At 38.1% G+C, this 144179-nt stretch overlaps 1 protein-coding gene across 4 annotated transcripts; it reads left to right on the top strand.

Moving 5' to 3' along the window:
* Nucleotides 1-33446: 33446 nt before the first annotated feature.
* LOC131051706 (mitogen-activated protein kinase kinase 6) lies at nucleotides 33447-124923 on the top strand. Of its 4 annotated transcripts, XM_057986315.2 has the most exons (10): nucleotides 33451-33777; nucleotides 33967-33991; nucleotides 34103-34203; nucleotides 73529-73607; nucleotides 86427-86561; nucleotides 88770-88994; nucleotides 89075-89257; nucleotides 89458-89681; nucleotides 124206-124251; nucleotides 124474-124923. In XM_057986315.2, exons 3-10 carry the CDS (start codon nucleotides 34133-34135, stop codon nucleotides 124552-124554), a joined length of 1044 nt encoding a protein of 347 aa, XP_057842298.1. In that variant the 5' UTR covers nucleotides 33451-33777; nucleotides 33967-33991; nucleotides 34103-34132; the 3' UTR covers nucleotides 124555-124923. The 4 variants fall into 4 exon arrangements, with proteins under 4 accessions (XP_057842299.1, XP_057842297.1, XP_057842298.1 ...); XM_057986314.2 differs by lacking the exon at nucleotides 33967-33991 and having other exon boundaries at nucleotides 33450-33777; XM_057986313.2 differs by having other exon boundaries at nucleotides 33452-33777; nucleotides 33967-34203.
* Nucleotides 124924-144179: the final 19256 nt, after the last annotated feature.

Below are 144179 nucleotides of genomic sequence, written 5' to 3'. Positions count from 1 at the left end.
TGTCCTTCTCCTCCACATTTAAAGCAAGTTCCTCTAAATGTCCTCTTGTCTTGTCTTCCAAAGTTCTCATTCCGGCAACCATCTGGTTCTCTCCTTCGGTAGAAATTTTTATCATCCTTTCGGTATGAATTACCTTCTTTGCTCACTTCCTTGTCCTTGTTCTGATATGTATTGTTTCCTCTTCCTCTAGTATATCCTCTTCCTCCTTGAAATATTCCTCCGGTAAACCTTCCACCTCTACCTCTCTGTCTCTGTTCATGTCTTTTGTTCAATTTCTCTTCAGCCTTTAGTGCATATTGGTAAGCCTCTTCAGCACTCTCCAATTTGATCATACTGAGTTCATCTTGTATAGACATCCGCAATCCATTCAAATATCTTACAATTTCTTCAACTTCATCTTCAACATGTCCAGTTCTGATGTTCAGTTTGTAAAATGCTTCGGTGTACTCCACACTAGATTCCTTCTGTCTTAGATTCTGCAATTTCTGGAACAAATCCACTTGATAATTTGTTGGGACAAACTTTGATTTTAACTTAGCAATCATCTGATCCCATGTCTTAATCTTTTCTTTACCTCTTCTTTTCCTATCAACTTGCAAGTGCTCCCACCAAAGAGATGCATGACCTTTCAACCGGGTACAGACATATTTCACCTTCCTCTCTTCTGTAATGTTTTCAAAATCAAAAAATTTCTCCATCTCCGAGATCCAATCTATCAATTCATCTGAATCTAACTTCCCATCATATTCTGACGGGGTAAAATGAGGTTTTGTGTTCGGCCTACTCAAAACCCTTAAAAACCTTTCTTCATCCGAATCAATTGCCGGTAGGTTCACTTGTTCTATCGGGGCTTCTTCTCCTTCATCTTTGCTCACATCCTCAATATGTTAGCCTCTTCTTTGGTTTGTCTCCATGGCTTCTAACCGAGTTGCTATTCCTCACAACATCTCCATCACAACAGGGTCTGCATTTCCACGTGCTCCACCATTCCTAGTTCCTCTTCGCTCCATTGATTCACGCTAGTCCTCTGCAATTGCAGGTCAGATCCACAATCTGCCACCCTACAAATAAAATTCAGGACATGCAACCTCCAGAATGAAACTTTGATTTGATACCACTTGAAGCAATCACCGGTGAGGAAGGACCTCAAGGAGATCAGTCCAAATCAGTCAGCAAGAGTAAACACACAGATATGATGGAGGCAATGTAGATCAAATAGTTTTATTGCATGAAATTTGATTACATCCAACCAGTAACAACCGGGTTACAACATACCAGCACACGGGTCTGGTAGAATAGGTCACACTGGGACCTTGAATCGAAAGATCTATCTTCTAGGCACAGTCTATCTTTGATTGATTCTAATTGATCTTCCATTGATTACATCCTAAAGCATGATTACAAATATATATTGATCCAAAGGATCAAGTTAGCCCAAAAGGATCAAAACTCGAAGAACAAGACCTAACGTGCAAAATGAACAAGGTCAGCCTCTGCTAAGAGATTCCTCCAAAAAATCCAAAGGATGAAATGTAGAAGGTCGGCAACATGCCAAGAAACATCAAGATCAATGTCCAAGGCTCCGCAAGCTTTAGAATGGGTTCTGGTAGATCACTATAATAGGTCTTAGGCAACCAGTAACAAGAAACTGTCATGGAAACCGGTAGTAATATCTTGTCGAAAAGTGATCCAAATGAGATGCGGTTTAAAAGCAAGAAAGATGACCAAGTCTTTAAGTAGAATCCAACTCCACAAGATCCCATGAGCCAAAACTAGGACACACAGAAAGGAAAACTGAAACTGCAAACAAAAAACAAAACATAAAAGAAAATGTTTTTGGTCGATGCAAGATTGATGTGAACCGGGGATGCTCTTGCATCAGATTGGAATGTACCCAAGCTAGAGAAAGCTTTGATCAATCGGGAATCTGACTCTAATACCAATTGTTGAACACAATGTACCACTAAGAGGGGGGTGAATCGGTGGTTCCTAAAATATTTTCTTTTTAAACCAAGCTTTGAGTACCGGTTAACAACCTAAACACTAAGCAATCAAACTAGTAAGATATGAGAGGATATCAAAAGAGGCAAACATAAATGCAAAACCCACAACACCAGATGTACGAGGAAAACCCTATATGGAAAAAACCTCGGTGAGAAATATTGTTGGAGTCTACTGCTCCAATCTAGCCTCACAATGAAACAATAGGTTACAATAATTTAGGGCACCAATCCAAGGAGCACCATCCACTGCACCAAGCATCAACTCAGTGTAATACAATGAAATACAATTTTAATGCAATGATAGCACCTAGCTGCAAATGAGTTTTGTGACACCTGATCAACTGATGTCTGTCGGTTATCACCTTCCTCTATTTCACCGGTTCTTCTACTATCGATTATCAGATTGCTCTCTGATTACTTTTTGTTTACTTTCTTCCTTTCTTCTCTTTCTCAGATCCTCACCCTACATAATACCACACTTGGATGCCTTCCTAATCATTCAATCTCTACCGGTACACTTGACTGTTAAGACTATAATAGTTCACCAGTTACTCTGTCTCTGCCGGTTAGAACCTCTCACCGGTTTAGCTTGCTAACTCTACACTCTAACTCTTTATGAAAGGAACTCTCAGACAGATAGTCTCTCTTCTCGCTCAAGCTCTCTTTTCTCTCACAACTCTCATTAAGTATCCCACTCTTCAGTCTCGATTTCACATATTTATATTTGAGGGATCCCGCCAAAAGAAACATTCAAATAATGGCGTGCTAGAGTTTTCCTCTACCAATTCAATCTGTATCAGATCTAATCAGATCTCCTTTTCTGGAAAGATGATCTGCATCATATAAAACAACACCACCATATCCTTGCCTTCCAATGCACGTTTTCTATTTTTTGATGTCTGCAACGTGCTTTTCAGTGTTTCTTTGTCAATCACGTTTAATGACTTGTTGTTTCTTTCATCCAACGAGTACGAGGATCAAATCATCCTGCAAGGTCAGTTCAATGACCTTGCCACTCTATCTCCCTCGAGCCGCAACATCCTACCATCGTCCCATGATTTGTGGGTTCTTCATTAAGGTCGACCTGCTTGTCAAACTACCACGTCGATGAACATTTCACTAACCTCTGCGTGTTTTCCACCTGATGTCCACCTGCCATCCTTGTCAACATCCACCTATGCTTAGACTACAAAGTCAGTTTGACATCCTTCACCGACCAAAACTTACTACCGGTTCAACTCACCTTACCGGTATAGCCTAAGTACTTCACTGGTGGACCTTCATACCTGCTGACCTCTTCTTTATCGGTGGATCAACTTGGCATTCCATCAAACATGCTAGTCGATCCACTGAGTCCATTTACTAATTGCATTATACTTCTCTTTGTCTACTGATGATCACATCCCTCTGTTCTTCTTTGCTTCTTTGCTTGCTTGCCGGTGGTCTTGCTTTACAAGTAGATGTTGCACTTCGTGTGTACCGGTAACATACCTTTTCTGTCTACTTACACACTCCATCCTTCATACCAGTTGGCAGCATTACTTCACCCATACCGGTCACCACTACTTACTCACTGGTGACCATTCCATGCCAGTTGACATCAATGACAACATAATGCCAATAGTCTCCTGTCGTTTTCACCCACATATCCTCTTGCTTAGCATGTCCGATCATTTTTACTTATTGAGAGATTGCTCGATTTTTTGCTAATATTTCACCCAATCTCTCATAGGGGTATGACATCATCCTTACTAGGGGCAACCTTCTGTATCAATGAATCATTTTTCTTTGAAATAATGAAATAAACAACATTGTCTCAAAGAGGGGCAAAACATAGACACCTAAAATTATCCTAGCCTAATTAAATAAATATTTTATTTATTTAATTATTTTATCCTAAGCCTTCTATTCATTAAATAGATTTTTATCTATTTAATTAATTCATCAAGCCTTTTCCAAGCCTTTCCCCAATTAAATAAATATTTTTATTTATTTAAATTATCCTTCTCTTAAATTAAATAAATATTTTATTTATTTATTTGGCCCCACCTCTTCTATTAATTAAATAAATCTTTATTTTTTAATTAATTTATAATTTTTTCCCTCTTCCACAAGTGTAATTCATCTCTTAATCCTCCTTTAACCACCTCTCCAATATTTTATTATTTCCTCTACCTACCCTCTAATCTGAGCTGACCATTTATCCTTCCACGTCTTAATCTTAGCCCTCCATTTTTAGGGTGCTCCTTATAAAAGAGACCTCTTCCTATCTCTCCATATGAATTAAGTGCAAATACACCTAAACTCTGCCGGATTTTCTACAACCACTATCCATTCTCTAGTGAGCTCTCGTGCATACATAAAATCTGAGGACAATAATATCAAGCAAGATCAATGGAGATAGGAGACAATGGAGATCAAGCCCATGGAGCATGTGAATGGTATAATGGTCTTTAGTTTTGTGATTTACATGTTGATGGTTCTCTATTGATGTTATGTTGGATTCCTTTTGTAAGTCTAGGGTTTTTAGATTTACAAGATTTTAGCATCCAAATCTAGCATAAACATAAACATATATGTATTTGTGTGTGAAAATGCATATAGAGATAGACATATACATATATATTGACACACATACACACACATATGTAAACATATACACATACGCATATATATACATGTATGCACATACATATACATAGGCATAAAGAGACACATACACATGTATATTTGTCGGTTAAAATAAGTTAAAATTTATGCCACAATAAATTATTTAAATTTGATGGCATGAAATGAATCTATGCATACATATCAATTCATATATGTGGGCTTTCTATCCTATGAAGGTGTCGATATCCTAGGAAATGATCATTGGGAAGCCTACAAGTTGCGCAGCAAATAGGAGGAAGCTTAAATGGGTGCGAAAATAGTTGTTTCCTTAATTACATGTCACTTTTAAACTTTTTGGTAATTAATTGTATGTCACTAACCAATGCCATTTAAAGTGATGGCTAAGATATGGTCAGCTGACTCAAATAATGCCAACCAACAAAGAATATCAATTGCGGGACAATAGCCAGTTATTGGGTGTATATAAAGCCCAGTCAACGTAAGAGGATGTGTGAGGTGTGTTGATGGATGCAATTGAAAGAAAGGAGAAAGCACACATGCACTTTGGTCTCAGAAATATGTGTTCTACATTGTTTGCCCCCAGTATTTCAACATGCTTCAAGAGTGGAAAACCAAGGTTCATTTATGCAATTCCTTTTATTGTAGACATTGGCGAGAAATGATTTTTTAGAACAATTAATTTATGGATCATTGTTTAAAGTAGACATCACTAAGAAATGGATTCAAAGTTTTTTGCATTGTATTTGTGGTTTCCCAAACAACTCCAATTGTTTCCTTAATTCCATACCATTTATCAACTTAGTTTTAACTAATTAGGTGAATGCTAGTTATCAACACCACTTATCGCAAAACTCTTCATTTTGCTTTCTTCCTCTTGATTCTTTCTGTGTTCTTGTAGAGTGGAAAACCAAGGTTCATTTATGGGGTTTCTTTTATTGTTGACAATGGGTAGAAATGGGTATTTAGAATGGAAATTTTATGGTGTTTTGTTTGTTGCAGACATTGGTAACAAATGGCTTTAAAAAAATTTGCATTGTATTTGTGGTTTCTTGAACGACTCTTTGTTATGTGTTCTTCACGTCCAACTGAAACAACAAGGTTTGTTAGTGAAGTTTCTTTTATTGTAGACATTAGTGACAACCAAATTTTAACTTTTTTGCATCGTGTGTAAAAGGGTTTCATAGTTTCTCGTTTCTTGGATATGGTTTTAAGTTTTTTGGGTTATCTCCAAAAGTTAATTCCAATCTAAGGTTTGTTAATAAAGTTTCGTTTACTGCAGACATTAGTAAGAAAGGGGTTTTAACGTTTTTGTAATGTGTTTAAAATAGTTTCATAGTTTCTGGTTTCTCAAATATGGGTTTTAAGTTTTTTGGGTTATCTCCAAAAGTTAATTGCAAAGTAAGGTTTGTTAATGAAGTTTCATTTATTGTAGACATTAATGAGAAATGGGTTTTTACTTTTCTACATTGTGTATAAAAGGGTTATATATATTTTAGTTTCTTAGTTATGGGTTTTAATTTTTTTTTGTTATTTGTGAAAGGGTTTCATTTATTTTGTTTTTTTATTGCTTAAAATTATAGTTTTCTTTTGAGAACGGTTCCTCTATCCAGTTTTATTTACTACAGACATTAGTGAGAAGTGGCTTTAAATTTTTATATGAATATATATTTGTATATGAATATGTATGTATATATGTTGGAATCAATGAACACTGAGAGGTGGGGGGGGGGGGTGGGGGGTGAATCAGTGTTCTACAATTTTTAACTTTGACGATCTGACCTTTAAACCACTTAATGCATATGAAAGAAATTAAATTGCAAAAACACAAAGCAAAGATCAACAACACCATAACACCAAGATTTTTCTGTGGAAACCCGATTAGGGAAAAACCACGGTGGGATTCAAACCCACGATATTAGTATACTATTAAAAGTATAAAAATATTACATAAGGGGAATACACATGCATTCAGGCACACTGCCTAGAGCTCACTACTCAAATTACAAGAAAGGGCTACAACCCGAAAGGCTCATTGCCTTACAAATGTTTGTAAGAGATTACAATGAAGTTTTGAACTATGAATTAGCATCAAAAAATTCTTGGATATAGTTTTGGTTAAGTATAAAACATATTCTTACTCTCCTCTGCAATAGTGCTATGTTCTAATATTCTGCAACATACCATAGCACAAATCTTTACCTCACGCACATAAAACTGCGTACAATCACTCATACACATATCTCGCACACACGTCTATATCCAAAATGATCAAATAAACATGTCTTATATATCCACATAACCAATGTAGGTCACCACCAAGTCGGCTTCAATAACACATCACAAGAGATAAAACATGTACACAAGTTGACCTTAATCTTATCCAAAAAAAATTAAGCGGACCATAAGAAAATGTCCACATGCTTTCCATAGGTCGACTCATCAACCTAGAATACACAAACAACCACAAAAATCAATTTGCAAACTAAATTATCACACGTTACCACTAATAACCATTGTTCTATCCAAAACATGATTACCAGATCTTCTAACTTACATAAAACTTATCACCAGAGGCTATAAACCTGGAATAAGGTAAATTTCATATCCATAACACATCTCCCAGATTCACAAAGTAAAATACTCAACCACAATAATCTGCCAACCAAAACACTGTACATTTTGCTAGATACCCTGTTCATCTTACCGGACCTTACCAGACTCAAGCAATCTTCACTCAATCTTCTGGAATGATGAAAACATGAAGTGTGGATGCCAAAACTGATGTGAGTTGCCATCAACGACAACATCACAACATACCTGCAATGTCTCTTGTAAACAATCTCCCCCTTTGGCATTGATGACAACACTTAGTGAAAAATAACTATGTCAGATCAAAACCAAAATATATACACTACAACCAAGAATGTAATCACCAGATTCCAAAGAATCAAATAATTAAGGAAATCCCCCTTAGATCAATATTTTTAACTCCTATACACTCTCCCTTTGACATCAATGACAAAGGTAAGATACCAGAAATCAATAATTGAGGCCAAAATGCTATACAATCTTCACAAAACCTTGAAAATATGCATACAAATTCTTCAAAAAGTCCAAGTGACTATCCCAACCCTTTTGCAGATTCTCAAAAAATGTTATAAATCCACAGAGAAGATAAGACTATGCTTTTGTGGTCTTGAGATCATCTAGATCACCTGACTTGAGAGCACTCTAAGCATCTTGAAGAGCATTTAGCATTACATCCAACTTAGGGACAATATGACTCCTAAGTTCTCCAACTCTACCAATTATCCTTTCCTGATCATATCTCAGACTCTGAATCTTCAAAAGCAATGAAATTACTTGATTTCCATGTTGGCTCAAAGAATTTGAAAATGGATCAACTGACTTGGACATGCTTTCCAATTGATCCTTGTACTCTTGAGACTTCTTCTTAATATCCACAGTGAACTTGTTCAGAGATAAGCATGATTTATACAAGTTTCCACCTACAGTTATTGCATCTTGCATGTTTTTCACATAATTACTCAAAGTGGGTATGTCATTTGATATCATTTTCTTCAAGGTGCAGAGCCTTTTAGCTTCAAATTCATTCATGGTCTTTACCTTTGTAGCTTTCTCAAAGGATTCAAAATGAGAATTAATAGAATCGATTAGACTTCTCAATTGCTCGGATGAAGTATCAGATGTATCCTTTTGGAATGAGGGAATTAAATTTTCCAAAGTATTGACTGCCTTGTTTATCAACAAACTAACTTTAGTGTGAGATTTTAGAAGGTCTTCGTTGGCTTTGGCTTGAGCAAAAGATGCCAACTGAAGTTTCTGAATGGGAGATAGATAAGCAAGATTGATTGGTCCTTGCATAAACTCTAGGTCATCGATGACCTGCTTACCTTTCATTGTCTCTGTGTCTCTTGCTTCAGTTTCAACTTTAACCTTGACCTCTTTCTTCTCCACATTGTCCTCTGCAACAACTTCCTTTCCAGGTGTTGGAGGGATCTCCACTTTATATACTCTATATTAGCTTCACCCACACCTGCATCATTCTTTATTCCACTTTCTCCCGGAGCATTGGCTTCTACATTATTTGCTGATTGAACTTCTGGAACAAAAGTATCACCCACTGTCTGCTCAACTGAATGCACTTCCAAAATTGAGGGTATATCCTCCTTGGGCTGCTCAGTTTCTGGATGGGTGTCAACTCGATCCTTTGCTGGATTGACTTCATATTGATTTTCTTGCAAAAATTTTCTCCAAATTTTCTCCGTTTCCTTAGCAATTTCATCAATCTTACCGAACATGATCTTGTTTTCTATGTGCTTACTTTGAAACTTATCCTTTGCTAACTAGAGTAATCTATCTATCTCATCCTTTGTAATAACTGCACACAAATTGACTAATATATATTCCTTCAATTTCTCATCTTCTTTATTTGTTGTTAGTCTCCGAGCGTTCAAAATGTCATACAAACTCTTCAGAATTATAGATGATAGCTCTATCAAGGCTTTACTATATACATTCATGTATTCAACTACAACTTCTTCTAATGAACTTTTACCACTCTCATCAAAATTTCCATACTACTCAGATAGTAGTTTCAAATTACCAGCTTTGACAACTAAATTAACAATCTGATCTAATGTAATAGTAGGCACAATAGTGTAATTACCTTGGAATTTTCCTGATTTCAATGCCTCATCAAGCTTAGATTTTGGTTTCTTGTTGGATCTGGTTCTGTCGGATGGTTTCTCCTTAGAGACCTTGGTGGCCTTAGGAGCTTTTCCCTTTACTTCTCTTACTGCCTCATCCAATTCAGTTTCTTCATCATCAACCACCACAAATCTGATTGATTTCTTCTTCTACACTCCACCAGATGGCTTAACTGATGATTTTGGCTTGGGAGGTTGAGATATAGGAGCAATACTGCTACCGATTCCTTCTTCACTTTTACTGATTTCCCTTTAGAGGTAATGTTTTCTTCTCTATCTTTCCAGACAACCTCTTTTGATATCCCCATGCTTTCTGCAAAAGATTCAACCTCTTTCTAAACCTTCTTCTGAATGATTGGTCTTTTAGATTGCTAATGATGCTTTAGGATCTTTTCCTTGTAGGTTCCAAACCTTTCTTCATTAGAGTCCACCGATTGGCTCAACAAATGTTGTGCATACAGTTCCGAAATTTGTTCATCAACCTCATATCACATTGGTTAAATCCATGAAGTTCGAGGTTCCATCACTTCTGTCAACACATTGATCTGTATCAACCATGAAACAGATGGAGTCAACATATTTTTCCACAATAGCTTTCAGAATTCTCTCCCTCGCATGCATTTCCTTTTAAAAGTTCTTAAAATATCCCCATAAATTCTTGTTTCGGGCTTTGGAATCACCAGAGTTGTAGAGATACTCCCAGATCTGCATTCCCAAAGGCCTATCAAATGTCCACTGTATCGAACCAACTCCCAGAATCTCATTCTTGAAATAGAAGAATATGCATAGAAGTAGGGTGCCATATTTAAAAGAATGTTTCTTGTTTTCCTTGATCTTCTTCAAATTCTTGATGAGCTCACTTCAAAGCAACTCACAAAGGTCATATTTCTTGTTCTCCCTTAACATCTCATATGTAGTATATATTTGTAGCGTCCTAAAATTGCGACACTTGCAATTTCGACTGCATTTCGGTCTTCACGATGGCGACGCAACACGCAACCTGAATGGAGACCCCAAAACTTGCTCGCGACACTGAAAACTGCATTTTTCAAGCACCCTGGCCTGAACCTCCTTGCACCCTGCTGTCCCGGGAGGTGGGACCAGAGCGCCCAGTGCCCTGGTCCTTCGGGACCAGGGCGCCCAGCGCCCTGGTCCCTGGGTCCTATTTTGGGCCCGGTCTCCTAAGGGGCTCGGGTCTTTTTGTTTGCAATTTGGAAATTACATTTCCTGGTCGGCCTAAGGTCGGGAAAATCAGTCTATCAGCCCTAAATGACAAGTATATAAACTACATTTTTCTCTCTCATTTGGCATGAGGAGGATATATGTATGCAAGCGTGGAAACTATACTCAAGTATTCAAGCATTCAAGCATTCAAGCATTCCTTCAAGCAATTGATCATTTCAAGTCTCCATTCAAGGCTAAGTGTTGCATTCAAGACAAGGATTCAACCATTGAAGAGGAGATCACATACTACATGCTACAACATACAACATACAACATCTATACCTTCGCACATAAGGATACAAACATCCTTAGAACAAGGTATTAGTACTTATTTTACAGTCATTTACATTTACAGCACTTGCTCATTTCTTGGTTAATTCCAAAACCGGGGTTTGACCTAAAGGCAAACCCCTAATCCCTAACCCCCCAATCGTCTTCTCTTTTCTGTGTGTAGGTTGCAGGTACGCGGCTGAAATTGAAGATCTGGAATCCTTGTGCAGAGACGAACAGATCCCCCTTCATTTCGCGGATTTTTCGGAGGACCGTGGCGCCGGGCGCCATCGTCCCGACAACTTTTGCTCAAATTTGTAGGACAGCGCCGTATCGACATTCTACTGCTAATTCCAGGTCCGCAGCTTCATCCTATAACCCAAACTCAGTTTATAAGCGAATCTTTATGACTTTCTATGTATTCTTAGCTTAATTTCCTTAACAACATTCTTTACAAAAGAGGGTAGCCTTGCTTTCCTAACCCTTGAAATTCATTTAGCATCCAATCTGGCATTGCGTGGGATTGGATCTTATGAGTTTCAACCCCTCTTTTGAATGTAAAGTCTCTCCCCTAAGTGAAAACCATCGAATCCTAGCAAACCTCCCTTCTCTCTCCTCGGAGTTGGAAGAGGGGAGAACAACTAGGGTTCGATCGTGATTTTCCGCTTTACATTTTGGTGAACCCGACGTGAACATCCTTTCTGATTTTTCATGCTTAGATCTGAAAAAATTGATTACATTTCCATGTTTGATCTTTTGCAAAATTTTAGAGGTGATTGCATAAAAACCCTAAATTTTCTTTTTAGTAATTGAACTTGCGAAATGTCTAAATGTTAATGCCTGTTTCAGATCTGCCCTTCTATTACAAATTTTCAATTCATATTTATGCTTTAATTCTGAAAATTAAGTGGTTAAATGTCAAAACCCTAATTTTTGAAACCCTCTTAATTCAACCTTTGTCCGACAATTTGACCAATCAAAACATCTCCAAATCAGCTGTAACTTTGGATTCTGCAATAAAATCACAATATCCTTCATCCCTGAAAATTTGGAAAAAAGTTGCGAGGACCGTGTTGCACTCCGAGCGCCATCGTCCTCGACATTTTTTCCAAAATTTTGGGAGCGAGATCTTGCTGTATTTTCCTGCTAAAATCCAGAATTTTGGCTGATTTTGTCAATTATAACACTTTCAAAATTACAGTCAAAGTTGGTCTTGCGATTGCTTGGTCTAAGGCTTCTAATCATTCAAAAATCATTGAAATTAAAATTTTGTGTCAAAATTGCGTTTTTATTATCATAAATCTGAAAATTGTGTTTGCATTCATTCGAAATTTCAATGCTTTATTCAAATTCTTGCATTTTGTGACTTTTGAAATTAAGTGTTTAATTACAACAACTTCGATTTCCGCTTTCAAAATTGAATTTTGTGTGAAATTGAGTCAATTTTCAAATTTCAAAATTTGCATTGCTCTTGACATTCCCTCTAAAATCATAAAATTCAAAATTTCAGTTTCCCTCTCTTTTTCAAAATTCAAATTTTGCATTTTTCGACAATCTTGATAGGGTTCAATTTTGAGATTGCAACTTTAATTTGGCCTATCTACAGATCGTAAAATCACTCAATTTTTTCAGATTAGCTCTAAAATCATCATACCTTTCATCCCTGCAAATTTCGAAAAAAGTTGCAAGGACCGTGTTGCACCCCGGGCGCCACGGTCCCGGACATTTTTTCCGAAATTTCGGGAGACTGTTGTGATTGCATTTAACAGCTTAAATCTAGAAGATTGGCTGATTTTACTGAAAATTGCTACCTCTAAATTCAAAATCTTCTCTCTCTTTCTAGTGCATGAGTTTTACAACAATAAGCCCTACTTACACTATTCCCGTTAGACGAAGCCGTAGAATTAAGTCTTTCCGAGGTTTAACTACTGAGGAGATGGAACCTAATTTGAATAGCCTTTTTAACGAGGACATGGGTAATTCCTCTAATCCTCCTAATGATGAAGAAGCTCTCCATGAGGTTTCTGTAGAACAACTTTCGAAATTGGATAACCAATTTGACGATTTTCGACAATGGATGTCTCAAGAATACCCTGATAGTCAAGCTCTTCCTTTAATTGAGGGTCTAAAACGTATGCTTCAAAGTGATAAGAATGGAATTGATATTTTGTGTGGTGTTGCACACATTGTGGATTCAAATGTGATGCCTATGAAGAGTTGTGCCGAAACCTTAGGTTATACACAACCTCCTACTCAAGACAATCATTCTATTCCTTTGGCGACTCCTATTGCTAGTATACCTACCTTTACATCAAACATCATGGCTACTTCAACACAAGACATTCCTCCTATGATCACCAGTCATGGGGGCAACACTTCTTCTTCAATTAACCCTCTTCCTTCATTCAATCCGACTTCTTCATTCATTCCTCCAATGAGTGTTCCTATTACATCTTCACAAATGAACATGACGCAAGGGGGCAATTCATTTAACCATTCCATTCCTCCTTGTAGTGTTCCTCTTGTCCAATCATCTCCTATGACTAATTATCATAGAGTCCCACCACCTTACTCTTTACCTTCTTTCAATAACATAACACCTCCATCTCAATCTAACACATCCAATATGAATTCTTTGACTGAAGCGACCATTAACAATCTAGCACAAACTGTCTCTTCTTTACAACAACAAATTGCCTCTATGAATCAATCTAAGTTCAGTGTGCCCACATTTGACGTTGCGAGCCCACTTTCTCTTGACATTGTTCGAGCTATCCCTCCTAAACATGTTGAAATCCCGCATTTGGAGCTTTATAATGGTAAAGGAGATCCTCTAACACATGTTAAGACTTTTCAAACAATTTGTACTGATTTTGCTTATGACCAAAGGTTGCTTGCAAAACTGTTTACTAGAACATTAAGAGACAAAGCCCTACGATGGTATTGCTCGTTGCCTTCTTATTCTATTACTTCTTTCGAACAACTTGCAAATGCTTTCATTCAACAATTTCGAAACAATATAAGTCCTAAAGTTACTTTGATTGATTTGATGCATTGTAAACAAGGTGTTAAAGAAAAAGTGACTGATTTCATTGGTAGATATAAGCATTTGTATGCTCAAATTTCTTTTCCAGTGCCTGACAATGATATTCAAAGAATCTTTATTTCTAATTTACAAAAAGATATTCGAGACAAACTTCTGTTTTCTGAGTTTACTTCTTTCCAACAGTTGTGTGCAACTCTTCACAATTATCAACTGACTGTGAGTCAAATGGAACAATCACATCCTATGGCTCCGAGTGATAAGGGTGATAGCAGTCAACAACCATTTGGGAAGTTTAAACCGAACAGAGATTCCATCAAATTCAATGAAAACATCATCAACAACAATGTGAATGCAGCATCAGGTGTGCCTCCTATTTCTAAATTTTTCAAGAAAGAAAGAAAGTATACTCCTTTGAATGAATCATTGCATAGTATTATGAATAAGTTATTGGAACAAAATGTGCTTACTCTTCCTCCTATAAGACAAATTGATCCTACAAAGATTACTTCACCTTATTTTGATAACAAAGCCTTTTGTCAATTTCATCGTCAGCCTGGTCATGATACTGAAAAATGTTTTTCTTTAAAAGGTAAAATTCAGGATTTGATTGATAATAATACTATTCCTGTTTCTGGAGTGAATGATAAAGGCAATACGTCTGTAGCTCCTCCTAACCAAAATCTTCAGATTTTCACTGATCCATTGCCTTCTCATACCTCTAATGCGATTGAGGCTAATGATTCCTCTCTTTCATCTGATGGTCTTGTGTCTATGACCCCGAATGTGATTAACCTTGTAGAGCAGCAAGAAATCCCTGAAGAACCTTCCATCACATTTGATTCCAGTGAAACCATTAGGGCACCTGATGGTCCTTTATACATAGTTGCAAAAGTCAAGAATACACCTTGTCGTGGAGTGCTTATTGATCCATCGTGCATGGTTAATGTTATTACTGAAGAATTTCTTTTTACTTTGCAATTGAATCAAGTGATCTATGACAAAACAGATGTGATTGTGAAATTATTTGATGCATTTTCTTCTCCCGCAATTGGTTCTATTACATTGCCTATTGAAGTCCATAACAAATCCCTTGATGTGAACTTTGCTATTATTCCATCTTCCGAACAATTTCGTGTGAAGCTTGGCTATCCTTGGCTATCTTCCATGAAAGCTATTGCTTCTCCTATTCACAAGTGTTTGAAATTTCCCCATAATGGTGAAGTCGTGACTGTCAATCATAGTCTCTTTAAACCAGCTGAAAGAACTTCTAGTGTTCCTATAGATTACTTTTGGCCTAAACAATTCCAATCTCTTCCTCCGCGAAGTGATCATCTTTTCAAATCTTATCAAAAGTGGAAAACAGATATGATCTTATCTCTAAGTGAACCTAGAACACCTAAACTTGACATTCCTATCATTCTTGAGAAGGAAGTTCTTCCTTTGAAAGATAAAACTAATGTCTTTCCTCAAGAAGATTCCCAACCCATCCCTATGGATGTGACTATGTCTATGCCTAATAAACTTCCTAAGAGTAGACCTATACCTCCTCGTCATGATGGACTTGGTCTTCTCCCTAAACCAAATATTCTTCCCTTATATGGAGCAGTTCCTCCTCCTTCTTTTTATAGAGAGAAGAGACCTTCTTCTTCTCCTATTATCCAGCCTAAGAGACCACAACCTAAACACCCAAGTGCTAAGGATGAGAACATTCCTCCTCCTCAATCTTCTCCACTTCCTACTAAGACTAGACGAAATCGTTCTGCACGTGAACGCCGACGAAAGCGTCGTCTTAGAGCTCAGGCAGCTGCTTCTCAAACTTTGCAATCTCCAAAAACACCTTCAACAAGCATTATTCCATTTTCTCCTCAGCCGGACATTGAGCCTAAATCTCCTAAACATAAGATGCATGATGATCTTGATCCTGTGCGAGTTAAAGATCCTATTTTTATAAATCTTGATGACGATATAGATGAAAATGTTACTCCTCTTGCTTCTGATAGTGAATATGAACTTGTTGATGTTGATAACCATTTATCTAATGAATTTTCTAAAGCACTTATCCTAGCTCCTAGACAAGAACAATGTGGCTCGGAACATGAACATAGCCCTTGTTTGGATCTTGTGATAGCTCCATCTGTTGTGTTGGATGTTCCTCCTCTAGCGTGTTCCCTGCCTTCCCGAAACATTGATCAGCAAGATCGGGGGGTAGATGACGTGCTAGACTAGTTACATTAGCATAGCAGATTCTCTCCCCCTCTTTTTTGTTACTTCTTCTATATGTTATTCTCATTCTTCTATTTGTTGTCCTTGGTGTTGTCTACTTGAGGACGATGCAAAGCATTGAGATCTCTCGGTCTCTCTCATGTTGACTCAAAAGACACATGTGTTCCCTTCTTCTAGGTGGCCTTCCTTGATTGGGGAATGAAGAACAATTATGCATACATACATATGATATATATACATGAATTATCATACAGCATACTGACCCCGAGGAAAGTGAAGTCACCTCGTGCTTTAACGTAGGGGGGCATACATCCCGTTCATATCTTTTCAAGATACTTGAAAATTTCTTGGTAAATTTAGCCTTGCCCTGAAAATTTTTGATATCTTTCTTGCATGACTCATAGTGAGGGAATCTTACTACTGACAGTCATGATTCTCCCTCGTGATCTTCCCTTTTACTTTGTCAATCGAAGTCGTAAGATCCTTAGTCCACTGGGGGCTTGGTGTATCTTGCCTCCTTGACGTGGTGAAAGTATTTCAATATTGTTTCCTTGTACTTTACCGGAAGTATGAGCATACATACTCCCGCTAAAGTGGGGGCTAAATGTAGCGTACTAAAATTGCGACACTTGCAATTTCGACTGCATTTCGGTCTTCACGATGGCGACGCAACACGCAACCTGAATGGAGACCCCAAAACTTGCTCGCGACACAAACTGCATTTTTCAAGCACCCTGGCCTGAACCTCCTTGCACCCTGCTGTCCCGGGAGGTGGGACCAGAGCGCCCAGCGCCCTGGTCCCTGGGTCCTATTTTGGGCCCGGTCTCCTAAGGGGCTCGGGTCTTTTTGTTTGCAATTTGGAAATTACATTTCCTGGTCGGCCTAAGGTCGGGAAAATCAGTCTATCAGCCCTAAATGACAAGTATATAAACTACATTTTTCTCTCTCATTTGGCATGAGGAGGATATATGTATGCAAGCGTGGAAACTATACTCAAGTATTCAAGCATTCAAGCATTCAAGCATTCAAGCATTCAAGCATTCAAGCATTCCTTCAAGCAATTGATCATTTCAAGTCTCCATTCAAGGCTAAGTGTTGCATTCAAGACAAGGATTCAACCATTGAAGAGGAGATCACATACTACATGCTACAACATACAACATACAACATCTATACCTTCGCACATAAGGATACAAACATCCTTAGAACAAGGTATTAGTACTTATTTTACAGTCATTTACATTTACAGCACTTGCTCATTTCTTGGTTAATTCCAAAATTGGGGTTTGACCTAAAGGCAAACCCCTAATCCCTAACCCCCCAATCGTCTTCGCTTTTCTGTGTGTAGGTTGCAGGTACGCGGCTGAAATTGAAGATCTGGAATCCTTGTGCAGAGACGAACAGATCCCCCTTCGTTTCGCGGATTTTTCGGAGGACCGTGGCGCCGGGCGCCATCGTCCCGACAACTTTTGCTCAAATTTGCAGGACAGCGCCGTATCGACATTCTACTGCTAATTCCAGGTCCGCAGCTTCATCCTATAACCCGAACTCAGTTTATAAGCGAATCTTTATGACTTTCTATGTATTCTTAGCTTAATTTCCTTAACAACATTCTTTACAAAAGAGGGTAGCCTTGCTTTCCTAACCCTTGAAATTCATTTAGCATCCACTCTGGCATTGCGTGGGATTGGATCTTATGAGTTTCAACCCCTCTTTTGAATGTAAAGTCTCTCCCCTAAGTGAAAACCATCGAATCCTAGCAAACCTCCCTTCTCTCTCCTCAGAGTTGGAAGAGGGGAGAACAACTAGGGTTCGATCGCGATTTTCCGTTTTACAATATTGCATTACCAGATACAAAGTTCATTCGACTGGAGTAATAAATCTTGTAGCATATCACCATGGATGCAAACTGGATGTCATTCTCCAAAATGTCATCAATAGTCATTGTGCATTTATCAAATTTTGACCCAGATGCATTGGTTACAATGTCATTCTTCATTGTTTTAAGGGATCGCAATGGATTGGATGCACACAACCCTGTTACTGCCTGAATCACACCTTCAGTGATCTTATGTGACTTATCCAACCACATGAATTCATCATGAACATGACTCAAAATATACCCCACTCCTGTTGATACGCCATCAGAAACTTTACAAATTGAGCAAAACCCTTGCTTTCCAATTCTTGAAATTCAGGTTTCAACATGGAACTTTGATCGGATAACCGGTTATTGAAAAGATTCAGCAATTGTGAGCTTCCTAATTCTTCAATCGGACCATGTGTGTAAACCCTTATATCTTCAATGTGTAGCACTTCGTGGGGTACAAACGAAAAAGCACTCTTTGGATCGTCCTCCATTGAAATGAATGGATGATTTTTGAAGTTGGGATGAGCATGCTCAATGATATTGACAACCAGAGGGGTTACAGTACTAGATGCAACCATTTTGCAGATTCAAATTTCAAACTTCAACTGAAAGAGGATTTTCACTAATAAATACCATTGATGCCAGATTAGGTTTACTCGCCAAATCTCTTAGGAAATTGATAGCACCAAATTTCACTTGATCACCTTCTTCGTAGAGCTCTCCATACTTCTTCTCTTCAATCACAAAGTGGTAAATGAAGAGGAAAAGCTACCTTTTATTCTCGGCAAACCTAACTTTTTATTGCAATAAATGCACTATGCCCTAATTCTTTCAGATGCTCTATATCTGTAAAAAAAATTTCACCAGATCTTCAAATAGGTTCAAATCTTCCAGAAATATACCACAAACTTTTGCAATAAAAAAATACTTCACCAACCTACCGGAAACAAGCACAGATCTTCAAACAGGGGGGTTTGAAAGATTTGCATTATAACTCCCCCAAGGCTAGATGCCTAGGTTCAGTTACTGGATGTAGTTCCAGCACCAGAATCAGGTGCGGACCCACTTCTTGCTTTTGAATCAGTCTTCTTAACCTATGTCTTCTTCATCTGATCTTTGATCTCCTCAACTTTTGATTTTCCCTTCTCATCTGGCTTCTCATTCTTGTTCTTGTCTTCCAGACCTCTCCTGTTCACATTTCTATGTCTGCAATACTTAGCAATGTGACAGGATTTGTTGCAAGCATAGCAAACAACATTTCGTTGCATAGGTCTAAAATTCATTTGATTTCTCTTTGATCTGCATTGATTAGCGACATGTCCAAACATACCACATGCATAACATTTGATATTTCTCTTACCTTGAAGGTTATTCATCGTACTTCTACATACATTTGCCTTATGACCATACTTATTTCATTTAAAAACATTGACCGGTAAAAAATGAATCATTATTGATCATCCTATTTCTGCATTGACTTGCCATGCCATATGACCAAATTTATTGCAAAAATAATAATTTCCATTGAATTTATGAGCATTAGGTTGTCTTACCGGAGGCCTTCTTGAGTTGTTCTTCTGTTGTTGAGTCTTAGGTTTTCTTTGACCAGATCCAAAGCTTTCTCCTTTCTCATATCCAAGACCTTGAGTGTCATTAGGATTCTTCTGACTTGCAAGCATTTTATCAAGCTTAGCTGAACTGATCCAAATTTTTTCCTTGTATTCATTTGCAACATCAAGATCATATCTAATAAGAATGACTTTCCTTTCAAGATCTTCCTCATGTTGTCTAGCATCTTGTAAGTCAAGCTGCAATTGTCCATTCTCACTCTCAAGCCTGCAACATTCTTCATATTTGTCTTTCAGGGTCTGAGCAAGATTTTCCTCGTTTTTCTTCCTTTCTTCATGTAAAGCGGAAAATCGCGATCGAACCCTAGTTGCTCTCCCCTCTTCCAACTCCAAGGAGAGAGAAGGGAGAGTCACTCTAGGGTTGATGGTTTTCACTTAGGAGGGACTTTACATTCAAAAGAGGGGTTGAAACCCACAAGATCCAATCCCACACAATGCAAGATTGGATGCTAAATGCGTTTCAAGGGTTAAGACAGCAAGGCTACCCTCTTTTGTAAAGAATGTTGATAGAATAATTAAGCTAGGAATGCATAGAAAGTGACGAAGATTCGCTTATAAACTAAGATAGGGATATAGGATGAAGTTGCGGACCTGGAATTAGCAGTAAAATGTCGATACGGCGCTGTCCTGCAAATTTGAGCAAAAGTTGTCGAGACGATGGCGCCCGGCGTGCACACGGTCCTCCGAAAAATCCGCGAAACGAAAGGGGATCTGTTCGTCTCTGCACAAGGATTCCAGATCTTTAATTTCAGCCGCGTACCTGCAACCTACACACAGAAAAGCGAAGACGATTGGGGGGTTAGGGATTAGGGGTTTGCCTTTAGGTCAAACCCCGGTTTTGGAATTAACCAAGAAATGAGAAATTGTTGTAAATGTAAATGTATGTAATGTAAAACAAGTACTAATACCTTGTTGTAAGGATGTTTGTATCCTTATGTGCGAAGGTATAGATGTTGTTGTTTGTTGTATGTTGTATGTTGTATGTAGCATGTAGTATGTGATCTCCTCTTCAATGGTTGAATCCTTGTCTTGAATGCAACACTTAGCCTTGAATGGAGACTTAGAATGATCAATTACTGGAAGGAATGCTTGAATGCTTGAATGCTTGAGTATAGTTTCCACGCTTGTACACGTATCTCCTTCTTACCCAAATGGGAGAGGCAAATGTAGTTTATATACTTGTCATTTAGGGCTGATAGACTGATTTTCCCGACCTTAGGCCGACCAGGAAAGTTAATTTTCCAATTTGCAAACATAAAGACCCGAAGTCCCATAGGAGACCGGGCCCAAAATAGGACCCAGGGACCAGGGCGCTGGGCGCCATGGTCCTGGGGACCAGGGCACTGGGCGCTCTGGTCCCACCTCCCGGGACAGCAGGGTGCAAAGGAGGTTCAGGGTAGGGTGCAAGAAAATGCAGTTTTTGGTGTCATAATCAGGTTTCAGGGTCTCCATTCAGGTTGCGTGTTGCGTCGCCATCGTGAAGACTCAAATGCAGTCGAAATTGCAAGTGTCGCAATTTTAGGACGCTACATTTAGCCCCCACTTTAGCGGGAGTATAAGCGTACGCTCATACTTCCGGTAAAGTACAAGGAAACAACATTGAAAGACTTTCACCACGTCAAGGAGGCAAGATACACCAAGCCCCCAGTGGACTAAGGATCTTACGACTTCAATTGACAAAGTAAAAGGGAAGATCACGAGGGAGAACCATGACTGTCAGTAGTAAGGTTCCCTCACTATGAGTCATGGAAGAAAGATATCAAAAATTTTCAAGGCAAAGCTAAATTTGTCAAGAAATTTTCAAGTATCTTGAAAAGATATGAACGGGATGTATGCCCCCCTATGTTAAAGCGATCGCACACGCCTCACCGGGGGTGATTGCTTTAAGGTAGTGATACATATAAGAATGAGAAAGGAGCACGTTATCACAAGGATTTAGCCCCCAAGTGTAAGGTAAGCCCAAGGATAATAGACACAAAACACAAAGCACAAGGTGACTTCACTTTCCTTGAGGTCAGTATGTTGTATGATAATTCATGTATATCATATGTATGTATGCATAATTGTTCTTCATTCCCCAATCAAGGAAGGTCACCTAGAAGAAGGGAACACATGTGTCTTTTGAGTCAACATGAGAGAGATCGAGAGATCTCAATGCTTTGCATCGTCCTCAAGTAGACAACACTAAGGACAACAAATAGAAGAATGAGAATAACACATAAAGGAAGTAACAAAAGAGAGGGGGAGAGAATCTGCTATGCTAATGAAACTAGTCTAGCACGTCATCTACCCCCCGATCTTGCTGATCAATGTTTCGGGAAGGTAGGGAACACGCTAGAGGAGGAACATCCAACACAGCAGATGGAGCTATCACAAGATCCAAACAAGGGCTATGTTCATGTTCCAAGCCACGTTGTTCTTGTCTAGGAGCTAGGATAAGTGCTTTAGAAAATTCATTAGATAAATGGTTATCAATATCAACAAGTTCATATTCACTATCAAAATGAACAGGAGTAATATTTTCATCATGAATAACATTTTCATCCATATCATCATCAAGATTTATAAAAATAGGATCTTTAACTCGCACAGGATCAAAACCATCATGCATCTTATGTTTAGGAGATTTCGGCTCAATCGTCGGCTGAGGAGAAAATGGAATAATGCTTGTTGAAGGTGTTTTTGGGGATTGCAAAGTTTGAGAAGCAGCTGCCTGAGCTCTAAGACGACGCTTTCGTCGGCGTTCACGTGCATAACGATTTCGTCTAGTCTTAGTAGGAAGTGGAGAAGATTGAGGAGGAGGAATGTTCTCATCCTTATCACTTGGGTGTTTAGGTTGTGGTCTCTTAGGCTGGATAATAGGAGAAGAAGAAGGTCTCTTCTCTCTATAGAAGGAAGGAGGAGGAACTGCTCCATATAAAGGAGGAATTTTTGGTTTAGGAAGAAGACCAAGTCCATCATGACGAGGAGGTATAGGTCTACTTTTAGAAGGTTTATTAATCATAGGCATAGTCACATCCATAGGGATAGGTTGGGAATCTTCTTGAGGAAAGACATTAGTTTTATCTTTCAAAGGAAGAACTTCCTTCTCAAGAATGATAGGAATATCAAGTTTGGGTGTTCTAGGTTCACTTAGAGATAGGATCATATCTGTTTTCCACTTTTGATAAGATTTGAAAAGATGATCACTTCGCGGAGGAAGAGATTGGAATTGTTTAGGCCAAAAATAATCAATAGGAACACTAGAAGTTCTTTCAGCTGGTTTAAAGAGACTATGATTGACAGTAAAAATTTCACCATTATGGGCAAATTTCAAACACTTGTGAATAGGAGAAGCAATAGCTTTCATGGAAGATAGCCAAGGATAGCCTAGCTTCACACGAAACTGTTCGGAAGATGGAATAATAGCAAAGTTCACATCAAGGGATTTGTTACGGACCTCAATAGGTAATGTAATAGAACCAATTGCAGGAGAAGAAAATGCATCAAATAATTTCACAACCACATTTGTTTCGTCATAGATCACTTGATTCAATTGCAAAGTAAAAAGAAATTCTTCAGTAATGACATTAACCATACAAGAAGGATCAATAAGCACTCCACGACAAGGTGTATTCTTGACTTTTGCAACTATATATAAAGGACCATCAGGTGCCCTGATAGTTTCACTGGAATCAAATGTGATGGAAGGTTCTTTAGGGATTTTCTGTTGCTCCACAAAGTTAATCACATTCGGAGTCATGGACACAAGATCATCAGGTGAGACAGAGGAATCAGTAGTATCAATCGCATTAGAGGTATGAGAAGGTAATGGATCAATAAAAATCTGAAGATTTTGGTTAGGAGGAGCTACAGATTTATTGCCTTTATCATTCACTCCAAAAACAGAGATAGTATTATTATCAATCAAATCTTGAATTTTACCCTTTAAAGAAAAACATTTTTCAGTATCATGCCCAGGTTGACGATGAAATTGACAAAAAGATTTGTTATCAAAATAAGGTGAAGTAATCTTTGCAGGATCAATTTGCCTTATAGGAGGAAGAGTAGGCACATTTTGTTCCAATAACTTATTCATAATACTATGCAATGATTCATTCAAAGGAGTAAACTTTCTTTCTCTCTTGAAAAACTTAGAAATAGGAGACACACCTGATGCTGCATTCACATTGTTGTTGATGATGTTTTCATTGAATTTAATGGACTCTCTGTTCGGTTTAAACTTCCCAAATGGTTATTGACTACTATCACCCTTATCACTCGGAGCCATAGGATGTGATTGTTCCATTTGACTCACAGTCAGTTGATAATTGTGAAGAGTTGCGCACAACTGTTGGAAAGAAGTAAACTCAGAAAATAGGAGTTTGTCTCTAATGTCTTTTTGTAAATTAGAAATAAAGATTCTTTGAATATCATTGTCAGGCACTGGAAAAGAAATTTGAGCATACAAATGCTTATATCTACCAATGAAATCAGTCACTTTTTCTTTAACACCTTGTTTACAATGCATTAAATCAATCAAAGTAACTTTAGGACTTATATTGTTTTGAAATTGTTGAATGAAAGCATTTGCAAGTTGTTCGAAAGAAGTAATAGAATAGGAAGGCAACGAGCAATACCATTGTAGGGCTTTGTCTCTTAATGTTATAGTAAACAGTTTTGCAAGCAACCTTTGGTCATAAGCAAAATCGGTACATATTGTTTGAAAAGTCTTAACATGTGTTAGAGGATCACCCTTACCATTATAAAGCTCCAAATGCGGAATTTCAACATGTTTAGGGGGAATAGCTCGAACAATGTCAAGAGAAAGTGGACTCGCAACATCAAATGTGGGCACACTAAACTTAGATTGATTCATAGAGGCAATTTGTTGCTGTAAAGAAGAGACAGTTTGTGCAAGATTATTAATGGTCGCTTCAGTCGAAGAGTTCATATTAGACGTGTTAGATTGTGATGGAGGTGTTATGTTATTGAAAGAAGGTAGAGAGTAAGGTGGTGGGACACTATGATAGTTAGTCATAGGAGATGATTGGAAAGGAGGAACACTACAAGGAGGAATGGAAGGGTTAAATGAATTGCCCCCTTGCGTCATGTTTATTTGTGGAGATATAATAGGAACACTTACTGAAGGAATGAATGAAGAAGTTGGATTGAATGAAGGAAGAGGGTTGATTGAAGAAGAGGGATTGCCCCCATGATTAGTGATCATAGGAGGAATGTCTTGTATTGAAGTAGTCATTATGTTTGATGTAAAAGTAGGTATACTAGCAATAGGAGTCGTCAAAGGAATAGAATGATTGTCTTGAGTAGGAGGTTGTGTATAACCTAAAGTTTTGGCACAACTCTTCATAGGCATCACATTTGAATCCACAATGTGTGCAATACCACGCAAAATATCAATTCCATTCTTATCACTTTGAAGCATACGTTTTAGACCCTCAATTAAAGGAAGAGCTTGACTATCAGGGTATTCTTGAGACATCCATTGTCGAAAATCGTCAAATTGGTTATCCAATTTTGAAAGTTGTTCTACAGAAACCTCATGGAGAGCTTCTTCATCATTAAGAGGATTAAAGGAATTACCCATGTCCTCGTTAAAAAGGCCATTCAAATTAGGTTCCATCTCCTCAGTAATTAAACCTTGGAAGGACTTAATTCTAAGGCTTCGTCTAACGGGAATAGTGTAGGTAGGGCTTATTGTTGTAAAACTCATGCACTAAAGAGAGAGAGAAGATTTTGAATTTTAGAGGTAGCAATTTTCAGTAAAACCAGCCAATCTTCCAGATTTAAGCTGTTAAATACAATCAGGACAATCTCCCAAAATTTCGGAAAAAATGTCCGGGACCGTGGCGCCCGGAGTGCACACGGTCCTCGCAACTTTTTTCGAAATTTGCAAGGATGAAAGTTATGATGATTTTACAGCTAACCTGAAAAAATTGAGTAATTTTACGATCTGTAGATAGGCCAAATTAAAGTTGCAATCTCAAAATTGTACCCTACCAAGATTGTCGAAAAATGCAAAATTTGAATTTTGAAAAAGAGAGGGAAACTGAAATTTTGAATTTTATGATTTTAGAGGGAATACCAAAAGCAATGCAAGTTTTGAAATTTGAAAGTTGACTCAATTTCACGCAAAATTCAATTTTGAAAGCGGAAATTAAAGTTGTTGTAATTAAGCACTTAATTTCAAAAGTCACAAATTGCAAAAATTCGAATAAAGCACTGAAATTTCGAATGAATGATAACACACTTTTCAGATTTAGGACTGTAAGAAACACAATTTTGACACAAATTTCAATTTCAACAAGTTTTGAATGATTAGAAGCCCTAAACCAAGCAATCACAAGACCAACTTTGACTGTAATTTTGAAAGTGTTATAATTGATAAAATCAGCCAAAATTCTGGATTTTAGCAGGAAAATACAGTAAAATCTTGCTCCCGAAATTTCAGAAAAAATGTCGGGGACGATGGCGCTCGGAGTGCACACGGTCCTCGCAACTTTTTTCCAAATTTTCAGGGATGAAAGATATTGTGATTTTAGTGCAGAATCCAAAGTTACAGCCGATTTGGAGATGTTTTGATCAGTCAAATTATCAATCAAAGGTTGAATCAAGAAGGTTTCAAAAATTAGGGTTTTGACACTTAACCACTTAATTTTCAAAATCAAAGCACAAATATGAATTGATAATTTGTAATAGAAGGGCAGATCTGAAACAAGCATCAACAATTAAACATTTCACAAGTTTAATTACTTAAAAAGAAAATTTAGGGTTTTTATGCAATTAACCTCTAAAATTTTGCAAAAGATCAAACATGGAAATGTAATCAAGGAATCCAATTTTCAGATCTAACTATGAATAATCAGAAAGGATGTTCACGTCGGGTTCACCAAAATGTAAAGCGGAAAATCGCGATCGAACCCTAGTTGCTCTCCCCTCTTCCAACTCCAAGGAGAGAGAAGGGAGAGTCACTCTAGGGTTGATGGTTTTCACTTAGGAGGGACTTTACATTCAAAAGAGGGGTTGAAACCCACAAGATCCAATCCCACACAATGCAAGATTGGATGCTAAATGCGTTTCAAGGGTTAAGACAACAAGGCTACCCTCTTTTGTAAAGAATGTTGATAGAAGAATTAAGCTAGGAATGCATAGAAAGTGACGAAGATTCGCTTATAAACTGAGATCGGGATATAGGATGAAGCTGCGGACCTGGAATTAGCAGTAAAATGTCGATACGGCGCTGTCCTGCAAATTTGAGCAAAAGTTGTCAGGACGATGGCGCCCGACGTGCACACGGTCCTCCGAAAAATCTGCGAAAGGAAGGGGGATCTGTTCGTCTCTGCACAAGGATTCCAGATCTTCAATTTCAGCTGCGTACCTGCAACCTACACACAGAAAAGCGAAGATGATTGGGGGGTTAGGGATTAGGGGTTTGCCTTTAGGTCAAACCCCAGTTTTGGAATTAACCAAGAAATGAGAAATTGCTGTAAATGTAAATGTATGTAATGTAAAACAAGTACTAATACCTTGTTGTAAGGATGTTTGTATCCTTATGTGCGAAGGTATAGATGTTGTTGTTTGTTGTATGTTGTATGTTGTATGTAGCATGTAGTATGTGATCTCCTCTTCAATGGTTGAATCCTTGTCTTGAATGCAACACTTAGCCTTGAATGGAGACTTAGAATGATCAATTACTTGAAGGAATGCTTGAATGCTTGAATGCTTGAATGCTTGAGTATAGTTTCCACGCTTGTACACATATCTCCTTCTTACCCAAATGGGAGAGGCAAATGTAGTTTATATACTTGTCATTTAGGGCTGATAGACTGATTTTCCCGACCTTAGGCCGACCAGGAAAGTTAATTTTCCAATTTGCAAACATAAAGACCCGAAGTCCCATAGGAGACCGGGCCCAAAATAGGACCCAGGGACCAGGGCGCTGGGCGCCATGGTCCTGGGGACCAGGGCGCTGGGCGCTCTGGTCCCACCTCCCGGGACAGTAGGGTGCCAAGGAGGTTCAGGCCAGGGTGCAAGAAAATGCAGTTTTTGGTGTCATAATCAGGTTTCGGGGTCTCCATTCAGGTTGCGTGTTGCGTCGCCATCGTGAAGACTCAAATGCAGTCGAAATTGCAAGTGTCGCAATTTTAGGACGCTACACTTCAATCTCTTTTGTCAATCTTATCACAATAGCTTCAATTTCATTCTTTTGGATTGTATTCACTCTAGCTAGTCTATCACATTCTTCTATCTTTTCCCTCAAGGCTTCTTCATCAATGCTCTGACTTTCCTTCTGCTTAAGATGATCAACAAGTTCCTTTCTCTTTTCCCTTGATTTGTTCAACTAATCCTTCAATGTCTTAATGTATTCGTCAACATCTTTGAGATTTGCTTTCACTTGGGCCAGTTCTCATCTTGTGCATGATCAAGATCTTCAAGAGCAACAACTAGTTGCTTTCTAAGACTACCGAAATCCATTGATTCACCTTCCCTGATCAACCTCAAGCTGTTAGGCTTCGTTTAAGGAACTAAGCTCTGATACCAATTGTTGGAATCAATGAACATTGAGAGGGGGGGTGAATCAGTGTTCTGCAATTTTTAACTTTGACAATCTGACCTTTAAACCACTTAATGCATATGAAAGAAATTAAAATGCAAAAACACAAATCAAAGGTCAACAACAACATAACAACGAGATTTTTACGTGGAAACCCGGTTAAGGGAAAAACCACGATGGAATTCAAACCCACAATACTAGTATACTCTATTAAAAGTATAAAAACATTACATAAGGGGAATGCACATGCATTCAGGCACACTGCCTAGAGCTTATTGCTCAATTTACAAGAAAGGGCTACGACCCAGAAGGCTCATTGCCTTACAAATACTTGTAAGAGATTAAAACAAAGTTTTGAACTATGAATTAGCATCAACAAATGCCTGGATATAGTTCTAGTTAAGTACAACACATATTCTTACTCTCCTTTGCAGTACTGCTCTGTTATGATATTCTGCAACATACCGAAGCACAAATATTTATCTTGTGCATATGAAACTACACGCAATCACTCATGCACATATCTCGCACACACGTCTATATCCAAAATGATCAAATAAACCTGTCTTATATATCCGCATCACCAATGTAGGTCACCACCAAGTCGGCTTCAAGAACACATCACTAGAGATGAAACATGTACACTAGTCGACTTCAATATGATCCAAAAATAATTAAGTGGACCAAAACAAAATGTCCACACGCTTTCCACAGGTCAGCTCATCAACCTAGAATACACAAACAACTGCAAAAATCAATCCACTAGATTCACAAACTAAATTATCACACGTTACCACTGATAATCACTGTTCTAGCCAAACATGATTACCAGATCTTCTAACTTACACAAAACTTATCACCGGAGGCTGTAAACCTAGAATAAGGTAAATTGCATATCCATAACACATCTTCCGGATCCGCAAAGAAAAATATTCAACTACAGTAATCCGCCAACCAAAACACTGTACATTATGTCAGGTATCCTGTTCTTCTTACCGAACCTTACTGGACTCAAGCAATCTTCATTCAATCTTCTGGAATGATGAAAACATGAAGTGTGAATGCCAAAACTGACATGAGTTGCCATCAATAACAACATCACAACATACCTGCAGTGGCTCTTGCCAACAATATATACATATATGCATCTATATGTGTGGAAACACATATAGAGATACATAGATATACACATATAAACACACAAACATAGAGACATACACATATATACATGTACATGTATATATACATATATGCATACACACACACACATGCACATGCATAGGCATAGACAAACACATTTATAGTCCTTGTTTGAACGAAGCAATCATTCTCTCAAAAAACCACTAGCATCCTTGGAAGTGGTCGCCCGGGGTTGTCCGACCTGCGAAACGTACGATAGGGGTGCGACAATAGATGTTTCCTTAATTACATGCCACTTATCAACTCTTATGTATGTATGTGTGCAAATATACATACACACATAAATATATAATGAGACACATACATACACATATAGTCGTTTTGTAGTATTGGAGACTAATATTATGCTTCTTCTACATTGTTGAATGCACATTAATATGCACGTATATAAGCATGTATGTTTATATCCACGTGTGTGGGAGTGAATATGCATATATATAAAAATAGAAACACATATATAAACACACAGACACACACATGAGGACACACCCTTTTGTATAGTTTGTGTCCAATGAGTGACTCCTTTTGCGTTCTTAAGGACTGAAAAACCAAGGCTCATTAATTGCAAAACAAGGTTTGTCTATGCAGTTTCGTTTATTGCATACATTAGCCAAAAATGGGTTTTAAGTTTTTTGCATTGTATTTAAAAGGGTTGCATATATTTTGGTTTCTCAGAAATGGGTTTTAAGTTTTTCTATGTTATCTTCAAAAGAGTTTCATTTATTCTGGTTTACTATCTTATTGTGGATATTTGTGATATATGCATGCATGTATGTGTGTGAACAGACATATACATGCAGACATATACATATCTAGCGACACACATACACATATATAGTGTTGTGCATCTTTGAAGACTAATATCCCATTTTTTAAGCTTTGCTGAATGTACATGAATAAGCTCCTACTCCATTTGCATTGTCGAAGACAAAAAAACCACATGCAACCTATTTATATGTATATGTATGCATATGTCCATATATCTATGTGTGTGTGTGTCTGAATATATATATATATATATATATATATATATATATATATATATATATATATATATATATATATATATATATATATATATATATATATATATATATATATATATATATATATATAGACACACACACACATGCACATGCATATATTAATACACATACACAAACATAGGTTTTAAGGTTTCTGTAGATATGGGTTTTAAGTTCTTGGCATTATTTTGAAAAGTGTTTCAATTATTTTGGTTTATATTTTGTTGACTAAATCAATTATAAACTCATGAGAATTTTGTTAAATACTACCAAGGTTACTTTACAATTGTGCACAAGGGGGAGACGATTTAAAAGGAAATGACACCCAACATGACACTGGAAACTGACCAAAACCTAATTCTTGAACAAAGCATTCTCTTTTATGGTTTTCTTGGGAACATATTGTAGTTGAAAGGGGTTGTTCATATGTATTGGCAATAAAAAGAGCACCTAATTGTTTGAAGATATGATGTGATCAAGTGTATCATTTTCCTTATTTTTTAAAGAAAAGTATTTAACATAACATGACATATATAAGTAGTTTTTTGTATTTTGATTGGATTTTTTTAATAGAAAAATAGAAGAGGGTTCATTATATATGAAATTACAAGATTGGTGTTCCCTATAACCAGGACCATCTTTGTAGATGACATCTCTTCTGACATCATGGCCAATGTTGCCAATACTCAATTTGATGGAGTTGCAATTGTAAGTGTGTTATCCCTACAAAGAACAATGAAGGCCTTTTTGTTACTATGCATGAAACTTGGCTGCTTATATTTTATTTAAAATGACTACAAAATGTGATGCAAAAGAACCATTTTATTAGTGGTTCAACAAAGGAAAAGCATTCCAGAGGAATCAAACATATTCTTGCCCACTTGTGGTGTTGTTAGAGTTCGAGAGATGGGACAACCTTCACTAGGAGCCTTCAATTTTTGTAATTATTGGTTTTTTGCCCTCAACAACATATAAGGACCTAGATATTAGTCTTCAAGAAAATAGAAGAAAGAAATTAAATAAATCGAACCCTTTTCATTGCAATCAAAACGACATAGTCACCTCTATTCAAATTTAGTCCACTACCAAATGTAAGGCTTAAAAAACCATTTTCAATAACAATTTTTTTTAAAGATTCAGAAACTAGAATATATTAAATGCTTTTAAATATAATGTGAAAACCTTAAAACCCGTTTCTCACTAACGTTTGCAATAAACTAAGAGGCAGTGATAAGTGACATCCAATTAATTAGCAAAAAGTTGATAAGTGGCATGCAATCAAGGAAACAACTATTGTTGCAAGCATTTATATCTCCCATTTTTCAAGATATAAAAGCAGAACAAATGTAAACCTTATGAAATCCTTTTAAATACAATGCAAAAAACTGAAAACCCACTTCTTAGTAATGCTTGCAATCAAGGAAACTACATAAGTGAACCTTCATTTTCTAGTCCCCAAGAACACAACGGGAGCCACATATTGGACATGAAGAGTGCATAACAGAGAGTTCTAATTAACAAGGTAGAAGGATAGAATACACTATAGACCAAGAAGGCAACAAACACAAAAGGAGTGCTCAACATACTAAACACAAAGAATGTAGAATGAAGAGTCCTCACTAACAAGGTTGAAAATAGAAAACTAGAATAAATGAAACTCTCTTGATGGCAACAAAAAAAACTTAAAACACATTTATGAGAAACTAGAAACCTAAAACCCATTTTTTTGAAACCAGAGTCTCCACATATTCAAATAATATTACATGATAGAAAACTAGAGAATAAATGAATCTGCCTTGATGATAACACAAAAAATTTAAAACCCATTTTAAAGAAACGAGAAGCCTAAAACCCATTTTTAAGAAACTAGAATGTATGAAATCCTTTTAAATACAATGGTAAAAATAGAAAACCCATCTCTCAACAATGTTTGCAATAAATGAAATTGCGAAGAATATTGCATGATAGAAGACTAGAATAAATGAAATTGTCTTGATGATAACACAAAAAACTTAAAACCCATTTCAAAGAAACTAGAAACCTATAACCCATTTCTGAGAAACCAAAATGTATGAAAACATTTTAAATATAATGGAAAAAATAGAAAACCCATCTCTCAACAACGTTTGCAATAAACGAAACTACATATACGAACCTTGGTAAACAATGGAATAAACTAAAAACCTTTTTCTCACCAATGTCTACAATAAACGAAACTGCAAAGACGAACCTGGGTTTTTCAATGTCGAAGACCGTAGAAAGAGCTGCATATTAGATACGAACAATGTACAACAAAGTGTCCTCATCAACGCAGAAGCAAACAAGATAATTACCAAATCATGACTTTGCACAAATTAAAAGAAAACCAGAGTAATTCGAATTAATTAAAACAATAGAACAATATGAAACCCTTTCAAATACAATACAAACACCTAAAAACCCATTTCTCACCAATGTTTGCGATAAACGAAAGGACATAAATGAACCTTGGTTTTTCACTTGTCAAGAATGCAAAAGAAGCCACTTACTCGACATGAACAATGCAAAATGAAGAGCTCTCATCAACAACGCAGAACCAAAGAAGATAATTACAAAATGACGACTTTCCACAATTATTATCGATATTTGCTTTGCAATTAATTAACCTTAACTTCACAATTGATAAGTGGCATTCAACTAACAAAACAATTGTTGTCATGCTCTACTTTGTAAATCCCAGCGACCTCTCCAGATATTAACTATTTTTCAGACAAAATAAAAGCACACATATATAACCTATCGACTAAATATCTTCTGCATATTCAAAAATGAAATGCCATTCTGTTACAGTCAGCCCTTAAAAAAATGCAAATTCTTTCGAAGAGTAGGAACAAATGGGCGAAGCAATATTTCATCAGAAAACTTTATTCCACTGTCCGTTAAGAGACAGACAATGATAGATGGGAAAAAGTTAATATAATCACAAGGATCAATAACAGACAATGATAGATGGGAAAAAGTTAATATAATCACAAGGATCAATGCACGTGCGAAGACTATGAAAGATGCCTAAAAACACAAATAATATAAAATCGTATTTTCGTGTCCATCAAAATTCCGGAGAGAAATTCAACCCTAACATCGGACTAGTCATTAAATGGGTCGGTAGATCGTCCAATTTCCTTACATTTAATTTGGACTCAGTCCATTTTTCCGTCATTTCATTTCATTAGCTTTCATTTGGAGGGCACTGGAAGTTCTGCAACGTAAAAGCTAGATGACAGAAACTCTCTTTAATGGAAGCTCTTAAACCAATCAAGGCCGTTTACGGTCAGCTTCGGACTTATTTTCTCTTAAATTGAGTCGCCTTCGATCATTTTCACTGATATACGAGGTAAGTAATATATATCCAGTTTCATTTTTAATGCTACTGTATTAGCGTACATAGATTCTGTACTCGAGTTAGTTTGAATTTTCTTTTCTTTGACCAAACTTCGCTTCAATATATTGGCGCAGTCTTTTGATTCAATTTTGTTGAATAATTTGACCTGAACCGCCATTTTGGTGCGATTTGGGTTTTCAGGATAGTACAAGAAAGAGCACAAATGGTTTAATTCTCCCCGCTCCCCCGATATTTGTTTTCAACATTGGATTTTCGAGCCGAGACCAGCAATTTCTGGTCAAGAATTCGTTTTGAAGCGTTCTTGTTTGTTCTGTAGCTGTGAAACAGCAGCTTTGCATCGGGCAATATGAAAAAGAAGGATATTAAACAGTTGAAGCTATCTGTGCCTGCACAAGAGACCCCTATTTCAGAATTCTTGTATGTATAATCTGCAATTTAATTTATTTCATTTATTGATCAGAACTGTTTTTGTTGCTTCGATTATTTATTTAGAGAAATAATTCTTCTGGAACGCCCGTGATAGATCCTAGATTACATTGACGTTTTGGAACATCATCAAGAAGAAGGCATGATCCTGATAACGATAACCCACACGGTGTGATCAGAAAACACTAATGTGATCTACTTTCTAGCAATGGTTTTCCATAAACCTCTTTTAATAATTTAATTGACTGTCGAAGCTCAAGCATACAAATATCCAAGAGTAGCTTAATTATAATTGCCGTGCACAATCACTTGCACACACAAGTTTTGCTGTATTAAATGTTAATGTTACTGTCAATCGAGATACCGGTTTATTGTATAAGACACCCCCTTATGGAATAATTTCACAAGGGGATTATTTTTCCACTTAACTTTATATGTTTTGTTCTAATGTGGACTCCATTTCAGAGTACGCAGGCTTTCACCACTAGGCCAACTCATATTCTACATACTAAATAGGCATATCATGCTGCCAGCAGAAAATACATCAGACGGGAAGGGGTTGTGTGCATGGGGACAAAAGAAAATGTTTACGTTTTAAAAGATAAAATATGTGTTGTAAAATTTGGTCACAGACGGATAAAAGAAATTATTTATGTTTCAAAAGATAAAGTATCTATTGTACAATTTGGTTACAGGTTTATTACAAGCAGGCCTTGTGTCTCCTGTCAATGACAATAAGCTTGAAAATACATTCTGGGCTTATGTAACAAAAACCTTATCTGTTTTCCCCTATCTCCAGACCAAATTCAAGAATTGCTGAAAAGGGAAGAAAGCAAAACCTGAAATGGATCTGGATAACAAAGTTCACGTAGGTGTAATTTTTGACCTCATTTGCACCATTGTGGCATCTAGGATGGGTTTTCATTGGGATGCCCGTTGCTTTGCTCTTCCAAGTCCCCGCTGTATTTTCATTTCTGAGAATAAGGAAAAATAGAAGAAACTTAAGAATGATTGAGAATGGAAGGCCAATGCTTATTGTTACAGATTTTCATCCTTTATTGCAAGTTATTGTACTTCTTGGTGGTGTGTATTTGACTCCAAGAAATATGTGCAAATACGGAAGTTTTAGTGGTAAAACTAATTCAACACTATTTTATGCTGTAAAAACATAAACACACACACACAAAACAGTCTACTAATAACAGGAGAATACAGGAAACAGAAAACAGTATTGCAATTTTATTGGATAGAAAATGTGTTGCAGATTGCAGTCACAAGTTGTGTAACTTCACCCTGCTCTTTTGCATGACAGCCGTTCTCTAAATAATAAAATATATCATGGTTTATATCCTGTGTTAATGTTTTAACAACACAGAAATCTGAAACAAAATACACAGAATTTATCCTGGGAAAACCCTCCACTTGAGGGTGAAAAACCCAGCCCACTAAAAAATGAACTTTATTATATCTCTGGAAATGAATACAACTGTTGATAGTTTCAGATTACTATGACAATGAAGTCAAATGATACATCTCTTATACATTCTATAAACCTTCATAAGTCTGAAAATTCAGAACACACAGAACATATATATATAAATATATATCTGATCTGACAGACTACATACACAATATTCTCAACTTGCTCCAGACAAATGAGAGAAGCCAGCAATATATTTCTATCAATCTGCCGAAGAAGATGAAGCAGAATTGCAAGTGAAGAGACACCACAAAGGAAGAAGAAAAGACACCAACAGTTACATCTTCACCGACAGCCATATGGACATGAAGAGTCACCGACAGCCACAACTACACCGTCAGCCACAACTACACCATCAGCCACATAAACATGAAGAGTCACCGGCAGAGAAGTGAAGAGACTCCATGGTGGAGAGGAAGAGTCACCGACAGGGAAGTGAAGAGACTCTACGGTGGAGAGGAGGAGTTAGATATTATCTTAGATCTCTATCGCTGCTATAAATCTTCAACATCCTGTAATATTGCAACCCTGATTACTCCTATTTACCCTTGGTAACAACAGTAAATATATGGTTTTAGACTCCTCTGTCACTTTCTTCTTTAAGAGTGTGAAACTCTTGGCAACAACACAAGGGTGTGCAAATGCCACTAAAGTTCCTGATGAACTTTACATAGAATCTTGCCAACCCATGGAAACTTTTGTCCTGTGTCGCTCTTCTTGGTTTTGGTCACTCAATGATTGTGCAGACCTTGTCAAGATCCTTACACAGTCCACTTTGATATATTACAAACCCCAAGTTGGTCAGCTCCTTCCTCATGAAGCTACATTTCTTTAGGTTGATGCATGGGGTGTCATGCCCCCGAACTTTCAACCCTTATAACTAATAATTCCTTGAAGGACCGATTTGTGTTTTGATGCCTTGACCGACTTCAAATGAGTTAGAACATTGTGATAAATATCAGCAAGTAATTAAAGGCATCAATGCATGATATGAACAGCTATTGCTAGTGTTATTAGCAGCAATTATTGAAGACAATATGTATGATAGCGATTTGCATAAAACAATGTTTATGATTACTACTAATTAACTAAGTCAAACTGAAGCCCATGATTGGTGATTGGTGATTCTATGCAAGGATAATTATGTCTAAGCAGTGATTATTATCAATCAATAAGCAGCGATTAATATGAGCCAAGTCAGCGATCCATACCCATAACATGGAACGATTGTAAACAGCAACAAGGCTTATTTAATATCATGTTTAATCAAGTTGATAGGCAAGGATAGGTTTATGTTAGTAGCACTAAAAATAATAGGCCGCTAATTATAATGAAGAGGCATGAATTAATCAAGCCTATTAAGAATGAAGAAGCTTGTGTTTATTAAAAAAGGGGTATGACTCTTAATTAAAGGCATCCCTCTTAAAAGGACGTCTCCCTTCATAAGGACCACGAGGATATAAATTGGAGGAGAAAGAAGGGAGACAGAAATATAAGGAAGAAATGTAATCCTGTATATGTGTATATAAATTCAGAAGATTGTCTTATTTATAAGGCTTCACTATTTTCTCTAATTTGGAAGTAGACAGTTACACAAAGGACTTAATTGCATCAGTTCCAGGTCACCAGGTTTTTACGAAGGAACAGTATTTAATTAAGAAGAGACACCTCTTTATAGAGAAGGCTAAGTTATCAGTTCGGGTTTGGATTCAGATACGGATTCGGCAAAAAAAAATAAATCTTGGATACGGGTACGGGTTCGTCCGTACACACACATATATACACATATATTATATATGTGTTCAATATATACAATCCATACAAAAATAAAATATACAATGTGACTTTCCATACATAAATGATAAATGATAAATGATAAATCCATAATTGCCAATGCCAATAAATATTCATATATCACAAATGTAATCAGTAAACTAATAACTGAAGTCTGATATCATATCCATAATTTGCAAAAAAGATAATATTCAAGTTTCAAGTCTTTTTTAAAAAGTCATAAAGGGGCGAATTAGAGTTTTATTATTAAAAAACTATTTTAAAAAGTCTTTTTTTTTGACCCATGGGCCCCGTTTTTGGGAACCCACGGGCCTGGGTTCAAGCGGATCCTCTTGGGTTTGACCTGGGTTCCACCCGGGTTCTTTCCAGGTGGCCGGGTTCCTTGTGACGCAGGACCCACAAGGAACCCGACCACCTGGGAAGGACCCGGGAGGAACCCAGGGAGAACCCAGGGAGGACCGGGCAAGAACCAGGACTTGGACCCAGGCCAAAAGGGGAAGAACCGGTATCTTAGAGAGAAGGATATCCTTAGCAAGAGTTGTGACCCTATGCCTCCTCTTGACAACTATATAAGGCAGATTCTCATTTGGAAGAAGACACCAAGTATTTTGGATCAGATCAGAAATCGTTATCTGCACTAATTAAAGAGATCAGTTGGAGATAAGCACCGGCATTCATAATACAATAGTTTTGTGTTACAGCAGTCTTGTGTCCTAATCATCTTTGTGGTATGCAATATAATGATATAATCTTTCAATAATTTGAAAGTAGTTAATCTATACAATTATTTATTTATACAATTGAATTTCCTATAAACCATCATGTAAGGATTAGAGAGGAACCTCAATAGGGAGAGAAGATACGATGTTCCCCTTCTAAGTAGCCCACCTCATGTTGGATGGACAAGAGTTCTTGCCACTTGGGGCCAAGTGGTTGAGTGTCTTGGTTGGATGCTCCATGCTCTTGGGCTTAGTTATGGTGAACACTCTGGGTGTCTTATTGTGGAGCCACAATTGGGAGAGCAGATATGAGTTCCCCTTCTAAGTAGCCCACCTCATGTTGGATGGACAAGAGTTCCTACCACTTGGGACCAAGGGGTCAAGTTATCTTGGTTGGATGCTCTGCGCCTTTGGGCTTTGTTGTGGTGGATTCCGAGTGCCTTATTATGCTTCTTCTCCAACCCCTATTATGGTTGATTATGGGAAATGAAACTATTGATGCTTGGTTTCTAAAGTTCAAAAAGCGATTACATGATTTATCTAAATAGATTAAGGTGATTATTAATATATATGCATTTATATGTTGTCGGACCCCTAACCCTTATAGAAATAATTGTACTTATAAATTATATTTCAAATGTTGCCTAACATGATTGCAGGACCTAAACTAGGATTTATCTTACTAAAGACATATTAACTGGTAAAGTTATAAGTCTAACTATATTACATTTCTTATTTTAATGGAACTTGTGATTTTAGGGCAAAATTTAGGATCATCCTTGAAGGGGATATTATATGGGTCATCCCTCCCTAGCTGCGTTGACACCTTTGTAGATGCACAAGATGCTTTCCCTGGTCTTGCTGACAACAAGATGTTGTTGGGATTAACGACCACAAACCTCCAGAGAGAAGGTTTTGGAACCTTATTCATTAACCTCATGAATGTGCTTGGGGTGTTCCTTAGCCCAAATGGAATAACCATGCATTTCTACAAGTCTTCCTCCATTTTAATTGTGGTCTTTCATTCTTCTCCTTCCCTTGATCTTGATTTGATGATGCCACTCATGAGGTCTATTTTGGAGAAGTGTTGCATGCCACTCAAGCAATCCATTAGGTTGTTCATGTGTGGGAAGTTGTAATTGATGGTGATCTTAATGATTGTGTAGAAGTCTATGCATATCCTGCATTCTCCATCCTTATTCAACTTAGAGTATTGTGGGCATTGGGCAAGGGCTTAGACATTCCCTAATTAGACCATTTTGTAGTAGTTGTTCAACTTGCTTGTTCAAATCTACATTCATGTTAGGATTCATTCTTTATAGTGCTTTGTTTTTGGCATATTCGAACACAGTATTAGATTCATGCAGTGTGAGATGCTACAACAATCTTGTTTGGAATTTCCTTGTCAATCGGATTTGCAAATATCTCAAGTGGCGCAATGACGTTTGGCTCCTCAAAGCTGCATGGCTCCATTTGCTCCCTCTACATGGGCTTGACTACTAGTAGATAGTAGTCTTGCAAGGCTCCCACCTTCTTGGAATACTCCCTTGTTGACAACAACATCATTCCCTTCTACATGGACTTGTCCCCATTCTTCATGGAAAGTAACTCGAGCCTCTTCCCATCTTTTTTGATGGTGAAGGTGTTCTTGCATCCATCATGTATTGTGCTTTGGTCATATTGCCAAGCCTTCCTATTAACGCATGGCAAGTGTCCATTAGAATCATGTCACACCATGCCTCATTTGTGTACCTTCCAATGCAGAGTGCAAATTGACATTGCTTTATCATTGTGAGTTTTTGTCCCCATTGTAACTATAAGATTGTAGGGTGTAGCATGCATGACTATATTTAGCCCCAACTTTGGCATCATGTTTGTGGATACTTAGTTTTCAATGTTGCCTACATTGATGATCAACTTGCATTAGTTTCCTCATGACTGGTACTTAGTTTGGAAGAGGCTCTTCCTCAACCAAGGTTCATCATCCTTTCATAGAAGTATTGACAAAACCTCATGCATTATTAGTTCACTTTGGCTTCTAAGTTAGGGCTTTTCGCTCCATTAGCTAATGAGCTTGCTTCTTTAACTTGAGCAACATGCAAACGCTTCTTTGTGTGACCTTGCTCCTGCATGTTGGGGCACTCAAATGTGTGGTGACCTGCTTGGTCACATCTTACGCAAGTCCCATTAGAGCCCTTTTGTGACCTCATCTTCAAACTCCACCTCGGTCAATGATTTGCTAGTGCTTCACTCTTTGTGTGATGCCATTGGTTTTGGTACCTTTCTTGCATGCAATGGTATGCATTTCTGCACTTTGCTTCCCCTCTTGTCCTTGCCCTTACCACCGCTGCACTTGCTTTGTTGTCTTTAGGACATATTCTCCTCCACCTTGAGTGCAAGTTGTTAGGCCTCCTTGATGGAACAAATTGTGAGCAAGCAAATCAAATCTTGGATTGAGATGCACAATCTATTTACATACTAGGACATCTCCTCTCATCTTCCACATGACTAGAGTGAATGCATTGTTTGTAGAACTCCTTCATGGATTTCTTCATTTGGTGTAGGGTTTGGAATTTCTTGTACAGAACCAACACATAAGTGGTTGGCATAAACTTCTCCTTGAGTGTAGTCACCATGTGATCCTGGTATGAGTTTTTGCTCTTCTCGTCTATGTAATTCTTTCGGACTGAGTCCCACCATAAGGCAGCATGCCTTTTCATCTTTGTGGCGGCATGCTTGACTCTCCTTGGGTCCTTGATGTTGGCAATTTGTGCAAACTTAGATAGAAAATTTAACACACAATATTTCTTTTCTTCTGTTCCACACTCTCTTTTTTCAATAAGATATTAAAGTATATAGGATGAGTAGTCTAAATCTTACAAAAACTCCACTAACCTCTCACACTAAATATAGGTGGGATGTTCAACCACCTTAATTCTCCCTCCTAAATCTCTATGTGAGTTAACAACTCACTTACATTATTATGCTCACACATAATTACACGGTCACTATAATGACTATTTTATTACACATACTAATAACGCTAACCTAAACACCCATGTGAGGACTGATTCCTAACACCCCCCCTTAGTGAACGTGGGGGGAAAGTACATCACTTGAACTGGAAACAAAATCATATTCCTAGGTGTACTTTTAGGTCTACACACTGCTGTTTGGATCTTGCTGCACATGATAACGTACATACAAGACTTTATACTGCTTTCACTTCTAGTGAACTTATTACCAGCCGACCACACTTCCAAGAAGTCTAGCAGTTAGAGTATCTCTGTAGCTAGCTGCTCTCCTAGTCATTTGTTTGCCATCGTGAAAATTGGTGGGCCTCTAGTGCTTCAAGAATTATATAGAACAGGTTAAGAGCCTTGCATTGTATTTCAATAAAATTATAAGGGCAATAATTAATATTGTTGGGTTGTCTATTGACTAAACAAAAAGTTTTTGGGAACCTGGTTTTAATTTGGGACATGCATGGTAGCAAAATGGATGGTTTTGCTCTGCAGATGACAACAAAGTTTTTGAGAAAGATGAAAGCCAGGACTATAAGGGTTCCAATTGCTGTGTGACCTGCAGCACGAGGTTTGTTTCCTTCTGCAATTCATGTACTCGTGGAAATAAATTATTGTACAAGTTTGTTTCTGATGCAAGCATTTCAAGTACGGTAGAATCCATAAGAGAAAGTAGTGAGAGTGTTCAATGCTCTGTCTTCTTTGAGACATCCAGTGGAGATTTCTTCCCATGAGAATTCTATCATGGATAAATTAAGTTTTATCGACAAATTTGAAGGTAGAGATTTTCATACATAGCATATAAAGATGCAGTTACACTTGATTGAAAAAGATTTTCTGAAAGACTTACAATGGGCAAGCCTTTCTTGTTTTACCCAGTCACACTATGCCACGCATTATATACCACTGACAATTTGCGCTGCCATCTAGGATTGGAGTAGGTTGCCCCATACATGTGTGCTCAGGAGAAAATCTGATCAGCTAGGTGTTGTTTACACCAAGAACAACCAGCCATTCCTAAATAAATTTGAGTGACAAGCCATTGAAATTCCAGTTACTGCCATCTGAGAGAAGCATTTGGACAAAATGACCAACTTTTTGACCTCTAATGTTGGCTGATCTCTGAGGCACACCCAAGAAACAGGTGGCGATACAAGGGTCACTACAAAGAGAACTTATGTGTGAGTAGAGATGCACAGGTGTAGAGAGTGCAGTAGACCAGTGGGGTTTGCGCAATACATAGACGTTGGCTGCACCAACAAAGAGTGCATGGTACAAGACAACTGCCTAACACAGCAATGTGAGTGTGCAAGTGAAGCCTGTGCATGAACAAACTACCACAACACAAGGGTATGCAGAACTATAACATATTTATCTGGTTTATGCAAGATCATACCAGCCCAAGGATGCTTTTGTATCAATTAGATCTTGTTTGAGCAGTGTACACATGAAATACCAATATTCCTAAAAATTCTCTGTTACCATTTCGCTCTCTTGTAACCTTGGATTCAATTATGATTCACTTTGGCTTCAGGTTCGGGTTTGGTTTGTTGTGGTTTCTGCACTTGTAGGACAGGTACATTCGGACACGTCAGATCTTGTTTCAGTAGTGTTACTCTTAAACATCAGTATTTCCAAGCATTCTTGGTTACTGGTGCACTCCTCTACAGCTCTGGATTTGGGTACGATATGTTTTGGATTCAGGTTTGGGTTTGGTTTGATGTGGGTTTGGACAGGGTCCTGCATTTACAGGACAGATTCATCAAGTACATGAAGTTTCCTGTTACCCATTTAGTCCTCTCCAGCTCTGGATTCAGCAGGTACAATTTATTTTGGATTGAGGTTTGGATAGGGTTCTGCATTTGCAGGATGGATTTGTCCAGGTATGTCATGGCCATACTTGGATGAATCTGCCCTGCAAATCCAGAACCCTGAACACACATAGAGAATCCATGGGTTTTTCTGTAAAAAAGAATAAAGATAGTTAACTGCATTTCCCATTTCAAGGTGTCTTATTCCGTTCATGCATTCCAGATGATAAATGTGGCAACTGTCATTGTTCTGACGACTAACAATGGGCATGTGGCCCTGTATTTGTGGATCTTATTCTTGGTCTCTATCTGAGCAAGCTGCAGCCTCAGGAACTGCATCTAATTTTATTGGGTGTATAAATTACAGGGATGGTAGGCATGGAAATTTGTTTGGCAGCATTTGATTTCAAACTTCATTTGTCTCCGTCTGTGAATTAGAATGGACCTTAAGTCTTTTCAAATCATTGAACTTCATTTGAACTTTATTAAAAGTCCTATTATCCTATACCTCATAAACTCTTCATAACCTACAGACCGTTTGTTTCTTTTTAAGAATTATTACTGTATTCTAATAATTCTTAGAATTTTAGGTCCTGGTCCTTAAGTTTAATGTGTACGAACTTCTTCATTCTTAGATTCTGAGCTTTCTGTCTGTCGCTGCTCATGGTTGAAGTATTTGTATTCTGGATGGGATATATTCCTGATTTAGGCTAAAATATGTATATATTTATGATTTTTAATGTTTTTTATATTGATGTACCCGAAACATACCCAACTGCCCAAAATTTGGTGTACTGGTATACCTCAATCCCCATACCCAAAGCTGAAACTGAATTTAAACTTGAATCAGTAACTTTGTAAAAATTATCATGTTCTGCTCCTGCTATTTTCCCATAACGTGCAGTAGAGGGATATCTTCCACAATTTTTTTAATGTGGGCTACCTTTCAACCAGCTCTAGATATGGATTCTTAGACAAAAGTAAATGCTCAAAACATCTCCAATTTTCTCAGCAGGGTGTGCCATATCCCTTCTAGCTCTTCCAAAGTGATAGGTTTGCTTAAAGACTCATTCATTACATTAGAAATCAAAGGAGGAATACAATTTAGAATAATAACCTCTTCCTCCCTTGCCAAAGGAGTATCTTTAGCAAATAGAGTGGAATAATAATGAGTGATCTCCCTAGAGATCAACCTACGAGAAGAGAGCTGATTCCCCTCTGAAGACATAAGAGAAGTATTGAGATTTGCCTTCTATCCTTTACATATTTGTGAAAAAGGCTGTATTTTTGTCTCCTTCCTAGAGCCAATCAATGTGGGATTTTTGCTTCCAAAAGATTTCTTCACGAAATTCCTATTCGTCCAAATCCTTCACAGCTTCAGCTTCAAGATAGAAAAGCTCCTCAGTTAAAACTTGATCCCGAATCCAATGGGTGATATCATTCAACTGAGATTGAACAGCAGCCTTGGCAGCAAAAACATTACCAAAACATTGTTTATTCCATCTCTTTAGCATATACTTGATATACTGCAGTTGTTTGGAGAAAGAGTACATAGTTGTCCCATATGCCAGCTTACCTTCATACCACCAAACAAGAAGTAAATCTTGTAAAGAAGGGTCCCAGAGCCACACAAGTTGAAATTTGAAAGGTAGATTTTTAGAACTTCTGAATTGATCGGCCAGTGATTTGAGCCCATCTAGTCTAGAATCTTCGAGTTGGTAGACCAACTATCCCCAACCAAAAAATTAGACAGCAAAAACCTATTCAGTTGTTCTGAAATAGAATCCTCACCACATCTCCTATTATTCTAGGTAAACATCCCATTAGTTGGTGGAATATCTACCAGGTTCAAAAAGTCAATAATTAAACTCAAGAGTCTGGAAGACTGCTCAAGCCTAGCCATACCTCCCCTCATCCAAACTAGAGATAGCATTAAAATCTCCTGCCAGGATCCAAGGAAGGAAAGGGGAAAGGGATCTTACCATCTTGATGTGAGACCAGAGTAAAGACTTTCCAACAAGATCAATCAGAGCATACATATTAGTGAGGGGATTAACTTTCCCTGATTCCAAGCTTGTACCAATTAGTGACAACACTGATTTACTGGGTATCCACCACAAAGGGACGGCCTTGCTAGGATCCCAGAGGCAGGTGACTCCCCCTGAATTATCTTGAGCCCCAATACACTAGCATTGTCCTCTAGCCCAAATCTTAGGAACCAGGCCTATCATACCGTCAACAAACATCTTAGTCTCTTGAATGAAAACAATATCGGGAGAGTGAACATGGATTAACTCCTGAATAGCCTTTTGTCTAGGGATGCTATTCATACCCCTAACATTCCAAGAGAGAACTATCATTTTTGAGCTGGGGAGAAATGGGCATCAATGGTCTTTACAGATCCCGACTCCACCAATGTTTCACCAAACGGTTTGACTTTTTCTTGATCCTTCTTCCTACCTTTCGGAAGTCTTTTTGGGACTGCCTTTTTGAGAGATTTCTGTTGTAGTCCTAAGGCATGCTGAGTTCCCTTACTATTACTAGGCCCCTGTGAGTTAATCTGAAGAGAAATTATTGAGCCAACTACATTTGGGGAATCTTTCCCCTCCTTACCCCCATTTATCTCCCCCACACCAAGAGGCACCAGAGGAAGAACTGTGTCCATTTGTACATCTAGACTACCAGTCAAAGGAATTACAGAAAAATTGCTATCCTTCTCACTCGCAAACTGATCGGAAGTCAACATTAAATGACCCGAGGGGAGCCCGCCAAGTGCCTCATCAAATTGATCCAAGTCCTCCAATGCGTCAAAACTATTACACACTTCATTAGACTACCTATCCTTAAGAGACACCTTCTGCCCTCTTCCCTTATTTATGGCTTTAATTGGGGTAAAACCTTCTTTATCCTCCACCATAGGAGCTTTCCCTTTGTCTTGCTTAGGTGGTGGACGAGCTGACCCTTGACTGGAATAACCTGCAGGGTAAGATTTGGGACCTAAATCACAATTTAGATAGTTAGGAACTAGAACAAATGATCACATGATTCTCCTCCTAGAAAGTTCACATCGTTAGTTGCTTGGCTAGTATTCCCATTGTGCGAGCACATCAGTGAAGGCAGTTGATCCAGACATGTGCATAGTAGAAATATCAGCATGCAGTTATGTAGGAGAATAATGCTCAATTATTTAGGAGAATAATCCCAGTTATGTAGAATGCACTTGTCTTCTTTGAGATTAGTGCCCAGTTAACTACGTGAGACTTAAATGAGTTGTTGATGCAACTTAGCCTCAAGTCTTGTTAGCCCCAATTCAAATTTGACAAATTTAAAATTTTTGCCTGCAAATCCTTATGTCGCATCCTTGTTAGTCGAGGATATCCCTAATCATATGTTCATGTTGAGTCTGTTGCTATTTCAAAGAAGATTTGTCTATGGTCTCAGTTAAAATCCACAAGAGCAATGGTGCAACTAGTAGAACATCACGAAAATAATTAAATTCAAGAACTAGTACAAGATGGTTTGAAACCCTTTTATGAGGATGTCTCTGCTAGCATTTCCATTAATTCGGCAAAGTTTGAGGTCAAAGCGCTCTTTGGATTGGTCTTTTCACCTAACATTAGCAAGAGAAGTCCATCGACAAGTTTCTTCATGTTAAGAAATTGCCGAACTTAAGGAAATCATTGAACAAGGAGTTGGCAATTTGGTTTTAAAAGGTCATTCAAACACCTTTGGGAGAGTTTTAGAATTAACTCAAATAATTGATAAAGTTTGATATGGATAGAATCACATTGATTAATCATTTCACTAAATTCATCAATATTATTGGCTATTTAGTTATCATCGGCAAGTTTGTATATGATAATAAATTTCTAATTTGATAAGATTTCCCAAATACGTTCGACACTTGAAGTTCATCGGCAAGTTTGTATTTATTCACAAGTTGCCAAACTTGCCAAATGAAGAGGAGATTTTAATTGCTTTTCGAATGTCATCAAGAAATCTAATTGGTAAGTTTGTATTTTGAAGTAGGAGGCCGAAAGAAAAGTTAGTTACTATAACTAACTCAAAACATGATAAAGATGGAATGCAAACGTTGACAAGATATGCACAAAATGTACTTGTCTAATTGGCTTTGGAATCTTTCAAGAAAATGCAAATGGCAGACATAAAGCAGATTCTACCACCAAATTCATTTGACAGAATGCCTCAAAAAGGTGTCATCACATGGAGTGCAATGGAGGTATGAGACGGATTTGTTGTACAAGCTTTAGAAGCTTTCAAACCTGCAAACAATGTGCACACAGAATGAGTCTGTTGAAAGGGTTTTAGTTGCAGCCAGCCCTCTACACATGCGTACAAAGTGAGCAAAGCAAAGAATGTGTCAAGGGATGCCACCTCGTGGATAGCAATGATCACAAAATTTGCAGGAAATGAATTTGGTCAAAAGACTTTAGAGACTTTCAAGCAAATGTAATTTGTAGATTGAAAGCCAATTCCACAAGATTTGCTGCCATCCTGCCTTCCACGCACAGCAAATTAAACCTTGGAACAACGGTATGGACATCCATCAAAGCATTAGCAGAAGCCAAGATTTTTGCCAAATAGTACGATTGGAATGCTTTGTTTAATGTACATGCAAACGTAAAGGTATAGACATGGCTCGTGGTCTACACATAATGTCTCAAGGAATTTGGTCTCACAAAATGATTGCAGCTTATAGAGAATATATTCGATCAAAAGGCTTTATAAACTTTCAAGTAGATGCAAATGGCAGAAGTAAAGTCGAATTCCACAACACATGCTAACATCCACCACATTTTATGCTAAAATGGAAACCATAAAGAAAATCTGTGTACAAATTGTGAGGGCACGAACAAAGCACACGAAGCTTCCAAGAAATGTCAATTCATGGACTGCAATGATTGCAGTGTACGTACAAAATGGATTTTGCAGGAAACACACAAAAATCATTTTGTTGAAAAAGATTTAGAAACTTTCAAGCAAATGCAAGCAACGTGATATGCACAAATAGACTTGTTGAAAGGGCATTGGATATATTCAAGAAAATGCAAGTGTCCAGGTAGACATGCATGCAAACAAATTGTGGAAGCATAGATGAAGCTCATGGACTCTTTGATAGAATGCCTCGTGGAGACGTCATCTTAAGCAATACAATGATTGCAGCGTGTGAGCATTCATCTAATATGTGACAGATAAAGGCATTGTCAGATATTATAGTTTGGAAATGCTCTGTTAGACATGATGCAAAATATGGTGTCATAGACAAGGCGTATAACTATAAACTTTTTATTAGAGTACCGCAAGGAGGCAGTAACTCATGGAGTAAGATGATTGCAGGATTCACACCAAATAGAACTGTTGAAAGAATTTTACAAACTCCAAAGTGGATGGGATCAGTAGGCTTAATACTAGCATGCATAATATGAAAGCTCGTGACAGCAGGTTCACCATTTCAAAAATGCATCACGATGTCATCTTTTGGAATGTAATGGTTGCACGATAGACATGAAATGGATTTGTTGAAAAGGCTTCAAAACTTTAAAGCAAATGCAATTTGCATGTTTAAAGCTGAAATCTGCAATTTTTGTTGTCATCTCCCTTCTCATGCACAACAAATAAAGCCTTGGCACAAATTATGGACATCCATCAAAGCTTAAATGTACAGGGATTTTCATTAGATATTATGATTGCCCTGGCAGACTTACATGCAGAATGTGGAAGCGCAAAACCAGGCATTTGATTTGTTTGACAGAATGGCTCAAAGAGATGGCGCCTCATGGAATGCCATGGTTGTAGATTTGCACAAAATGGCATTGTTTAAAATTTTCTAAATGCTTTCAAGAAAACTCAAATGGCGGATATAAATCTAGAATGCCTCCCAACATCATCACTTCTATGCATAAATGAAAGCTTTGAAACAGGCAATGAACATCCATCAAAATGTGACAGAAAAGGTATTTTGTCAAATACTGTAGTCACACACATGCCAAATGTAGAAGTGCAGCCGAGTCATACAAACTATTTGAGAGAGTACCTCAAGCAATTTTCAACTCCAGAATGCAATGATTGCAACATTTGCAGAAAATGGGTTCATTGCAAAGGTTTTAAGAAACTTTAAAACAAATGTAATGGGTAAGTGCAAAGGTAAACTGATGCTACAACTCACCTCATACATGGCCTACAAACAAAGATTTAGAACTTGGATAAGAGGCGTGAAGGAAATGATTGTAGGATGAGTGCAAAGTTGGAGAAAATGACTTAGCAAATGAAGGAGACAATTGCAAGTGCGGTGGAGGATATACATGCAAATCATAGGAACGCAAGCGTGGTGCGACATGTTTGGTAGTGTCTCGAAGAATTGTCACCCCACAGAATGGAATGATTGCATTTTATGCAGAGAATTATTCAGAAACTTTCAAGCAATGCAATTGCCAAGCAACATCTACTCATTCATGGATAGGTGTATTTAACAAGAAAATGGTTAAAAGCTTTAATAAACTATTGAGCATTTAGTTTCTATAAATTTTGAGTCCACATTATGCAAGGTAATGAGAAATTTTCAAGAGATTGGATAACTCCTCTAGCAGAAAGAAAAATGTAATCAACTACAAAGGGGAAATACCAAAAGACTCAAATAAGCTCTTCAACTCTTTGGTGTGATGTAAAATTCAGTCACAACGATAAATAGCGACATGTTGATTGTTGTTCTCATTGCATGTGTTTGTGTAAAGTAGTGGACAATGAACGAAAATACTTTCATTTGATAAGTGAAAGTTTTAACATTATTCCTATAATGGATTATTATGTGTACATTATTGACCTCATACCTATGGTGATCATGTGGGTTTACATGCTTGGAAGAACGTAGCATCCCTAATTGTGAATGTATATTCCTAATATCAGTTCATTGATGTCCCAATCTATGAGTATATTGCAACAGTTGAGCTTTTTCATCCTCATGACAAACCTCACAAATTATCTATTTGCTTCAAACCCAAAGATGTAAATTTTGTGTTCTCAAATGGTCAGATGGTGAGAGAATCAATACATAAGTGAGAATGAAGATCTTGAACAAAATATTGATATGAAGCATGTGGAAAAGGATTTGATAGGAAGAATAGTGTTTTCTTTCCTCGGAGTAAAACGAGTTCATGCATTTTGGCTATTATGGATCCTTAATATTGTATTTGTGATTATGGGAGGAAACTACAAGATAGGAGATTTGATTTGGCGAAATTCCTCCAGGCCAAGGAAGACTATCTTTATTTTAGGGGATGCTCAATGCAAAGAATGATGGATTGATGGATTACTACATCACACATACAATGTGCATGCCTAAGTGTAATGAAGGTATCGATGGGTATAGGATAGCTATGCAATGAAGGTGTCCAACTTTTCTGATTTCTTATTGTGTCAAAAGGATGACATGTAGGATATTTTACGATGGCAAAGATTTTTTAAAGACAATTAACAAACATGCGAGATGGCAATGAAGGATGTCTAGTTGATGAAGTTGCAGTGTGTGTCCTTGGAAGAAAAATGTTGGTGAATGGATACTTTATGTCAATGGAGATACCAGCCTATGGATATTTTGCAATGCACGATCCTTTTCATCTTTATGGAGAACCTTAGATATGTCTTATCTTTTTGAATGGATAGATATATGTTTTTTATCCTCAAATGATTCAATGGCAAGATGATTTCAAGTGTAAATGAAGCAAATGAAGATGGAAAACTACCTCGGCGAGATTGATAACTTTGTTTTCCTTCAAAGTTAGGATTTGCTAATTATCGTTTTGTAAAAGTTATTTATGTGACTCATGTAACTACAAGTTAGAAATTTAACTGGAATTTGTAAAAGTTAGGCAAATCCTAACTTTCCTTCAAAAAGGTAGTTATTAGTGTTGGCATATGTGCAAGAGTATGATGACATGATGATATTGTATGTTGTCATTGATGTCAATATGCTAAGAAGTGAACCGGTATATTGAAGTTAAGCAACTGGCAAAGAGAACCGGTATGGTGGTGTAAACCGGTATATGTGCAATAAGTGAAGCGGTATGCTTGTCCAAGTGAACCGGTATGATGTTGTGAACCGGAACCGGTATGTCGGAACGAGAATCGGTACATGGAATGTGGTAGGACTATCGGTTGGTAGTCTTAGCTTCAGGGTTTCCAGTTGAAGTGTTCCAAGCCTGTGTGATTCAACCAATGACATTGTGTGATGAGTTAGCATTGTAATGGAGATCAGATTGTGTTGCCACGTCAGTCTCGTGCACGTGAAGGATCTTGCACGAAGGAGATTGATCCTATCTACCTCGGGAATGTGCGAAGCCTTTGCAAACGGTGGAGAACGCGTGATGGGTTATCACCTCCATGAAGCGGTGAAGAACGAACGATGGAGAATGCCTTGAGATCTGTTCAAGACCGTTGTATTCAAATGCAAAGTGCTCAATGGTCAGGATTGAACCGATCAATTGCTCAACCTAAGTGTTTAGGGTTTAGGGTTTATGCTGCCGACCTATCTGTGTTCTATAAGGTCGATGTTGTGTTTCATGTTGAGGCTGTTGGCAAATGTTGTGTGTGTATCTAAGTGCAAAGATACATGATTCTTGCCAGACCAGATGAGAGGATTGATACCTGCATAGCGTGTGTGCAAAAGGAAGGAACTAAAGCGGATCTGCATTGGCATTAAGTGCTATTATCGGATCATTGTAAAACCTGTTGATCTTTAACTACTTCAACAGTTGGAAAATCCCTTAACCGGGTAGCTTTAACCAACTTGCTGTAAATCCTTTAACAGGGTGACTCAAAGCCATTGAGTTCATAAAATCCTCTAACAAGGTAACCTCTAATAGGGTTTAACCCTTAACCGGGTATTCTAGCCATCCCTTAACCAAGTGATCCCTAACAGGATCGGTTCCTAATAGAACCTATTGTAACAGTCTTTAACCGGACTAGGTTTCTAACAGAGCGGACTTCAAAAGAGTTCAAATCAGCTTGTGGGTATTCATCCCCACCGTGGTTTTTCCCATTTGGGTTTCCACGTGAAAAATATGTGACGTGTGATGCCTCTTTCATGTGATGCTTTGTTGTTCTCTGTCAAGCGGTGAATCATGTTATACTGGTAAGTTATTACATTTCGGATGATAGATTATCTGTTTATGCATAAGGACAAAATGGAAATGAGGAAGTAGGTTGTGTGGAAAGCTAAGAAGTTTGACCAGTTCATGTCTTTCACAGTTGCACTGTGTTTAACCGGTAGTAGTCTGGTTTGAACCAGTGTTAGAGATTGCCAGTAGTTTACAGTCTGCAATCAAACCGGTTAGGAAAAAGTTTTTGCACCTATACTGATTCACCAACCCCCCCCCCCCCCACCCCCCTCTCAGTACCGGTTTGGTACTCAGCATTCATCATTGAGTTATCAATTAGAACCAATAACTTAGGTAGTTATCCTAAGTGGTTACCTTAGGTAGTTATCCTAAGTAGTTAGGCTAAGTGTTTACAAAGTAGTTATTCTCTCAAGCCTATAAGTACAAGGCTTTGCATTGAAATAGGGAGACTCTTATAGAGGGGGAATTTTGGAGAACTTTTGGTTTTCACATTTTGTACTCAAAGCTTTTGAACTTGTATATTTACAAAAGAATAACTAAGAATGCATTTGATTTGTATGTCTTGAATGTGTTTATGAGTTATTATTATTGATTTCTCGTATGTTAAATTGATAATCCTTTAGTATATTGGTGGAATCCATTGGTTTTCAATTTCAAAATATATGTAATCGATGAAACACATCATTTCCCAGTATCTTGAATTGTATGTGTTAGTACAGTGTATCTCTTCTCATGTTGAGGTTTGTTATCCTTCTATCATTATCATTGCATATCTAAAACACATCTTGTGCTTAAACTCCTTTTTTAATTGTTATTCATCATGAATCTCAAATGGTATTTGTCTAGTATTGGGTTTTCATTAGTCATCTCTCCTTAGTTTTGTCTTTTTCCTTTATGTACTTTGAGGTTAAAAGTACACAAAAACCACAAATACCCCCATCATATGAGGGAGCCACCCTTCTCAAATGCAGAGGAAGATTGTGGTTTTGCTGCATTCTCTTAACTGTTGGCATGGTTGTCATTGCTCTTCAGGCGAACAGGGTCAGATTTTATAGATGAAATTGTAGTGACAAATCTGTTTACCAACAAGTCTCAAACACTTTGATTAGTAGTTTTTAGTTGTTAGATTAGATTGTCTGATTAGCCAGACTAGTTGATTGATCAGTCAAACTGAGTGTAACTTCAGTTGGTTGTAAACTTAATTTGGAGCTTTATGTGACATCTCATCTAGTTTCTCTTTGCTAGATCATTAGTGCACTTGTCTATTTAAACTTCAAAGTGCACATATTCTGTAATTCTCTTATTTTGAATTTTGAACTAGTGTAGTGTATTTCTTTTCATATTTAATCAGAAGACACTTGTAGGTCTGGGAGTTCAATAATATGTATTCACTGGCTATATTTTCAGCAGTATGTGTTTGTAGATCAGCATATTCAGAGATCATTGTTTTGATTAATGTTTCTGTGATTTTAAGTTACCTAATCTTAGGATTAAATTTTACGAGTGCAGAATTTTGTTACCATGGTCTCAAAATTAATATACATCATGTTAAAACTTAAAGATCATAAAAATTTAGAACTAAATGCACTAGTGATAATGCCACTCCCACTAGCTGCGCTCTTCGGCTCGTGTAGAAGTTTCTTGTTTGTTATCAAGTAATGATAGGTTGGGAATGGCATTTGTTGTGATTTTTGGATTGATGAGTGTGTGTGAAATTCTTGATGCAACATTTGAATTGTAATCATTCGTCTCCTGTTCATTTAAATGTTCATGCTTTTCAAATTTTCTCCTTAGATCAAGGTGATGATTTCTACGTCCTTTAGGCAAGTACTTCATTCTTAAGTCTATAATCTCTTAGAGACATATCATGTTGTAAACCTCCATTTATCCAATCTTGTTGAAATTGATTTTGTAGATCAATTAATGTGGGTTCTTTGTCTTCTTGATATTCTGCTTTAGGTGGAAATGTTGATATTATTGGCCTCTAGCTTGTTGTAGACATTACGTCTAGTTGGAGTTCGATTGTGGATGGATTGATCCCCATTTCCTATATTGCCTCCTTTGTTGCCATTCTGTTTGTTATTATTGTTTACTCGTGTTAGCATGTCCAACAATTTAGCCAGTCTCTCTTGAGTGTGTATATGTTCTGCCATGGATTGAGTTGTTTTACATTTGAGTTTGTTTCAATTCTGACACAACCCTTGAATTGTTCTTATCTTCTGCTCATATTGATATCAGCTTGTTTCCCCATATCCTTGGAGCTTGTTTTGGCAGGTTCAGTATTTGATGAAAAAATGGTATTTTAAACTAACTTATAACTTAAGGCAAAGGTTGGACGATTTATTTAAAAGGGATTGCTTAAGTTATATTGATATCTAAGTCATATCCTTAATTATATATTGGGTGATTTATTGTTGAGGAAACATACTTTATAAAGTGAAATATTAATAAGGCAAGATGGACGCCTTATGGAGAAATAAGTTAATTTTATAATACATTTCACTTATCTACCTTGGATGCCACATTATGATTTTATTGTCATTTTTATAAAGTATATTTGCTCCTATGAGAAGGTCGATTTGGGGAAAGGAGAAATGAAATGTAATTTCAAAATAATGTGAAGTGAATGTGCATTTGGGTTTGGCATTCATTTGGAGGGAATGTGAATTTGAATTTGGAGACACAAAGTCTATAAATAAGAGTGTTGGGCTCTTGTTTTTAGTATCCGAGAATTTTTATAATGAAATGTTGCCGAAATGCAGAGTGAAAGCTTTGGGGAATGCTTACCTCCTAGCCATAGCTTGATTTCTTGCTTGCAATACAACAACTAGTCGAGCCAGGGATTGCTCTTCATTCAGAGGAGTGGAGTGAAGATAATGTGCAGATTTATATATTAGATTTCTGATTTTTGGGAGTGCTGTAGTGTATTCTTGTTGCTAGTCGCAAAGTGTGCTGAAGTGGATTTTGGGTCGCAGGTCTTAGTGTGTCATTCTCCTCGTTTTGGTAATTTTTCAGCTATCTTTCTTTATGGTTTAGGCTATTCATTTTGCAAGTTTATAGAGGTTAAAATGGTTTTTTGGATTTTATTTTTTGCAAAATCGTACCTTAGCTAACCGTACCATGCGGCTGAGCGCTTTGGAATGCGTGCATAAATTATTGGGGTCGGTTTGCCATGTTTTGTTGTCCTAGGAATGATCACCTACCTCCTAGTGATCATCTGCTTTCAGTTTCATGTCATTTGGTTAAGAATTGGGTGAGTTGAGTGTTTTAGTGGGATTTGGTGTTGCTGGTCTGTGTGTTTTCAGCGTGCTAGGAGTATATCAGAATTAAGTTTTTGGTGTTTGGAGTTGGTTTTGGGGTGTGTGAGTTCGTTGGTGTGAAGAGAAAGGACTTGGTTTCATTTGCAGCTGTTGGTCATGTTATTGCACTTGGTTCATCACTCTTATATGCTATGATTCATATTGTAATGCTGGTAGTAGTACTAACAACAGTTTCTATTGTTCTTTCTTTTCCCACTGCATAAGTGGAAGAGGCTAGCCTTGCCGCCTATCTTTGGAATAGTGATTTCCCTTAAATTGTAATCCATATTATGCATTGTAAAGTTGGTTAGTAGTACTAACAACTATCTAATTGGATTATTGCTCTTAGTCCCACTGCGTAAGTGGAAGAGGTTGGCTTTGCTGCCTATTTTGAATATTGTAATACTGTCCTCCCGTTGCACAAGCGGTCGAGTTGATTGTAATTTCATTTCTAGTCCTTCCTCTGCATAAGCTGTAGAGTGATTGTTCTTTAGTTTCTTGTATCATCCTTGGCTGGTTACCGCCAAGTGATCTTCAATATTTTCCATATCCCGTTGAAAAGTGGAAGGGGCTGGCTTGCCGCCCAGATATTGTAAGCAGTTTTCAGTTTGCATCTAATGATCCCTATGCACTGTATGCTCTCACCCTCCCAGATTGGGTTCTCGGTGATCAGAAAGTGAAAGGGTCACTTCTAGTATTTCCTTTCTGCGCAAGTTTGATTATTCTAATCTTAACGGGTGAATCTTGTTGTGTTGGAATAAAAACAAAATTAAGGGGAATATTACAATTTTGTGGTATGAACGAAACAAATGGTGAGCCCATACTACAATATACAAGGTCAAAGAAGAGAGCCATGGAGGCCGCCTCACCTTCAACATCAGCCCAAGCTCCAATGCCCAATATAGTTGTCCATGATACAAGCCAAAATACCATGCAAGGGAGCAAGAGAGGAAGAGGCCCAAGCCGTCCAAAGAGCAAAGGTAGACCTTATAGCCTCAAAGGGGCCTCTAAAATCAGCTGGTGTCGCTTTCAACATAGTTGATCAGATGAAGAAGGCCAACCTCAATGTCCATATGTGGGAGGCCCTTTCCATCCCATCTCAAAGGGATTCGCTTAAGGAGGCACTGAAGGACGTCGACTAGTCAGGTGATGAGGCAGTAGTCAGCAGAAAGGCAGTCTCCACCAGTTTGGTGCAACCCATGGAGGAGGAAGATTCAAGTAAGATCAGCAAGCCTCCCCCCTTCTATCTCTCCTTAATCATAGGAGATAACTTAGTCCCCAACTGCATGATAGATTCGGGAGCTAGTAGCTCAGTCATGCCTAAGAAGGTAGCTGATCTTCTTGGCATAGGATATGAACCTGTGACTAAAGGGGTGGTCCAATTAGATGGCACTTCTATCAAGACAATAGGGGTTGTAAAAATTTTGAAATTAACCTTGCATGCATGCCCTGGTTGTACTATCTTGCAAGACATATCAATCCTCGACCTCCTTGCCTTCTTTGCCATCAGCCTGTCTAGAGACTTCACCGCCAAGATAGGTGGATACCTGTCTTCTAATTGGTCCCACATGCTATTTCGAACAAGGCATGGTACCAAGGTTACCATAAGGGCAAAGTCCATTGCGCAAAACCACATTGAACCCTACACCCCCAACTCTATAAAAATGAATTGTACTTTGCACGAAGAGGGGGAGGAGTGTACTGTCTGTGAGCCTGCTACTCTTTTGCAAGAGGTCCCTGATTGCTTGCTGGATGGATGGGCCAATGCTTTTCAGTTTGATCCATTAGCTGAGACTAAAGAGACTGGGCTTGGCACCTACTATATCCATGAAGAGGATACTCCTATCCCTAACCTCATCAAGGCACAAGGAGACTTAGAGGGTTATGGAGCTTGTTTTTTGATGGTTCAAGAAACAAGAACGATGCAGGTGCTGGTGTGATGCTTGTTTCTCCTGAGCAAGAGAAATATTTCTTCTCTTTTAGGCTTCAATTTGGTTGCACCAACAATGTCGCTGAGTATGAAGCCTTGATCCAAGGTCTCCAACTTGCACAAAGCAGAAAGATAAGATCTTTGTAAGTGTTTGGAGATAGTGAGTTGGTTGTTAACGACATTCGAGCTCAAAGTATAACAAAGAACAACCTACTCAAATCATACAAACACAGGGTTTGGGATTTGATTGAAGGATTTGAGGCCTTCGATATCCAGAGCATTCCTAGAGGTTAGAACAAGCATGTTGATAGGCTTGCAGTGGTTGGTGCTCAATTCGACATACCAATGCATGTTGCAAGTGAGAAGGAACAACACATCAGGCTTTTTGTGAGGCCTACTGTCTCAGACAATCAGGTAAATTGGCAAGTGTTCGAAAGCGATCAGTAGATTGTCAACTTCTTGCAAAATGAAGCAGAATTTTCTGCTAAAATTCAGTCTAAGCTGCAAGACCAGTATGGAGATCAAATCATGCAGCTCAACTCCAACAAGCTACCCAAAGGTCTAGTTACCTTGGAGGGCATTTTCAACTCGGATGATCAGTTGAAGAAGATGAACTTGGCTGCAAAGAGGGGTGATTACAAGCCAGTTGTTGTCGCCGAGGGTAGGTCTCTAAACTTGGGCAAGGTGTGTTCCTCAACCGAACAGGAGGCCTTTGTTGAGCTTTGTCAAAAGTATGATGACATAATGTTGATGTGTCTTTTGTACATGACCAAACATAGAATAAAATACCTAAAGGTACCTTATCGTCTCTTGAACAAAGTTTCCCGACTGCTGAAGATCTTGCTGAAGGATCAGTCGGAGTAACTCCAAGGTTCTGATATGTAGGTTCTCTACGTGTGGATAAGCTCTTTGCGGTACGATGTGATTTTGCTGGAATCACAAGGGGACTTACATTCGATGACCTGAGGGTCTGATTTGCTGGAATCACAAGTCCTATTTACTAACTGGAAGATAAAGAAATGGCAAAAGATACAAGGTTCAGGAAGTCTACTCTAAGACCTAGAATGCAAGAAGATGGATGAATGACTAGGTGGAGTCCTACTGGGTTGGGTCTCACCATCAGGTTGAACAATTCAACACCAACTCAGTGCGATCTTCTAAGGGATGTTTCAAATATGTCCAAATTGTACACCATCGGATACTGATCACCATTCAAGATAATGTGTGAATAACAGAGGTGTTATGACTCGGGATTAAGCTCGTTCTATGCCAGTTGACCATGCAAGGCGCTCTTACAGTTAGCAAGAGGCTAGTGGTTTGGACTAGGTGGATTCCATGCGAGTGCATTCAATAACTTCTTTCATTCAATTTAATTATCTATCATCTAAAATGAAGATTCAACAAGAGACCATGCATATTGCAAAGAAATAACACACTTCACCATAACTTCAATGAAAATGGAGTTTATTTACAATCAATGGCAACAATTTCTTGCATTGTCCTCCTAATCTACTCTAATTGCTATTCTATCAGCTGACTATTCACTATTTCTAACTATTCACCGACTATTAACCTTTTACAAATGAGGAGCCAGGGTTTTATATAGAGAACCCTTTACAAATAGATGGCTCTGATTGACTTAGAACCAATGGCTAGGATTACAAGATAGAAACCCTAATTAGGGTTTGTTACAACAAACTTCCTTAGCCAATTAGAAAATTACATTTCGGGAGTGAGGACCAATAAGAAGCAGGGGTAGGTACATCAAAGTTTGTGCCGCCTCTGGTAAATTAGGTACATTGAATCTGGTCATGCTGAGGTGGACCAATCCAACTGGAAGAATGATGACTGGGATGCCACCTTGTCTAATGCTTGTGGCTTGGTTGATCCTCTTCTCTGTCTCAATTTGATGAATGGTGTACCTCTTTTACTCCCAAGTGCTTGATGAGGCTTTCTTATCGTCAAGTCTTCCTTCTCCAGTAGCATACCTTGCTTTGAAGTGCTGGCGAAGACTTTCTTTGTCATCTTGTGGTAGAATGAGGTCTTGAGGCTAACTTGAACTCCTTGAACACCCCTGTTCTTCCAAAGCTTCAAAGCACCTTGAATCCTCCCTTTTTGCATGTGGAACGTCCTTGATGATGATGGACTGGAAGAGGTCGTCCTTGTCCCGGCCTGGTCTTCTTTCATCTACAAAACAAACCATAAGATGATTAAGGACACATAATATATTCATTCTAACAAAGCGTTTTCCACCTTAAATCATCAATAAGAGTTATCAAAATGAAGTTCTCTTGAAATCCTTCCCAGGGACAGGCCCCATAAAATTTTGCCTTGGACCCTGGCCAAGGACAAGACCTATTTGGGGTTTTCGCCCTGGACCCTTTGGAAGGGTCACGAGCGAAATTCTTGTTTAAGCTCAAATTCTATCATTTTATTGGTTCAAAATGCCTCCAAGACAAGCATATGCTATCTTTCTCTTGTCCAAAGCCTAGGAATCCATGTCTTGACCTTCATCATGAGTAAGTTAGGTAAAATTGAGAATTTCGCTTTGGACCCTTTGGAAGGGTCAGGAGTGAAATTCATTCTTTAGCTCAAAATCCTTACCTCTTGGACTCATAACCTATTCAAACACATGCCTATGGCCATCTTTAAGTCAAATTCACCTTGATCACTGTCCTGGCCTAGCACAAACTTGAAGGAAAAATGACATTTTGAGAATTTCGCTTTGGACCCTTTGGAAGGGTCAAGAGCGAAATTCAAGTTTTTCACTTGATATTTCATTTCCTTCACTCCAATCTATCTTGCAAGGCGAGAATACATCACTTTTCTTCCAATCATGCCATAGGGATCAAAGTTCTTGCTTCAATCAAGGGAAAAATAGGTGGTTTGAAGAATTTCGCCCTGGACCCTTTGGAAGGGTCAGGAGCGAAATTCATTTCTTGCTTGTTTTCCCTCGTTAAACTCCATTCCTATCACTTTGTTCTTACTTGATTCTCACCTTTGGATCTATCTCTCAACATAACAACGCTTGCTTTACCCCAAAATGGCTAAAAAGGAGAATTTTGCTAAAAACCATGGCCAGGGACATGACCTATTTAGGATTTCGTCTTGGACCCTTTGCAAGGGTCAGGAGCTAAATTCTTGCCCTAGCTCAAAATCTTGGCCATTGGTGGCCACAATCCATTCCAAGGCATGCCTAGGGGTCCTTCCAAGCTCAATCTACCTTGATCCACACTTAGCTTGACACAGAAATGAAAGGAAAAGGTGGATTTTAGGAATTTCGCTCTGGACCCTTTGGAAGGGTCGGGAGCGAAATTCACCTTCTTGAGCTTATTTCATTATTTTTCTACTTCAATTCGCCTCAAAAGGGCAAGGACATATCAATCTATTCCTATCCAGGCCATAAAAACCAAAAACTTGACTTGTTTTGAAAGGGAAATAGGTGCTCTTAAGAATTTTGCTCTGGACCCTTTGGAAGGGTTAGGAGCAAAATTCATTCTTCTAGGCCAAAACCCTTCACATTTGGTGATTACTAGCAACTCAAAGCCATGCTTAAGGACATCTCCAATCCTAATTCACCCTAACCCACACTTGGCTTGGCACAAAATTGAGAAAAAAAGGAGGTTTTGGGGAATTTCGCTTTGGACCCTTTGGAAGGGTTAGGAACGAAATTTCAACTCTAGGCTTGACTCTTCATCTTTTCAACTCCAATCTTCTTTGCAAGGTAAAAATACACCACTCTTCGCCCAAGGAACAAGGTTTGGGGCCTAAACATGGAAGCAAAAGAGGTTTATCAAGAATTTCGCTCTAGACCCTTTGGAAGGGTCAGGAGCGAAATTCTTCTTCTAGGCAAGAACACATCAAAGTCTTTCCAACCATGCCACAAAACTCAAGAATTTGACCATCTCCAAGAAGAAAATATGAGTTTCCAAGAATTTCGCTCTAGACCCTTTGGGAGGTTCAGGAGCGAAATTCTAGTTTTAAGACAAAATCTTTCACATTTTTACATCCCATCACTTCAAAAGGCAAAGACATGCTAATCCACTTCCAAATATGTCCAAGGAACTAGAATGTTGGTCTAAAGAAGGAAGAAAATGAGGTTTATGGGGAATTTCGCTCTGGACCCTTTGGAAGGGTTAGGAGCGAAATTTCCATTCTTGGACAAAACCCTCACTTTTCAATACTTCCAATCACTTCCTTAGGCAAGAACATATCAAAACCTTCACAACATGCCTTGGAAACTAAGACCTTGGTCTAATCCAGGAAGGAAAGGGTGTCTTCTAAGAATTTCGCTCTGGACTCTTTGGAAGGGTCTGGAGCGAAATTCATAAATTAGGTTGATTTCACACTTCATTGCCTCAATCCACCTTCTTTCAAAGGCTAGAACACCTCAAGGTCACTCCAACCATGCCTTAGAAGTCCAAAACTTGGCCATATCAAGGAAGATAATGAACTTTGGAAGGGTCAGGAGCGAAATTCCTACTTGGGCTCATTTCTCACCTTTTTCCTCCATTTCTTGGCTTGAATATGACTTCTTAGGCCTCCTCCTACCATCATCAAGTAAAATTACTCTCAAAGTGGCATTTATTTCAAGGTCTAAGTGATAAAATAAGGTCATTCAAGAATTTCGCTCTGGACCCTTTGGAAGGGTCAGGAGCGAAATTCAGATTTAGGCTCAAATCTTGACTTCATTTCTCACATTTCTTCATCCAAACAAGTGTTTTGCCCTCAATAATGCCTGGGAATGAGTTAGTTCTAGGTTTGGGTCAAAGTAGAATGTCTTATGGAGAATTTTGCTCTGGACCCTTTGGAAGGGTTAGGAGTGAAATTGAAATTCGCTTTGGACCATTTGGGAGGGTCAAGGGTGAAATTTGACATTTTGATCTCTCCGTCAGGATTCATATATGGAATATAACATTTATAAGTGACATTTCCTTATATCTTTCTTCTTTCTTATACTTAAAGTTATATTCCATATATATTGTCAGGATGTTTGAGAGTGGTTTCGGACCTCCAGGAGTTATAATGCGAAATCTAGTTTTTGGAGGATTCTTCAATTTTCCAGACTTAATCAAATTTCAGGATCAGGAAGACATTCCAGACAACCAAATTTTAGGGCATTTGAAGATCAGGATGACATTACAGATTTCATCACTCACCAACTTGACCTAACTCAGGCCTTCAAAGAGGATATTCACTCACCAAGCAAGACACAATTAGCAACAAGAGCAAAAAAAGGCCCTAAGGAAGACTTTCAAAGAAACCCTAACCCAGAGCATCCACTGACTCACCTTTAGCTAAAACAAAGCCTGCTATCTTTGTGATCCCTTTGGCAACACTCAGAATGCAAAGGCTAACAGACAAAACCCTAAAAGATCTAAAAAAAACAAACCCCAGAAAGGAAAAAGTAGGGGTCCCCATTTGCAATGGGGCGATGTGTGAATACATCACGACACATAGTTACTTGGACCTATGAAGACTTGAAGGGTTTTGACCCTAGCTTAGCCCAACATACTATAGAGCTAAACCCAGATGCAAAGCCAGTTAGACAAAAGCAAAGGCCAATAAACCCCAAGATTGTGCCACTAATGAGGAAGGAGTTGACCAAGTTCATAGAAGCCAATATCATCTTCCCTATCAAGCACTCCTCCTAGGTGGCCAACCTTGTCCTTGTAAGGAAGAAGAATGGGGAAATTAGACTATGTGTAGACTTTAGGGACCTCAATAGAGCCTCCCTCAAGGATCACTATCCCCTTCCCTCTATGGAGCGGATTCTCCAAAAGGTCAGTGGCTCGGAAAAAAATTCATTCTTGGATGGGTATTTAGGCTACAATCAAATTTTAGTCCAAGAATTAGACCAATACAAGATTGCATTTACTACTAAGTGGGGTACCTATGCTTATTGTAAAATGCCCTTTGGGCTAACCAATGCAGGTGCTATGTTTCAAAGAGCCATGGACATGGCTTTCAAGGGTGTATTAGCAAAGTTTGTGCTTATATACCTTGATGACATAACTGTTTATTCGAAGCATGCAGCTGACCATCTTGGTCATCTTGAGCAAGTGTTCATGAAATGAAGGGAGTATGGTGTCTTTGAACCCTAGCAAGTGTGTATTTGCTACTGATCAAGGAAGATTGTTAGGACACATTGTATCCAAAGATGGCTTGACCATTGATCTAGAGCAGGCTATTCTCTCTCTCACTCCCCAGTCACAAGAAGGGATTGCAAAGTTTCCTTGGTAGGATCAACTTTGTGAGGAGGTTCATTCCCAACCTTGCCAGCATGGTAAAACCTCTCACCTCCATGTTGAAGAAAAATTTGGCTTTCAGTTGGACCAAGGAGGGAAGGGTCGGTTTTGAAGAGATTAAACAAGCAATTGCTCAGGCCCCTACCCTTGTCAATCCGAACTATGAAAAGGATTTTATCTTCTATACCTTCGGAGGAGAATCCAGTGTCTCAGCTGTCCTAACCAGAGAAACGAGACTCGCCTGAAATCGCCCAAACTCGGCGAGTCCGAGTCCGAGTCAGGCCAAACGAGTCCCAGGGGCTCGGACTCGGACTCGGCCGAGTCTGGAGAGTAAACTCGCCAGACTCGCCGAGTTGGCGATTTTGGCTCAAAATCGCCAGACTCGGCGAGTCCTGAGCCCCAGACTCGGCTACTGGTTGGGTTAATAAAATGACAAAAAAAAAAAACATTTTAAAAAGTAATAAGTTTTTTTGGAAGGGCGAAATTTGACATTTTGGTCTCTCCGTCAGGATTATTTTATGGAATATAACATTTAAGTATAAGAAATCCTTATATCTTTCTTCTTTCTTATACTTTAAGTTATATTCCATATATACTGTCAGGATGTTTGAGAGTGGTTTCGGGCCTCCAGGAGTTATATTGCAAAATCTAGTTTTTGGAGGATTCTTCAGTTTTCCAGACTTAGTCAAATTTCAGGATCAGGATATTCCAGACTTAGCCAAATTTCAGGGCATTTGAAGATCAGGATGACATTCCAGACTTTATCACTCACCAACTTGACCTAGCTTGGACCTTCAAGAATGATACTCACTCACCAAGCAAGACCCAATTAGCAACAAGAGCAAAACCAGGCCCTAAGGAAGACTCTCAAAGAAACCCTAATTCAGACTTGTAATAAGTTTTTTTGGCCTCGTGGGGCGCTGCCCCTCGACCTCGCCCTGTATTGCGACAGGGAGCGCGCAAGGGGGCGGTGCCCCCAAACCCCCGTCGAAAAATATGGGGGAAACTGCGTCGATAGAAGTAGAGAAAATTTAACCTACGAGTCTGACATTGATTGGATCGACCAGGTAGATATAGAGGTTGAGACTGTAGCCATGGCAGAGGAGGAGCGGAGAGCACGAGCACAAACAGGAGATTCAGAGGCAGATAGTGACACGGGTGTTCCTGATGTTGGTGAGCATGGCATGGTGTCACGGGGAGCGGCTATGGCAGTCGAATCATCCAGGACCTACCTTAGACACCTTCGTAGGGGGCTGGAGCCGGAGGGTGCAGGCTCCTCTGAGCCATAGACTTGTAGTTGTATTTACCTTTGGTATTTGTATGAAACATTTGATGATGATCATATGATGACATGGATTTTTTATTCCATGAGTTTTGTAATATTGTATACATTTGACAATATTTATATATCTGTGTTTGTTATTTTCTTCAGCTACAATTTGCGTTTATGCTTATGTGATTGATGTATACTTGTGTATGTAATCAAATGAGCCGAGTTTGATGATGTTATTGTGTCTTTAAGGTGTATTCAATAAAGGGTGTCTGAAACAAGTTTTAAATATTTAAAAATCTCTAAATTTCTTGAGTTTTTCACTATCCCGAGTCCAGACGAGTCTGGAGCCGAGTCTGACGCCGAGTCCCGAGTCCGAGTCCGAGTTGGCCTTGCCGAGTCCGAGCCGAGTCCGAGTCCCGTTTCTTTGGTCCTAACACAGCTGAATGATGATAATTTGGAGCAGCCTATCGCTTTCTTTAGTGAGGGGTTAAAGGACTATGAGCTTAAGTATAGTTATGTAGAGAGGCAAGTTCTCACTGTTGTAAGGGCATTAAAAAAGTTCAGACACATGTTGTCTAACACTAGGATCCAGCTCTTAGTTCCACATGCAAGTGTCAAGGATTTCCTTCTAAACAAGGACATTAGCGAGAAGAGGGCTGGGTGGATAACCAAGGTCATGGAGTACGACATCAACATCAAGATCACCAAGCTTGTAAGAGGCAGGGGCCTATGTGAACAACTTGTCTCATCTTCTGAGACTACTTCAGAGGTTGCCCTTGTGTTACAAGAGGATCAACCAACTAGCAGCGACACACAATTCAGTTGGGTAGGTGACATGACCACCTTCTTAATGGAAGGTAGATACCCCCAAGGCCTAGACATGACCAAAAGAAGGCATTTCAGGTTGCAGTCCATCCCCTATGTCTTAGTGGGTGGCACCCTTTTTCGAAAAGACTCTAATGTAGTCTTGCTGAGATGTATCGAGCAAAATCAAGTCATTAGATTGTTAGAAGCATTTCATGATGGCTCTTCAGGGGGCCACTTCTCTGCAAGGACTACAACTATCAAAATAATGAGGGCTGGTTATTACTGGCCATCCTTATTCAATGACTCACATAGATAGGTGAAAAATTGCAAGAAATGTGCTCTATTCTCTGGAAAACAAAGACTAGCTGCCCTACCTCTTCACCCCATCCAAGCAGATCAACCATTCGCACAATGGGGTTTAGACTTCATTGGCATGATAAATCTACCTTCTAGTGCTGGCCATAAGTGGATCTTGGCCAGAACAGATTACTTCACTAGGTGGACAAAGGCAGTTGCATTGAGGGATGCCACTGAAGCCTCAATGTTGGAATTCCTTGATGGAATTGTGACAAGATTCGGTGTCCCCTCCACCATCATATCAGATAATGCCAAGGCATTTGTTGGAACCTAAATCAGTTATACTTGAAGACGTCATCCAATTATTACCCTTAGGGTAATGGCTTAGCTGAATCTTCCAACAAGAACCTCATTAGGATAATTAAAAGGACAATTGAAGACAATCAGAGGGTATGGCATACTAAGTTGAGGACAGCCTTTTGGGCTGATAGGATCACACCCAAGAGAGCGATTGGTAACTCCCCTTTCATGCTGGTATATGGGAAAGAAGCAAGACTCCCAACTTCCCTAGAGTTACCCTCTCTTGAACTAGCACATCAGCTGGAATTGCCAGAGAATGATGCCATGATGGTAAGGCTAGCTGAGCTGATGGAGCTGGAGATCTAGTTCTCAAGTGGGATGCAAACAGAGCCAAAGCTGGGCGACACTCCAAATTTGATGCTTTTTGGAGTGGTCCATATGTCATCACTAGTTGCAAAGAGGCCAATGTATTTCATCTCTCTAGGCTTGATGGCGAAGTTCTCCCAATCCCTGTGAATGGGATTCATCTCAAGTCCTGCTTTTGAGGAGGGTGTTGATGACTATGTAAATATTAGACTAGAAGTTGTTTTGCTTTCATAAGTGCTTGTGCACCTGCTGCATTATCCTTAAGAGGGCGTGTGCTTTAGTTTCCAGTTTTCCTCCAAGTGATGACACACACACGTTTTGGGTCTTTTCAATGACTCAGTGCCCAATGAATGCTCAAGGCTTCTGGACTTCATGCATAGTAGGCAAGTATCCTGCAAAAATTGCCAAAAATGTTGTCATTTTATGACACCCTTGGTCCATCAGGGAGAATCGATCAAAGATACGATCCATGGACCAGTGCCGCCCCAGTTGATCAGGGAGAAGAGCAGTGGAATCAAGAATTGTGAAGTGTTGTCTTGTCTGGAGGAAGTCTTTTCGTTGGCTTCTTCTTCCCTTCCCCGGAACTCCGGAACCTCGGGGTTCCGATGTTCCTTCCCTTTGCTGCCTCTCCTTTCTCCTTCCCTGAACTCCGAAACCCCAAAGTTCCGAAGTTCCTTTCCTTCCCCCTTCTCTTCTGTTCTCTGGAACTTCGGAACCCCGAGGTTCCGAAGTTCTTTTCCCTTGCCTTCTCCGGAACTCCGGAACCTTGAGGTTTCAAAGTTCCCTCTTAGTCTTCTTCCCTTCACCGAAACTCCGGAAACCCAAGGTTCCGAAGTTCTTTCCTTAGCTTCCCTTTCTTTTCCTCGGAACCCCGAGGTTTCGAAGTTCCTCCCCTTGGCCTTTTCCTTTCTTGGAACTCCGGAACCTTGAGGTTCCGAAGTTCCTTTCCTAGCGTCTCCTTTCTCCTTCCCGGAGTTCCGGAACCCCGAGGTTTCGAAGTTCCTTCCTTCCTTGCCTTTTCTCTCTAGTTCCCTGGAACTTCGGAACCCGATTCTGAAGTTCCTTGTTGCGTGTCTTTCCTCTTCCCCGGAACTCCAAAACCTCGAGGTTCCGAAGTTCCTTCCTTGTCTTCCCCCACTTCGGGAACCCGAGTTTCCGAAGTCCTCGGACTTCCTTCTTGCTTGCAACACTTCCTGATGGCGTGATCAACACTCAAAGCTTTAAATGCTCTGACAACTTTTGTGACTTGTGCACCTTCTTTTGTGGAGCTACATGGGTGCATTTAATGATTTTGGCAGGATTTCCATCAAGAGAGGTATAGGGCCATGCTTGTTGTGATAACTTATGTCATGTCTGCATGCTTTGACTTTGGGATGTTAGTCAATGCACCCTTCTCAGGGTTGCATTTTTAGGGTATGGCTAGGCTGCTTGCATGTACAGAAAGTCAGGTGCATGCACTTCCCTGCACTCCCAGACTGACATTTCCTTGCACACATAGGGGTCATGATCTCTCTTATGCAACCGGTTTTCTATATAAAGGCAATTAAGTTTCATTGTAAAGGGTTCTCTCCCTGCTGGCTTGAGCTATTCTATGCTCTTTCACTTCTCTTGTATTTATTTTGCATTTCTGCAACTGTAAGTTTGGTCATTGGCCTTTTAATGAATTAAAATTACCATTCTTGCCTTCCTTCAACTTATGGATGTTGTGTATTGTTCTTACCTTCATTATAAGTGTATGTTTGTGGCTTTCCTTCACATATATGTTGTGTTAACCTATTTCTGGGTGTGACTTGTGGGAAGCCTTCTCCCCTCTTGACATTCAGCGAATTCTAACCTCCATACATGCATTGGGGTCATTCATACAACTGAAGTTTGTGCATCTCCTGGGTATTTCAGTTGATTTTTTGTGTCATTTCGGGTAGGGAGAGAAACAATCTCTGATCTTGGTGCATCACCTCCTTTTATTTTAAGCATTTCCCTCTTCCCTTTTCCTCTGCAAGTTGTTAGGATAGGCTTAGGAGTAAGTTTTGAAGTGTTGAGTTGGTTCAATACTTGCACCTGGATTGAGAAAGAAGCCGGCCTTCTCCGCAGACTCAACCCCCTTGTGCAAGGTCCCACACTTCGGGGTTGTTTCCATGTTTCACGAGGTTGCCGAGTTGATAGCTCAGCAAGGGTGCAAGCTTTTGTGATAACAATAAAGAGGGGATAGAGGAAGAGTGATAGGGAGAAAGATAGGACTAGAGTTCAAGGAGATAAAGAGAGTGAGATAGAGAGCGAGAGAATGCTGATAGGAGCTTGTTGATTACCGAAATTTGACCTAAGTGCGAAAATTTATAAATCTTTCAAAACCTAAAATCTGCATTATAACTCCTAGAGATCTGAAAGTTGAAACTACTCTCAAACATCCTGCCAATATATACATGAAATATAATGCGATTTACACTTAAATGTTGTATTTCATGTATATATATTTTGATGAAGAGAATGAGACTGACTTGAAGACAAGGATTCCGTTTTCAAAAAAATTTCACCATTTTTTGCTTAGGGATCGAGTTTTTGAGTGGGGGTTATGGGAGACTCCTGGGCATCCCTGAGACATTTAAACGTCCCTATTGTCTCTAGGAAGTTTCCATTGCGTCCGCTTCCATTTGCTCCTTTACAAAATCAAAAGATTGAGCCAATGGAGTTCAAAAGAAACAAATGCAAATGAAAGATTGGAGTTTAAAGAAATAACATTAAGTATTGTTATCACAAAAGCTCGCACCCTTGCTGAGCTATCAACTTAGCAACCTTGTGAAACATGGAAACAACCCCAAAGTGTGGGACCTTGCGCAAGGGGGTTGAATCTCCGAAGAAGGCCGACTTCTTTCTCAATCCAGGTGCAGGTGTTGAACCAACTCAACACTTCAAAGCTAACTTCTAGGCCTATCCTAACAAATTGCAGAGGTAAACAGAAGAGAGAAATGCTTAAAACAAAAGGAGGTGATGCACCAAGAAGAGATTGTTTCTCTCCCTACCCGAAATGACACAAAGAATCAACTGAAACAACCAGGAGATGCACAAACTTCAGTTGTATGAGTGACTCCAATGCATGTATGAAGGTTAGAATTCACTGAATGCCAAAAGGGGAGAATGTTTCCCACAAGTCACACTCAGAAATAAATTTAACACAACATATATGAGAGAAGAACCACAAAACATACACCTATGATGAAGGTAAGGAAACATACACAACATACATAAGTTGAAAGAAGGCAAGAATGGTGATTTCAAATAATTATAAGGCCAATGGCCAAACTTACAGTTGTATAAATGCAAGATAAATACAAGAGAAGTGAAAGAGCATAGAATAGCTCAAGCCAACAAGGACAAAACCCTTTACAATGAGACTTAACAACCTTTATATACAAAATGGGTTATAAGAGTGATCATGACCCTGTATGTCAGTCTGGGAGTGCAGGGACATGCATGCACTTGACTTCTGTACATGCAAGCAACCTAGCCATGCCCACAAAAGGCAACCCTGAGAAGGGTGGATTGACTGACCTTCCAAAGTCAGAGTATGCAGACATGACATAAGTCATTACAACAAGCATGGCCCCATACCTCTATTGATGGAAATCTTGCCAAAAACATTAAATGCACCCCTGTGGCTCCACAAAAGAAGGTGCATAAGTCACCAAAGTTGTTGGAGCATTTAAAGCTTTGAGTGTTGATCACGCCATCCGGAAGTGTTGCCAGCCGGAAAGAAGTCCGGTGACTTAGGAAACTCGGGTTCCTGAAGTGGGGAAGACAAGGAAAGAACTTCAGAACTTCGGGGGTCCGGGGTTTCGGGAAGGAGAAAGGAGAGCAGCAGGGAACTTCGGAACCTTGAGGTTTCAGAGAACTGAAAAAAGGGCTAAGGAAGGAACTTCGGAACCTCAGGGTTTCGGAGTTCCGGGAAAGAAGAAGGGAAGCAAAAGAAGAGAACTTCGGAACCTTGAGGTTTTGGAGTCCCGGAGAAAGAAAGGAAGAAAGGCTAGGAGGGAACTTCGGAACCTTGGGGTTCCAGAGAAGGCAAGGGAAAGGAACTTCGGAACCCCGAGGTTCCGGAGTTCTGGGGAAGGGAAGAAGAAAAGAAAGGAACTTGGGAACCTGGGGGTTTCGGAGTTCCGGGGTTGAAGACTTAGGAACTTGGGAACCTGGGGGTTCTGGAGTTCCGGGGTTGAGGACTTAGGAACTTGAGAACCTGGGGGTTCCGGAGTTCCAGGGTTGAGGAAGAGAAGACTTAGGAACTTGGGAACCTGGGAGTTCTGGAGTTCCAGGGTTGAGGAAGAGAAGACTTAGGAACTTGGGAACCTGGGGGTTCCAGAATTCCGGGGTTGAGGACTTAGGAACTTGGGAATGTGGGAGTTCCGGAGTTCCGGGGTTGAGGAAGAGAAGACTTAGGAACTTGGGAACCTGGGGGTTCTGGAATTCCGGGGTTGAGGAAGAGAAGACTTAGGAGCTTGGGAACCTGGGGGTTCTGGAGTTCCGGCAAGACAACACTTCATACTTCATGATTCCATTGTTTTCTCTTTGATCAACTGAGACAATGCTGGTCCATAGAACATATCTCTGCTCGGTTCTCACTGATGGACCAAGGGTGTCATAAAATGACAACAAGTATCTTTGAGCCTAGCTTCTTTGATCCCTTGGCATGCATTTCCTATACCAGAAATACATGTGGAGATGTCCCTGCTTGTAGGAAATGTCCTGCCTGTGGTTCCTGAAGTTTCCAAGAGAAAAAAAAGAACCTGCAGTTTTGACTGATTCACAGCCGGTTTTTGGCAGGTAAAAAACCATGATTTTGAAAATTAACAGCAGTTTTAAAGTGTTGAATGTGGTTTTGTCTATATATTAATGTTAACAAATTAATACATTAGTATTTATTAAATTATATTAAAAAGAGGGCATCTCTAGGTACCCCTGTCTACCATTTACCAGTACCGGTACTAGTCTCTAAACAACCATTTGAGTAGTATCCTCTTTTTAAAATTTAAATACAATGTGCACATGTGCAATACAAGTACTAAGCTATGCAAATGCCAAATTACATACAATCTCTCCTTCAAGGCATGGATCACATAGTCTCTCAAATGCACAAGCCCCCTAATTGCGGCTACAAACATAAAATGATCCAGTCCACATGAAGAGTTATAGATTCATACTAATCATTTTTAGCAGTCAGTCTTGTGTCACTGGACATTTAGTAGCTTCACAGCATTAGCAGTAAGGAGTATATGTTCTTCAGGTTTTTTTCTGTTTTGTATTGATGTTATGATAGGTGGATTTTGGTTGAAGGGTGGTTTAAGTTAGGTTTAGAGTTATTTTGTCCTCTAAAGAGATGTGCCAGCTGCGAAACGTTATAAGCACTGTGATGTTTTTGGAAACTACTTGGAAATGTGATTTTTTGTAACATTCCTACAATTCGGAAAATCTTGCATTACCATACTAGAAATGTTTTTGTGCAAAATAGATATGCTATATTGTCTGATGCTTGGTTTCTGTCCTTCAACACTCAAATACATTTCACTGCCAAACTCCATTACCTCTGCATTCAATTATAATAATTTTTGTTGGTTGTGTTGATGGGCTTCACTGTTCATGTAAATTGGGTGTTCTGACTGGTCTGTGCCTTTTTCATAGCTTGGAGGTTTTGAAAATTTAACTAATCTCAACATGGTCTGAATCATTTGATTCAATTCTGTACTCATTAATTTTCCTTTTATACTCTTTGTCTAACTGCAGAGCCAGTAATTTGGTTCTTTGGCAAGCCTGTCAATATTACTCACTGCTTGTGTTAGAAGGTGGCTCCACAGCTCCAGGAAAAATTAACTCCAGGATACTGTTACAATCAGAGTCATAGCTTCTTTTGTTATAGGCCTTTCTGGTTTAAGGTATTCTTAATGGTATTGATTTATCATTTTAGAAAAATTTACAAAATTGACTTCAGATTGCATAAACAGATGGGATCTTCCAATAGCTGTAAAATAATTGGGTTGGGGTCAGTCTTAATTGTCAGTCAACATTGACACAGAAACTCTGGTATAAGTTAAATAATATATCTATTAGCATAAGGAAACTTTTCATAACCACTTGCACCAATTAAATAAGGTGTGGATGGCAAAAGAGAAGTCATTGCTTGAGTCTTGTTGCTTTGAAATCATGTAAGAAGGTTGAGGTGTTACTCTGTTGTGTAGAACTCTTTGAAGCCGAACATATCAATTAACAAATCAATTGTAATATTATGTGTCTTTAAAAACAAGTAAAATTATTTGAAGAGGCCATGCTCCAAGTTTTTTCTGCAAAATATCTTACCTTTTTTAATGTTGCTTTTATCACAAGCTAAAAACATTTATGGATAATCTGCAATGAGTAAAATTTCATCTCAAGGATACAATTTTGTTCCCTTGCCATTTTACTCCTGTGTTTATGCTTTATTCTTTTGTTTTCAAGTTTGTATCTTTGGGTAAAGGTAAGCTATTATTGAGGAATGAATTTGGCATCAGTATATTTAAAGGAACAATGTGTGATATGCAACTTGATTTCCGGTGCCCATTAATGTGAAAAGCTTTCATACCTTAGGGTATCCTTTGATAGCTTGTGAGAATCATTATTTAATATATGTATGTCAATTTGATATTTCTATTTATGATCGTGAACTATGAAACTAGGCAACTTTTTTGTCCAGTGTTTATTTCAGTTAATTGATGGTCTATTAAATGCAAATTGATACGATAGTATTTGGGTTCATGTTACACATTCAATTACAATAATGATTTATGTTCTAACTAATCTTTTGGATATTGAATAGGACTGCAAGTGGCACATTTCAGGATGGTGACCTACTTTTGAATACGCAAGGTTTACGACTTGTTTCACAAGAAAATATTGTGAGTGGTACTTATCTAAAATAGATTCTAGGGGTTTTAGAGGCATCAATTTCAATGACCATAATCTGGTTTGGCTGAATATGTATGTTGTTATTCCATTATACAATTGAGTTGATGCATTGAGGCAGTGATATTTCTATGCCAGTGATATTGCAATAAGATGTCTGCTCTGTTTTCATTTTGTCATTTTAATATTTGGCAGAAAGATTTCCCATCATGAACAATCTCTAATTTATGTTTCTTGTTTTGTTGAACATTTTTTTGCTATTCTTCCTTAAAAGAGCTTAATGTCAAAAAGATAATGAAAACATAGAAAATAGACCCATTGCAAGACACAAACTTTATACCTTATATTTCACTTTGAACGATTGCTTGGAATTTTATGAACCTTATATGAGTTACACAAGTAGGGATTGTTACCTAGCTAGCTTACTTAGATATCAAGTCAGTCAGAACCCTGTACGTTGAAGAGTATAACATAGTAGTGCACAATATACTAGTGTGGTTAGTTGTAATGAGATAATATGCCTTATACCCACTAGGTGATCAATAAATATGGATCTCAATTAGGATGAGATGAAGTATGCTATGGTTGAACCCATTACTATGTGATAGGGTTCAGTTGAGGCCAAGCTTGCTGGCCATAGACGAAGTTATTGGTTCCAATATGGGTGTGGCTATGGGTACTAGAAATTGGTACAATGGTATTACAATTTGTTTTCCTTGGGTATGAGTATGTGTGCGTGTGTATATACATATATATACATATATATCAGTGTTCCACGGGCGTTGGGGACGCGTTTCCGGGACGGGGGGACCAAGGGCCTAAGTTTGGGGATGTCGGGGGGACGGTGGCAGCGGGGTGGTGGTGCTGATATAGTTATACATATACATATAGTACTTGAAAAACTAGTTTTGAAAAGATGTATGATAGTATTACAGTATAAGAATTACATTTCAAATGAGACTATAGGAAATTTGAAATACTAAATCGAAATACCAAGATTTCTTCAATGCTAATTGTGTTGTTATATGGAGCCTAATCAGACTTGGAGGTTAAGTTTTCCCTACTTCTATCGGCGCGGTTTCCCCCTATATTTTTCAACGGGGGTTTGGGGGCAGCACCCCCAAGTTGGGGTCAAGGGGCATCGCCCCTTGTGGGGTCAAGGGGCAGCCAAAAATACTTATTATTTTCTAAAGGCGTCAGGTGTTATTTTTCTATTGGCCCACCTCCAATTAGGGTCACCCCTTAACCCCCCCAAAAGTCACATGTTTATAAAAAATGCTTTTTTGTTTGCTTTTGACGTGGGTGACGGGAGACGCAGAGACGTCTCGGCGTCCTGGCGGTGGTGGAACGGTGGGGGACATCGCGTCCCCGTCCCCCCGTCCCCAAGACGTTTCTTATAGGGAGACGTGGCCAAAAAGGGGGGGGACGCGTCCCCGTGGAACACTGATATATATACATATATATACATTTACATATCTATACATACGCATACGCATACGCATACACGTATATTGTTACATATCCATATATTATTATATATATACATTCAAAATATTAAATTATAAGAACAATGATACTCATAATTGCCAATAAATAGAATATTTAAATACCTCATATTCATAATTTGCAACTATGAAAATACCAGTGAACCATGGGGACGTGTCACACCCCAACACCTTGCGTTTTTGGGACAGGGATGTCTCTGGGACGTGGGGATGGAGAGGGGATGTCCCCCCGTTGTCCCTCAACCGCCACTAGGACGCTGGAAACTTGCGGGAGACATTGGGGACGTCTAGACGTACCCTGGCCGTCTCGGGGATGCCTAGGAGTCTTGCATAACCCCACCCAGAAACTTGATCCCTAAGCAAAAAATGTTGAAAATTTTATGAAAATGGAATCGTTGTCTTCAAGTGAGTCTCATTCTCTTCATTTGAATATATACATGAAATATAGCATCTCAGTATAAGACATTTTTATACTTTAAGTTATATTTCATGTATATATTGGCAGGATGTTTGAGAGTGGTTTTAGATTTCTAAGGGAATTAATGTAGATCTTAGTTTTAGAAGGTTTATAAATTTTCAGACTTCGTCAAATTTCAGTAATCAACAAGCTCCTATCATCATTCTCTCGCTCTCTCTCTCTCACTCTCTTTATCTCCCTTGAACTCTAGACCTATCTCTTTCCATATCACTCTTCCTCTATCCCCTCTCTTTGCTTCTCTCTATCTTACTCTCTTCTCTTTCATCCCATATCTAGACCTATCTCTCTACATCTCTCTCTCAGCCTCTGACTGCTACAAGGGGTGCTACCCTCAACCTTGTTTTGGTGTTGCCCCCAAATCCCCATGAAACTATAAATCTAAGCAACTAATAGGCCAATGATGAATCATGATAATGAAAATCTACATAATACATATCGCTTGGTTGTAAATCTCTGCATTCTCATAATCAAAGCCATACTCAAGATCCCCACAAGGGACACTACCCCTTGACTGCAAACCTCCTCCCACCATTCTTATTGTTTATGCAACCATTTCCACTTTTTTTTTTTTTCTTTTATGTTTTTATATTTTTAAATTATTAGTTTAAAACTTTAAACTTCACTTAATATGCCGAAGTGTCATTTGCAATTCTTAATACTTATTCTTGGTTTGCATTTTGCTCCCAAAGTTCCAAACTCTGCCAACCATAGTCAATGTTCAAATTTCAAATTTTCAATGAAGTCATTTTCATGTTTTTAATGTTTATTATTTTAAACTTTACATTGTGTGACAAAGTTTTATTTATAGTGCTTATACTTATTCCTTACACATCTAGTTTCATTTACAATTATTATAACTAAGTTTTCGAGTACTAAATGTATATTCATCACCCCCTCGTCACCGTTCCCTTGTCAACCCCAAACTTAGGCCCATGGTCCCCCCGTCCCTGAAACCCGCCCCTTGGTCATTTTGTGCCCCCGTCTAGAAACTCCGTGGAACATTGGGAAATACTCAAGTCTCAAAATGTCATTAGACAATGAAAATTCAAAATTACAATCAGTATTTAATAGTCTTCATATTCTTCTTCATTAAAAGCATAAAGTTCAACATTTGGTTCAATTTCATTTGAACCACAATTGATTGGAGTGCTAATCCCACTAGTTGTGTCATGTGCAAAAGTTGCCTCACCTATAGAGACTTTGGCAAGTTGTGCAACTATAGCATCTAAATAAGCGCATGCGGGACTTAAATCCCAATTCCTTGCCACACCCTCATTGTATTCAAGTGTCTTATGTGACAAGAGATGGAGGTTGGACTGAACACAGACCAAATCCTTAGCTTTTTTTGCACCCAAATGGTTGCACTGAACTGAGTGGATGAAGGATCATGTACTCCAATTTTGCTTAGTTGAAGAAAAATTTGCAACCTATTGAATTTGCATGCAACATATAGTATTTAATTTTATAAATACAAAACATAAATTATAAAATATAATATATAACATAATAGCATTGAATGAAAAATGAGAAAAAATAAAAAATAAAAAAGAATAAGATATATAGTTGGGAGAGAATTTTAATTGCAAGAGGTTAAAAAGTAAATGGAGCGTTGACCATGTAGATACCACCAATCATGAGCACCTTTCCTATATTTATCTCGAAGAGTGGGAAACATCATGATTCTTTGAAGATATGAAGTGGCCAAACTTGTTCAAGACAATACTTTAGGTAACTTCATTTGAAAATATCTTTCTAAATGCAGTCTTGTAGCCAGTAGCAACCTCGTCATGCATAAAATAGGGATTTTGAGCACTTCATGCATAAAATAGGTATTTTGCAGTGCTCATGCAAGGATGGTAGGTTTGTGTAGTGCTCACGTAGGGATGGCGGGTTTGTGCAGTGCTCACATAGGGATGGCGAGTTTGTGCAGTGCTAACGCAGGGATGGTGGGTTTGTGTAGCGCTCACGCAGGGATGATGGGTTTGTGTAGTGCTCATGTATACTTGTTGGAATTTTCAAGTACTCGTGTAATGAACTACAAGGTTGCAAGCACTTATGTTTTGAAATCACCCTTACCTTCTCCAATTTCAACAAATGTTCAAATGCCATTCAACTCACTCACCCTAATGACTTGATCATGAACATGTTCAACTCAAGCTCAACCCTTACCAAAATCTAAGATTTGCAACACTCATGTATTTGTGTGGCGTGGCTTTGCAAGCAACTCAACACTTAGGATGGGCTCTAACTTGATCTGATGCTTGCAATTCCAATGGAATTGCAAGCAATCTTGGACTTTACTATCAATATTTACTCCCCAACTTACCTCTATACTATGACGAAACCAAGCAAACTCCTCATTCAAAGGTCAAAGACTCCAAAAAGTTGCCACACTGAAACTAAACTAACCAAAACACCTAACCTAGCCAGTGTAAAGAGGGGTCCCATTTGCAATGGGGTGATTTGTGAAAATGAAATATCCCCCTACGGATATTAATTCCAAATTTTCACCCAATGATTCACAGTGTTCTTAACAACAATTTCGCATGCAATTGATTTCAAAACACCATCAAATTAATTGCTATTCATTAATTTTCACACTGAAATAATAGTTTTGAAGTTAGAAATAAACATTGCATAAAATCATCAGAAGAACAACAACAAAAATTACCAATCCCAGCCACAACATTTACAGTTGGATTGGACAATCAGCAAACATGCATTTGAAGCACATGTGAGTCACTTGCGTGATAACTCCAACTGACAATGGGTTTCTGTCCACTGCCTCCAAGCTCGAGAGTTTGCGTCCTTAAACCAGTTGAAAACTAGAGCTTCCCAGAAACTCTTCAAGAGAATCAATTTCCAAACATTAAATTAAGCATGTCCAAAATGATCCTCTCCAAGTTATTAAATAGCCCAACCCTGTGACTCTTTGTTCGCCCACTGACTCTCTCTTGGAATTCCCTTTTAATAATTGACTGACTTTACTTTATAATTTGATATTGTCACTAAAGTCACTTTAATCTGCATTAAATAATAATTAAATTAAGTCGTCTTTAAAGTTATTAGGTTTTGACAACTTAAACTTAATTATTTAATGGATTTCCTAATGTCCCAAAAAGGGGACATTACAATCCTCCCTCCTTAAAGATTGCTTGAGGACAAGCAATCATGAAGTTGCATACCAATACCAGGATCCCAAACCATCCTCAGGAACACTATTCTACAAATCTGCTGCTCTACATTGATTAAAATGTTTGCATAGCCACGGTGAAGCAGCATATCTTGGTCCACAAGAGTCAATGCACCAAACATATCACTAACTGGATCCCATATCAATCTATAGAACCTGCTATATGTAATGCAAGAGTCTGTCAACCAATCACCTTGAGGTAACCGTCCATGCATGTAGAACAACTAGACAAGATGAATATGAACCCCATCATGCCAATAAACCAACATGAAGGAATACCAAAACTCGCTGCCATAACTCTGATCAGCAACATAAATGATTTCAAACATGTCACCAAACCAATGCCAATCAAAGAAAAACCTCTCACACTCCATCTCTATCCAAGAGAAGCATCCTTCAACACTCCCATATCATTGAATCGCTAATTTATTGAATGCAAAATCAGGAAGTGCTATATGATTCCAACTAGGACAGCCACCAGTCCATAAGAAATCAAAGAGTATGAAGTCACCAAACAACAAATATATGGCTGCCCTATCAAGAGAAATAGATGACAGTCTCAAGAATGAGGTGTGTACGCCTTCACTGCCCAACACTGATAACTCTTGAAAGTCTGATTCACTACAAGTGTCATCAATAAAATCAACTTCTTCACCCATGGATTGATCACTATTAAGTGAAACTTCAGATCTGGTAAAGTCCCTCTTATCATCATCCTAAAGCATGACTTCTTCCAAATTTGGAAGCTCATAAGTAACCGCTGTCCCATGACTGAAACTACTCTGAAATCTGCTTGTATACCCTGTTGTCACAGCCATTTCATTGCTGCAAATTGATTTTTCATCATCAAAATTTATGGGTTTGTTTCCTTGCTGGTCCTTTTGCTCTTCATTGTTATCATTTGTATAACAAATGGTAGGAACATTGTGAATTGTTTCGTCCCTACCAATAGTATTGATCCCTTCAGTGATTTGCATCATCTCCATGCTCTTAAGATTAGCTTCTTCTTCAAGAGTCGCTGTAGTAGAAGTCTGATTTGCTGATTGGGATAATTCATAATGCATCATACTCAGCTGTAAACAAAGCTCATCCACCTCCTTCTCCTTATCTTCTGCAAACTTAATAGCAAGATCCCCATCCATAAGCAGCTGCAAGTAATCTGATTTTATCCTTTCAAAGGCTTCTTTGATCATGCTCAACTGAGTGCGAATGATTCCACTCGCAATTCCCTTGTGTCTTTCCTCAATTTGTGTTTCCCAAGTAAGATCCTCAATGTACTTGTGAAATTCATTAGCCCTAGTTAGGACTTGTATAACCCTTTCCTCTATGACTACTAATCTGTCCTTCAAATCTTGGAATGCTAAGGGCTTTGGTTCAAATTCATCTAAAGTAATTGAACTGTCACATATCAAATTTTCTGATTGGTTATCAATTGTAGAAACATTTTCAAACTCATCTATCTCACTAGAGGATGGCATGCACTCCTCATGAAGCTCAACTGGGGCAGCAACATGATCATGAGTGGGTTTATTAAAGAAGTTTTTATCTTCTCCTATTTTATCAATAATGACTTGTAAATCTCCAATGAAGAGTTTGGCAAACCCCTCACCTGAAGCAATTGTTTCTTCCTTCAAACCATCCACCTTAGCTGATTGAAAGCCATTATCCTTTTTGCTTTCATCATGCCCAGTAAGAGATGTGTTCAAGGCTGTAATTTTAGCTTTCTCCTCATGAGACATGGAAGCATTCTCATCTGTAATTCTGCCCTCATTACCCCTTGGCTGCAATGCATCTTCTTCCTTATTAATTTCACAAATATGATCAAGTGTCCAAGCCTCCTGACATCTGAAACAAATCTGCTCTCTTCTCATTTGGTTGTTGCTCTTTTTTGGAGATCCTGACACCTATAAACCCAGGCAGATTAGTTCATTTTCAGTCATCTGTTCCCTGAACCTTTCAGTTTTCTGCTCAATCAACCCTTTGGACAACTCATAAGCACAAGGTGAGACAACCAGCTACTTTCTCCAAATAGCTAACAAATCTGATTGCAACTCCCTGCAGATATCATCATCCTCATCTAGGATCATGGACAATACGTTGAACATATTTGTTTTCACCTTATGTGAATGGCATTTCCTGATTTCAGCAATGAAACAATTGAACATTTGAAGAATCAACTCATCACATTGGAGATCCAACATAAGGACAAATGATCTAGTCCACGCCATAATATCTAAGATTTTAGCCCTCTTACCAAAAGTGAGAGCTTTGACATCACGTAACCCTTGAAAACTATCCCCAATCAGCTGTAGAACCTCTCTCATAGTATCATCCTTATAAAGAACTACGGGTGTTGTAATCCTCATAATCTCGGATAAGCAGGAAGTCACCAACAACTTGATTTCTTTATCTGGATGTCTAAGACACTTGTGTTGCTTCAAGCCATCCACTACAGGAGACATAGTCAACTGAAACAAATCATGAGGTGACTGGTCCACATGAATCAAACATTCCTCTAGCTTATTCAAAGTGTTCAAAACATCAACCCTTGACTGAGAATGTTCACTGAGCTTGCTGCCTGCTATATAGAGTGTTCTTGCTAGTTGTTTAGGGTTCTCTATTGCCATGGTTTAAACTGAAAAACAGATCTCTGAATCTTCTCACACTTCTTGCTGTGAGGTTGTGACTAAACCAATAGCTTCAATTGTAGAACTGTAATAGGCTACTCTATTTGCTCAATTAACTTCCCTAGCACCACTGAGGAATTTTGTCAAACAGTTGTTGTGCAATCACCTCTTGTTCTGATTTTTTCACTTAATGTATTTGCTGATGTTTTGTTGAAGACCTGGTGTGTTTGTTTGATTTGGAGACAACTCATATGTATTTACTAATCGGTTGCCCCTATTTGCCAAACTAGATTTCCCAAACAACCTTGAGGAACTTGATCAAACAGTTGTTATGCAATCACCCTGTATTCTGTTTTATTTTCCTTGATGTTGTGTACTGAGGTTATGCTGGTAGCTGGTGCGTTTTAGTATTTTCATGCCCTTCATTCAATATACACAATTTGGAACATTGAGTTTTAAAGTTAACAATTAATTGAAAGACATTGAGTTGCATCTACATATCACTACTGCTGAAAACTAAGCAGCACATAACACTGCCAACTGATTATCAATTCAATGTCTCCCAAAATGATTCCAGATATTCACACTTGCATATCTACTCCTTTACAAGCATATATTTCAAATTTTATGAACTAAGACAACTTTCCAATGGAATCAATAAGAACCTGGCAATATTAATGCTGAATGAGTTGACTGGCTAATATGTCCAAGTGGCCAGCTACACATAGATACTAGCTGTTGCAGCCTCCTTGACATATCACTATCCATGCCCATCTGGTTGCCTTCAAACCGCCCTCCAAGTGCATGTACAGTGAGTTCTAGAAAACGCATAGATGAAATGTCTGGTCGCAGCTAGTATAGAAGGGAAAACTTCAAACACCGTGTGCTTGCAAACTCCAGCCATGAATCATGCCCAGCATACAAAGGGTTGCGCTTGGAAATAAAGATGTGCTCAGTCCTAAGATTGGCACCCAGCAAGTCCATATGCCCCAGCATACAGTGTTTGTGCCCAGTTCATAGCACAGCGCCAGTAGTGTAAAACGGCTTGGTATTGTTTATCAACCAGTCACATTGAGTGGTGTGGCTCAGATCTTATTCCTGCAGTTGGGTGATAAGCATGACTCCACTGCAAGTATTGACCACGTTCCAGGTATGCAGTCCTCAGCTCTAAGGAATACGGCCAGTGATATTACGTTCAGACCTGCGTTTTTTGATGATTGAAATCTGAAACCACGACTCCAATAGGCAATAATCCACTCCCTAAACTTCAGCCAATACGTTTCCTCTACACAGGTTTTTTTTCCTGTGTTAGATACTCTCCATAAACCTACGCTTTCCCAGCTGTATAATCCATTTGACCATAAGATGAAATCAATTCAAATCAGCACATTCAATGCCAAACCACGTCTCCAATAGGCAATATGGCTTTACTAAATGTGATCAAAGGAATGTCGACCACGTTCCACCTTGTAAGACATTCTATGCTCATGTCTTGAATCCATTACGCCAAGAAAAAAAACGGCTCCCAAAAACGTTTTGGAAGAGACTCCCATGATTTCCCAGTTACTGTGAAATGGAACCAAAGCAGAGAATACAACAAACTCAGAAGATGAATATTTTCATTCTTTATCGGGCTTCAAAAGTTGAGTCGGCTCAGAAATGATTTCACCAAATCAAATGGACTGCTACTTTAACTTCTTTGATTATTACTGAAGAGGAACGATGTTGGTAATTGTTATGGCTGGCAAAAATATTATATCGACCCTCTGCAAATAATGTCTTCACAATGATGAACGGCTCCCCCAAATCTTCACGTCTAGCTAAAGAAATGGCTCCAAGAAATGATTCCCTTCCACAAATGGGTATCGCTTAGAATTCTCCTTTCCACGATTTTGCAAATCTCTTATTATGCAGAAACCCTTCGAAATGCCAAATATAGTTTAGGCGTTTCAAGCAATTTACGGCCCCGAATCTGAAAATGAATGTCCGTGTGTAGACTCCAAATTCATGGCAACTGAATGAACCAATAGAAATGCCCCTCTCACAAATATTTTGCCTGACTATACACCTCCCATAATATTATAGGGTCAACTACAGGTTTCCGATTTGATATATCAATAAATTGAAGTGCTATGTGCTGCGGTTTATATTCCACTATTACCGTCAGCTATTAAAAAACAATCTTGAATCCCTTCTTCGACTTTGCAATCCTGACACTTTAATGTAACGTCCCGAATATCACAATCATTAATCGCTAGACTCTAGAGAAATGTTCCAAGACCTGCAAACACCAATATATGAAGTAGCCTTCAGGTAATATAAACGCCCAGAAATAATAAGGGATCAGAATATAAATCTCTATTCGCTATAATTTTCTCATAAATAAACTTTATTTGAATTGGCCTCTTTGATAGTCCTTCCAGAGAGATAACCAACGCTTGATGGGAGATTTTAAACTTAGAATATTAAACTTATCTGCAAATTTGTTCACATAAACAAATCGTTTTCGTCACTCATGAAACCTCACATGCTGGCAGGAAAACTAGCTCTGATACTACTGAAATACCCCCCTACGGATATTAATTCCAAATTTTCACCCAATGATTTACAGTAATCTTAACAACAATTTCGCATGCAATTGATTTCAAAACACCATCAAATTAACTGATATTCATTAATTTTCACACTGAAATAATAGTTCATAATTTAGAAATAAACATTGCATAAAATCCTCAGAAGAACAACAACAAAAATTACCAATCCGAGCCACAACATTTATAGTCGGATTGGGCAATCAGCAAACATGCATTTGAAGCACATGCGAGCCACCTGCGTGATAACTCCAATTGACAATGGGTTTCTGTCCACTGCCTCCAAGCTCGAGGGTTTGCGTCCTCAAACCTGCTGAAAACTAGAGCTTCCCAGAAACTCTCCAAGAGAATCAGTTTCCAAACATTAAACCAAGCATGTCCAAAATGATCCTCTCCAATTTATTAAATAGCCCAACCCTGTGACTCTTTGTTCACCCACTGACTGTCTCTTGGAATTCCCTTTTAATAATTAATTGACTTTACTTTATAATTTGATATTGTCACTAAAGTCACTTTAATATGCATTAAATAATAATTAAATTAAGTTGTCTTCAAAGTTATTATGTTTTGACAACTTAAACTTAATTATTTAATGGATTTCCTAATGTCCCAAAAAGGGGACATTATAGAAAACGTCACAACAAGTATTTCATGAGTGTCTCCTAGACATAACACATTCTTAATTGGGATTGCTAGGCGAGAGGTTTCAACTGCATTGATCAACATAAGGCTTGGTTCAATGAACGGATGGATAAGGAAGCAATAAGTCTTCTCCATCATTGTTCGAAGACTGAATCACCTTTGGTACGCTCCTCTCTCCTCACAAGTCAGGTGGGCACCCTCTCCTTGAATCATCCAGTTACACCCCCATCATGAGCTTCGAGACTGATTCCAGACTGGATCACCTTAGTAAGCATCTTGCGTCCGTTATCGATCCAACTCCCTCATTGGAGTCATTCCTCCCAATATAACTCCCCAGCCAATCTACCTTCCTTAGATTGATAATGATTGCTCTTCAAGAAGGGACAAATGATTTGTGAGCTATGGTGCAAGCCCATTTGCTCATCTTGAGCTCCTTCACTTGTGCATGTGCACAAACTCGCTTTTATCTCCTTAGATTCTATGCCACCCTCTCAACACCAAGAATTTGTGTATCTATGTGTGGTTCCTTGAGTCATGTGCCACTTTGTGGTGCTAGGATTCAGGAACTATGTTGCTTAGTAGGAATTTATTTTTTACAATTCTTGCAAAATCATTTTGCATCATTTGCCACCCGTGTAGTAGAAAGGAAAGTGCCACACAACTTAAAAACTAACTCTTTCTAAGGTCCATGCCACATCTACACATACTTGCAATATTGGACATTGTGTGCACATTCCATAACTTTAGATATAATCTTTTGTAGCATCTTTGGAGACCATGTAATGCTATATTTTGTTCACACAAGTCTAAGTTTGTAGTGTTCTATGGGGATCTGTCTCTCCCCCAAAATCCCCACGTTTTCAGGATGAGAACATCCTTGGGACTTGGGGGCTTGGAGGGGACGTCCCCTTGCCGTCACTGTTGCTCAAGGTGTGGGGATCTTTTTGTGACATCCCCTTGGTTTGGGGATGGCTTGGGAATTTTGGGACATGCTAATAAAGGATAATGGAAAATAGACAATTATGGTTGGCAAAATGTTGCACCCTTTAGTTCAAATAAATGCATCTTAGGTTCCTTTCAAATATGATTATGAATTTATGACTACAGTGGGCCTAAATGGGTATTCTTTAGAAACGAAACAGCTAAGAATGCATACAATTTAGGATGTTATACATAGATGCAAAGTTTTTATATTGTTTTCTGAATTGATCTCTAAATATGTGACGAGTTTCTTTTCTTAATTGTTACATTGTTCTGTAAAGGTTGAATTTAGTGAGCTGCTTAAACTGAGGAGTGTCAAACTGTGGATGAAGTATATTTGTGGCAACTATGCATGGAGTTGTATCAAGATTTTGTTTCCGTGGGGAATCTAATGACTTTATAATGATGTAATATAGAACTGCAGTTTGCACAATTTACACTTTAGGTTTTGTTTTGTATATCTATTCTTGTCTTCTTGGGGTAGCTGCATGCAATGGCTACTTGTGGAATATATTTGAGGATGTCATGTGTTCAGTTAACTGTTCTTCTTGTTTTCGGTTTCTTTACAACTATTATTGCCATTGACTCATTTTATTTCAATGTTATATTTGTAGCATTCTGAAACAATGAATTTCAGTTGTTTTATTCTCTGATTTAATTGCTGCTATTTTTTATGCATGAAATGTGTGATTTTACTCTAAATTTTCTTTCATTTTCTTTATTACAATATTTCCAATCCTTCATGATATAGTTACTGACTCTGTATGCTTTGTTTCTTTGGAAAATTTGGTCCAGCCATCCTCATTAGAGCCAATGGATAATCAAATCACTTTGGCTGATTTAGAAACAGTGAAGGTCATTGGCAAAGGAAGTGGTGGAGTTGTTCAACTTGTTCAGCATAAGTGGACTGGTAAAGTGTTTGCCTTAAAGGTAAGTGTTTATCGTGCACAGAAGACTTCTTATTTGGTGTTTTTGATGCATTTTGCTTGAAAATAATTATCAAACTTTCAATGTGTTTTATGGATATGAACATAACATGAAGCAAGCTTATTGTAATACATGACGTAAACCTTCTTCAACTCTTCCTTGCAAATAATATCAGACCAAATAAATAAGGAAAAGGACTGCCAGTTATGGAAGACAGAAGAAACCCAGGTCCCAAACATAACATTGGCATCCAAAGATGAACAAAAGTGAACACTGGGGCTGCAAATCTAAACATCAAGTTATACGCAAGTGCAAACTTGTAAGAAAAAAGTGAAAAGGACAAAGTGAAGTCCAATACACTTTCTAACTCATATGAAAGATTCAGTGCTTGAAAATTCTTAGCTAATTCTTCAAAAAGTTTAATAAAATGATTAAAATTACTTTATTGTCTAATCAGAATGATAATGGATTTTCTCTCCAACTTGACTTTCCAGAATGCTAACCACCAAATGAAGAAAAAACCGATTACAAGTCATTAGATTGTGTACAATGGACCACAATTATTTGTATGTATTGTTAATTTACCTTTTTTATAGAAGTAATTAGAATTCTTTTTTTAATTTTCAAGCCCCTTTGTTGCCACTCTGTTGTGCTAATGTGTACTATTATACTCATCTAATTTTAGCTTTAATGCAATGTTTATCCTTATATTCCTTGCATTTGGAAAGAGATTTTAGTTTTTATGTTTGTCCTGTTATTAGAAAAGTCTGTAAATTTTGGAATATACAAATGTACGTTTTAGACTTTTATGGATAATGTAATGTAAAATTTTAGTCTTGGCTGAGATTTTTATGGGTAATCTGTTGCAGTTTGGGAATTATAAGTTTTGTTAGAAAAAGATGCAACAAAATGACTCAAGAGGGACCTAGAATGCAAAGCTCCTTCACAATTGTTTGAATTCAGCCAATAAATATTTTATGTATAGAGCTTTTCGGATTTAACTGTATATGTTTTTTGTGTCCAAGAGGTCTCTACATAAATCTTGATGTACTGTTAAAAAATCATGTCTCCTATTAGTCTATTTGTTTAGCATAATCATATCCTCTAAAGAATGTTTCCATAAAAATCTCAACTAGAGAAATTGTGCCTTTTTCAAGAAATGAATTTGTACTTTTAAGTCCAAATGACTATTTATTTAATCTTACCATACTCTCTTAATTGTGTTATGGAATGTTTTCATAAAAAAAGTTCTTACTGACAAATTGTGTGTTTCCCATGAAATTGAATTGTACTTTTTACATTTTTCATTCATGCAAGTAAAAATAATTTCATTTCATTTCATTTCTTACCTTCATGTTTTTGCATTTTGTCATAAAATGCTTGTTACTTGCCTGTCTTTTCCTTGCGAGTTCTGTTAGTACTTCCTAATTATTGTTGAAAACTAATTCTGAATTAAGTGTAATCGAAAACTTATTTCGATGCCCCGATTTTGAGAAACATGGATTTGGTTACTAGTGAAAATATTCATTTAGGATATGTCGCATTCATATTTCTAGTTTACATTCATTTGAGATAATGTGGACAATACTCGCTTTCTTTAGGTTGATTGGGATAATGTGGACAATACTCGCTCTCTTTAGGTTGATTGGAAATTACTCTATAAAAGTGCCAGAGCCATATCCTTGTGAACTGTCAGGTGTATGACTTTAGTTGGCAGAGGCTGGGCTGATGTTTGAGCGCAGTGTAATATGTATCATGATTTAAATCTTTAAGTCTAGTCCCTCATGTTTGGCTGGCATTATACCCCTTTATGGCTAACATTACCAGCTGTTGCATATCTTAGGTTGTACTTGTTATCTGTCATTTGAAGCTTTGTTTCTTTAGAAATCTGGCCTTCACTTCTCAAATCTAGCTGGCAGGGTAAGTAAAGGTCTTTGGATTCCCATGGTTGGTTGCAGGTTGTATTTTTCTTTCAGAAGGTTCATTTGGATCTTATGCAAAATATCAGAACACTTCACTGCACATTTGAATCTTTCCTTTGTGCTGCATCTAAAATTTGGGGTCTGCAGATATTATTTTATTGTTTTGTTTTGAGTACAGAATCAAGAAAAGCTCTAGACTTTATTGTTCTAACTTTTCTGTGTAAGATCTTCTCTATCCATAAACTGTGAAAACAAGGTAATATTTGACTTTTGCTATTAATGTTTGCAGGCCATTCAAATGAACATTCAAGAGACTGTACGCAAACAAATTGTACAAGAGTTAAAAATAAATCAGGCCTCTCAGTGCCCATATGTTGTAGTTTGTCATGATGCCTTCTATAACAATGGTTTCATCTCTATAGTCTTGGAGTATATGGATGCTGGCTCTCTTGCAGATGTCATTAAGCAAGTCAAAACTTTTGCGGAGCCTTATCTTGCAGTTATCTGCAAGCAGGTCAGTTTCTGATATATTAGTTTCTTGCTTCCAATGGGCATTTTTGTCACCTCCTGTGATATGTATCAAAATTTGTACAGGTTCTCAAGGGCTTGATATACTTGCATCACGATCGACATATTATACACAGGGATATAAAACCATCAAACCTGCTAGTTAATCACAAAGGTGAAGTGAAGATAACAGACTTTGGTGTCAGTGCAACGTTAGCAAATTCCATGGGCCAACGCGATACATTTGTTGGTACCTACAATTATATGTCGGTGTGTCCTTCAACCATCCTATTTGGGCAGAGTTTTACAGAGATTATTAATTCTGCATAAAACAGCTTTTCCTATTTTTAAATTTGATGTTCTGGAAATATGAAATTTTAACTATAATGGATGATTTCCTGCATCATTTCATACTTTCCAAGATCCTGATAAAAGTATCTGCAAATCAATGTTGTTTTCAAATTCATCAGCCAGAACGGATTAGTGGAAGTACATATGGGTATAGCAGTGATATCTGGAGCTTGGGACTGGTTGTGCTGGAATGTGCTACTGGTAATTTCCCATACTTACCTCCTGGACAAGAGGAAGGGTGGCTCAACTTTTATGAGCTCCTTGAAACAATTGTTGAACAGCCACCACCTTGTGCATCACCTGACCAGTTTTCATCAGAATTCTGCTCATTTATCTCAGCTTGGTAAGAGTTCACTTTATTTAATCATTCTACGTTTAATTTTTTGCAAAAGTTACAACTTTTGTATCAAAGTGATATTTAGCGTTTAATGTGGAAGTTTTGTTTGGAGACCTTTATATGAGCAAATTTGGACATGCTAGACTATAACAGGAGGTTTTTCCTCCTAATTTAAGGCTTTTTAGAAATACACCTTTTGAAGATTTTCCTTTTCTGAACATCAACTATTTGTATATAAGGAAATTTCTAATGGCAGTTATTGCTTAGTAACCTGCTATACTAGTTGGCTTTTTAGTACATATTCCCATATCACCCGAAAATTATTGTGGAAGATGAATGTTTGAAAGTGTAAATGTATGTGCATACTATATATATATATATGTGGTATGCTGGTATGGTGGAAATTCTTTTTGGGGCTAGGTACATTCTGGGTGCATCTGTACAAATAAATATAAAAATTATTAACATATACATATTGGCACATGCTAAACACAACTACTATAAATATTACAAATTTAAAATTCAATATCAATTTGTCAAACTTGAATGTCATGATAGATATTCAATGTTCAATATTAAAATAATGCAGTCAGTAATTAGTCATATGGATCATCACGAAGACAACCACCATTATCATCATTGACAATAGATAATGTAGGAAGATTAGAAGTACCACATGCAATGGTTGATGAGCAGCGAACACACAATAAATGAAGAATGTTTGAGCTTTTCCTTGTTGTTTTTGGTTGAATTTAAGAGGGATTTCTTTGCTGTTAGTGCAGGCTTGCGGTGTCAAACACACAAAATGCAATCGATGGTTTTTTTTAGGGTTTCTAGGAATAAAGAATGTTGTTTAGGGTTTTTCTGAGGTCAAGAAGTCAACCAAACTCCTGGAAAAAGCCACCTATTTCTGGAATCATGTCAAAAACTGCTTGGAAACACCATGTAAGCCTCAAAATCATCTGGTTTTAGTCAGCAGTGACTCCAAATGTAAGGCACAAAAATTCCAAACCCTACCTGATTCTGCAGCAATTTTGTTATGTCACTTTTTTTAAAAACAAGATTATAAAGGTAATAAGTGTTTTGATTAGAGAGGGAGATGGCCGATGGGAGAGTTTGGGTGATGCGTGCTAGGGTTTGATAGGTCCTAGCCGCATCCTCTTCCGCCTGTTTGTTGGTGCTCGTTGAGGCATTAGGGGGTGTGTTTGGTGAGCAGGATGGGGGTGCTGTTTTGCTGTGGTCGGTGGGTGCTTGTAGGGGGTTTTTGTTGTCTTTCTTGGGGCTTGGGTGCCACAACTGTGGGTGCAGCGTGGGTGTGAGGTATAGGTGGGGTGGGTGTGTAAGCACCAGGAGCCTTGATTGAGGGGGTTTATTCCTTCTTTTGTTGGTTTTATGGCTTCGTTAGGAAGTTAGCTTGATGGGCAAAATTTGTCTTTCTAGGAGGTTTTGACTAGGATGGATCCATCCCCATCCATGCATGCAAGTGTAGGCAATTTTTTAAGAAATACCAAGAATGGGGAGGGATCGTCTTAGATCGGAAGCCATTGAATTTCGAAGGTGAATAGGTGCCTAGAGAGAAGTGAAGCTCGATCGATGTTAGCGATTCAACCAAACTCAGTTGCTGAGGATGTTCATTATTTGTCGAATCATATTTTAATATATAAGTTTATGGGAATGCGAGTTTCTCTTCCCTTCTTGGAATCATGGGCTTGTAGGACTTGGAATCTTGAGGGAGATATGGAGGTGATGTTGGCGGCTAACAACTACTTCATGGTGGTGTTTTCTTGTTTAGTAGACTGTAATAAGGCCTTTGAGGGGGCCCCCTATTTCTACAACCAGGTTAGTTTTCAATCTAGCCTTGGCATTATGGATTTAATCTATGGAGGAGCTCTCATAAAAGGTAAAGGTCTGGGTTTGGTTACCTTAGTTTTCGTTGGAGTTTTGGAGGAACGACATTTTGCATATGATTGCTTTGTTGCTTGGCAAATTGGTGGGTTTGTTGCAACAGATGCTGAAGTTAATTTCCTATGCTCATGTTTGTGTTGAAATTGATTTAAATAAGCCCTTACCAGACTCGCTAGAGATTAGACTTGGGTCCAATTTGTGGATTCAACAACTTAATTATGAAACTCTATTGTTATGTTGTTAGCTATGTCGTGAATATGGGCACTTACAAAGGAAATGCTCAAAATTAGCACCTTTAGGGGCTTTGTCCAATGTGACTCCTCGCCTTGTGCTGAAGTTAGAAAGAGGAAAAGCCCCAACGTCAGAGGGGGAGATAGATAAGGAGGGTTTTATTCCAACAAAATCTTGTAACAAGGGAAGGGGTCAGAAGAGAACCCTCAAGAATAGGCAAAGTGATGGCTTTTCTAATAGTTTTGATTTCTTGGAAGAATTTGACTAGCAAGAGGTGACTATAGAAGGTTTTTGCTTGAAGTTGTACCTAGAGATGATGTCAACCAAGTCATTTTACAGGTTGATCGTCTTGCTACACAAGTGGAGAGAAATTTGATGCTTGTGGCTTTAGCCTTCTATTGTTTGTGAACTAAATAGGTCAATTGAGCAGGTAGAGGGTTCAATGTTGGCAATCATAGCTCCCCCATCAGAATTGGAGGTTGGGGATACAAGAAAAGGCAATAGAACCCCTCCTACCTTAGGACTACAACAAAAGAGCTTTAAAATACATACCTCTTTCCTAACCCTAATGGAGGATGGGGATTTATTGGCATAAGGCTCTTGAAACCACCTCCACAAGTAGGCCCAAGGGTTTCATGAACACCTGTCAATACCACATCTTGGGAGTCACCTAATTTCTGATTCCAGATTGGTCCTTGATCAATCTGCTCTCCCAGCTCTAATCGGTGCTTGAGAGCCAGTTCTGATTAACTGCTCATCTATCGCTTTCCCTGATCTGATCTGATTTATGGTGATCTCACTGGATGCTTTTGATTCCTTTCCTTTATATCTCTCAATGTGAGGGAGAGGTCACACCTCTTCATCATGTATGCCCTTTGGCAAGAGACAGATCCTTTCCACATTAGAACCATTTGAAAGAGTGCAACTCTTCACTATTTCTGCCCTTTGAAAGGGATACAACCTTTCACAATCAGATCTGCACTTCTTATTTAAATCAGATCTGCACTTCTGATTCCCAAATTATCCTCCCTTCAAATGAGTTCTCTTCTCCCTTTTATACCTCATATTTGGGGGAGTCACATCTTATCATTTCACGCCTTTTGACCATTCATTAAGTTTAATCAAATTTTAATTCTATTTTTTTTTTTTTATATTTTAATTTTTAATTTTTATTCTTTTGTATTTTAATTTTATTATTATTATTATTATTATTATTTAATATTAAATTATATTTCAAAGTGGGGACATTACACCCTCCAAGGTGGGGAGGAAGAAAGACCAGGACAAAATTAAGTTGATGGGCAAGACTTTGGAGGAGTTAGGGCCAGTTAAGACCATTGACTCACATTTATCCAATTTCCAAAAATGATTGTCTTATCTTGGAATGCTAGGGGTTTGAAAAACATCCCTAGACAAAAGGTTGCTGGGGACCTTATTAGAGTGCATTCGTCAGATGTTGTGTTTATATAGGAATCTAAGCTTTTAGTAGAGGGCATGTTAACTATTGCTCCCAAGTTATGGTGGAAAGGGCACTGCCAATGCATTGGTGCACTTGGTAGTGCTGGGGGGGTTGTTTGTATGTGTCATCCACGTAAGATTTCTCCTCTTTGGTGGATCTCTATTAGATGTTATATGACTATGGTTACTTCTAGTTTTGATTTTGGAGAAGTCTTCTAGCTCACTAATGTATATGCATTGACTGATCTTCCTAGTAAAAGCCAACTTTGGGCTCATTGGTTGGTGATTTTAGTTCCATGACCAATTTAGAGGAAAAGAGGGGGGGAGTAGATAGACTTAAGGCCTCTTCTTTAGTGTTTAATGACAATATTCTATCTTTGGATTAGGTGGACGTAAAGCTAGGCATGGCTCTTATACTTGGAGCAACAAGGGATGTGGAAATGCGTCTATTTCTGAGAGTTTGGATAGGTTTTTAGCTTCTAGCTTGGCAACAACTGGGCTATTAGCTGTGAGATTTTACATTGGAGGGAATCTAATCATTGGCTTATTAAACTCTTAGTATTTGTGCTTGGTGCCAATAAGAACCCCTCTTTTAAATTCTAGCTTATGTGGTTGCGGGAGCCTTCACTGCATGATCTCATGACGGAATGGTGGAGCAAAGGTACGCCTGCCTATCATATTGCTATGTATTCCTTTGTCAAGAGACTTCAGTTTGTAAATTTTCAACTTGAGAAATGGAACAAACAGTGTTTTGGAAATATTTTCTTGGCTAAGTTGGATGATTGGAACCACTTGGATTCTATAACTAGGCATGTTAGGGGGCATGGCCTCACAAAGGAGTCCCTTTATAAAGAAGTAGAAGCTATGAAGGAGTTGGCTGAGTGAGAATTATGTAAAGAGATTTGTTGGAAACAAAAGTCTCGAGTTGAGTGGCTACAGGAGGGAGACAAAAATACGGTTTTTTTCTTCAACTCAATCAAAGCTAGAAGACATGGGAATCTAATCAACTCTATTGCTTAATCTTAGGGTAATCGGGTTTCCTCTTTTCAAGATATTTTGAAGGAAGCCAATCAATATTTTTCTTCTTTGTTCACGAAAGACTCACCCCTAACAGAGGTTGATGAGAATCTTGTTTTAAATTGTATCCTATTAGTTGTCTCTTACGAGATGAATGAGATGCATGTTAGGCCCATCTGTTTACTACTATATTTGATAAATTAAATACATGAAGTAATAATAAAGATGACAATGCATACTAGATACAAGAGTAAAATATATCTTTATTTGCACATGAAATTATTATAGAGAAGAAGACCAGATATGGTAGCCCTAGTATTACAATTGATTCTCCTACATCATACTACCTTCCTCGACGATACACAATATATTTAAAGGACTCGATAGTTGCCAAGAGGAACACAATCATCAACCAGCCAATACTTATAACTACTTGAGAGTGACAAACAACTTAGTACAAACAATTAATGCATTGTCGGATAACCGATATTATCGAACATAACAATAGACATTGTACGTTGACTACACCATCTCTTTGGAGGAAGTAGAAGATGTTGTGTTTCAAGTGAAGAAAGGGAAAGTCCTTGGTCCTCACGGTTTCTCAATTAAATTCTTTCGAGAATTTTGGGAGATTATCAAATTTGACCTTTTGGAGGTAGTGCAAGAATCGTATAGTAGCAAGTAGATCTTGAAAGGAACAAATTCTACATTTTTGGTTCTCATCCCCATAAGGGGAGCTAACTCTTTGGATTTATTGAGGCCTATCACCCTTGGTAATGTGGTGTGTAAGATTATCTTTAAGTTAATTGTAGAGTCTCTTAAGCTGACAAAGTTATTTTTGAAGAGTAGGGATGTTTTGTGGCAAGAAGACAAATTTTATATGTGGTAGTCATTGCTGTTGAGGCTATTTATTTTATGGTAAATTCTAAGGAGAAGGCAATGTTCATCAAATTGGACATGGGCAAAGCTTATGTTTGAGTCAAATGGTCTTTTCTCCAATAAGTGCTTGCTACTTTTGGGTTTGGTAATGAATAGATTAAGTGCGTAATGAGCTGTGTTACTTCCACTTCTTATTCTATTTTAATAAATAGTGATCCATCTAAGTCAGTTTGGTATTTCGAGGGGCCTTTGGCAAGGGGGACCCTCTGTCCCCCTATATGTGCATTTTAATGGTAGAGGGATTGGGAAAATTCTTAAAATTCCAAGCGAGGCAAGCGCTTATTCAAGGGTGGAGTTGGGGCACTGGTTTGCCTAATCATTCTCACTTGCAGTTTGTGGATGATACTACTTCGATAGGAGTTGTCAAAATTAGAGAAGCAAATAACATCAGGCGGGCTTTGGATATCTACCTATTTTTTCTTTAACACCCCACCTCTTATTTAGTACAAAATTGCTTACATTCTTAGATTCCAAATTGGTTTCCTTCCTTTCGAGTACTTAGGTATTCCCCTCTGTTAGCCCCTTGCCTAGGGGGACATGGTAGAGTTAGACATTGGACCTTTAGGTGGTTTTCTTTTGTTGGGAGAGTTTTATTATTGAAATATGTGGTTCAAGCTCTTCCCACTTATAGATGCTTGGTGCAGGTGGCATGTTTATGTTTTATTAAGGAGTTGGATGCTCTTTCTATGCAGTTCTTATGGGTTGGTAACATGGATTTGTCAAGATGGAGTTTGGTAAAGTGGGAGAATATTTTTAGAGCAAAGCAGGCAGGTGGTCTTGATTTGAGACAGGCTACCCTCATTGGGTTGGCCTAATTAGGATCAAGCCTGGGCTAGGATTCTTTTTGTCAAATACTTGAGGTGTGGTGAGAAAAGATGTGCCAAGGGTTAGCTTGGCCGGTAAGGTTTCTATGATTTGGGACACTCTTAAAAGGGGTGCAAATTCGATTAAGCAGTGGCTGTTTTGGATTAGTAACAAAGGTTCTAAGACCCTCTTTTGGTATGATTCTTGGGATGGCTTTCTCCCCATTATGTCCATGTTTCCACCCTTACAAAATCTCTATCATAGTTTCTTAGAGGTTGGATGGTCTTGGGTTGAGGACGTCAAAGTTGCTCAAAGTTTGTGGCAAGTAGAGGTGTTTAAGTGGAAGGAGTCTCGCGATTGGCTGCCATGGAGTTTTGTAGAGAAGAGGGAAGAGTTGTCTTAGATTTTAATGACACCTTGGCTTGGAGTCTTGATCCAAGAGGGGTTTACTCAGTTGCTTTTGGAAATTAGGAGTTGGATCAAGAAAAGTATGGGGGGGATGAAGTCCCTTGGTGGAAGAATGTGTGGAATAAGTTTGCATGGCCTAAATGCAACTTCTTCCCCTAGCTTTTGCTTGCAATAGATGTCTTACTTGGGATAACTTGAGAAAGTAGGGATTTCAAGGGCCATCTATTTGTGTTCTTTGCGATAAAAGTGAGGAATGCTCGTCACACCTGTTTTTCTAGTGCTCCTTTTCTAGAGCCATTTGGCATTTATGGTGGGGAGTTTGGAAGCAACCCTGTGCTCACGCCTCTTCCTTAGTTGATTTTTGGAGTAGTTTGGGGAGGCTGCTAGCTAAGGCTTCATTTTTTCAGGTGGTTTGTGTTGAAGATATTATAGCTACGGTAGGACTCCGCTGACCAACCTAGCTATCCAAATGTCTAATTGGCCTATCGGCCTTAGACATTTGGTTATTCAATTTACTTGTTTAGTTAAACATGATTCTTATTTTAACTTCAGATCAATTGTGATTACCGTTTGCCATGTCATATTTACTATAGTTGTATATATCCGATTATCTACTTACAATATATAATCGAGGGTTGACTATGATTGGTTTAATCATATTTGTTATTGCATTGACTTGTAATCGATTTATCATATCGGACTTGTTACGTATTGGTTAAGTTTATTATGCATAATCGATCAATTATGAATCAGTTGAATGTAAACTCGATTACAATTATGAATCGGTTCTGCATCCAATTGCCATCGTGACTCTTCATATAGAGTCACAACTTATTAAGTTCTCTTTGGGTATCATATATGAATACGATACATTTCTTTTGAATGGAAATAAGGTGAACGATATAATAAGCAAGCAGTTCGTGGGAAATCAATATTAGCAGATCGATAATATACATACAGTGAATTACATACAGCAACACGTGAACACTGCAGTTCGTAATTACCATCAACCTGAAGGAGGTCGATATTATACAGCAATCCATTAGCATTAGAGATCGTGGCTATACATATAAACCCTGCCTATCGTATATATTGTGGCAGATTGGATCTCATCTAAATTGTGATATAAACACACATTAATTCATGATCTTCACACACAGCAAATTCAACAGACATTCTGCTAATTGGATTCGTACCTTACATAGTTGAATTGATATCAAACTGAAATCAAGTTTAAATAAAATTTAAAACTACCTACTTATACAATCTGATCAAATTTCAACAGCTTGGAATATTGGACCTTCTTGCATCATTTGGCAGATTTGGTTGGAAAGCAACCATAGAATCTTTTAGGTGACTATTACAACAAAATGTTTGGAGCCCAATGAGCTTGTGGTGAGACAGGGCTTGGGCTTATTTGGAAATGGTTTGGGGTCTCTTTCTTTGTGAGGAAAACAAGCCCCTTAAGAGAAAATCCAAAGGGAGGGTAGATGGACTCCTCTGCTTATTGGTGTCTTCAAAGTTAACACAAATGGGTTTTCTAGGGGAAATCCTGGGCATGCTGGGATTGGTTGAGTTGGGATGGATAGCACTGGTGCAACCCTTTTTTTTTTCCATATATAGAGGTGAAAACTAATAATCTTATGGAAGCTCTTGCTATCCTTTGTGCTTTGGAAAGAAGTGCTTTTGGATGGCACAAGGTTATTTGTGAATCAAATTCATAGATTCTAAATAACTTATTGAACAAGCAAAAACTTGAGGGGGTTAGTTGGCAACTGGTTCTTTTGTTCGATAGATTCTCTTGTTGAGTAATACGGTGGATTTTGTTTCCTTTGTCTACATCTCGAGGGAGTGGAAATGGGTGGCTGATTGCTTGGCTAAATGGGCTTCAATACATATGGTCGGCTGGAATATTAGTGACTGGGAGCATCTTTCTTTGGATTGCTCCCAAGAGTTAGATAAGTTAATTCATGAAGATATGCTTGGATAATGGGTTGTTTTGGTGGTTTTGTTGGGAAGTTGATTCCCTGCCTTTTGTAATTCTTTGTTTGGTTATGCTTTTTGGGCCCTTGGTAGTTTTGATGTTTTGGTTTGGATTAATAAAATTTTACCCCTCTTCTTTAAAAAAAAAATGAGATTATAATAATAAATTAAAATATTAAAAAAAAAAAATATAAGATTATACTTATAAAATAGAAAATTAAAGTTTATTTTAATAAAAAGTCAAGGGGCACCAAACAAGGAGAAGTAAGCACCAATATGGAAAATATAATTTATATCTGATTTTTATTCCTTATGGAATGTGGAATGTGGTTCAGCAAATACAGGACAAAATCCCTCAAAGACCAGAGATTTAAGGATGAAAACCGTTATTTTCTCTTGCCAAGTTAGTGAATGGAAACCCCTAACTTTAGACAGAAATTTAGGAAGCATTTTGTTGACGTGTATTTTGTACACTATCAAACACAGAATAAAATACCCAAGGGTACCTTATCCTCTCTTGAGTAAAGCCTCTGAATGCTGAAGATATCGCGAAAAGGATCAATCAGGGTGACTTCAAGGTTCTTTGCTGTAGGATCTCTACGTGTGGATAAGCACCAGTGGTCGTTGTAAATGCTGTTTCTTCAAGGGGCCTTACGTTTTCGAGCTGCAGGAACAGAATTTTCCTAAAACTAACAAGTTCTCAAAAAAGATCAAAAGATAGGGTTTGCAAGAGATGAATTCTAATCTAATCCTAAGAATGACTCAATGTAGGCTAGACTTGGTAAGATTCTACCAATTTCAGTATTGCCAAGGAATTACAACTCTACTAGAATTGATGCGATCTTCTAAGGTGATTAGTGATTTTTCAAATCATCAAGAATTATAGACACTGCCATGAAGGTACATATCAATAGTTCAATAATGATTGAAGGTTCAAGCAATCTAGATATCTCCAGTTGACCACACAAGGCGTCCTTACAATCAGTAGGAAGCTAGTGGTTTGGAACGTGAATCTCACCAAAGATCAAGCCCAACACTTAGTCCTTCAAACTTAAATACTACTTCGACTGAGAATGATTCAAGAAAGCAAACAACCATGAAGATAGCCACAAGAATTGCAATAAAACACCATAACTTCAATATTTTATTGATCTCAACTCCAAAATAGACAACAATTGTTTGAAATCCTTTCTTTAGTGCTCAATCTTGCTACAAAATAACTTTCTTCTTTACAAAAGCTCTAATCTTCTAATTTCTAATTGCTAATTTCTAATGACAAAATGAAAATGAGTGAGGGTATATATAGCATCCTCAATTACAATGAACGGCCCAGATCAAAAGAAGATCAATGGCTGAGATTTCGACACCTAAACCCTAATTAGGGTTTGTTACAAAAGTTCCCCTTTTAATTGAACATTATTAAATGCATAGCCAAATATTTAATTGGCACAAAAATCGAGGGAACATAGACCAATGATAATTAAGATGCCACATCATTTATAACAACCTCTCTTCTAGAACCTTATTCCCCTTCCAATGTTCTTTCTTAGCATATGCAACGAATTTGGACACAATTCCTTCAATCTCAGCAATAGGAATCTTGGGAAGATTCCTCATTCGTTCCTCTAAATGGATAACCTGATCAAAGGCCTTGAGAAGAGCAGCTTCCCATCTAGGTTCGAGTTCTTTGATTTTCTCAATCAGGAGCATAGTAGCGAACATTAGATCCCGTTGTCCATCTGTGATGACGTTCTCATCTTTGCAAAAGATGACCTTGATCTCTCTTCCAACTCTTGAAGGTCCACATCTGTCTCAACTTCGATCCACCTGCCAAGAATGGTACACAACACTTCAAACACCTTATCCTGAATTGGATGGATGACGCCCTCAACTTGATTGCATTTGGTGCTGATGTCCTCGAAAAGAACTTCCTTCATCTGGAGTAGAGTTGACCACTGGAGTAAATTATGAGCTCCTCCATCCATTATCTTTTCTTGTGCTAGGATCTTCCTTGGTGTTTGCCTAATCACTTGCAGAACAGGAATGATAACATCTCTAGTGTGAGTGAAAGCGGCTACCGTTATCATCAGGTTGTGGACGATCTCAAGGACCTGTATAGCTCGGTGGATTGTTTGCATCATTCTTGTTGTAAATTCAACGACTACTGTGTGGGATTTGTCAATCCAAGAGCTCATAAGCTGAACCAAGCTCTTGACTCTTTCTGCCTCGCCAACTGATTCAAGGGGAAGTGCTTGCATAGGAGACACTGCTGGATCCTGACGTCGCAAGGGCTGATTGAGATGGCTAAAGTAGCCTCTCCAAGCACCAACCTCTCTCTCAAGCTTTCTATTCTTTTCCATTTCTTCCTTAAGCTTGTCTTTAAGTGCTTCAAATGAATCGGTTGCCTCATCCAGTGCCTGCTTAGTGGTGAGTGGACCAAGCTCAAACGTTTCTACATCATATTCTTCTGCAAGAATTTCACCTTCATACTTGTCCACTACTGGTGTAGCAATCTGCAATTTCCTAGATCCTGCCTCATCTTTGATCATCTTGGACATCTTCGTGGCCTTCCTCTTCTCCGTTACTTCTCGAGAATTTCCTATAAGGCTCTCTAAGTCAATTACATCATCCTCATCCTCAATCACAATCACCCTCGTTAGTCTCTCCTTCAACCAATCTGGAATGGCGGATCTCGTCTCTCTAACTTGTATTTCTTTAGGCAATGGTTCGTCTTTTCGGAGAGGAGATGTCACTTCATCATCATTCTTCTCTTCATGTAGCTCATCAACCTGGGGAGATTGACTTGATGAAAGCTGAGGTGCTTGCCCCTTTTCAGGTTTATTATTTTGTACCATCGACTCCATAGACTCATCAACTTTAGGCACCGTCTTCTCTTGTCCTTCAACTTGACTTGTCCTTTTTTCATGTCAAGAAGACGTGCTTGATGAGCGATCTCGATTGGCCTCTTGCTTCTTCTCGGAGGGTTCCCTTTTCTCAGGTCTCTCTTTCCTCTTCGCGCCTCTAGGATGAGAATTGTCTTCACTTGCGCTTGCTCCTCCTTCTTCTGGTCTTTCCTCCAAAGTAAAAGTCATTGGTATGTTCTGTTCCCTTAACTTTTGATGTTGTACATCCACCCATCTGCGAGTACATGACAAAATTGGAGCCATCAAAGCTCTCAAGTCCAAAATCTCAGGCTCATTCCAATCTATCTTCACTGCTTTGTCCTCTCTGTCATAGGATGACTGGAGATGTCTGCCACTGTCCTGAGCTTGATCGGCCACTTTGTAAACTTCGCATTTCCTGATGAAATGTAAAGGTAATCTGGAATGCATCTTTCTTTTCACTTCTAAATCACTTGAGAGATTCATCCAAAAGTCCTCTACCTGAAATTCGTGTTTGTACTTCCTACCAGCTGTCTCTTCCATATAACCATGAGGATCGAAATTCTCCCTCGAGGCAAAGAATGTGAATGAATATAAAGCCAACTCCCTCTCTGCATCATCCAAGGCTTGAGTATTAGGACATACCTCAACTGAATTCCCCAATATGATGGGCACGGGAATTCCACTTCCATGCCTGTGTCTGAATGCCTTCGCATAGGCTGCCAACTGTCTGGTCACCTCAAGTAGTACTATCCTGTCTGTCGGATACCTTGACAACATGTAGGGAGGTGAAGGACACCCATGAACTCTGATATATGTAAACTTTTTAAATTGGATGAACCAAGCACCATACCTCTTTACAAGCTCTTGTGCATCTAGAGATAGTCGATTGTGAATCCCGCCTTGCAATATCCTAGTGATGATCATCGTGAAGGTATCATTGACTAACTTGTAGTCACTTCTTGGTGGATGATGCAAATGAACATAAGAGTCACAAACTCTCACCTTTCCGGGTCCTCTTCTGATCACTCCTCTGTGAGGTAGTACTTCATATTCGAAACTCCTGATCAAGGCATATATGATGTATGAGCTCATGTGGAATGACTTGGTAGGCTTTAGTCTTCTTAACTGCACGTCTAGGCAATGGCTAATAATTCTAGCCCAATGAATCATTCCTTTCCCTTGAACTATCACTTGGATGAAGTAGAACATCCACTTCTCAAAGTAGAAGGCTTGAGGAGCCCCTGTAACTCGATTGAGCAAAGTTATCAAATCTCTGTACTCCTCTTGGAAGTTGATCCTATGTGGTGTGTTGGGAATCTTGCTCAGGCGAGGACGACTTTTGAGTAACCAATTCTTATTGATGATGCTCAAGCAAGTGTCTGGATCATCTTCATACATTGACCTGGCTCCTTCTAGGCTTTTGTAAATCATATCCTTATGCTCTGGAAGATGGAGAGCTTCACTTATAGCCTCCTTTGAAAGGTAAGCCAAAGTGTTCCCTTCCTTGGATACGATTGATCTTGATTGTGAGTCATAATGGCGGGCACACTCGATCATCAGCTCATGACACTGGACCGCTGGAGGGAAACCGGCCGCCTTGATGATGCCACTTTCAATTATTCTCTTTGCGACAGGTGATGGCTTGCCAATGTAAGGGACCTCTCGAAACTTCTTGACACTGAAGTTTCCCAAGTTGGTATCTCCAATATTGCTCCACTTGGACACGATCTTGGTCTCCAATTCTTCATTCCTCTGATCTTCCTTCATGAGAGCTGGACGACTAGTAGATGCTCCTGCCTTTGGAGTCGCCATCCTGACACCTACACAACATTTCATAATGAGTAACATACCTTAAAGCGTAGAAATATAAAGTAGAATGGAAGATTTAAGATTTTAATTAGGAAACCTCATGATAAATCTTGAGTTATCATTTCCTAATTAACTACATCAAACTTAGAATTTTCAAAACAAAGCTCCAAATTCGAATCTTCAACATTGGGACTAGGATGATCTTGCCATACCTCCACTTGAGAATTAACTCTAAGAAATGATGCAAAAATAGGAAAATTCGCTTAGGCAAAAATGTAGATCAAAGCTCTCCCTTTAGCAAAATGCGCCTCCTTTAGCCTTTACAAGCATCAACTCCACCACCTCTAGTCTTCAATACTTAGGACAAATTCGCTCGAAATAGGCCAGCTTTCGCACTTCCTCTTGCTCTCCAAATTCGCACTTGAAGTAATGAGTGAATGATTGATTAAACTTGATCAAAACATCCCTATTATATAGGGCGCTCACCACCCTACTCCCCATAGGCCAATTTGGCAAAATAGGCCAAAAAAATTAATAAAATTGCAAAAAGGAGAGGCCGACTTGATAAAATAAATGAAAATAAGCCTCCAAGCGCTCCATTTTTTAATTTTAATTTCACAAAAATTAATTTTAAATGCCTTTATAATAAAAAATTCGATTTTTTTTTTTTGAGGCTCAAAATTAATTTATTAAATGTCAATGTGTCTTTTGTTAAATGCCAATTTAATTAATTTTTCAAATATTTCGAAGTTGGCAATTTTGGCATCTAATGCGATTTGGAGGATATTAACGCCCAAATATGGTAAAAAATAATGAATGCCACTAACTTCGCCCTGGTCCCTTGGAGAGGGACAGGAGCGAACTTTTAATTTAGGCCTTGCATTCCTTATTTTCCACGTTCAAAACTTCATCTAGGCTTTAAATTGGCATTTTAATTGGAGTTTTGAGTTTAATTTCACTTGATCTCTAAAAGGGAAGTGCATTTAGGACTTTTCGCCCTGGACCCTTGGAGAGGGACAAGAGTGATTTTCCACTTTTGGTCTTAATCCTTCACCTTTTATTTGTTGATTCTCGTTGTGGGGTAAGCAATGATCCCCTTCGTCCATTCAATGCATGCTCAACTTGTTTTGCAAGGCAAAATAGGTTCTCCAAAGATTTTCGCCCTAGTCCTCCAGTGAAGGACAGGAGCGAATTTTGCATTTTAGCCTAGGATTATCAAGTTTTGGAGTTAAATCTTTGTTCACCATGTTTTAGAAGACATTTCTCATCTTGCACAATCTTACCTTAGCGTAATCTTGGAGGGAAATTGTTGATTTTGTAAAAATCGCTCTGGACCTTTGGTGAGGGACAGGAGCGCCTTTGAGTCCTTGTGCAAATTCTTGATCGCTTCAATCTTCAAATTACCCTCAAGGCGTAGAACATCACACTTCACTCCCTCTTGAGTCTTGGAAACGAAAATATCATCTCAAAATGTAAGGTAAATGGGCATACTTGGAAATTTCGCCCTGGACCCTTGGAGAGGGACAAGAGCGATTTTCCTTATTATCATCAAAATTTGTGGTCCTTGCATCTCAATTCCACCTCAAGGTATTTTAAACATCCTTTCAAACTTGCGCCTTGGCCGAGATTTGTCCAATCTTGGAGAGAAAGGCTAGATAATATGTTTTTCGCCCTGGTCCCTTGGAGAGGGACAGGAGCGATTTTTCACTTTCAAGCTTATCCGCCCTTTGCTAGCCTTCCAAATTATCTTCAAAGGGCCAAACATGCCTTCTTCCATTCATTTTAATCACAAAACTTGCCTTGTCTTTGCAAGAAATTTGCACTTACAGAAAATCGCTCTGGACCCTTGGAGAGGGACAGGAGCGCCTTTAGTCATTTGGGTTGATTTCCTCCTTTGCCGACTACTCAAATTATATTCAACGGATAGATCATGCTTTCCTCGATCTCTTCAAATCATAAAATCACTTTGATCCTGCAAGAATAGTGCAAATTTGAAAATCAAGCTCGGGACCTTCAGTGAGGGACAAGAGCGAACTTTGTCCTCTAGGCTAAAATGCTTCGTCCTTCATGATGAAATGTCTTTGCTAGGGAAGATTTCATCTTGTTACACGCTATGAATATGAGTTCAAGTCCAAGAAAGGTCTAAAAATGTGGATATAAAGAATTTCGCCCTGGACCCTTGGAGAGGGACAGGAGCGAATTTACTCTTCTAGGCAAAATTCCATCATTTCATTGTCTTTAATCAAGTCTGGATGCTCTATCACGCTGAATCATCTCTCCACCATGCCTTTGATGTTTCAATTTGACCAAACAAGGTCAGGAATGACTCAAATAAGCCTTTTCGCCCTGGTTCTTCAGAGAGGGACAGGAGCGCCTTTTCCTTTATCCTTCAAAATTCTTCATTTCCATGCCTTCAAACCTTCAAAAGCATCAAAGCACGTCCAATCATCTCTCCTGGAGTGCCTGCACAAAACCAAAATAGAAAAGTCAGTGACAAATATGCATAAAATAACATTTTCGCCCTGGACCCTGAGCAAGGGATAAGAGCGATTTCACTCTTTCTGGCTAAAATATTCAAAATTTAAGTCTCCAATCATTTCACAAGGCAAAGTTAGGTCATCTTCAAGGCCAGGAACTAGTTAGCAAGCCCTCTCAAAACAAGAAATTGCACTTAGAATGAAATTCGCCTTGGGCCTCCAGTGAAGGACAGGGGCGATTTCTCTGTTTCAGGCATCATCTTGCCTCCAAAATTAATCAAAATTTACCTAGGCAAGAATACATAGTTTTACCTTCAAAATGCTAACACTTAGACAAAATTTGGATTTTACCCCAAAAACCTTGACTAGACCTAACCTGAGACCTATCTAACTTTCCTGACAGGCTTACCCTATTGTCTCAATCTCAATCCTCGGGAGGACGCTTAATAACTTTTCAAAATTTGACTGGACTCAGCTTGAATAATGTCCAAGAGAAACCCCTAAGGTTTAGCCCTAGCCCAGACAAACCACTCACTCAAAACCCTAAAAGCAGAGAGAAGAACAGGCAAAACAAAAGCGAAGAAGAGGGGGTCCCCATTCTAATGGGGCGATGTGTGAAATGGTCACAACACATTTCAAGACAATTATATAAGTAAAGAAGCTTCTGATTGGGGGAAAAATTACAGCAGAATATAAGTTTAATATTTTCAAATTTGTATTAAGCTTTATATTCAAAGTTAATAATTATCAAAACTATAAGTTTGTAGTCAAATTAATATTTATAACTAATTATGCAAGTATTATTGTTAATGTGGAATATCTATTTAAGGCAAAAATAAGGAACTTTTAGAAAGGGACATTACAAATTCGGTGTAGTATAGGGATGATTTGTATTTGGAATAGGCTTGTTTTCCTACCGATTGAGAAACATAGTATTGAGTATGCATATTTGAGCACTCATTTTTTTCAAAGAAATTGTTAGGTCAGAATGTATTTAGTATTGCGATAGTTTTAATACATAACAAATAATGTTGCCATTTATGGAAGATGATCACATTGGAATTATGATATTTCTACACTCAACCACTATTTTATTTAATGCATAGGGGAGGAGGTGTGCACAGGGAAGCTTAGAATATTGTTTGGCCTAAAATCCACACCAGAGGAGTATTGGTTTTATCAAAATTTAATAGGAATCCAACGTTATCTAAGATGACTGACATTATTGCAGTTGCATTACCATAAACTTTCTCTATGTGCTTGATATGCTAGTGAGAATAGATCTTCTATTTAGATTGAAGCTACTAAGTAATATTTGTAAATGGAGTAAATTCAAATGCCTCATGTTTGGAAGTATTAGAGCTTGAGAAGAATTGAGACTGAAACATGATTTGAATGTAAAGAAGATGTTGGAGGAATAAATAGCAGTGAAAGAAAAGAAGTCAACTGGCACAAATTGTTCAAGAAGAGAAAACCTCTTACATGATGCAAAGCTACAACAAGTATCTGCTTGGTCTGAATTGAAGCCTGCATAGGTGGATCCATGTTTTCATCAGCCTCCAGGATAATGGGTTGCTACTGGCTTTTGCTGGCCCTTGTTTTTGCTTTCTTCTGCTCGTTTATTATATAAGACTGCACATTTGTCTTTATTTTGTCTCTTATATTTCTTAATTTTTACAGATTCAAAGCTTTGTGTTTACTTGTGTTTTCCTGTACACTTATAGCCAAATGTATGATTCTAGGACTTGGGTGGACCGGTTTACTTTCTTAGAGTGCTTTAGTGGATAAACTAGAAAGGTAGACCTTTTCATAATTTTAAATTTTAATGCTAAGAATGTTTTTATTTGTTTGAAATCCTTAATATCTAATTACAGTTGAAAAAACTTGGATGCAATTGGTTAGGATTGAGGGTGAGAGAGGTCCTTAAGAAAATATGACTTCTATGTAGATCCATTCTACATTGACACTCCCTATGCCAATTGAATACAAGCCTCTTAATTTAGCTACATCACATGTTCTGCTCTATTTGTATATTCTAGTAAGAGTAGTTAATTCCATTGCCACTACTCTTCCATTTCTTCAAATCCTAACGCCAAGCCCTTCTATCAAGATTTAATTTACATGGATGTTTTTGCTGCTGTTTCTATCCATAGCATGCATTTTAACATTATTGTGATTGCTTGAAAAATTATGGTTAGTGTTTTAATTTGTACCTTTTGATAGAACACAAAACAAAACAGTGTGTGAGGTAAATCTCTCTTAAAATTGGATGGCAAAGCTCCCTTATAACATAAAACCAACCCCAGATGCTATACTAAGGATAAAATCTACAAGTAGTCCCACTATCCACAATAATTCTAAGGTGTTATTGTTGCAAAGTGAAATAAACCAAACTAAACTTGCTCTATCATTTTGTCTTGGGTACGAGCACAAGATCGAAATCAGCTATTCTGTCATATACAAGATTTTATATTTTATGACCATAAATTGCATGAATCAAGAACTAATCTGAACACAATGATCACTTATTCTACTGGCTAAAAGCAGAAACTAGCAAGTATACGAAAGTTTAAGTAATAAATTACTTTAACACACAAATAACACAATTTTAGAAACTGAATAACTAGAGTTGCATACAAATCTACAAGCTGGATGAGCAATAGCACCAATACAAGACCTTACAATATTCTTCACTTTTAATTAAGCAAGAAAACCTGAACACACTAATCATAAATACATGAAAATCAGATTGAACGCTCAAACAATAATTTTTGCTGCATAAGCATAGCATCAACTATCATTAAGAAAAGTTTGTGCACAAAGCACTTTTGAATTCACAAAATGGAATTTTGGGATTTATGATAATCATGATATAATCCCCAAAAATCAAGTTTGGAAGTTCACCCACAAGTAATAAATGAAAAAATTGAAAATAAATGTACTTCAAAAATAAAAACTAGTATACATAAAGTTTGGATAAAAGATGACTGCAACTAGCTAAAAATAAGTTCTCCCTAAAAAGAGATCCTCGCTTTAAACATAGAATTAGCTAAAATTAGCTAATCTCATTTTTTTCGATGAATCTGTAGCTGCTGTTCTGTCCTACTGTGCATGGTAAACTTTATTGATGAAACCTTTTACTACCCTATTAGCAAGCTATGAAATAATCCTTTATTTTGTGGGTTGATCTACAAAACCATCTTATTCTTCAATCACATTATGAGTGATTGACATTTATTTTTCTTGCATTGATGTTTTTATGGTAGGATTCATCAATCCTGTAATCACCTATGGATTATTTTTTCTTTGTTGTACTAATTATTCCTATAAACCATAGTTACAAGGCTCGGACTCAGCTCGGACTCGGCAAGCTGATTTTTGACTCGGACTTGGACTTGGCACCTAGACTCGGCAAAAACTCAGCCAAGACTTGGCAAATTGAAAAACTCAAGAAATTCAAATATTTTTAAGGATTTAAAACATGTTTCATGCATCCTTTAATAAATAAACCTTAAAGACACAATAATCTCATCAAATAGAAGCTACTTTGAACACATACACAAGTTTACATTGATCACATAAGTATAAACACAAATTTTAGGCTTGAGTTGAAGGACATAAGCTAAACTAAATAACACATTAGAAATATAAATAGTGTCAAACGTCTACAAAATTCATGGAATATGAAATCCATGAAATCAAAAGTTCAAAACATATATCAATATAAAAGCTAGAGCCTAGAAGTCTAAGGCTCAGAGGAGCCAATGTCAATGATCACTCGACCCCGCAACCGTCCTACGTGTGTGCCTAAGATAGGTCCTGGAATGTTCTGCAACCATGATATCTGCCTGTGTCTTAGGCTTAGGCTCAGCCTTAGTGACACCAACATCCTCATCCACATCATCCTCGGACTTGGGGTCCTCCAATGGGTCTCCTCGTGCTCTAGCCGCCTCCTTTGCTATCGCTACTGCCTCTGCCTCTCGATCCACTTGATCAACCCATTCCAAGTCTTCATTGCTGAAGACAGGATCATCAACCTTAGTGTTCCATTTTGCCTATGGATCAACCTCCTCTAAAGTGATAGGAGATGTGTCAGTGCCCAAGATTTGTTTGTGATGGAGGCGAAGGTTGTAATGAACATACACAAGATCATTCAACCTTTGCACTGCCAACCTATTGCGCTTTTTGGAGTGAATATGCTCGAATTGCGCTCAAATCCTGAAGCACTACATGGCTAGCTCAAGATACGAACTACAATCTTTTGTAGATTTGACACCTTATTGCCACACATCTCCCACCATGCATATGAAACGAAAAATAATAAAAATCATTTCTATTCTATAACTGAGTTTACAATAATGGTAATAGAATCATAGATAGAAAAGTTTAAGATTTAAATTTTAAACTATGCCTTGAATAGATTTTTCTTGGCATCATTTGTGTCCGATTATGTTTGCATATGTCTCGTGAGAAGAAGTCTCCTTATGCATTCCTAAACGTTTCTATCTTACGGACTATGTGTGTTCCAACTAATGAATCAGGTGATATTCGCTCTACAACTTTGTAGAGCCCACTCCACACCTCATCATCGGCCTTGAAATTTGGGCGAAATTGGAATGCTGGATTAAGGTAGTAGGTAGCTGCATGCATAGGCCTGTGAAGCAGATTGTGCCATCGTTGATCAATGACCTCCCATATGAGACCATACTTAGCTTGATTCCTTGAATAAATGGCTCCAATGGCCTCCTTCACCCTATCCATGCCGTCATAAATGTAGCCTATTTTGGGCTTCTCTCCATCATCAACTCGTAGGAGAACAACAAGAGGCTCTATGAACTGTGATCATAAGTTGAAACATTGAGCTTTAAGTTTTAAGTTTTACATAAACAAGTGGGAATAAAAATAAGGAAAAGAAATGGAAATGAGAACAAAAATATAATAGATAATTACCCGCACAATCTCCTTGGCCGGTTGCCAAAAGCTATGCTCATCAAAAACCCGATCAGCCGTCTCAATCCCTACAATGGTCTTTGCATATGATGATGCCGTCCACTCCTCACAAACATGAGTTTCAATCCGGCGTTGGACCGAAGCAAGGATTGCAACGTGATAAAATTTGTTGCAAATCGGGTAATTCTTGAATGAGCCAACTCTTTCTTATTTGTGGAATTTCTCATAAGGTTGAGAACCTAAGCATGATTATATGTGTATTTACAAATATTCCTTCCAGTCTCTACACATGTTTTAATCCATGGAATTTTGCCAAGATCTTCCAATATGAGGTCAATGCAATGAGCAGCACAAGGGGTTCAAAACAAGGTGGAGTGCCTCTCCATAAGAAGTTTACCTGCAGCAACATAATTTGCTGTATTATCTGTCACTATTTGCACCACATTCTCCTCACCCACATCCTCCAACACTTCCTCCAACACCCCACAGAGATACTTAGCATATTTTGTATTCCTTGAAAGCATCAATTGACTTCAAGAGCACTGTGCTACCTAAGAAAGAAAAAAAACGATTTAGTAAAATAAAAATTAAAAAAATTTAATCACTAAATCAATAATAAATATACTTTACAAAATACAAAGTACAATTACTTGAGGAGGAGACAAGAAAATTCAATAGCGTTCTATTTCTTCTATCGGTCCAACCATCAGTCATGATGGTGCAAACCTTCCTCCTCCATATCTCACGCTACTTGGCAATTGTGGCTTTAACATCAGCCACCTTTTGACTCAAAATAGGGCCTTTTATCTCCTCATCATTAGGGGCTTTGAATCCCTGACCACAAACAGTAATGACATCTACCATAATTTGCCAATATGGAGACCTAAAACAAATTAAATAAACGGAACAAGTATTTACTATTAAGTTTTACTTGTAACTTTAAAAATTAAAAAATCAATGTGGCATGTTCTTAAATTCTCAATTTCTTAAAAGCAAAAAAAATAAGTCATAGAAATCAAAATAATTATGAATACCTCGCTGCATGAAATGGAACGTTGTTGTAGAACCAAAAGTCTCCAATTGCAATTTTCACAGCATCATGCTTCTCCTTATTCCAACCCATGCTCTCAAGTGACGGTTGGGCACCTGGAGTCGTGCGTGGAATAAAAAGTGAGTCCAATGTGGATTTATTTTTACAAATTCAAGGCCCAATGCTCACACTCACACTACCACTACTTCCAGATTCAAGAAATGGAGGCTGAGGATTTGAAGAAGCCTCTTCATCAATGGTTGCCATTTCTTCCATTTGCTTCCTTTTTAATTCTTTTTTCTCTTCAAATTCCTCTAATTGAGCTTGCACTTCACATATAGCCTCAGGGGGTGCTCTTTTGCATGGTTTGACATCATGGCATTCTATTTGTGCAATGTGATATTTCAACCGGTTAATACCTCCCCCATTATATTTTATTTTGCAATGAATACATGTTATTTCTCCTTTTTTTGATCTGGGGATGCCATGTTTCCAAGCCTTATCCTTTTTAATTGGGGCTGCGTTTGGGGCACCATTTCCACTACTGGTAGGCTGAGACATTATGCTGCAATATATTATAAATGAAAAAAATCAGCATAATTAAGTTAAAAACTTAAAAATAAATAATAGAAAGAAAAAACAAAACCAGGGTTTCAACTTTCATATTATTTTCCATCAATATAAAATAAAACAAAAACAAAACAAATGTACAAAAAAATGGAAATATGAAAGTAAGAAAATAAAAAAACAACAAAAAAAAACTTTTAAATTTGCTCCAAAACTGAAGAAATTCACCTTCAAATTTGTAGAGACCTCTTCCAAATCCTTCTTTAACTCCTTTAAATGCTTGAATGCAAGCTACTAACTTGCACAAACAATCAACAATTGCAATCTCCTCTTCAATCTATCTGCTGGTCTGCTCTTCAATGCCTCTATTTTTTTGCTCAAATCACTCTTTTTCTCTCCTCGTGTTTGCAAACAAGAAAAATGACTTTTAAGGGTAAGAGAGAAAACATACTCACCTTTTATTCCACTTAAAACAAAGACTGTTTTTTTTGCTATTTTAATGTGGCTGGGCGTGGCAGAGTCCTAGGCTCGGGACTTGGCAAGTCTGCTGAGTCTGACAGACTCGGCGAGTCTGTGCAGACCTGGCCAGACTCGGTCGAGTCTGAGTCCTGGGTCCTCTGGACTCGGCAAAGGTGACCTGCCTTGGGACTCGCCGAGTTTGGGCTACACTATGTGAGTATTGTAACTCTGCTATAGACTGTTAGGGTTTTACTGAAATATAAAGTAACATCACATGCTGCTGCTTATACTCATCAACTGGAAACTAACACTTATTAATTTACTGCTGTGAACAGATCCTTATCTCGTACAAAAAATGGACCTTTATAATTACATTATTTGTCATTTTATCTCATTTCAGATCTGGCAAAGAAAGGGCAAATATAATAATCTCAAATTCAAGTTACAATACACATGATAGTTCAGCAGATAACTGGTTCACAGATGTTTGTCATTCACAGCAGCTTAGATCTGGGTGTGATTTTATGTTGTAGGATGTGGACAAGTGTCTGCAGCAGAAGAAGCTTAACTCTTGATCTTGAAAGTAATGGAATATCCTTGCTGATGCCCTAGTGTTGATGATAGCAACAACTGCTGCAGTTGTTTTAGCCTTCTCTGCCCTAGTCACCTCTTCCAAATAGACTCCAACTGGTTGCAGATCAGACTAGGTGCTGTGCAGCCCTAGTTTCCTCTCTTGTTTCACTCAGAACAGTCTTAGACCCACCACTAATGGTACACAGGAGGCAAATATTTATGTCAACAGGTGCAGCGCTAAGTTTCTTTGCCCACAGGTGCTATGCTAAGTTTCTTTGCCCAGTTCGCCTTAATTCACCCTTGAACTGCCATGAATCTCAGGAAATGGACTGCGCCCTGCCACCTGTTGATGAATAGCGTCGGTCGGATTCCCAAAACCTGACTTCGCTATAAAATGCGTGAAGGGCCTTTGTCCTTACACATTTTATATTTCAACTTATATATATATATTTCCGGTTGTTAATCATTGAAACGGTTATAGTTAAAGACTTGTTAAGATAGTCTAATTCAGATATCCCGCCACCTTGAAGAGTCATGATGACTAATGCTATGACCGACTTGTTAGAGAAGTCATGTTGGTTGGAGGAAACTATAATCGGTTATATGTATGGGATATACATCGAGACTTTACCATCGAAGAAGCATACAATAAATTATTCCGCAGATCGTGTTCTGTGTTTTAGAAAATAACCTTGATCTCCAGCAGTCCGAATCTCACAATCAGTATACAGTTCATATTTATCCTTGTGTTGCGTTGCATCAATTACTAGCAGATATTCTAGACACACGGTAATTATCCTTGTGAGTGGATAGGTTATGTATCAGACTGAACTTATCCTTAGCAGATTGTATATAGAAGTGAATTGATTCTAGCATCAAGGAATAAGGCGGATTCATTGTATAAACATCTTATGTATCAATAAATAATAAGGAACTTCTTGGCTGGTTTTTTTCACCTTCATAGAGGAAGGTTTTCCCAAGATATACAGTGTGAATTTTGTATAAATTTTCTATTCTTATAATCTGATCATTAAATTTAACATGGTATCAGAGCCACGGTGACAAAAGATCGTGATCAGATTCTAAACAACTTCCAAGTATTCTCTCCTCTCTCTCCCGTGCAGTATCTCTAAGTCTCGAAAATGGTGAACAGTCTTAAAGTCGAAGATAGACTTGAAGGCGCATCTAACTTCACCTCATGGAAGTTTAGAGTGCTAATTGCACTTGAAGATAATGATCTTCTTCAATTCATAGAGGAAAAAGATTTATCCGAATCAGAAGATCGTAAGGAGAAACTGCAATTCAAGAAGAATGCAATCAAGGCAAAGAAGATATTAATCGACTCCGTAAGGGATCACTTGGTGCCTCTCATCTCCAAGATGACAACTGGAAGAGATATGTTCAAGACCTTGGAGGGTTTATATGAGATTAACAATGTAAGTAGGTCTCTTGCCTTGAGACAACAACTCCACCAGATGAAGATGGCAAAAGGAGATTCAGTCATCACCTATTTCATGAAAATTTCAGAATTGAGAGATCAACTATGCACAATTGGGAATCAAGTGATAGATAAAGACCTTGTTATGCTAGCCTTGAATGGTCTGCCTCATTCATGGGAACCATTTATTCAAAGCATAAGTGGAAGGTCAAAATTACCTAAGTTTGATCGACTTCGAGCAGATTGTATTCAAGAAGAATCAAGATTGACTGCCAGAGGAATCGTCAAGAGTTCTCAAAATGAAGATACACATGTTCTTGCCGCTCAATCTACCAAGAAGCGAAAGTGTTGGAAGAAGGGCAACTTCAAAAAGAAAAGAAATTTCAAAACAGATTCTGCACCTGATTCTAGGAAGAGGAAGAAAGATCTCTCGCGCATCCAGTGTTTTAGATGTGACAAGTTTGGTCACTTTGCAAAGGGTTGTTTAACAAGACCTAATCATCAAGGAGCAAACATCAATGAAGTCTCATCTCAGAAGGAGGTTGAAGATAACTACAATGGTTTTCTTTTCATATCGGCATTATCAAGCAATGTTCCTACGGACAGTGATACATGGTTAATTGATAGTGGAGCCTCTCGACATATCATCGGTCATCGGGAGTACCTTTTTGATTTAGTAGAGAAAGAGTCACATCTCCAAGTCATCATTGGGGATGATGCACGCTATGCTGTAAGAGGAATTGGTGCTACATCTCTAAAACTTGAATTAGGAGTTTCTCTACACCTAAGTGATGTATTGTTCGTTCTAGGGATCAAGAGGAACCTAATATCTATTTCAGCCTTGGAGGATAAGGGATATCAAATTGCATTTTCTGAAGGAAGAGTTTTTGCTTGGCCTAAGAACTCCAGCATCAAGATTGCTCGTGTGATCGGAAATGGACATGAGAGTCTATACAAACTTTCCACTCTCCCAGTTCAAGCACTTATTCATGATTCTGCAAGTTCTAGCGAACTTTGGCACAAAAGACTTGGACATCTTCACTTCAGGGCTCTTCCATCTTTGGAGAAGATGGTCAAAGGTATTCCTAAACTCATTCTTGTAAATGATGGTACTTGTAAAGGTTGTGCTATAGGTAAAAATGTTAAAAGTCCTTTCCATAGTAGTGAAAGTAGGTCTAAAGAAATACTAGATCTTGTACATTCAGATTTATGTGGTCCAATGTCAACTCCATCCCTGAGTGGATTTTTGTATTATGTAACTTTTATAGATGACTACTCTAGGAAGACTTGGATTTATTTCTTAAGGTCTAAAGAGTCTGATGAAGTCCTAGGTAGGTTTAAAGAATTTAAAGCTCTTGTAGAGAATATCACTATAAAGAAAATTAAAATTCTAAGGTCTGACAATGGAGGTGAATACACCTCGGGTAGCTTTCGTGATTTTTGTATTGAGGTAGGGATCAAGAGGGAATTTTGTGTTCCTTACAACCCTCAACAAAATGGGGTTGCTGAAAGGAAGAACAAATCTATAGTTGAAGCTGCTAAAGCTATGATTCATGATTAAGACCTTCAGATTTTTCTATGGGCAGAAGCCTCTAGAACAACAGTGTATGTTCAAAATAGATGTCCTCATCGGATATTACAAAATATAACTCCTGAAGAAGCCTTCTCAGGTATCAAGCCTGATATCAGTCACTTGAGAATATTTGGTTGTCCTGTGTATGTTCATGTTCCCAAGGACAAGAGAACCAAGTTGGAGCCTTCTGGCAAGCGAGGAATATTTGTAGGCTACAGTGAAACCTCCAAAGCCTATCGTGTTTACATTCTTGGTCAAAAACAAATAGAGGTTAGTAGGGATGTCACATTTGAGGAAGATGTTGCATTCAGAAAATCACAGGGCTCATGCATGGAGATAGATGAGATTTCTCAAGACATGGATATTGACCATACTCCTGAGGTTCAGAGGGAGTCTACAGAACTTGATATAAGCAATGATCCAATTGAACCCTTGGATCCCATTGATGGGCCTAGGGATATTGTTGTGTCTCAAAAGAGACTTCTTTGGGCATGAAACACTATGCAGGAAGCATAACAGTTTGCTGATCCTAGAGGCACATTCAGAGAAAGCAAAAAACCACAAAGATTTTTTGGTTATGTTGCATTAATGTGTAATCTTATTGAATCTGAACCTTCTAGTGTAGAAGAAGCCTCAAATCAACAAGTTTGGAAAGATGCAATGAACGAAGAATATCAATCCATTCTCAAGAGCAATGTGTGGGACATTGTGTCTAGACCAGAAGGGAAGTTTGTTGTATCTTCCAAGTGGTTGTTCAAAATAAAACATGCAGCTGATGGCAGCATTGAAAAGTACAAAGCTAGATTTGTGGCTCATGGTTTCTCCCAACAAGAAGGAATAGACTACGAAGAAAAATTTGCTCCTGTTGCTCACTATACTTCCATTAGAACCATCATTGCTATTGCAGCAGATAAGGGATGGAAGTTGCATCAGATGGATGTGAAGACTGCTTTTCTCAATGGCGTGATTGAAGAAGAAGTCTACATCGAGCAATCTGAGGGGTTCGTGATTCATGGGAAAGAGTCTCATGTGTGTAAGTTGAAGAAAGCCCTATATGGTCTTAAACAGGCACCTCGGGCTTGGTAGGAAAGAATTGATAGATACTTAGTGGGTTTGGGTTTCTGCAAAAATGATGCTGATCCAAACCTTTACTTCAAAGTATTCAATGGTGATATGTTGATCTTGGTACTTTATGTTGATGATCTATTTATTACCGGAGAAGATCATCTCATTATCAAATGTAAGGAGTTGACTTCAGAATTTGAGATGAAAGACTTAGGACTTCTGCACTTCTTTCTAGGGTTGGAGGTGTGGCAGAGGCCCAATGGGATTATCCTAAGTCAAGGTAAATACACCATCGACATCTTGAAGAGATTTGGAATGACTGATTGTAAATCCATGTCCACACCCATGGAAACCAACTTGAAGAAATTAAGGGAAGCCGCAACTAGTTCAGATCTTGTGGACCCTACTATGTATAGGCAATTGATTGGGTCCCTGATGTATCTAGTCAACACTAGACCAAATATTTGTTATGCAGTAAGTGCACTTAGTCAGTTCACGAATGAACCTAGACAGATACACCTAGTTGTAGTCAAGCATATCTTGAGATACTTGTGTGGCACAGTTGGATATGGCTTGAAATACTCTTCCAGTATGGACCTGATTCTTGAAGGATATTTAGATTTTGATTCGGTAGGAAGTGTTACTGATCGGAAGAGCACTTCTGGTTGTTGTTTCAGTTTGGGATCTGCTATGATTTCCTGGTGTAGCAATAAGCAGTCCTCAGTAGCTCTAAGCACTGCAGAGGCAGAATACATTGCAGCATGTGTAGCAACTCGTGAAGCAGTGTGGCTTCGTAAGCTTCTTGCAGGATTGTTTGGTCAATCATTGGAGCCTAGTACCTACCATCATACATTGTGATAATCAAGGCTATGTAAAGCTTTCAGTCAATCTAGTATTTCATGATAGAACGAAGCATGTAGAAATTCAGTACCACTATATCAGAGATATGGTACAAAGGAATGCTGTTCAGTTGAGATACATTTGTACTGAGGAGCAGACGACAGACATTTTCACCAAGCCTCTTGTGAAAGTAAAATTTGTGCATTTTCAATACAAGCTTGGAATTGTGGAAAATGAAGCTCTTGCTGAGAGGGAGTCTTAGCATTAGTTACTTGATATGTATTATTATGCATTCTTCTTTGTGAGAGAAGTTTGAGGTATCAGCCCTTGTTGAGCATTCTTCTCTGCGAGAGAAGTTTGAGGTTCCAGCCCTTGTTCCACCCTCTGCGAGTAGGTATGGTGGATTCACCCTCTGCAAGTAGGTACGGTGAATGTCATGTGAGAGAATTTCATGACTTAACATTTGAGTGCACTCACCCTCTGACTATGTAATTCAGATGTGCAAAAGGATTCCTCTCTAGCTAAGAGGGAGTGTTGATGAATAGTGTCGGTCGGATTCCCAAAACCCGACTTCGCTATAAAATGCGTGAAGGGCCTTTGTCCTTACACATTTTATATTTCAACTTATATATATATATTTCCGGTTGTTAATAATTGAAACGGTTATAGTTAAAGACTTGTTAAGATAGTCTAATTCAGATATCCCGCCACCTTGAAGAGTCGTGATGACTAATGCTATGACCGACTTGTTAGAGAAGTCATGTTGGTTGGAGGAAACTATAATCGGTTATATGTATGGGATATACATCGAGACTTTACCATCGAAGAAGCATACAATAAATTATTCCGCAGATCGTGTTCTGTGTTTTAGAAAATAACCTTGATCTCCAGCAGTCCGAATCTCACAATCAGTATACAGTTCATATTTATCCTTGTGTTGCGTTGCATCAATTACTAGCAGATATTCTAGACACACAGTAATTATCCTTGTGAGTGGATAGGTTATGTATCAGACTGAACTTATCCTTAGCAGATTGTATATAGAAGTGAATTGATTCTAGCATCAAGGAATAAGGCAGATTCATTGTATAAACATCTTATGTATCAATAAATAATAAGGAACTTCTTGGCTGGTTTTTTTCACCTTCATAGAGGAAGGTTTTCCCAGGATATATACACTCTGAATTTTGTATAAATTTTCTATTCTTATAATCTGATCATTAAATTTAACACCACCAAACTCAGGAAATGGACTGCATCCTGCTAAGTTTGCTTGGAATCTGCCCTGCTGGATCATCTGTAATTATGACAATCTTCTCAAATTCAGACCAATGCAACCTGGGTCAGAAACTATCAAAGCAAGAGGAAGGGTTTTTTTCTTGCCCTCTCAATCGCCTTCAACCATTTCTATCCTTGCAGGCATAAAATTTGAAATTTGGAAAAAGATCACTCGATGTCTAAAATGAGCCTCCAAAAGAAACCTCAATTTGTTTTATACCTTCCTTGTCATAGGGCACATAGACCTAAAAACCTGGCACCAAAGTTAATTTGATGTTTTATTTATTTATTATTATTACGTATATATTTTTTATTTTATTTATTTATTGCTTGTAGACACTTTTAGTAATTCAAAATTTAAAGTGTCAAGGTCGGCCAAGTAGAGGGAACATGACAGTCCTCCCTTCCCCAAATTTCTTGCCTTCAAGCAATGACAAGTCAAGGAGCTCCATCTGCTTCTTGTTAATGTCATGAGTTTCATTAGCTTCTCTATGCCTAACATCTTAAGAAAACTTCTGCCAAAGGAAGTCATGCATGAACAGATGCATCATTACCATCGAATCACCAAGAGGAATCATAAACCACATTGCTCATAACATCCAAACCCCACTTTAGTCATGTGGAACAAATCTTGCTAAGAATCATCATGGATTCTACTCCATCCAATTCTCACACCAACAAATGCCCTCTCAATGAAGCCTCCAACCCAAAACATGCAAATATACTTCCTTTAAGGCGAAGAACTGCCTTAGGAACTTACCACTTTGTTCTTCTTGTACTCATGGGGTCATCTCATGGGATGAAGTATTCCAACACTTACTCCATGACTATATCCCTGGGCGTCAATGAGTCCCATAATGTCACTATGGGCTGGTCCCTCCAAAGTGTAATGTGATTCAGCTTGAATGTAAGCATGCAAGGAAGCCCTTTCAATTTGCATAAATGTACAGCTGTCCATGACCAAAAACATGAAGACCAGCAATATAAAAGTAATGTAATAGCTGCAACTGTGAGGAACCTCTACAAAATTCAGCCGTGTGATTGATATAGAAACAATGGGTAGCCATACAAGGATTGGAAATTCTCCATTAGCTGTCAACAGCTGGAAACTACTCCTTCCCATGGCTGATAACAATGGTGACAAAAGTGTCAGGGCTGGAAAGTAGGTCCATAGGTGTATTGGGAGTGCTTCCGCTGTCATATGATGATAATCCTTCATCACCACTCATCCCTCTCCTGCCCTGTTGGTGATATTTTGCACAAATATCCCATTGCTCATGTGGTACTGCCCTAGCATTCATGTGGATTCTCCTCTTATCACTATACCATGGGCAGCAATTGAGATCAACAATAGAAGAATGGTACAGCAGTTACCGTAATCTATAAAGATTAGAAATATAGAGGCTTGAAGCACCTATTCTGAAGTTGATAACAATCCAATAACCACACCAAGTGAAAATTACTCATTCCTACAACTGAGAACATCCATGTGGCTGCAAATGATGCCATGAAATGACTGGAAGTGATGATAATAGCAATCCCGAAACTCAAAATCATGTGGATATCAGTTTTTAACATTTTCCTTCGCAACTTGGTTGCAATATGTGCACACCGCTTCCTCTTCTTATACCTGGTTTGTAACTTTGTGCAATCAAATCAGAATTTGGGCATCTTCAATTAATCTTACAAACATCCTTGAGGTACCTTTGTATGTGCCAATAGCTTTCCCCATATGAAAGATACCTCTCTTTTGTCTCTTCTCCATTTCTTGGTGAGACCCCTTGATTGAGAACCTCTTGATAGATGAAATCGTGAGTGCCACACCTTGATGTACATGCCACTTAGCCTTGACAATTTTTAGAACTCCATCCATAATGCTTTGAAGACACTACCTCCTTCCCCTTAGATTTCATCTCTATAATAAGCTTCCCAAATAAAAGTGACCAAGGAATGACATTATAATTACTCCATGTTCCAGTGAATCTTACTGTGATACTACTAGTTGTACCTTTTAGAAAATGGCATGGATCAGATTGTATGTGAGCTGTAAAGTGGTTGCAGCTGTCATATGTTACCCGGAATTTCTGCCAAAACAACATTATATAAGCTGTAATGATGGTGCTTAGTAATCCCAATAGCTGAGACCTACACGCCATGTTAAGCAAGGAGGTATTTCCAAAATCTACATGTCTATAGCTGTTCATGGAAGATAACATCCGTTTAATGCATGGAATTATCAAAGTTATCAGTAGAATCATCATACCATGGCTGTAACATTGTGCTCCTTTGCTTGGAATCAGAAAGGTCATCGTGGGAGCCCACCTTGTACCAGTTGCAAACACCTCAATAATGATAATAAGATAGAAACAACCCACCATGTTACTGAAGACTCCTCTTTGGCTACAAGGGGAGTATGGGTAGTATTGGAACTGTTGAGGGCACTAGATCTAACATCAAGAACCATACTTAAAGTGGCATTCGGCTCGTGCCTGTTGCCACCAATTCTTATCTACAGTATGTCAAGTTGGTGATTCTCAACCAGAAGGTTCCATTCCTTTTGGTGGCCTTCTTAGGAGTGTAATGTTTAACACATCCAAATTAGATCAAACACCATTTCTGTCAAGGACCTCACCTTTGGAAAAACATGTGATTTGCACCTGATGATTTTCCACCCACATAACCTTTGCATCTCTTGGATCTCTGTCATGACTCCATCTTGATATATCTCCATCACATGAAAAAGGAAGCGAAATACTAAGATATCAATTTACAGCAATATACGTAGAGCAGCAATTATATTACTAAAGCAGAGACGACATATTTAATATTAATAAACAGCTATTTGTTATGTATAAAGCAGCAGCGGTCTTGTCTTACAAAGAACAGTTATAATTTGCAGCCTGTTTTATTTAATACGTGCAACACATATGACGGAAAGAATAAGACAAAACCATAAAAGACAAAATAGAGATAAGACAAATTAAGAATAAAATAAAAATCATCTAAGACATTCGTTCCCTTGATTAGCAATCTGAAGTATTAACAAATATTTAAACAGAATATCTCGAAAGAGGTGCGATGGCCGAGAGTTCCTAAAAGACACGATGCCTGAAAAGGCATGAGTTTAATGTGAACAACAATTTAATAAGCAAAGTGGCAGCGGACATATTTAAGGAGACATCACTTGTTAGAGGGACGTGGCTATTAGGAAGGACATGACTCCTCACCCACACTGGATGGATATTTATACAACTAATTGACCATTTCAAGAGATCATCGAAGGATTCAGATCTCGCATTCCTTAAGATAATAATACTCAGGCAGTCTGTCTGCAGTTTGGTATGAATTTTTTTGTGCAAAAATAATAAGTGCCGTAACAATATTTATATATCTATTTCTGCATATTCATGATTAACCTTATACTGCTGATATAATTACTCATATATGTCATAATAATATAAATCTGATTAGTGATACTCTGCAGTTAGTTTATTTCATGTAAAATGTATATCTTCATATGTTCTGAGTGTTTTCAGCCATGATAGAGGAAGAGAGGATTACAAGTAGGGGAATGGTGTTGGGGTCATCTTCTAGGTACGCCACCTCATGGTATATGGCTGGGAAGTCCTATGGGGCCAAAGGGGTACAAAGGGTACTGCCTTTGTGGCTTAGCAAGGATGGACTTCTAGGGCACCCTATTGTGAATGCTCCTCGTGCTCTCTATCATGGTAAATGAGTGCATTAAGAATGTTCAATCATGAAAGTAGGATAGAAGTGGCAAGATTGAGGGGAACGGTTATAGGATACTTCACTAGGTACTCCACCTTATATGGATGGCATGGGCCACATGAGGCCAAGGGAGGGATAAGGTCCACCCTTGGGCCTAGTGTAGAGTATCTCTAGAGCACCCTATCGAGTTATCCTATCTTAGCTCTTTTATGGTTGAGCCTTCTCAAACTGGTTTAAGCAATCCTATGATTAGATCTATATTTTAAATATATATTTGCTGCCTTCTAATTAAAGAGATCTATTTTATGAATTATGATTATGAATAATTCCTAACTTGTCTGCAGGGTCTCAATCAAAGTGAGAAAATATTCTCTAACCCCACTTGTTTATTTGGAAATTGAGAATTAGGGCAAATTTAGGGCATTCCCAATTAGGGGACATTGCAATCTCCTCCTTCTTGAAGATCTATCTCCTTTCCCATGGATTTCAACTCCATAGTCAACTCTTTAATATGATGTATCCTTTGTATGCCCAAAATTATGCTGAACTCTCCTATGACATAGAAATTGTTGCATTTTGTGTATCTATCCATTATGTTGGCCAGTTGTTGTGCCCACTTGTTCTTGTCATGTGATGAAGGATCCCAAACATCTAGTTGAGCTTCATTACTATATCCTTGAGCCCAAATGAGACCCATAATGTTACTGTGGGCTGATCCTTCGAAAGCATAATATAAATCAGATGGAAATAGATCATAATACACATGAATCACTCAAGATCTCACCCAAATGAGTACTAATGGATAATTTCTTTTTGAAGTTGATCCAAACATTCTTTGTTTGCTTGGTGAAATCACTTAAAGCCATGTTGTTAACAATATGTAATGTGAAAGGCAAACAAAAATTCAAATTATTGAACTTCCATTTTGAGGCCTTTTGTTTTTCTGACCATGAGTTTGTTTCCCCTGCCATTCAGAGAGAATGGAACTTTGAGGAGTTCTTGTGAGCCAAGCATCTTCACTAGTTGAACAACTTTTTGTTATTGTAGTATTTTATTAATTGATGTTTTGTTTTGCAATTGCTTGCTTATGAGGCGTGTTTGGTATATGGCAGTGTTCAAAAGGAACCACGGGATAGAATGTCAGCCACAGATCTTTTGGTAATACTTCATGGTTTTTTTATATTTGTTTATTCAGTAGCTTCTTAAGTACTTTCACATTTGCAGGCTGTTGTTGGGGTATTATGTTTGGAATTCATCTTTCTGTGGGAAATTGCAACTTGATTGCATGCTTTCTTTTTTGTTGTGAGGTTACTTGGTGGTGAATTGCAATTTGATTGTATCGTTTTTTTGGTGAGCTGACTTAATGTGAATTGTTAACAGAATCACCCATTCATCAAGAAATATGAAGATCAAAATGTTGATCTTGCAGCACTGATTGGCAATTTATCATCACCCGCATAGTCCTTGTATAAATTGTCAAATAGAAGGGATGGTTCCATAGTAATATGAATCAAAAGGATGATACTTAACAAAACAATGTTTTCATCTTCCATATCTGGTAGTAACTTCTAATGGAGTACATCTCGGTGTGCACAAATGATTACAGATGATCTGATGGTTTTTGGCACAAGTTATTATTCTATACCTCTGATATCATATGGGTGGAGGAATGAAAATTGACATCCTTCCAATGGTCTTTATTTTTGAATCTTGAAATAAAGTTACCCGTTTTATTATAAACATGGTTTCAGACTGTTATTAACATTTAGAGGCAAGCATGCCTGAGATGCTTAAGCTAATTATTAAAAATTCTTGGCAAAGCCCTCCCTATTTAGTTTTAAACAAACCCTAGATCCTGTTTACAAGATTGTTATTTTAGCTGATCCAGCCAAGGTGACTCTTTCTCTGTCCAGGTTTAATTTAAGTTGATGCGGGCACTAAATCAGAGTAAACCTTCAAAATGTGAATGTTTGATGGAAGAGTGTGTTTGCATGAAAAGTTGGGTGGCCTTCTGTGAATGTTGCTTAAATTTATTGTGGATATAAATCATTCTGTAATTCTTGAGGATGCAATTGTAGTCTGGCATAATAGTCAACTTATTTTGGTCAATAAAATTCTGATTTATATCTTATTGTTTGTGTTTTCTACTCATATTTCCTCACGCCCGAAACCATTTAACTATCAAAGATACATAGCGACATAATTACTGAAACAGTTTTGAATTAAACAGGGAAGCTAGGTGTATGTCACTGCCCATTGTTGATTTAGGGTTGGCGAGGATTTGCCTATAGTTTCTAGCCTACTCTTTTGACTCAAAAATGGCCAAAAGCTTGTTGAAGAGATATATTAATTGTACAGACCTAGCAAAGTAGAATATTGCATATCTACCTAGGTGCTAATGGAAATGACCATAATAGATAAATTGTTTAGAGATAAAATGGTTACTGTTGTGATGATAGCCTTAACGAAAGCAATAGAAAACTGTTGTTGGGATGTTAATTTTGCTTTATAATCAGATTAAATCATAGTGAAAATTTCTGGATCAGAGTTACTTAAAACAGGAATATATTTCTTTAACAAGCCCAGTGGATGGTTTTTCAGAAACCGGTACAATATTAGGAACAAATAAGTAAGTCACATATAACAATTTTCACTGCTGACATAATGGGTCAAATGGTATATTATTTTTTTCAAATTGTGTTGTAGCCCGGATCATATTTTATACGTCTTAATTTAAATGTTTATTTCAGACGTTAAAAAGTGTGATTTATTTAATCATCAGATTTGTCGTTTAAGTACGCCCAACACTGCACTCTACGATATTTCACATTAATCACATTAAAATATCCACTGAACAAGCAGTATATAGTAATGTACACTACCTGCCAAATGATAAGTGTATGACTGTTTCTGCAAATAAGAATGATAAGAATTTGCATATTTTTACGCACCCACTTGTTTGGGGATAATCGAAATTTTGGGAAGAAGATGAAATCAAATTATTAACTTTTATACTGTTTTAATCGTAAATTATTTGAAGAAATGCTTGAATTCATTGGATTTTGCCTTAAAGGGTTTAGTGCAAATATTATAACCTGAGCAAATGCTTGGCTTCTTCCTCTTTTGTCCAATTGGCTTAAAGTGGAATGGTATAAAAAGCTTCCACCAAATGTAGTTATTCCTCTTGTTTAATCTATTGCTAAATCACATCCTTAACACGTGTGTCAAAATTTGGGGATTTGGTTCACCCTCTTTCAAACTATTGGTTGAGTTGAACATTGTCTCATTGCTAGGTAAATGAGAAGTAGGGTTGTGGGGTGGCCCATGTAGGTTGTTTGTCTGTCATCAAATGGGTATATTAACTTATTTAGGTTAAAAGATGCAACTCACCAAGTAGTAGAGGGTTGACCACTTAAATGAAGCTGATCACCCAACACCCTTTGTAAGATGGTGTATAAACTTGAATATTGTGTCGCTAATGCACATATAAATTGAACATTGTCTATTGGCACCACCATTATTTTTAATTGCACTTTTCTTCTTCTTCATATGATTGGGTCTAATGTGTCAATGATAGAAGTACACTTGTAATCAAATAACATTCTCCTTGCTTGTAGGCCAGTGGCTTCTCTCGCTTTCCCTGTGTTTGAGTTGCCCTCCTCCAACAACTTGCTATCTATAGTTTTGTGGACTCCTGCGTGCACGCTGGTGGCTTCGGTGGGTGTGTCTACCCTTGCCACCCCCGTTTCAGCTACATTTGATGTTGATAATTAATAGACGCACGGAGATGACTTCTTCGCTCTCCCTGCGTTTGAATTGCCCTCCTCAAACGGTTCGCTGTCTACCATTCTGCAGACTCCTGCATGTAGGTTGGTGGCTTCGGTGGGTGTGTCTGCCCCTACCGCCCCCACTTTGGTTGTGGGTGTTTGCGTTGGTGGCCCTTCTGTCGGCGTGGGTGCAAACCCTTTTGCACCCACGCCCCCTGCGCTACATGACCGTTTTGTGGCAAGTTCCCATGTGACGGGTGTCTCCGCTCTTGCTTTGGGTGATGATGCCCTTCCTGTTGCTGTGGATACTCGAGTTATTAGGGATTCTTTTCGATTCGGTGATGCTGATGGTGACCTTGGTGTGGGTGCTAATGCTCTTCCTCGACCTTGCTTTGTTGGGAAGTGTAGCTTTGCTCGTGTGGCCAGATCTGCTGCCCAACCCTCCAAAGGGGTTTGACCTCTTCCTTGTGCTAAGTCCTCTCCTGTGGTGGTCTATGGATAAAAAGTTGTGGACAACATTGGGTTCTACCAAAGTTGTGCTCCAGTGTGCAGATTCTCTAGGCTTTGGCCTTCTTTACTAGACCTTCATTGTTGGGCGAGTAACTCATTTCGCCTTTGGTTTCTCATAATATTGAACTCTTTCCTTGTGCTAAAGGTTTCTTCATTGCTTCCTTTACGTCTTCATCTAATTGTGACATGATTTTGGGTAAGATGTGGGCTTGGGGAGTTCATTCCCTCTCTGTTAAGCCCTTGACTACTTCTTTCAATCCCCTTACTAAACCACTCAATGTGCGTTGAGTTTGGGTTTGACTTCCGAATCTTCCTCTTCATTTTTGGGAACACTCTTGCTATGAGGCCATTGGCAACTCTGTTGGCCATTTATTGATGGTTGATGAGGCCATGACTTCCATGGGTCACTCCACCTTTGCTCGTATCCTGGTGGATATTGACATCTCACCCCTCCTTGGGGATGTGCTCCTTATGGTCGAGGATAAGCCTTGGACTCAACCGCTAGATTTTAAGGGCCTCCCCTTTCGCTACAAAACATGCTTTGCCACGGGTCATTTAGCATTAGATTGCTCCCTCCCACGTCACAAGGGCTTGACTACTTGGTGGAAGGATGCCACCTTGGATCACCTGACTATCTATGCTACTGACTTGGTTGATGAGCCGCCCTTCGCCGATAATGCTGCTGTTGATGTTGTTGTTGTTGTTGTTGTCCATGAGGATTCAAATCCCGTTGCTACTGGTTTGGATTCAACTCTTGTCACCTTTGACTTGTAGCTCTGTTCTACACCTATTGGTTATGCTCCTGATGTTGCTCCTCTGCAACAACTTGCTGTTGTTTCACAACCCCCTGTTGTTCTACAATAGTCGTATCCTGCCCTACACCTGCACTTTCTTGACTCTATTGATGGTATCCAAGTAGGGTCCTTACTGCCTGATCATTCTTTTGATTACAGATCGGTAAAAACACTTAACCAATTTACCAACGACTTTGCATATAATCCAAAGTGTTATAAAAGCATTCACCACAATCAAAATATTCACCATAACACAAATATTTATACATGGAAAACCCAACTGGGAAAAACCACGGTGAGATGGAACTCACAAGTTAACTATCTGTAGAAGTAGATAACTGACCAGTTAAGGTCTACAAATGCTCTGTTAGGATCTAACCCTGTTAAAGATCTCAAACCCTGTTAGGAGCTATACCTGGTTAAAGGTAACCTTAGTGGAGGATTTAGATCCAAGTTAATGAAACTCCTTGTTAGATGATTTATACAATGAAGCTTGTTAGAGTTTACCTGGTTAAGGGATTTTACTGTTGTAGTTGTTAGAGAACAACAATGGGAACGATCTAAGGGAACATGATCCTCTAGATCCTCATCCTCTCCACCATGAGCTGCAATAACCCTAGGGTTTGGTTGAATCTGACCAAAATCAATGCCTCTCCCGCAACCCCCATCGAGTCTAGTCATCCTGCCTCCTCCTATAGAGGGTAAGCCTCTCGATGATCTCATCCCTGCCCTGCCAGTATCCCTCCCAATCCATCCTACTTCTCTCCCACCCATAAGAAGTGGTCTCCCAATCCTGCCAACTGGTCCAAATGGTCCTCCATAGACTCTCAATCGACCTCCTCTCCGTCCGAATCTCCTACTGCCTCCACCTCCACCTCCTCTCTCATCTCCATCACCTCTGGCCTCCTAAGCAGCTCTATGCTATCATCTCCATCTCTGTCCCCTGATAATGGGATCATCTGAATCGTCATCCTCATCTCCTGAGCTGGGAGGAGGGTCTGATGGATCGGTAATACGAGGAAATGGGTGTGCAAGTATGTACTGAGCATAATATGCAGTAACCTTAGGATCTAGAATGTGCAATCTCAAATCATAAGCCACCCTAGGAGTAGCCAGAAAATCTGCACGTGCTATCTCAAAAGACAAAGACGGTCCCCAATCTTGCCTATCCTTGGAGCGTCGTGCACATATCATGACACCAGTAGGCATGGCTGAATGATACCAAACTCTCAGAATGCGACTAATCAACTGTCGCTCAAAAATGTATGGAGTCTGACCAATGAGATATCTACTCTGCATAATAAATGGTAATGTATGTGCATCATCCATCCATGGCTCACAATCGATATAAGGTCTCCAAATAACACTATCCAGTGAATCAAAAACCCAACACCAATACTCCATCTTACCCAGCTTATGCTAAGTAAGGATACCTGCTTACAAATAAACATATGGCTGCCTCTCACCATGAACTCTATGATGAATAGGCTGCGTAATAGCAATGTGCTCCCAGCACCAGATTTGCAAAAGTGTGCATCCTGTTGATAGACTAACACTCTCATAAAAAACAACCTGATGAAGATCATGATACAAATGAGCGAGCATACAAACACCCCACGCATATCAAGTCCGATGCTGCATCATGCTCTGAAGAATCTCACCCCAACTGATGCAGAGACAAGAGAATCTAATACAAATTTGCAAATAAAAGGTGTATTTTGGGACCCAAACCCCTACACTCCTCAGGTGTCTCAAATGCACTCAATGCCTTAATAGGCTCAAAACCTAACACCACCTAAACCAGGTGTGTCTCCTGCCTCCACATACTTCAAAGGACCTCAACAAATATGATTCAAAGGCTTTCTAAACCCCTAAGCCTCTCTAGCTTCAACACAAACTCAATACATTTATTCAACCAAGCATCTCGCCCTTCAAATCGGGTAATTTCCCTTTAACTCAAAACTTTTCCAAAAAACTTGCCCAAAAAAATTACATATTTAGACACCCATTTGGATGTTACACAACATATCAGAAAACCAATATAGGTTGTTTTGGACGGACCCTTTGCTGTCCTCAAATGTGTCCCTTTTTAGCCTTAAAAACCACCCACTTTACAAAGGAAGTACCAACAAAACTTAACACCAGGTTACAAAACTTTGTATAGTACTCAATCAGGTTCCCAAACAAAGGATTTTCCAGGTTTTATGGCTTGATTCAACTTCTAAGTGTCCAAACTCTAAAACCCTCCTCAAATCACCCTTCTAAACTAGGGCTTGCTCAAAATCACGCCTCCAATCACTTCTCTGATCAAATAAAGGTTGTTTCACCATTAAATTGGTGCCCTCTACTGATTCCAATCATAAAAGATAGCCCTCCAATGGCTACTTTAGTGGCTGTTACACTCTAGCCACCATCCCCATGCTCCAATCAACCAACAAATTCACCATTTGTGAGTGATCACTCTGCAAAACCACTTCAATCCTGCACTTTCATGTTAGTTTGATATGATACATTATTAGTTTCCATCCCCAAGTCACAGTAAGCACATAAAGGGGATGGATTACATATTCATACTTGAGAAAACAAGGAAAATCAGACTTTTAAAACATGACAGTCAATATAAATCCTTAGATCAGATTAAAAATGATATAAAATGCTTCAGATCATGCACATTAAATGCCTATCAACCTTCCTCAATGATTAGAACTCAAAGATCATCAAAGGAATGCAAGTTTTGCAAGGAAAATCAATTTTTTTGCATTAAAACTGTCTCAGTCCGTACAACAGCACCTCCAGTCCGTACCATCTGTACTTTTCTCTCTTTTTTCCATCATAAATGATGAATACAACTTCCCCAACCAACCCAAGGTGGTTGGAGGGGTTTACAAATTCATTAAGACTTAAAAACTCAATTTCCCTCCAAAATGCTACTAAACATTGGGATACAAAGATTTGAATTTTCCAACTTTATTTAATACATTCTATTTGCTAAAATCATTCCAAATCAATGGAATTTTATTTCATATACCTAAATAACCCTACCAAAGACCCTACTAACCATTCTAGACCCTTGAAACACTATTGGCCTACTTGACACCATATTTTGTCTTAGGTCCCTTATCAGGACTTATTACATTTAAATCAAATTGAGCATTACATAGAGCCATTATTGGCTTCAAAACATTCCAATTCACTTTCAAGGATGCTCTGGGGTCTTTGTTCATGTTTATAATCTCCTTGGTCTTAGGTGGACTCTTGGATGCTCCTGCATCACCAACCAACAACAAAACCTTGAGATCTCCTGTCTGGACAGATAAATCCCCCAATCAAACTGCAAGAATCACAGGGAGAGTCTCGTAATACATAATCATATCCTCCGATCGGATCTCTCCTCTCGAAATGCTCTCATCACCAAATACGGCTTTGCAAGTCTTTGTCCCTCGACGATCTTGAAAATTGTACTAGACTAACTTACCAATCACTGGGATGTGGAGAATCCCGTAGACATCTTCAAGCGTCACACTAATCTCACCTGTGGGCAGGTGGAAAGTGTTATGCTCGCTATGCCATCTCTCTGCTAAAACAGTCAACAATCCCCTATTATAAGTAATATCAGACATGTATAACAAGTGGCGTAATCTGCAGGCATCTATATGTCTCACCTCAACCTGTGTAAGCTCTGGCACTAAGTGGTGCATAGCCGGGAATTTATCTCGACATTGGAGAACATCTAGTTTCTCCTGTTTACCAAGAGAATTTGATCAATTATAAAAAATCTCTCTCAAAGAGATTGCTAATTTATCACATCAACAATTGATAAATCTTTTCAAATGAAGCAAATCAGGCTATCAAATCAATCTAAACCTAAAAATCATGGTTTTCTATCACTCAATGAGTTCAATCAAACTCTGTTATGCTCTTCATCAGAAACTACATCGGTTTCTTAGAGCTAATCTATCAATCTATCCAATCAAATCGAATCAATCAATCATTTATCCTATCAATCAACATTATCAAATTTCAATCAATTAAGACATCAATCGAATAGCTAACAAAACACAATTGCGCATCAGAATGTCTAAATTTAATCATCCAAGTGAAATTTAACATGAGCAACATCACAAAAATTCATTTGAGGCACAAGCGCTAATCTTTTTCACAAAAGCACTATTTTATTGAATGCAGGGGCTAAATCAAACATATGCGCGAACCTTTTTAATAAATGCGCTAAACCTTGCAACAAATGCGTGAAACAAAGTATAAGCGTTACCCTATTAAGTATATGCGCAAACATTCAAAGCCTAAGTGCTAACATACATTGCAAAGGTGCTAGCAAAATGAACATATGCGTCAAAAAAATCAAAAGCGCTAACATTGAATGCCAATGCGCTAACAAAAGAAACAAAGCGCTAAACAAAGATGACGAAAAAAAATAAAAAAATTTAATAGCCAAACAGGCGCCAAAAAACATGGAAAATTGTACGACAAGTTGCAAAAAGGCTTGGGATAAGGTACATATTGGATAACCATACTCAGGAGGTCGTTGATATCGTTGAACATGCTCAAATCGATGATTCTCGAACGGGATCACCATTTCGCCACTTCACCAAGATAATCTCTTCACAAGTTGACAAAGATGAAAATAAAATTAAAATTACCTTTGGTTAATTTTATATTTACCAATTAGAAGGGTAATTAATGCTTTTGAATGGGGTAATTTTATTTCTTTTTCATAAATAAATTTAATTGAAGGACCTTTTCAATTATTGTGAGATCCATCACTTATCCAAAAGTTTCAACAATTTCATGATTAATCTCCCGAGGGGCACACAATCAGGATTTTTATCTTCGCCAAGCGCACTATCAAGACTTGATTTAATCTTTGAAACAATGTTGTCTCGACATCATTTCAAAGAGGGGCAAAATGTATACACAAAAATAGCTACGAGCAATTAAATAAATATTTAATATTTATTCTTCTATTAAATAGTTAATTTGAAAAGATTAATTTATTTAATTCATTTCGTCTCATTCTATTAATTAAATTAATTGAAATATTTTATTAATTAATTCATCTATCCTATTACTCTAATTAATTAAATATCTAATATTTAATTATTCTTCTAATCATTTAATTAAATATCTAATATTTAATTATTCCTCCAATCATTTAAATATTTAATATTTAATGGTTATTCTTCTATCCTATAGTCTCAAATATTAAATAATTTTTAATTATTTAATCCCTTTTCCAACTCATTCTTCCATCTCCACTTCATCTTCCCTTTGCCAACTCATCAATCATGTGGCTAAAAAGATTAATATTTCTTAAATATTAATTCATCATTTATCTCCAACCTCCAAAATAAATGAAATATTGTGTACGTACACCTATTTCTTAACCTTCTTCTATATTCTCTTCAACATCCCTACATCTTAAGAAAAACTTGAATCCACTTGTCCTCTCATGCCTAAATATTCTCCGACCATCCCTAGATTCCCTCAGTCAACAACCCAATCAAGGTGTGATGAGTGACACTTGTTTTCTCCTTCTCCATTTCTTTCAACCTTCACCTTTGCTCATAACCATCCAAATTTGCATATGTGATCATGACCGTTGATCCAGACCACATCATCTTATCCTCTCAAAGTCTATAAAAATGGGAGTTTGAGTTGAGAAAGAGTTATTCTTCAAGTGAATTTGCAAGTTAATCATTTGTGAAAACTTATGCATCCGTGAGTTCTAATCTTGAAGCAATTTAGCATAATCATTTAGCATTTCTCATTTAGCATAATCATTTAGTATTGCATAACATAGTATCAGTTAACTATCAGTTATCAGTCCATTCGTCATATGCCATCTTGGAAGCTATCAGTGCTTTTTTGAGAGCACACCATCTGCAACTAGGAACAGTGGAGTTAGGACACAATGAGACTTAAATCATGAAGGTAAAAATAGTGTTTTTATTTTAATATCAATTTCAGGTAGTTTCATTGGTTGAGTTTGGATTTCTTGTAGCATTTCCTTTGTATTTTGTGAAACTAATATGTTGCAGGTAGTATTCTGATGATGAAATTCAAGTCGATACAACAGACATAACATGAATAGGTGTAGGTAACACAACAGGACCTACCTTAATAGACAAGGTGTTGGAAACCAATAAAATTGAGAGGGGGGGTGTGAATCAATGTTATACCGAAATAGTAGATTTTAGACTTAACAAAACATTCACGCACCAACCGGTATACTGCTATAAATAGAATTGAAAGAAGTAAAGTAACCAATAATACAAACACATAAATGAGAACCATAACACAAATTTATACGTGGAAAACCTCAAAGAGAAAAAACCGCGGCGGGATTTGTGACCCACGATATCAATCCACTGGTCATATGAAGAGATATTACAATATATGATGGGCCTGCACTTGCAGGAAGACTTACAGCCTAGAGCACAATGCTCAATCACAATAGGAGCCTCACTGACTACATAAAATTCTAGACAACAATCCAGAGAAATGTGAACTGCTAAGATAGCATCTTCTATGCCAGAATACAGTTCCGGTTTAAGCATTGTCTGTTCCGGTTGAAAACCTAAACCCTAAACCCCTTTACCGAAATAACCCTTACGATAAATTCCTCAAATACATAATCTCTCTGGTATATGTTGCATCATGTTACATTTACATATCTATTACATTACCTCCCTATCATATCCAAATGATCTAATCAATCTGCCCTATATACCCTATACAAATTTATGACTTATGTTGGCTTACAAAGATATACACAATATCTGATTACATGTCGGCCAGATAACATAAATGAATAAACATTAAAACAAGTTGCCTATGCTGGATCCAAGATAATTCGACCTCCAATACCAATAACCTTTACTATACCGTGTCGGTCTGCATTGCTGGTGACCAAAGAAGTCCTTCTGACCTGCCAGTGTCGGTGCCCGTGTAGAATCTGTGAAGTGCCTGTCGGTACACCATATGAAGCCGGAACACAAAATCATGTTGCCATCAATGACAACATAGTGAAACCAACTAATAGAGTGTCAATTGCCAACAATCTCCCCCTTTGGCACTGATGACAACCCTCATGTGAAAAATGGTCATGGTTTCATCTGCCGGTTTCATCCTGCTCTGCTCCGCCTGAGCTGAATATACAAAATACTCCATATCTCCAAAATTATGAAAACTCTGTAACTCCCCCTAATGTATGCAACCCTTTTATCCTTTTCCACGTCTACATTACTCCCCCTTTGACATCAATGCCCCCAAAAATGTCAAAGAATAAGTACTGTACACTGAATACCTCCAAAAATGTCTTATGGGAGCTTGACCAGTTTCAAGATTTTTGGATAAGCTTTGTCCATTAATTCTACATAAGTATCCCAACTGGTTTTGAATGTGCCAGAGATAGATACAAGTCCACTCAATAAATATGCAAAAAATTCTTTCTCACTGACCTCTGCCGGTGTGGGCTTTCCCAGCATATCCATGCATTCCCTCCCTATCATATCTAAATGAGCTAATCAATCTGCCCTCTATACCCTATACAAATTTATGCCTTATTTCGTTTTACAAGGATATACACAATATCAGATTACATGTCGGACAGATAACATAAATGAATAAACATTAAAAGAAGTTGTCGATGCCGGATCCAAGATAAGTCGACCTCCAATACCGATAACCTTTACTATACCATGTCGGCCTACATTGTCAGTGACCAAAGAAGTCCTTCTGACCTGCCGGTGCTGGTGCCGGTGTAGAATCTGTGAAGTCCTTGCCGGTACACCATATGAAGCTGGAACACAAAATCATGTTGCCATCAATGATAACATAGTGAAACCAACCAATAGAGTGTCAATTGCCAACAATCTCCCCCTTTGGCATTGATGGCAACACTCTTATGTGAAAAATGGTCATGGTTTCATCTGTCGGTTTCATCCTGCCTTGCTCCCCCTGAGCTGAATATGCAATATACTCCATATCTCCAAATTTCCAAAAACTCTATAACTCCCCCTAATGTATGAAACCCTTTTATCCCTTTTCACATCTATACTACTCCCCCTTTGACATCAATGCCCAAAAAATATGTCAAAGAATAAGTACTGTACACCGAATACCTCCAAAAATGTCTTACCAGAGCTTGACCAGTTTCAAGATTTCTGGATAAGCTTTCTTTAGTAATTCCACATAAGTATCCCAACCGGTTTTGAATATGCCGGAGATATATACAAGTCCAGTCAATAAATATGCAAAATATTCTTTCTCATTGACATCTGTCGGTGTGGGCTTTCCCAGCATATCCATGCATTCCCTCCCTATCATATCTAAATGATCTAATCAATCTGCCCTATATACCCTATACAAATTTATGCCTTATGTTGGTTTACAAGGATATACACAATATTAGATTACATGTCAGCCAGATAACATAAATTTCTAAATATTAAAACAAGTTGCCGATGTCGGATCCAAGATAATCCAGCCTCCAATACTGATAACCTTTACTATAGCATGTCATCCTGCATTGTCGGTGACCAAAGAAGTCCTTCTAGCCTATCGGTGCCGGTGCTGGTGTAGAATCTGTGAAGTTCCTACCGGTACACTATATGAAGCTGGAACACAAAATCATGTTGCCATCAATGACAACATAGTGAAACTAACCAATAGAGTGTCAATTGCCAACACAAGGTTATGCCACCTAGACAATGTTTAGCAACATTATCAAATCCTCGAATAGTAAGAGAAGAAGGTTTGATGAGAGCACGATCCACTTTAATTTTATCCAATAAGTCTACACCACAAACATTAAGGCCAGATCCATTGTCCGCAAGGGTTCGTCTTATAGCACTATCATGGATAATAACCACAATCATAAGAGGATCATATTGATTTTGGATTTCAGGAGAAGGTAACTCATCTTTGTGTGAATACAATTTGAGATTTGGATGTGTTTGTAGGATCAATCAAAGCAGACATGTTATTAGGTGTCACTATAGGTGGGACATATAAGTTTTTCAAAGCATCTTGTAACATCCCATGATAAGTAGGTGAAGTTTGAACCAAATCCCAAATAGAAATCTTGGCAGGAGTAGCTTTAAGTTGTTCATTGAGATCATAGTCCTTGCTAAGATTTGATATGTGAGGTGCTTGTGGAAGAATAGGTTGAGAGGGAGGAAATGAAGTTGGGATAACTGGAGGAGGACTAGGTTGCCTATTGTTTCTTGTGTTGTAGATATGAACAACCGCATGATAAATCTCTCCAGTGATTTTCTTAGCATACTCATAAGGGCTCTTAGTAGGATAACCTCCTTGCATAGTAATAATAGGTTTCTTAGGAGTGCAAAAAGAATCATTAGCATAACCACCTTGAACTAGTAAGAGAGGCTTATGTGGTGAATTTTGAGAAGGACAAGCACCTTGAATTGTGAAGAGGGGTTTATTAGGTGTTTCATTCACATGTATCAAATTGATTGAGGATGGTTTAGGAATATCAAAGGTGTCCTTAGAAGAAGAATGAACAAGATTGTTGGAAGAATTGTTGATAATCTCTCCTTGCACTAAAATGTTATCATGGATAAGACCAATTTTAGGAGGGAGACTAGAAGTAGGCATTGATGTTTTAGAAGGAAGAGTATTAGTAGGAAAGGTCATATCACCATCTATCACCAAAGGATCTACATGGGGAATAGACTCTCTAGGAGAAGAAACAACATTAATCTCTAAAGTATCACCTTTAAGAGGGAGATCTTTGAAAGAGATGTCAACCATCTTATCTTGAACTAGGGTATCCTTATGAGTAGAATCAAGTTGAGGAGAGGGAGATGCTTTACCTTTAGAGAAAAAATGATTGAGATTCATGGAAGGTGAGATGCTATCAAGGGCGCTATCAATCATGATTTCATCCCCTTTGGCTAGGGTTCTCTCATGGGGTAGAGAATAATCAACACATTCTTCTAATGGTTCATCCCAAATAGTGAGGTCATTGAAAGGAATACCATGCACAAAGATGTCCTTATTGTTATTGCCAATTTTGGGAGAAGGGATAGCATTGTTCATTAATTCTTCATCCTTAGGAAGGAAATAATCACGACATGTATTTAAATCATTCTCTTTCCTCAAAATGTCTTCAATAGGATCTTTAGGGGAGAGAGCATTAAGGAAATTTATTATGATTTCATCTTCTTTCTCTAAGGCATCTTTAGGAGTAAGGCAAACTTTAGGAGAAGGGAAAGAATTTCTCATTAATGCATTATCTCTAGTGGGAATTTTGTTGGATTCAAAAGAAGAAATGCCATAACTAGGAAAAGTAGGGACAATACCATCTTCTTGCAAAAAATGAACCTCATGAGGGGAGTATTCTTTAGGAGGGAGATGAACATATTTCTCCAAAGATTCTCGCTTAAGGAGATCTTTGGAAGAAGTGCTCATAACCTCTTGTTGTACTAACATGCCCCCATTGGTAAGACCAAATTTAGGAGAAGATAAGTTAATGTCCACCAATACATTTTCACTTAGAGAGGCATCATGTAAAGAAGGTAAAGTAACATTAAGAAAAGTGTTTAAGATATCATCCTCTTCCTCTAAGATAGATAGATGGGAAAGGCACATTTTAGGAGAATTGTCAAGATCACTCTTAAAATCTTCATCCTCAGAGCATGGGAGAGTTTTGAAGGGATTGATAACAAATATTTAAGGCACTAAAATGTTGTCATAGATAGGAGGAATTTCTCTAATATATGGAAAAATTGAAGCAAGGGAAGCTAACCCATTATCAAATTTATGAAATGAATGCATCATGACAAAACATTTCGACTTTCAAATGATAACATATGCAAAATAAAAGGAAATGTTTAATTTTAACCAATGCAAGCACTCTAAATGTTTATTTAGAAAATTAAATTTATTAGTGAAATGTGTTCCAAAATCAGATCTGAAATTAATGATCCAAATTAAGCTATCCACAAGTTCAATTTTGAATTGAAAAATTAGGGTTTCAACAAAATTAACCTCTAAATTTTGAAATTTGCATGAAATTGAAACTTGTAAATGTAAATTTGAATTTGAAATAGAAAAAAAACTCAGATCTGAGAATAGAAATTAGAATTAAAGAAGGTTGGATTCAAGTTCGGTTCACCAAAATGTGGTGGCGGGAAAAGCGAGACTAGGTGACTAGGACCTAATCCCACTTTTGCCAACACATTGGGAATACGAAAGAGCCTAGGGAGGTAGATCACTTTGGATACTTCTTGTGAGAAAGAGAGAGACAAGGATTACCTCTTAGGGTTTCTATTCCTCTTGTTGCAAATGATGAGAAAAACTAGGGTTTGAATGATCAACTAGATTAGGAGATAAAGAATGAAGCATAAATGAACTCAGAATTGCTCAAACTTGCAGATCTGAAACTGAGATAATAAAAGAATGAAAGGGAGAGGATAATGGATGTGTACCTAATGTTGCAAATTGACTAATCATAAACCCTAATTATGTCCCATTTCAACCTTTAAGGCCCAATTTCTCATATCAAAACACCTTGAAACCAGCTGTAACTTTGGGATTTGCTTTAATATCATCATATCTAATGACCCTGAAAATTTGGTGAAAAGTTGGTCGATCCATGTGTGTTCTCGCCACGGTCCTCGACTTTTTTCCCAAAATTTTGGGAGCACAATTCTATGATATTATAATGCTTAACCCCAAAACATTGGTATGAAATTCAATTCCCAGGTCAGCCTAAAGGCATAATTAAGTCAAAATTAAGATCTAGGGTTTCATACATAAGAGCTCTCTTTCTTCATTTGAAGGCATCTTAGAAACTAGAGGAAAAGGTTGTTGGAGTGAGCATAAGGAGCCTTCTATGTAGTAAAAAAGAAGCCTATGTGGATTCTTCAACAACATTCAACAATATTTTATCAAGTATTCATTATCAATTAGGAGCCTTGAAGATATGGAAGAGTAATATGAGATCTAGTGGCAATATCTCTCCCTTGGGGATTGGTATGATTTCATGTTATTTTCATGTCTTTGTATGAGCTTCTTTACACCAACTTTCATATTTACATTCATGGTTTAGATCACTTTGCATCATTTATTTAGAGCATCTACTTTGTCAATTACAAGCAATTAGGGTTTACTCTCTAGGGTTGCTCTAGATTGTTTGCTTTCATTTTAGGATCTTACATACACACAAGGTTCTAGCACACACATTTTTAGTACATTATCAGCTATTCGTGGAGGTGGAAATCACCAACACGGGGTTTTGACTAAGGCAAAACCCCATATAGCCACCCAAACCTCACTTTTCAGTTGCAAGTGTAGAAATAGGTACCCAAAGGCCCTTTTAGCTCAACAAAAGGCACAAGAATCACCCATAATCATCATATCTGCCCTAATCTACCTGGGACAAGGGCGTGGCGCCCTGGTCTTGCCCAGTACAATGGTGTGGCACCATGGTCCCTCTAATTTACAGTGATTTTTAGCAGGTTGCAGTTTCAGGTCATCAGATTTGCAGTTTCCCAGTTACAACCTCCTGTTTGCCAGGTCATCAGATTTTTAGCAGGTTACTTTACTGTAAATATGAAAGTTGGTGTAAAGAAGCTCATACAAAGACATGAAAATAACATGAAATCATACCAATCCCCAAGGGAGAGATATTGCCACTAGATCTCCTATTACTCTTCCATATCTTCAAGGCTCCTAATTGATAATGAATGCTTGATAAAATGTTGTTGAATGTTATTGAAGAATCCACATAGGCTTCTTTTTCACTACATAGAAGGCTCCTTATGCTCACTCCAACAACCTTTTCCTCTAGTTTTTGAGATGCCTTCAAATGAAGAAAGAGAGCTCTTATGTATGAAACCCTAGATCTTAATTTTGACTTAATTACGCCTTTAGGCTGACCTAGGAATTGAATTTCATACCAATGTTTTGGGGTTAAGCATTATAATATCATAGAATTGTGCTCCCAAAATTTTGGGAAAAAAGTCGAGGACCGTGGCGAGAACACACATGGTTCGACCAACTTTTCACCAAATTTTCAGGGCCATTAGAAATGATGGTATTAAAGAAAATCCCAAAGTTACAGCTGGTTTCAAGGTGTTTTGATATGAGAAATTGGGCCTTAAAGGTTGAAATGGGACATAATTAGGGTTTATGATTAAATAGTTTATTGGAGGAATAAAATAAAAAGGGATACACTTAGGGTAAATGGCCCAATTTTATGATGTATGAAGTGATGAAATATGACTTTAGATTTAATTAAATTAATTAATTAAATGCTTAAAGAGAAATAATAATGCAAGATGCAAACACACTAATGCGGGTGCTAACCTAAGTGTGAAATTGTACCACCCTAGCAAGGGTGTACAATTTATGACACTACATGTTGTTCAAACGGGAAGAAACCATCACTTGGTAAGCCCATGCTAAGATATGCTCTAAGACTGTTTATAGAAGGAGGATTGTGATAGACATAAATGGAGACTATGCAAGGACTAGTTTCAGAGAGACCTAAAAGATAACTTTGGACTCTAATGCAGCTATTGGAATATGTAAGCTAAAATCTATCCTGAGAAGGATGTAGATGAAGACAATGCAAAGGCTATTTGAATGCAACTCTTGACAATCTTGAACTTATTTCTAAGTGTAGAGTGAGGTCTTGTGCAGTATGAGGATGTAAATAATGACTATGCATGGAATGTGCAAATGGAAGGACTATGCAATTTATGAGACTTATGATCACAAAAGATAAAATGTTTTTCCATTTTTTTGAAAGTGGGAATATTGTTTGATTGTTGTTTTGATCAACTTGTTGAGGTGAGGTTGTTTGGGTAACATATTTTCTGATTTTTGAGAACACAGTTTGTAAAAAAGTATGGCCAATGAATTCCATTTTGATAGGCTCTCTAAATCAGAGTTATGCAAGGAAGGGCTTGAATTAGCCCAGATCAATACTGACTTTATACTGGTTGGGAACATAAGCGGTACACAAAAAATCATAGTAAAAAATGCCTAGGTTGGAAATTTGAAACCATTCAATGAGGCCCTCGCAACAAAATACTAAATCAAAGTAGATAGATAGAGAAGTTGGCAGAACTGGCTCCACTTCACGACATACACTTCTTGAGCATACCGATTTCTCTTACCCTGAAGATCAAAAGATCTTATCACTGAGGATTTTCTATCTCATTAAGAAAGGTACACGAGGGGTATCTACGGGGTACGATCTGCACACCCTAAACCATCAAATGTAAGGATTTGGGCTACTAAATTGGTTGTATGTGTAATTTTGAGGGGTCCTGATCCAATGACAGATTCTTGAAGAAAGCCACATAAGGCTTTAGTTGAGCTTATCGGTGCAAAGAAGACCTCCACATACATCGAATTCACTCAACACTCTAGCCACCTGATTGGTATAGTTATATAGGGTCTCGAAAAACCTGCTTGAGATTACACTGGGAGAGATGACATCCCCAACACACCCCAATTCAAAATACCTCCATGGGGTGATGAAATCCCCAGTCAAATATATCTCTCTACTACATAAAATAAAAATTGAGTGTCGTTAACACTTATCTCTTGCACCCAAGTCCATGAAAGCCAGGGGAGAGGATAGTGTGTGTTAGTTCAAGAGGACCACTCTAGGCACAATAGAGTTCTTTTTCCTTAAGATATTGTAATGTGATATAAAATAAACATAAGCCGGATTCATGTCTATTTTAAAACCCAAAATTGAGGTGTGAGATTCGCATGTTCATGTCAATTTTAAGCACCAAAACGAAATGTGAGATTTGTATTGTCAATTTTAGGCACCAAAATAAAAACTAAGATTCGTATTGTTCATTTTTAGGCATCAAAATGAAATGTAAGATTTGTATTGTCAATTTTAGGCACCAACACAAAATGTGAGCTAAAAAATCTAAGAAATCCTACATTTACACATGTCAATAATTTCATGAAAAGCTTTGACCAATCGGCTCTCCTCTATTTTCCTCGCCATAGGGTGCAGACAGAAAAATTAGTACAATACCAAAAAACCAAAATAAAAAGGAAAATATAGAAACAAAAGGCATCCTTTTTTTATCCAATGAATGCACAATTATGTCAAGATGAATGCAACATACTATTTAAACGAATGCAAATTTCTGTTTAAACGCATGCAGGTTATTGATAGGACAATTGAGAGAAGATGTCAGAACAAATGCAAAAAACTTAAACATAAATAAAAAAGATAACGAAAGCTTGCAAGATAGAAAGTTATTCAATAATTAGATCAATCATTATGGAAATTAAGCTGACTAGGGTAATAGGAAATCATGAATCCTTAACTAATAAAGCAAATCCTACACACAAATCAATGAAAGTATTAACCTAATAAGAGATTTTAATCAAATAGATCTAATAAAAACTCCCTATTATCCATGTTTCTTCCATTATTCTTCTCTTCCTTGAGTTATGTTGGCTCTCAGATATCATGGTGGTAACCTACATATGGCACAAAGATTCAAAGTTCATGAATCAGAAAATGGAGAATTGATGCCGAATTTATAGATTTTTGGGGAAGATTGGGTGAGAAATGGAACATAAGTGAACTCACATGTTGATTGATAGCTTAACTGATTTGATTGATCAGTTAACTCCTTTGATTGATCTATTATATGGATAGATTGGATAATTGACTAGATAGATTAGCTAGTTAACTAAGTTAACTAGGGAGATGACTGGATTGATTGGTTTGTTAGAAAAAGGTGATTGGGAGTTAAAAATGGATATTGAAGAGTTAACTGGTTAGTTAACTGATTTGATTGATCAATCATGATTTTCAACATGTGCTGTGGGACTTTTGAATTGAAATTTAACTTTCATTTTTATTTGAATTTGAATTTTGATTTTCGAATGATGAAATTGAAATGCACATTTACTTGAAATTTGATGAAATTGGAATTTGGTGAAATTTGAATTTGGAGATTTGAAATTAGAATTTGGGAGAATT

Source organism: Cryptomeria japonica, chromosome 9 (genome assembly GCF_030272615.1).
Source record: "Cryptomeria japonica chromosome 9, Sugi_1.0, whole genome shotgun sequence".
Classification (NCBI taxonomy): Eukaryota; Viridiplantae; Streptophyta; class Pinopsida; order Cupressales; family Cupressaceae; genus Cryptomeria; species Cryptomeria japonica.
The sequence above is the reverse complement of the archived record's forward strand: the minus strand, read 5'-3'. Positions and strand labels throughout refer to the sequence as shown.

What these genes read in the sequence shown, in the direction of transcription:
- LOC131051706 (XM_057986314.2), top strand. Translation starts at nt 34,133, where the DNA reads ATGAAAAAGAAGGATATTAAACAGTTGAAGCTATCTGTGCCTGCACAA. An exon ending in TTGTTTCACAAGAAAATATT is followed by an intron (nt 73,608 to 86,426) that starts GTGAGTGGTACT and finishes AATTTGGTCCAG; the next exon opens with CCATCCTCATTAGAGCCAAT. An exon ending in GTACCTACAATTATATGTCG is followed by an intron (nt 89,258 to 89,457) that starts GTGTGTCCTTCA and finishes CAAATTCATCAG; the next exon opens with CCAGAACGGATTAGTGGAAG.